The sequence below is a fragment of the Carcharhinus amblyrhynchos genome, unplaced genomic scaffold (genome assembly GCF_965287045.1).
Source record: "Carcharhinus amblyrhynchos unplaced genomic scaffold, sCarAmb.v2.hapA chromosome_139, whole genome shotgun sequence".
Classification (NCBI taxonomy): domain Eukaryota; kingdom Metazoa; phylum Chordata; class Chondrichthyes; order Carcharhiniformes; family Carcharhinidae; genus Carcharhinus; species Carcharhinus amblyrhynchos.
The window spans coordinates 125,168-256,787 of record NW_027649879.1 but is presented as its reverse complement, the minus strand read 5'-3'; the positions used below and the strand labels follow the sequence as shown (position 1 = coordinate 256,787).

At 50.0% G+C, this 131,620-nt stretch overlaps 4 protein-coding genes across 5 annotated transcripts in view; 2 read left to right on the top strand and 2 right to left on the bottom strand.

Annotated features, from left to right (window-relative positions):
• Positions 1-20,024, bottom strand: part of LOC145338675 (large neutral amino acids transporter small subunit 3-like) — a 74,342-nt gene extending 54,318 nt beyond the window's left edge. The window contains exon 1 of the mRNA XM_080183062.1: positions 19,855-20,024. Coding sequence (XP_080039188.1) covers positions 19,855-19,918 — 64 coding nt within the window. The 5' untranslated portion in view covers positions 19,919-20,024. The remainder of the gene's footprint in view (positions 1-19,854) is intronic.
• On the bottom strand, positions 550-15,786 carry LOC145338674 (uncharacterized). Its single transcript, XM_080183060.1, has 6 exons — positions 15,648-15,786; positions 14,295-14,532; positions 11,370-11,439; positions 3,830-3,997; positions 1,748-1,871; positions 550-705 (listed from the first exon to the last, which is right to left on the bottom strand). The coding sequence occupies exons 1-6, from the start codon at positions 15,756-15,758 to the stop codon at positions 550-552; spliced, it is 867 nt and encodes a 288-aa protein (XP_080039186.1). The 5' UTR covers positions 15,759-15,786.
• Positions 20,025-38,034: 18,010 nt separating the features above from the next.
• Positions 38,035-44,265, top strand: timm10 (translocase of inner mitochondrial membrane 10 homolog (yeast)). 2 transcript variants are annotated; one of them, XM_080183065.1, is made up of 3 exons: positions 38,035-38,189; positions 38,325-38,454; positions 43,801-44,265. In XM_080183065.1, the coding sequence occupies exons 1-3, from the start codon at positions 38,135-38,137 to the stop codon at positions 44,000-44,002; spliced, it is 387 nt and encodes a 128-aa protein (XP_080039191.1). In that variant the 5' UTR covers positions 38,035-38,134; the 3' UTR covers positions 44,003-44,265. The 2 variants fall into 2 exon arrangements, with proteins under 2 accessions (XP_080039191.1, XP_080039190.1); XM_080183064.1 differs by having other exon boundaries at positions 38,322-38,454; positions 43,801-44,264.
• A 17,978-nt stretch (positions 44,266-62,243) lies between these two features.
• On the top strand, positions 62,244-128,732 carry LOC145338673 (palmitoyltransferase ZDHHC5-like). The gene is made up of 12 exons (XM_080183059.1): positions 62,244-62,334; positions 64,974-66,827; positions 106,182-106,303; positions 107,423-107,580; positions 108,404-108,576; positions 110,281-110,383; positions 113,307-113,398; positions 113,689-113,821; positions 114,815-114,938; positions 115,464-115,582; positions 122,170-123,044; positions 127,962-128,732. The coding sequence occupies exons 2-12, from the start codon at positions 66,724-66,726 to the stop codon at positions 128,149-128,151; spliced, it is 2,193 nt and encodes a 730-aa protein (XP_080039185.1). The 5' UTR covers positions 62,244-62,334; positions 64,974-66,723; the 3' UTR covers positions 128,152-128,732.
• Positions 128,733-131,620: the final 2,888 nt, after the last annotated feature.

Below are 131,620 nucleotides of genomic sequence, written 5' to 3'. Positions count from 1 at the left end.
GGAGAGAGTAAGGGGGAGGGGGAGAGAGTGAGAGGGAGGGGAGAGAGTGAGGGGGAGGGGGGGAGAGAGTGAGGGGGAGGGGAGAGAGAGTGAGGGGGAGGGGAGAGAGTGAGGGGGAGGGGGGAGAGAGTGAGGGGGAGGGGAGAGAGTGAGGGGGAGGGGGGAGAGAGTGAGGGGGAGGGGGGAGAGAGTGGGGGGGAGGGGGGAGGGGGGAAGGGTCCGGGTCAGCGGGAGAGGTGAGTGTTCTTGAAACGTCACCGGGCGCTGCTCCCTCTCCCTGTGTCTCAGTCTCTCTCTCACTCTCTCTCTACACTGAAGTTTTTTGCCCTCCTCACCCTCACCCCTCCTCACCCTCACCCCTCCTCACCCTCCCCTCTCCTCAGCCACCATCCCACTCATCCTCCCCCCTCCGCCCCTCCTCACCCTCCTCCCGCTCCCCCCTCCACTCATCCTCCCCCCTCCACGCCCCTCCACACCCTCCTCCCGCTCCCCCCTCCTCACATCTCCCCCTCCACACCCCTCCACACCCTCCGCCCCTCACTCTGTAACTTACTCAGCAGTGCTGAATGCTAAGGCAAAGTTGTGTCGGCGGTTTTTGGGGTTCAGGCTGGAATAGTCAAAGGAATCGGGGAAGAACTTGTGCACCAAGGCGCAGAACGCCATCCCATCATTCCAACTGGAGGAGAAATTCTGGATATCAACAAACTAGAACAATCCAGAGACAAGATCACAGGTCAGTCTTCACCTGACACCCACTGTCCCCCCATCAAACACTCCCAGGACAGGTACAGCACGGGGTTAGATACAGAGTAAAGCTCCCTCTACACTGTCCCCCATCAAACACTCCCAGGACAGGTACAGCACGGGGTTAGATACAGAGTAAAGCTCCCTCTACACTGTCCCCCCATCAAACACTCCCAGGACAGGTACAGCACGGGGTTAGATACAGAGTAAAGCTCCCTCTACACTGTCCCCCCCATCAAACACTCCCAGGACAGGTACAGCACGGGGTTAGATACAAAGTAAAGCTCCCCCTACACTGTCCCCATCAAACACTCCCAGGACAGGTACAGCACGGGGTTAGATACAGAGTAAAGCTTCCTCTACACTGTCCCCCATCAAACACTCCCAGGACAGGTACAGCACGGGGTTAGATACAGAGTAAAGCTCCCTCTACACTGTCCCCATCAAACACTCCCAGGACAGGTACAGCACGGGGTTAGATACAGAGTAAAGCTCCCTCTACACTGTCCCCCCATCAAACACTCCCAGGACAGGTACAGCACGGGGTTAGATACAGAGTAAAGCTCCCTCTACACTGTCCCCATCAAACACTCCCAGGACAGGTACAGCACGGGGTTAGATACAGAGTAAAGCTCCCTCTACACTGTCCCCCATCAAACACTCCCAGGACAGGTACAGCACGGGGTTAGATACAGAGTAAAGCTCCCTCTACACTGTCCCCCATCAAACACTCCCAGGACAGGGACAGCACGGGGTTAGATACAGAGTAAAGCTCCCTCTACACTGTCCCCCCATCAAACACTCCCAGGACAGGTACAGCACGGGGTTAGATACAGAGTAAAGCTCTCTCTGCGTTATGGGGAGAGGGCGGGAATGTGGAACTGAGCCACGACAGATCAGCCATGATCTTATTGAATGGCGGGGCAGGCTCGAAGGGCTAGATGGCCTACTCCTGCTCCTATTTCTTATGTTCTTATGTTCTTATGTCACCCTCACCCCTCACCTCGTAGCCCCGTGTCTTCCCGCGACACCACTCCAGGAGACGTTGCTTCACCGTATTCGCACCGGATGTCCCAGAGCTGGTCGACCGCTGAAGCTTCGCAATCGCTCCCCCTGAGGCCGGGCTCCTGTAACACAGCAGGTGTTCAAGTATTCCGGGAAGGAGAGAATGATCCCACGAATGGGTGATGGCAGAGAGAGCGAGAGAAGCTGCGATCATCCTCCTCGGAGCGGAGAGACACGTAGATGGCTGGGTTAGTGAGTTTGCAGATGATACAAAGATGGATTTGTGGATGTAGCGGGAGAGAGATCCATCACAGATATGGGCAGAGAAATGGCAGGTGGACTTTAATCCAGGCGAGTGTGAGATGCTGGACTTTGGGAGGTGAACTGTTCAGGGTACGTTTACACTCAATGTCAGATGCCCCATAGAAAGCATTCTTTCTGGTTGTATCACAGCTCGGTCTGGGCTCCTGCTCTGCCCAAGACCACAAGGAACTACAAAAGGTCATGAATGTAGCCCAATCCATCACACAAACCAGCCTCCCATCCATTGACTCTGTCTACACTTCCCGCTGCCTCGGGGAAAAGCAGCCGGTATAATCAAGGACCCCCCCCCCACACACACCCCGGACATTCTCTCTTCCACCTTCTTCCATCGGGGAAAAAGGTACAAAAGTCTGAGGTCCCGTAGCAACCGACTCAAGAACAGCTTCTTCCCTGCTGCTGTCAGACTTTTGAATGGACCGACCTCACATTAAGCTGATCTTTCTCTACACCCTCGCTGTGACTGTAACACTACATTCTGCACCCTCTCCTTTCCTTCTCCCCTCTGTATTCTATGAACGGTATGCTTTGTCTGTATAGCACACAAGAAACAATACTTTTCACTGTGTCCCAATACATAATTAATAGAACAATAATTAATAGAATACAAGAGCAGGAATGGGCTTCTGAGGCTGTATAAGGCTCAGGTCAGACCCCATTTGGAGAATTGTGAGCAGTTTTGGGCCCCGTATCTAAGGAAGGATGTGCCGGTCTTGGAAAGGGTCCAGAGGAGGTTCACGGGAATGATCCCTGGAATGAAGAGCTTGTCGTATGAGGAACGGGTTGAGTACTCTGGGTCTGTACTCGATGGAGTTTAGAAGGATGAGGGGGGGGATCTTATTGAAACTTACAGGATACTGCGAGGCCCTGGATAGAGTGGACGTGGAGAGGATGTTTCCACTGGTAGGAAAAACTAGAACCAGAGGGAACAACCTCAGGGTAAAGGGACGATCCTTTAAAACAGAGATGAGGAGGAATTTCTTCAGCCAGAGAGTGGGGAATGTGTGGAACTCTTTGCCACAGAGGAGGCCGGGTCACTGAGTGTCTTTAAGACAGAGATAGATCGGTCCCTGATTAATAAGAGAATCAGGGGTTATGGGGAAAAGGCAGGAGAATGGGAGTGAGAAAAATATCAGCCATGATTGAATGGGGGAGATGGCTGGGGCACTGGAGCTGATGGACCCTCTGACAGTGCGGCACTCCCTCAGCACTGACCCTCTGACAGTGTGGCGCTCCCTCAGCACTGACCCTCTGACAGTGCGGCACTCCCTCAGCACTGACCCTCTGACAGTGCGGCGCTCCCTCAGCACTGACCCTCTGACAGTGCGGCGCTCCCTCAGCACTGACCCTCTGACATTGCGGCGCTCCCTCAGCACTGACCCTCTGACAGTGCGGCGCTCCCTCAGCACTGACCCTCTGACAGTGCGGCACTCCCTCAGCACTGACCCTCTGACAGTGCGGCGCTCCCTCAGTACTGACCCTCTGACAGTGCAGCACTCCCTCAGCACTGACCCTCTGACAGTGCGGCACTCCCTCAGCACTGACCCTCTGACAGTGCGGCACTCCCTCAGCACTGACCCTCTGACAGTGCGGCGCTCCCTCAGCACTGACCCTCTGACAGTGCGGCACTCCGATGAGAGTGTGTGACCTGTAGAGATGGTTGACCAGTGCAACAGGACAGGGGGCTGGTCTCAGTGTCCCCGGGGCGCACTGACCTCCTCTCCTCACAGAGATCAGACGACAGGACGGCAGAACTTACGTGGGACTCATCTTCTCAAATTTCTGCGCCGCTGCTGCCCGGCGAGACTGCGCACCGAAGGAGCGGGGAACGGTCTGGGAACGGCCGATATCCCTCCCTCTCTCCGACTGGGCCACCTCCTCCACCTCCAGACTCTTTAGGCTTGTGACATCTTCCTTGGTGATGGACCTGTCAGGCGAATGAACACTCAGCGGTTGGTAAGTCCATGATGTTCTGGACAAGAACATTCCCAAAGGTACAATTCCCAAAACCCTGAACACCTTTCCAATCGGCACAATCCCAATGGACCCAAACCCCTTCCCATTCACTCCCATTCTACACAATCCCAATGGATCCAAACCCCTTCCCATTCACTCCCATTCTACACAATCCCAATGGACCCAAACCCCTTCCCATTCACTCCCATTCTACACAATCCCAATGGATCCAAACCCCTTCCCGTTCACTCCCATTCTACACAATCCCAATGGACCCAAACCCCTTCCCATTCACTCCCATTCTACACAATCCCAATGGATCCAAACCCCTTCCCACTCACTCCCATTGTACACAATCCCAATGGACCCAAACCCCTTCCCACTCACTCCCATTCTACACAATTCCAATGGATCCAAACCCCTTCCCACTCACTCCCATTCTACACAATTCCAATGGATCCAAACCCCTTCCCATTCACTCCCATTCTACACAATCCCAATGGACCCAAACCCCTTCCCACTCACTCCCATTCTACACAATTCCAATGGATCCAAACCCCTTCCCACCCACTCCCATTCTACACAATCCAAATGGATCCAAACACCTTCCCATTCACTCCCATTCTACACAATCCCAATGGATCAATCCCCTTCCCATTCACTCCCATTCTACACAATCCCAATGGACCCAAACCCCTTCCCATTTACACCCATTCTACACAATCCCAATGGATGAAACCCCTTCCCACTCACTCCCATTCTACACAATCCCAATGGATCAATCCCCTTCCCATTCACTCCCATTCTACACAATCCCAATGGATGAAACCCCTTCCCATTCACTCCCATTCTACACAATCCCAATGGATCCAAACCCCTTCCCACTCACTCCCATTCTACACAATCCCAATGGATCCAAACCCCTTCCCATTCACTCCCATTCTACACAATCCCAATGGATCCAAGCCCCTTCCCACTCACTCCCATTCTACACAATCCCAATGGATCAATCCCCTTCCCATTCACTCCCATTCTACACAATCCCAATGGATCAAACCCCTTCCCACTCACTCCCATTCTACACAATCCCAATGGATCAATCCCCTTCCCATTCACTCCCATTCTACACAATCCCAATGGATGAAACCCCTTCCCATTCACTCCCATTCTACACAATCCCAATGGATCCAAACCCCTTCCCACTCACTCCCATTCTACACAATCCCAATGGATCCAAACCCCTTCCCATTCACTCCCATTCTACACAATCCCAATGGATCCAAACCCCTTCCCGTTCACTCCCATTGTACACAATCCCAATGGATCCAAACCCCTTCCCATTCACTCCCATTCTACACAATCCCAATGGATCAAACCCCTTCCCATTCACTCCCATTCTACACAATCCCAATGGATCCAAACCCCTTCCCGTTCACTCCCATTGTACACAATCCCAATGGATCCAAACCCCTTCCCATTCACTCCCATTCTACACAATCCCAATGGATCAAACCCCTTCCCATTCACTCCCATTCTACACAATCCCAATGGATCCAAACCCCTTCCCACTCACTCCCATTCTACACAATCCCAATGGATCCAAACCCCTTCCCACTCACTCCCATTCAACACAATCCCAATGGATCAATCCCCTTCCCATTCACTCCCATTCTACACAATCCCAATGGATCAATCCCCTTCCCATTCACTCCCATTCTACACAATCCCAATGGATCAAACCCCTTCCCATTCACTCCCATTCTACACAATCCCAATGGATCCAAACCCTTCCCGTTCACTCCCATTCTACACAATCCCAATGGATCCAAACCCCTTCCCGTTCACTCCCATTCTACACAATCCCAATGGATCCAAACCCCTTCCCATTCACTCCCATTCTACACAATCCCAATGGATCCAAACCCCTTCCCACTCACTCCCATTCTACACAATCCCAATGGATCCAAACCCCTTCCCACTCACTCCCATTCTACACAATCCCAATGGATCCAAACCCCTTCCCATTCACACCCATTCTACACAATCCCAATGGATCCAAACCCCTTCCCGTTCACTCCCATTGTACACAATCCCAATGGATCCAAACCCCTTCCCATTCACTCCCATTCTACACAATCCCAATGGATCCAAACCCCTTCCCGTTCACTCCCATTGTACACAATCCCAATGGATCCAAACCCCTTCCCATTCACTCCCATTCTACACAATCCCAATGGATCAAACCCCTTCCCATTCACTCCCATTCTACACAATCCCAATGGATCCAAACCCCTTCCCACTCACTCCCATTCTACACAATCCCAATGGATCCAAACCCCTTCCCACTCACTCCCATTCTACACAATCCCAATGGATCAATCCCCTTCCCATTCACTCCCATTCTACACAATCCCAATGGATCAATCCCCTTCCCATTCACTCCCATTCTACACAATCCCAATGGATCAAACCCCTTCCCATTCACTCCCATTCTACACAATCCCAATGGATCCAAACCCTTCCCGTTCACTCCCATTCTACACAATCCCAGTGGATCCAAACCCCTTCCCGTTCACTCCCATTCTACACAATCCCAATGGACCCAAACCCCTTCCCACTCTCTCCCATTCTACACAATCCCAATGGATCCAAACCCCTTCCCGTTCACTCCCATTCTACACAATCCCAATGGATCCAAACCCCTTCCCTTTCACTCCCATTCTACACAATCCCAATGGATCCAAACCCCTTCCCATTCACTCCCATTCTACACAATCCCAATGGATCCAAACCCCTTCCCACTCACTCCCATTCTACACAATCCCAATGGATCCAAACCCCTTCCCACTCACTCCCATTCTACACAATCCCAATGGATCCAAACCCCTTCCCACTCACTCCCATTCTACACAATCCCAATGGATCCGAACCCCTTCCCGTTCACTCCCATTGTACACAATCCCAATGGATCCAAACCCCTTCCCATTCACTCCCATTCTACACAATCCCAATGGACCCAAACCCCTTCCCATTCACTCCCATTCTACACAATCCCAATGGACCCAAACCCCTTCCCATTCACTCCCATTCTACACAATCCCAATGGATCCAAACCCCTTCCCACTCACTCCCATTCTACACAATCCCAATGGATCCAAACCCCTTCCCACTCACTCCCATTCTACACAATCCCAATGGATCCAAACCCCTTCCCATTCACTCCCATTCTACACAATCCCAATGGATCCAAACCCCTTCCCGTTCACTCCCATTGTACACAATCCCAATGGATCCAAGCCCCTTCCCATTCACTCCCATTCTACACAATCCCAATGGATCCAAACCCCTTCCCGTTCACTCCCATTCTACACAATCCCAATGGACCCAAACCCCTTCCCATTCACTCCCATTCTACACAATCCCAATGGATCCAAACCCCTTCCCACTCACTCCCATTGTACACAATCCCAATGGACCCAAACCCCTTCCCACTCACTCCCATTCTACACAATTCCAATGGATCCAAACCCCTTCCCACTCACTCCCATTCTACACAATTCCAATGGATCCAAACCCCTTCCCATTCACTCCCATTCTACACAATCCCAATGGACCCAAACCCCTTCCCACTCACTCCCATTCTACACAATTCCAATGGATCCAAACCCCTTCCCACTCACTCCCATTCTACACAATCCAAATGGATCCAAACACCTTCCCATTCACTCCCATTCTACACAATCCCAATGGATCAATCCCCTTCCCATTCACTCCCATTCTACACAATCCCAATGGACCCAAACCCCTTCCCATTTACACCCATTCTACACAATCCCAATGGATGAAACCCCTTCCCACTCACTCCCATTCTACACAATCCCAATGGATCAATCCCCTTCCCATTCACTCCCATTCTACACAATCCCAATGGATGAAACCCCTTCCCATTCACTCCCATTCTACACAATCCCAATGGATCCAAACCCCTTCCCACTCACTCCCATTCTACACAATCCCAATGGATCCAAACCCCTTCCCATTCACTCCCATTCTACACAATCCCAATGGATCCAAGCCCCTTCCCACTCACTCCCATTCTACACAATCCCAATGGATCAATCCCCTTCCCATTCACTCCCATTCTACACAATCCCAATGGATCAAACCCCTTCCCACTCACTCCCATTCTACACAATCCCAATGGATCAATCCCCTTCCCATTCACTCCCATTCTACACAATCCCAATGGATGAAACCCCTTCCCATTCACTCCCATTCTACACAATCCCAATGGATCCAAACCCCTTCCCACTCACTCCCATTCTACACAATCCCAATGGATCCAAACCCCTTCCCATTCACTCCCATTCTACACAATCCCAATGGATCCAAACCCCTTCCCGTTCACTCCCATTGTACACAATCCCAATGGATCCAAACCCCTTCCCATTCACTCCCATTCTACACAATCCCAATGGATCAAACCCCTTCCCATTCACTCCCATTCTACACAATCCCAATGGATCCAAACCCCTTCCCGTTCACTCCCATTGTACACAATCCCAATGGATCCAAACCCCTTCCCATTCACTCCCATTCTACACAATCCCAATGGATCAAACCCCTTCCCATTCACTCCCATTCTACACAATCCCAATGGATCCAAACCCCTTCCCACTCACTCCCATTCTACACAATCCCAATGGATCCAAACCCCTTCCCACTCACTCCCATTCTACACAATCCCAATGGATCAATCCCCTTCCCATTCACTCCCATTCTACACAATCCCAATGGATCAATCCCCTTCCCATTCACTCCCATTCTACACAATCCCAATGGATCAAACCCCTTCCCATTCACTCCCATTCTACACAATCCCAATGGATCCAAACCCTTCCCGTTCACTCCCATTCTACACAATCCCAGTGGATCCAAACCCCTTCCCGTTCACTCCCATTCTACACAATCCCAATGGACCCAAACCCCTTCCCACTCTCTCCCATTCTACACAATCCCAATGGATCCAAACCCCTTCCCGTTCACTCCCATTCTACACAATCCCAATGGATCCAAACCCCTTCCCGTTCACTCCCATTCTACACAATCCCAATGGATCCAAACCCCTTCCCATTCACTCCCATTCTACACAATCCCAATGGATCCAAACCCCTTCCCACTCACTCCCATTCTACACAATCCCAATGGATCCAAACCCCTTCCCACTCACTCCCATTCTACACAATCCCAATGGATCCAAACCCCTTCCCACTCACTCCCATTCTACACAATCCCAATGGATCCAAACCCCTTCCCGTTCACTCCCATTGTACACAATCCCAATGGATCCAAACCCCTTCCCATTCACTCCCATTCTACACAATCCCAATGGATCCAAACCCCTTCCCGTTCACTCCCATTGTACACAATCCCAATGGATCCAAACCCCTTCCCATTCACTCCCATTCTACACAATCCCAATGGATCAAACCCCTTCCCATTCACTCCCATTCTACACAATCCCAATGGATCCAAACCCCTTCCCACTCACTCCCATTCTACACAATCCCAATGGATCCAAACCCCTTCCCACTCACTCCCATTCTACACAATCCCAATGGATCAATCCCCTTCCCATTCACTCCCATTCTACACAATCCCAATGGATCAATCCCCTTCCCATTCACTCCCATTCTACACAATCCCAATGGATCAAACCCCTTCCCATTCACTCCCATTCTACACAATCCCAATGGATCCAAACCCTTCCCGTTCACTCCCATTCTACACAATCCCAGTGGATCCAAACCCCTTCCCGTTCACTCCCATTCTACACAATCCCAATGGACCCAAACCCCTTCCCACTCTCTCCCATTCTACACAATCCCAATGGATCCAAACCCCTTCCCGTTCACTCCCATTCTACACAATCCCAATGGATCCAAACCCCTTCCCGTTCACTCCCATTCTACACAATCCCAATGGATCCAAACCCCTTCCCATTCACTTCCATTCTACACAATCCCAATGGATCCAAACCCCTTCCCACTCACTCCCATTCTACACAATCCCAATGGATCCAAACCCCTTCCCACTCACTCCCATTCTACACAATCCCAATGGATCCAAACCCCTTCCCACTCACTCCCATTCTACACAATCCCAATGGATCCAAACCCCTTCCCGTTCACTCCCATTGTACACAATCCCAATGGATCCAAACCCCTTCCCATTCACTCCCATTCTACACAATCCCAATGGACCCAAACCCCTTCCCATTCACTCCCATTCTACACAATCCCAATGGACCCAAACCCCTTCCCATTCACTCCCATTCTACACAATCCCAATGGATCCAAACCCCTTCCCACTCACTCCCATTCTACACAATCCCAATGGATCCAAACCCCTTCCCACTCACTCCCATTCTACACAATCCCAATGGATCCAAACCCCTTCCCATTCACTCCCATTCTACACAATCCCAATGGATCCAAACCCCTTCCCGTTCACTCCCATTGTACACAATCCCAATGGATCCAAACCCCTTCCCATTCACTCCCATTCTACACAATCCCAATGGATCCAAACCCCTTCCCGTTCACTCCCATTCTACACAATCCCAATGGATCAAACCCCTTCCCACTCACTCCCATTCTACACAATCCCAATGGATCCAAACCCCTTCCCACTCACTCCCATTCTACACAATCCCAATGGATCAAACCCCTTCCCATTCACTCCCATTCTACACAATCCCAATGGATCAATCCCCTTCCCATTCACTCCCATTCTACACAATCCCAATGGATCAAACCCCTTCCCATTCACTCCCATTCTACACAATCCCAATGGGTCCAAACCCCTTCCCACTCACTTCCATTCTACACAATCCCAATGGATCCAAACCCCTTCCCATTCACTCCCATTCTACACAATCCCAATGGATCCAAACCCCTTCCCGTTCACTCCCATTGTACACAATCCCAATGGATCCAAACCCCTTCCCATTCACTCCCATTCTACACAATCCCAATGGATCAAACCCCTTCCCATTCACTCCCATTCTACACAATCCCAATGGATCCAAACCCCTTCCCACTCACTCCCATTCTACACAATCCCAATGGATCCAAACCCCTTCCCATTCACTCCCATTCTACACAATCCCAATGGATCCAAACCCCTTCCCGTTCACTCCCATTCTACACAATCCCAATGGACCCAAACCCCTTCCCGTTCACTCCCATTCTACACAATCCCAATGGATCCAAACCCCTTCCCGTTCACTCCCATTCTACACAATCCCGATGAATGAAACCCTGGCAGACGCAGCGACTCACCGACTCAGTGACGTCATCGATAGTGACGGTGGGACGGAGCCCTCACCTTCAGCACCCAAAGAACTCTCTCCTGGAAAAGCAGAACAGAGCAGAGGCCTGAGGAAGGAACGTGATGTGTGAAGGAACAGGGGCAAAGGCAAAAAAACCTGGACTAAGCAGAAGAGAAGGAAGGGAATTTTGAAAAACAGGAGGGTCGATGAAGGAGACCCAGTCGATGTGGCGTGTTGAGATGTCAATAAGGCATTCACTGAGGCACCACATCCAAATGCCTTTTTTAATTCATTATCGTGATGTGGGTGTTCCTGATTACCCATCCCTAGGTACCCCCGAGGGAGACACTGGCCAGTGTAAACTCCGTCAAGTCCCGACCCAGAGTCCCCAAACTCTGCTCGTACATCAAAACTTTCTTCCCTCTTATCACTGTGCCTTTGTTAGTTTCCTCCGGGTGCTCCGGTTTCCTCCCACAGTCCGAAAGATGTGCTGGTTAGGGTACATTGGCCGTGCTAAATTCTCCCTCGGTGTCCCCGCACAGGCAACTAGGGGATTTTCACAGTAACTTCATTGCAGTGTTAATGTAAGTCGACTTGTGACACTAAACTTTAAACATCGATCCCTTTGGCCCCGAGAGCGAAATCTAATTTCTTCCTGAAATCACACAACGTTTTGGCCTCAACTACTTTCAGTGGGAGTGAATTCCACACATTGCCCACCCTCTGCGGGAAAAAATTTCCCCTCACCCTAGCCCCATACAGTGACCCAAGGCGGGGTAATTCAGAGATTAAAAAAAATACGAGTACACAGAGAGCCTAGAGTGAAACATTGTCTCGGGAGACTCGGCAGTTGGGTTGCCGAGAGATCTGGCTGTTTTACAAATTTTGCCCAATCAGGGTTAAACGAGGCACTTAGCTAGGGGCGGCCTATTAGATTTAAATTTGACGTTTTGGTAACCTGTGAGCCAATCCTGTGGCGGGAATGTTGATATGTCATCAGGGGTATTAGAGACAGCTCTCAGATCCAGAGAAACAGCCAGCAACAACCCCTGCCATTAATGTCTTAGAAGAAAGCCTAATCTTGGCAGTGAAGACATAAGAACATAAGAACATAAGAAATAGGAGCAGGAGTAGGCCGTCTAGCCCCTCGAGCCTGCCCCGCCATTCAATAAGATCATGGCTGATCTGTCGTGGCTCAGTTCCACTTTCCCGCCCTCTCCCCATAACCCTTAATCCCCTCGCTTATCAAAAACCCATCAACCCGCGTCTTAAAAATATTTAGCGAGGCAGCCTCCACCACTTCAACGGGCAGAGAATTCCAGAGATTCACCACCCTTTGAGTGAAGAAGTTCCTCCTCAACTCCGTTCTAAACCGCCCCCCCTTTATCTTGAGGCTGTGCCCCCTAGTCCTACTGTCTTTTTTGAGCGGGAAGAGTCTCTCCACCTCTATCCTATCGATCCCATTCATCATCTTATATGTCTCAATGAGATCTCCCCTCATTCTTCTAAACTCTAACGAGTACAAGCCTAGTTTATTCTGCCTCTCCTCATAGCTCAACCCCCTCAACTCCGGTATCAGCCTAGTAAACCTCCTCTGCACTCCCTCCAAGGCCAAAATATCTTTGCGCAGGTGCGGCGCCCAAAACTGCACACAGTACTCCAGCTGCGGCCTCACCAATGCCCTATACAGCTGCAGCAAGACCTCCGTACTTTTATATTCAAAGAAGGCAGAAGATTCTGGAATTTAAAGCCTGCTTGTAACTGGAGGAGTGACTAAAAAAGTCAATTGTTTTGTTTATGAGTGGGAAATGTATTTATTCAAACTGCACTCCACTAGAATGGTGTTTTATCCAGTTTATTAATGATTTTGTCAACCTGTTCATTGTTAGTTAGGTAACTGGAGTGTTACTTGTTGATGTTACAGACAGTGTATTGGGGAGTTATTTTGATTTAACCACTCAGTGTTGCTGATGATCCGATCGCACCACCTCACACACTCACTTTAACAGATTATAAGGTGAGGGACTCCTCACTGAGTGGTTAGGAGTGAGTTGACAGAGAGTGGGGGGAGGGGGGTGGAATCCACTTCTGCTTCATAATAGGATTATATTCACTGGAGTTTAGAAGAGTGAGAGGGGATCTGATAGAAACTTATAAAGTTCGAACAGGGTTAGACAGGGTAGATTCAGAAAGAATGGTGGGGGGGGGAGTCCAGAACTAGGGGGTCAGAGTTTGAGGATAAGGAGGGACACATGTAGAATAATGTGGATAAATGTGAGGTTATCCACTTTGGGAGCAATAATAGGGAGACAGATTATTATCTGAATGGGTGTAGATTGAGAGAGGCGGATACTCAGTGAGATCTTGGAGTCCTCGTGTACCAGTTGCTGAGAGTTAGCGCGCAGGTACAGCAGGCAGTAAAGAAGGGAAATGGTGGGGAGGCAGGCACGAGAGAGGGACCAAGGCCTTGTGAGGGCAGCCAGGATTCTATCACAGAGTGGAACAGTCCTGAGGGGCTGAATGGCATCCTCCTGTTCCTGTATTCACACAGAAGAGAGCTAATGATCGGGGGGAGATAGGGGAGGCAGGGAGGGAGAAGGGGGCAGGCAGGGAAGGGGAGGCGGAGGCAGAGAGGGGGGAGAAGGGGAAGTGGGGAGGTGGGGGGGGGCCTGGGAGGTAGGGAGGGGGAGGGGTGAGGGAGGGAGGGGGGAGTTAGAGAGGGGGAAGAGGGAGGCAAATAGGGAGGGGAAGGGGAGGCAGTGAGGGGGAGGCAGGAAGGGGGACGGGGGGAGAGCAGGAAGGGGGAAGGGGGTGCAGTGAGGGGGGAGATGGGGAGGGGGAGACAGGGAAGGGGGGGAAGGGGACCTTAAATTGCAACCCCCCCGCCTGCAAGAGGCCAGGGGCTGAACGTGGAACTCGGACACACTCACGGTACCTTCTCCAGCTGCCCCCGGGGAGGGGGGTTCCAGCATCGTTGCACAGCCATCACCCTCCGCGTCGCCTCTGCCTGCCCCCGGGGCAGGGGTCTCCCCGGGGGGACTCTCTCCCGGTTCCGGGCCAGGACGCTCACCCGGACCCCCCACTTCAGCCTCACGCCCACTTCCACCGTCCTCCTTGCCCTCACCCTGCTCCCGTGATCCATCCAACTGCCGCACCTCTTCCAACACCACATTCTGTACAAAAACACAGACACAGTCAAACCGAGAGTCCCCTCCCTCACAGGGAGATATCTGTACACTGACCGGTGTCTCTCAGTCTCCTCTCCCTCTCTCTCAGGGAGATATCTGTACACTGACTGGTGTCTCTCAGTCCCCTCTCTCTCTCTCAGGGAGATATCTGTACACTGACTGGTGTCTCTCAGTCCCCTCCCTCACAGGGAGATATCAGTACACTGACTGGTGTCTCTCAGTCCCCTCTCTCTCTCTCAGGGAGATATCTGTACACTGACTGGTGTCTCTCAGTCCCCTCTCTCTCTCTCAGGGAGATATCTGTACACTGACTGGTGTCTCTCAGTCCCCTCTCTCTCTCTCAGGGAGATATCTGTACACTGACTGGTGTCTCTCAGTCCCCTCTCTCTCTCTCTCAGGGTGATATCTGTACACTGATTGGTGTCTCTCAGTCCCCTCTCTCTCTCTCTCTCAGGGAGATATCTGTACACTGACTGGTGTCTCTCAGTCCCTCTCTCTCTCTCTCTCTCAGGGAGATATCTGTGCACTGACTGGTGTCTCTCAGTTCCCCTCTCTCTCTCTCAGGGAGATATCTGTACACTGACTGGTGTCTCTCAGTCCCCTCTCTCTCTCTCTCAGGGAGATATCTGTACACTGACTGGTGTCTCTCAGTCCCCTCTCTCTCTCAGGGAGATATCTGTACACTGACTGGTGTCTCTCAGTCCCCTCTCTCTCTCTCTGGAGATATCTGTACACTGACTGGTGTCTCTCAGTCCCCTCTCTCTGGGAGATATCTGTACACTGACCGGTGTCTCTCAGTCCTCTCTCTCTGGGAGATATCTGTACACTGACTGGTGTCTCTCAGTCCCCTCTCTCTCTCTCTGGGAGATATCTGTACACTGACTGGTGTCTCTCAGTCCCCCCTCTCTCAGGGAGATATCTGTACACTGACTGGTGTCTCTCAGTCCCCCCTCTCTCAGGGAGATATCTGTACACTGACTGGTGTCCTCTCAGTCCCCTCTCTCTCGGGGAGATCTCTCATTGCCGTTTGTTCTGTAATGAATCCTTCATGTTGCCATTCCCATGGGAAGATTGTGATCCGCCATTTTGCTTTTCCTTACTGGTCCTTTGTTGGTGAGGTGTCCCTCCGTGTCACTGAGGCAGCTGGCGCCGGGTCCCTCTGCTGCAATGCCCGGATCCTCCAGCCCCTGTTCAGTCCTCTCGCTGGCCATGCCTGTCCTGTAATATAAACCGGAGATGGTTTATTTGTCCAGTTGGGTTTGTTTGACTGGAGGGTCAAATTGCGAGGACCCAGGGAGGAAGGGCCCCTGGGTTACCCAGGATTGGATTGAAGGGTAGCACAGGCTCGATGGGCGGAATGGCCACGTCCCCTTCTCTCAGGCCCCGGTGGCATGGCGAAAGGGGTCGGCCGTTTTGATTTGAGTTACGATGCATCTGTTGGAATAGTGTGAGAAGTATTGTTTCTTGTCCTCGACACTCAGAGCTCCGTCAACCTTCAGGTTAGCCGCTGGAGAGGGAGATCTGTGTGCCCTCAGTCTCCGAGAGAGTTGGAGGCCGGATTGGGCAGACTGGGATATGGGGAGTGGTCGGGAAAGTGGAATTGGGGTGCAAGGACAAACATGGTCACATTGGATGGGAGAGCAGACAAGGGGCAGAATGGCCTCCTGTTGCTCCAATATGTTAGATTCCCACTGTATCTATAACTCACTATCAGGTATCTGTTATTCTATATATAAACCACCCCGAACCCCTCGATTAGATTCCAGTCTGTAACTCACTCCCGGGTATCTGTTATTCTATATATAAACCACCCCGAACCCCTCGATTAGATTCCAGTCTGTAACTCACTCCCGGGTATCTGTTATTCTATATATAAACCACCCCGAACCCCTCGACTAGATTCCAGTCTGTAACTCACTCCCGGGTATCTGTTATTCTATATATAAACCACCCCGAACCCCTCGATTAGATTCCAGTCTGTAACTCACTCCCGGGTATCTGTTATTCTATATATAAACCACCCCGAACCCCTCGACTAGATTCCAGTCTGTAACTCACTCCCGGGTATCTGTTATTCTATATGTAAACCACCTCGAACCCCTCGACTAGATTCCAGTCTGTAACTCACTCCCGGGTATCTGTTATTCTATATATAAACCACCCCGAACCCCTCAATTAGATTCCAGTCTGTAACTCACTCCCGGGTATCTGTTATTCTATATATAAACCACCCCGAACCCCTCGATTAGATTCCAGTCTCTAACTTACTCCCGGGTATCTGTTATTCTGTATATAAACCACCCCGAACCCCTCGATTAGATTCCAGTCTGTAACTCACTCCCGGGTATCTGTTATTCTATATATAAACCACCCCGAACCCCTCGATTAGATTCCAGTCTGTAACTCACTCCCGGGTATCTGTTATTCTATATATAAACCGCCCCGAACCCCTCGATTAGATTCCAGTCTGTAACTCACTCCCGGGTAACTGTTATTCTATATATAAACCGCCCCGAACCCCTCGATTAGATTCCAGTCTGTAACTCACTCCCGGGTATCTGTTATTCTATATATAAACCACCCCGAACCCCTCGATTAGATTCCAGTCTGTAACTCACTCCCGGGTATCTGTTAATCTATATATAAACCACCCCGAACCCCTCGATTAGATTCCAGTCTGTAACTCACTCCCGGGTATCTGTTATTCTATATATAAACCACCCCAAACCCCTCGATTAGATTCCAGTCTGTAACTCACTCCCGGGTATCTGTTATTCTATATATAACCACCCCGAACCCCTCGATTAGATTCCAGTCTGTAACTCACTCCCGGGTATCTGTTATTCTATATATAAACCACCCCGAACCCCTCGACTAGATTCCAGTCTGTAACTCACTCCCGGGTATCTGTTATTCTATATATAAACCACCCCGAACCCCTCGATTAGATTCCAGTCTGTAACTCACCCCCGGGTATCTGTTATTCTATATATAAACCACCCCGAACCCCTCGATTAGATTCCAGTCTGTAACTCACTCCCGGGTATCTGTTATTCTATATATAAACCACCCCGAACCCCTCGATTAGATTTCCAGTCTGTAACTCACTCCCGGGTATCTGTTATTCTATATATAAACCGCCCCGAACCCCTCGATTAGATTCCAGTCTGTAACTCACTCCCGGGTAACTGTTATTCTATATATAAACCGCCCCGAACCCCTCGATTAGATTCCAGTCTGTAACTCACTCCCGGGTATCTGTTATTCTATATATAAACCACCCCAAACCCCTCGATTAGATTCCAGTCTGTAACTCACTCCCGGGTATCTGGTATTCTGTATATAAACCACCTCGAACCCCTCGATTAGATTCCAGTCTGTAACTCACCCCCGGGTATCTGTTATTCTATATATAAACCACCCCGAACCCCTCGATTAGATTCCAGTCTGTAACTCACTCCCGGGTATCTGTTTTTCTATATATAAACCACCCCGAACCCCTCGATTAGATTCCAGTCTGTAACTCACTCCCGGGTATCTGTTTTTCTATATATAAACCCCCCCGAATCCCTCGATTAGATTCCAGTCTGTAACTCACTCCCGGGTATCTGTTATTCTATATATAAACAACCTCGAACCCCTTGATTAGATTTCAGTCTGTAACTCACTCCCGGGTATCTGTTATTCTGTATATAAACAACCTCGAACCCCTCGATTAGATTCCAGTCTGTAACTCACTCCCGGGTATCTGTTATTCTCTATATAAACCCCCCCGAATCCCTCGATTAGATTCCAGTCTGTAACTCACTCCCGGGTATCTGTTATTCTATATATAAACAACCTCGAACCCCTTGATTAGATTCCAGTCTGTAACTCACTCCCGGGTATCTGTTATTCTATATATAAACCGCCCCGAACCCCTCGATTAGATTCCAGTCTGTAACTCACTCCCGGGTATCTGTTATTCTATATATAAACCACCCCAAACCCCTCGATTAGATTCCAGTCTGTAACTCACTCCCGGGTATCTGGTATTCTGTATATAAACCACCTCGAACCCCTCGATTAGATTCCTGTCTGTAACTCACCCCCGGGTATCTGTTATTCTATATATAAACCACCCGAACCCCTCGATTAGATTCCAGTCTGTAACTCACTCCCGGGTATCTGTTTTTCTATATATAAACCACCCCGAACCCCTCGATTAGATTCCAGTCTGTAACTCACTCCCGGGTATCTGTTATTCTATATATAAACCACCCCGAACCCCTCGATTAGATTCCAGTCTGTAACTCACTCCCGGGTATCTGTTATTCTATATATAAACCACCCCGAACCCCTCGATTAGATTCCAGTCTGTAACTCACTCCCGGGTATCTGTTATTCTATATATAAACCCCCCCGAATCCCTCGATTAGATTCCAGTCTGTAACTCACTCCTGGGTATCTGTTATTCTATATATAAACCACCTCGAACCCCTCGATTAGATTCCAGTCTGTAACTCACTCCCGGGTATCTGTTATTCTATATATAAACCACCTCGAACCCCTCGATTAGATTTCAGTCTGTAACTCACTCCCGGGTATCTGTTATTCTATATATAAACCACCCCGAACCCCTCGATTAGATTCCAGTCTGTAACTCACTCCCGGGTATCTGTTATTCTATATATAAACCACCCCGAACCCCTCGATTAGATTCCAGTCTGTAACTCACTCCCAGGTATCTGTTATTCTATATATAAACCACCCCGAACCCCTCGATCAGATTCCAGTCTGTAACTCAACTCCTGTGTATCGGTCATTCTATACATAAACTATTCTCCACGGTGAATCTTGAGAAAGTTCCTGTGCGCTGGGTGGGGAGAAGGTTGCCGTGTGCACTGACAGATGTACTCATCTCACAACTGTTAAAAATAGATCACCGGAATTTAGGCTACCTATCAATCATCGTTCCAAAAATAGCACAGAGGGTCCGACAGGGGCAATGACAGGCTACAACAGAAAGATGGAGAGACAGAGGGAGAGGGCAGCAGGACAGAGGGGACAGAAAGAGAAATGCAGAAGCAGAGAGAGACACAGAGAGACAGAGACAGAGGAGAAGACAGACTCAGAACTACAAAGGGTGGTGAATGTAGCCCAATCCATCACACAAACCAGCCTCCCATCCATTGACTCTGTCTACACTTCCCGCTGCCTCGGGGAAAAGCAGCCGGTAAAATCAAGGACCCTCCCCACGCACCCCGGACATTCTCTCTTCCACCTTCTTCCATCGGGAAAAAGATACAAAAGTCTGAGGTCCCGTACCGACCGACTCAAGAACAGCTTCTTCCCTGCTGCTGTCAGACTTTTGAATGGACCTACCTCGCATTAAGCTGATCTTTCTCTACACCCTTGCTGTGACTGTAACACTACATTCTGCACCCTCTCCTTTCCTTCTCCCCTCTGTACTCTATGAATGGTATGCTTTGTCTGTATAGCGCGCAAGAAACAATACTTTTCACTGTGTCCCAATACAATAATAAATCAAATCAAATCAAACGAAGATACGTTGAAACCGAGATACAGAGACACAGAGATAGAGACAGCAGAGAGAGATAATGAGAGTGAGAGTGTCAGAGATAGAGAGACAGAGAAATAGTGATAGAGAGAGAGAGAGTGAGAGTGTCAATGATAGAGAGACACAGAGAGATAGTGATAGAGAGAGAGAAAGTGTGAGTGTCAGTGATAGAGAGACACAGAGAGATAGTGAGAGAGAGAGAGAGAGAGAGAGAGAGAAAGTGTGAGTGTCAATGATAGAGAGACACAGAGAGACAGTGACAGAAAGAGAGAAGGAGAGAGAGAGACAGTGATAGAGACAGAGTGAGAGAGACAGAGATACAGAATGAGATGGAGAGAGAGAGAGACAGTGATAGAGAGAGACAGAGATAGACAGTGACAGTGATTGAGACAGTGTGAAAGAGAGAAAGCACAAGTGAGAGACAGAGAGTGCATGAGAGACAGAGAGCAAGTAGAGAGAGAGAGAGAGATTAAAGTGAGACAATAACAGAAAAACAGTGCGAGTCAGAGAGATAAGGTAGAGAGGGAGAGAGACAGAGGGAGAGAGAAAGAGAGACAGAGGGAGAGAAAGCGAGAGAGACAGAGCGGGAGAGAGACAGAGACAGAGAGAGGAAGTGATGAAGAGAGAGAGGCAGATGGAGAGAGAGAGAGTGTGAAAGTGAGCTTGCAATTTGAATGAGAGTTGGAGACTTACCTCAGTGTTTACTGCCCTCTGCTGTGTGTGTGTCAGGAGCAGCTAACTGGCTGTACCCCTCTCCATCCCGGTGCAGTGTGAACAGACCCCTGTCACTGCCCCAGGTCTCTGTGTCTGTGTCTGTGTCTGTGTGTGTGTGTGTGTCAGCTCCCTGTCCTGAGCTCGGTGTGTGAGTGTGTGTATGTGTGTGAGTGTGTGTCAGCTCAGTGTGTGTGAACGCTGTCAGACCCTCTTTTAATACCCACAGCCGCCCACTTCACACACCTCCAAATATGGACCTGTGTGTTTGTTTGTTGTCACTACCTTTCCCTGTCTGCCAGGGTCCATGTATCTGTTTGCTGGGGGTCTCACCTTTCCCTGCCTCTCTCTCTCTCTCTCTCTCTGTTCACCCATTTCTCTCTCTCTCTCTCCATGTTTCTCTCTCTCTCTCTGTATATCTGTCTGTTCTCCTTGTCCAGCTCAGTCCCATTCTCTCTCTCTCTCTCTCTGTCAGTGTGTGCTCTCTATTGCTCTGTCTGTATATCCCAGCCTCACTGACTCCCCTGTCTCTCTCTGTCTCTCTCTATTTCTCTCTGTCTCTCTCTCTCTATCCCCGTCTCTGTCTCTCTTTCTGTTTCTGTTTCTCTGTCTCTGTCTCTTTTTTTGTCTCTCTCTCTCTTTCTATCCCTCTCTCTGTCTCTCTCTCTGTGTCTCTTTCTCTTTTTGTCTGTCTCTGCTTCTCCCTCTCTCTCTCTGTCTCTTTCTCTCTCTCTGTCTCTGTCTCTATCTCTTTGTCTCTCTCTGTGTGTGACTCTCTCTCTGTCCCTTTCTCTCTGTCTCTCTCTCTGTGTCTCTTTCTCTTTTTGTCTGTCTCTGCTTCTCTCTCTCTCTCTCTGTCTCTTTCTCTCTCTCTGTCTCTGTCTCTATCTCTTTGTCTCTCTCTGTCTGTGACTCTCTCTCTGTCCCTTTCTCTCTGTCTCTCTCTCTGTGTCTCTCTCTCTGTCTCTTTCACTCTCTCCCTCTCTCTCTTTCTCTCTGTCTCTTTCTCTCTGTCTCTCTCTGTGTCTCTCTCTCTGTCTCTTTCTCTCTCTCCCTCTCCCTCTCTGTCTCTCTTTCTCTCTGTCTCTTTCTCTCTCTGTCTCTGTCTCTCACTCTCTGTCTCTCTCTCTCTGTCTCATTTATTTTTATCTCAGTCTCACATTGCCTTGGTATGTATTTTCACAACCTTATCTCTACTCTCACTATCGCATCCTGGATAAACAAATCCTCCACAACTGTCCTCATCTTCCAGTTGCTACTTCAAATCTCAGATCCCCATCCCCCACACTGTAACCTCCTCCAGCCCCCTACACCCCCTCCCTATCTCTGTAACCTCCTCCAGCCCCCTACATCCCTCCCTATCTCTGTAACCTCCTCCAGCCCCGACACCCCTCCCTATCTCTGTAACCTCCTCCAGCCCCGACACCCCTCCCTATCTCTGTAACCTCCTCCAGCCCCCTACACCCCCTCCCTATCTCTGTAACCTCCTCCAGCCCCCTAGACCCCTCCCTATCTCTGTAACCTCCTCCAGCCCCCTACACCCCCTCCCTATCTCTGTAACCTCCTCCAGCCCCCTACACCCCCTCCCTATCACTGTAACCTCCTCCATCCCCCTACACCCCCTCCCTATCTCTGTAACCTCCTCCAGCCCCTACACCCCCTCCCTATCTCTGTAACCCCCTCCAGCCCCCTAGACCCCCTCCCTATCTCTGCAACCTCCTCCAGCTCCTACACCCCCTCCTATCTCTGTAACCTCCTCCAGCCCCTAAACCCCCTCCCTATCTCTGTAACCTCCTCCAGCCCCCTACACCCCCTCCCTATCTCTGTAACCTCCTCCAGCCCCCCTACACCCCTCCCTATCTCTGTAACCTCCTCCAGCCCCACTACACCCCCTCCCTATCTCTGTAACCTCCTCCAGCTCCTCCATGTAGGCCAGACCGGGGTGAGGACGGCAGATTTCCTTCCCTAAAGGATATGAGTGACCCCGGTGGGTTTGTCTGACAATGGTTTCATGGTCATCGATAGATCCTTAATTCCAGATAGATAGTCACATCTTTTTATGATTTTCCCTGGTGGATTTGAACCGGTGCCGGACACAGATTGACAGACCCACAGAAGGAGAGGCACAGAGAGAGTGTCCCTGCAGGTGGCTGGATTACCACTGGACCACGACGCAGTGTGTCCGTTTGAGGACACGTGGTTCAATATGTCGATGACTCTTGGGGTTTTGTTCCAACAATGGAGAAGTACTTTGGCACTTTATTGTGTCCAATAGCAAGACGTTATTGTCGAGAATCTCCCTGACTCTCGAGGAGTGTGGAGAGTATATCCAAACTCTGCTCTCATTCTCAGAACGGCCCCTTGTTCCCTCGCTCAGAGACAAAGGGCTGCTTGAGAGAGTCTGACTTCCACCAGCCCCGTCCCAGAGACGCTCAGTGCCACCCCCTCTTCTCCACCACCCTCACCACGTGTCACACACAGAGAGCTTTACATCACCTCAACAAGGCTCACATTGATACAGCCATTTCCAGGGTGCTGCCTCTATCGATAAGCATCACTCTGCATAAACCGTGCACAAGAGATACAATCTCTCAGATTTCCCACCAGGCGGGTCCATTTCCATCCACTGCAGAGCCAATCCAGGCCTCACAAGGTGTGAGAGCACCCTAACCCTAACCCCTAACCCCTAACCCTAACTCAAACCCCCAACCCTAACCCTAACTCAAACACTACCCCAACCCAAAACCCTAACCCCTAACCCTAACCCTAACCCTAACCCTAACCCTAACCCTAACCCTAATCTCTCAGATTTCCCACCAGGCGGGTCCATTTCCATCCACTGCAGAGCCAATCCAGGCCTCAACAAGGTGTGAGAGCACCCTAACCCTAACCCTAACCCTAACCCTAACCCTAACCCTAAACCCCTAACCCTAACCCGAACTCAAACCCCCAACCCTAACCCTAACTCAAACACTACCCCAACCCAAACCCTAACCCCTAACCCTAACCCTAACCCTAACCCTAACTCAAACCCCCAACCCTAACCCTAACTCAAACACTACCCCAACCCTAACCCTAACCCCCTAACCCTAACTCAAACCCCTAACCCTAACCCTAACTCAACCCCCCAACCCTAACCCTAACTCAAACACTACCCCAACCCTAACCCTAACCCCCTAAGCCCTAACCCCCTAAGCCCTAACCCTAACCCTAACCTAACCCTAACCCTAACCCCTAACCCAACCCGAACTCAAACCCCAACCTAACCCTAACTCAAACACGAAACCTAACCCTAACCCTAACCCTAAGCCCTAAACCCTAACCCAACTCAAACCCTCAACCCTAACCCTAACTCAAACACTACCCCAACCCTAACCCTAACCCCCAACCCTAACCCTAACCCTAACCCTAACTCAAACCCCCAACCCTAACCCTAACTCAAACACTAACCCTAACCCTAACCCCCTAACCCCCTAAGCCCTAACCCTAACCCTAACTCAAACCCCAACCCTAACCCTAACTCAAACACGAACCCTAACCCTAACCCCTAACTCCTAACCCTAACGCGAACTCAAACCCCCAACCCTAAACCCTAACTCAACACTAACCCCCTAACCCTAACCCCTAACCCTAACCCTAACTCAAACACTAACCCCAACCCGAACCCAAACCCTAACTCAAACACCCAACCCAAATCCTCACTCAAACATCCAACCCTAACCCTAACCCTAACCCTAACCCTAACCCGAACCCTAACCCGAACCCTAACTCAAACACTAACCCTAACCCTTAACCCTAACCCCTAACCCTAACCCTCAATCAAACTCCCAACCCTAACCCTAACTCAACACGAACCCTAACCCTAACCCTAACCCTAACTCAAACCCCAACCCTAACCCTAACTCAAACACTAACCCGAACCCAAACCCTAACTCAAACACTAACCCTAACCCAAACCCTAATTCAACCCGCAACCCTAACCCTAACTCAAACACTAACCCTCCCCAAACCCTAATCAAACCCCCAACCCTAACCCTAACTCAAACACTAACCCTAACCCTAACCCAAACCCTAACTCAAACCCCCAACCCTAACCCTAACTCAAACACTAACCCTAACCCTAACTCAAACACTAACCCTAACCCAAACCCTAACTCAAACCCCCAACCCTAACCCTAACTCAAACACTAACCCACACCCTAACCCAAACCCTAACTCAAACCCCCAACCCTAACCCTAACTCAAACCCCCAACCCTAACCCTAACCCAAACCCTAACTCAAACCCCCAACCCTAACCCTAACTCAAACACTAACCCTAACCCAAACCCTAACTCAACCCTCAACCCTAACCCTAACTCAAACACTAACCCTAACCCTAACCCAAACCCTAACTCAAACCCCAACCCTAACCCTAACTCAAACACTAACCCAAACCCTAACTCAAACCCCAACTCAAACCCCTAACCCTAACCCAAACCCTAACTCAAACCCCCAACCCTAACCCTAACCCTAACTCTAACCCTAACCCTAACCCTAACCCTAACCCTAACCCTAACCCTAACCCTAACTCAAACACTAACCCCAACCCGAACCCAAACCCTAACTCAAACACCCAACCCAAATCCTCACTCAAACATCCAACCCTAACCCTAACCCTAACCCTAACCCTAACCCGAACCCTAACTCAAACACTAACCCTAACCCTTAACCCTAACCCCTAACCCTAACCCTCAATCAAACTCCCAACCCTAACCCTAACTCAAACACGAACCCTAACCCTAACCCTAACCCTAACTCAAACCCCCAACCCTAACCCTAACTCAAACACTAACCCGAACCCAAACCCTAACTCAAACACTAACCCTAACCCAAACCCTAACTCAAACCCGCAACCCTAACCCTAACTCAAACACTAACCCTAACCCTAACCCAAACCCTAACTCAAACCCCCAACCCTAACCCTAACTCAAACACTAACCCTAACCCTAACCCAAACCCTAACTCAAACCCCCAACCCTAACCCTAACTCAAACACTAACCCTAACCCTAACTCAAACACTAACCCTAACCCAAACCCTAACTCAAACCCCCAACCCTAACCCTAACTCAAACACTAACCCACACCCTAACCCAAACCCTAACTCAAACCCCCAACCCTAACCCTAACTCAAACCCCCAACCCTAACCCTAACCCAAACCCTAACTCAAACCCCCAACCCTAACCCTAACTCAAACACTAACCCTAACCCAAACCCTAACTCAAACCCTCAACCCTAACCCTAACTCAAACACTAACCCTAACCCTAACCCAAACCCTAACTCAAACCCCCAACCCTAACCCTAACTCAAACACTAACCCAAACCCTAACTCAAACCCCAACTCAAACCCCTAACCCTAACCCAAACCCTAACTCAAACCCCCAACCCTAACCCTAACCCCAAACCCTAACTCAAACCCCCAACCCTAACCCTAACCCAAAATCCCAACCCCAACCCTAACCCTAACTCAAACCCCCACCCCTAACCCCTAACCCTAACCCTAACTCAAACCCACAACCCTAGCCCGAACCCAAACCCTAACTCAAACCCACAACCCTAACCCTAACCCTCACCCTTAACCCAAACCCTAACGCTAACCGTAACCCTAACCCTAACCCCTAACCCCTAACCCTAACTCAAACCCCCAACCCTAACCCTAACCCTAACTCAAACCCCCAGCCCTAACCCTAACCCCCAATCTAATCCTAACCCGAACCCCAAATCTAAGCCCAATCATAACTCTGACCCTGATCATGACCCGAACTCAAACCCAAACTCTAACCCCAACCCTAGCCCCAACCCTAATCCTAACCCGAACCCTAACTCCAACCCTAACCTAACCCTGAACCTGGCCCTGACCCTAACAACCCTAACCCTAACCCCCAACTCCAAACCTAATCCTAATCTGAACCCTAACCCTAACCCCTAACCCTAACTCCTAACCTTAACCCGAACCGTGACCCTAACCCTAACCCCTAACCCTAACCATAACTCCTAATCTTAACCCTAACCTAATTCTAATCCTCACCCTTCTCTCTCCAGTAACCCATGTACTTACAAACCAGCCCCCCCCCCCCGACAAAAACAGAATCTGACTCAGCAACAATCACCTCCCCATAAACGCCCCCAACACGGCAGCCCCCTCCTCCTAACACACTCCACCTCAACAACCACCCCTTCCCCTTAGCCAGTTAAAGTACGACAGAAGCAGACAGACCCCCACCCTGTTTTCCTCCGTCTTTCCTTCCTCACCCAGTGTTACCCTCCCACCCCACGAGGGTACCTCCCCATTCGCCACCAAGAAGACAGCAAGCCGCAGGGTCAGGGTAACGCATCAGAGGGAGCAACAGGACTGGACATGAGCCAAAGGGAAAGTGACGGAGCACAGAGAAAAGAGGATATGTCCCCTCTCTGTCCCACCCCTACTCCTCACTCCAACCCTCACCATAAAGTCCACAGAATCCTAAACAACAGAACGAGGCCATTCGAGTCTGTACCCGATCACAATCACACCCAGGAACTATTCCTACAACCCGATACTAGGGGCAATTTAGCATGGCCAACCAACCTAACCCGCACATCTCTGAACTGTGGGAGGAAACCAGAGCACTCGGAGGAAACCCACGCACCACTGTGCCACCGTGCTACCCCCAATGGGGAGAGACATAGAGGCTGGAGAAGGTTACAGAGATCGGAGGGGGGGGGGGGGTGGGGAGGCAGTGTAGGGGCTGGAGGAGGTTACAGAGATAGGGAGGGGGTGTAGGGGACTGGAGGAGGTTACAGAGATAGGGAGGGGGTGTAGGGGGCTGGAGGAGGTTACAGAGATAGGGAGGGGGTGTAGGGGGCTGGAGGAGGTTACAGAGATAGCGAGGGGGTGTAGGGGGCTGGAGGAGGTTACAGAGATAGGGAGGGTGTGTAGGGGGCTGGAGGAGGTTACAGAGATAGGGAGGGGGTGTAGGGGGCTGGAGGGAGTTACAGAGATAGGGAGGGGTGTAGGGGGTTACAGAGATAGGGAGGGGGTGTAGGGGCTGGAGGAGGTTACAGAGATAGGGAGGGGGTGTAGGGGGCTGGAGGAGGTTACAGAGATAGGGAGGGGGTGTAGGGGGCTGGAGGAGGTTACAGAGATAGGGAGGGGGTGTAGGGGGCTGGAGGAGGTTACAGAGATAGGGAGGGGGTGTAGGGGGCTGGAGGAGGTTACAGAGATAGGGAGGGTGTGTAGGGGGCTGGAGGAGGTTACAGAGATAGGGAGGGGGTGTAGGGGGCTGGAGGGAGTTACAGAGATAGGGAGGGGTGTAGGGGGTTACAGAGATAGGGAGGGGGTGTAGGGGCTGGAGGAGGTTACAGAGATAGGGAGGGGGTGTAGGGGCTGGAGGGGGTTACAGTGATAGGGAGGGGGTGTAGGGGCTGGAGGGGGTTACAGTGATAGGGAGGGGGTGTAGGGGCTGGAGGGGGTTACAGAGATAGGGAGGGGGTGTAGGGGCTGGAGGGGGTTACAGAGATAGGGAGGGGTGTAGGGGGTTACAGAGATAGGGAGGGGGTGTAGGGGCTGGAGGAGGTTACAGAGATAGGGAGGGGGTGTAGGGGCTGGAGGGGGTTACAGAGATAGGGAGGGGGTGTAGGGGCTGGAGGGGGTTACAGAGATAGGGAGGGGGTGTAGGGGCTGGAGGGGGTTACAGAGATAGGGAGGGGGTGTAGGGGCTGGAGGGGGTTACAGAGATAGGGAGGGGGTGTAGGGGCTGCAGGGGGTTACAGTGATAGGGAGGGGGTGTAGGGGCTGGAGGGGGTTACAGTGATAGGGAGGGGGTGTAGGGGCTGGAGGGGGTTACAGAGATAGGGAGGGGGTGTAGGGGCTGGAGGAGGTTACAGAGATAGGGAGGGGGTGTAGGGGCTGGAGGAGGTTACACAGATAGGGAGAGGGGGTGTAGGGGCTGGAGGGGGTTACAGCGATAGGGAGGGGGTGTAGGGGCTGGAGGAGGTTACAGAGATAGGGAGGGGGTGTAGGGGCTGGAGGGTGTTACAGAGATAGGGAGGGGGTGTAGGGGCTGGAGGGGGTTACAGTGATAGGGAGGGGGTGTAGGGGCTGGAGGGGGTTACAGAGATAGGGAGGGGGTGTAGGGGCTGGAGGAGGTTACAGAGATAGGGAGGGGGTGTAGGGGCTGGAGGAGGTTACAGAGATAGGGAGGGGGTGTAGGGGCTGGAGGGGGTTACAGAGATAGAGAGGGGTGTAGGGGCTGGAGGGGGTTACAGAGATAGGGAGGGGGTGTAGGGGCTGGAGGGGGTTACAGTGATAGGGAGGGGGTGTAGGGGCTGGAGGGGGTTACAGAGATAGGGAGGGGGTGTAGGAGCTGCAGGGGGTTACAGAGATAGGGAGGGGGTGTAGGGGCTGGAGGGGGTTACAGAGATAGGGAGGGGGTGTAGGGGCTGGAGGGGGTTACAGAGATAGGGAGGGGGTGTAGGGGCTGGAGGGGGTTACAGAGATAGGGAGGGGGTGTAGGGGCTGGAGGGGGTTACAGAGGTAGGGAGGGGGTGTAGGGGCTGGAGGGGGTTACAGAGATAGGGAGGGGGTGTAGGGGCTGGAGGGGGTTACAGAGATAGGGAGGGGGTGTAGGGGGCTGGAGGAGGTTACAGAGATAGGGAGGGGGTGTAGGGGGCTGGAGGAGGTTACAGAGATAGGGAGGGGGTGTAGGGGACTGGAGGAGGTTACAGAGATAGGGAGGGGTGTAGGGGCTGGAGGAGGTTACAGAGATAGGGAGGGGGTGTAGGGGGCTGGAGGAGGTTACAGAGATAGGGAGGGGGTGTAGGGGCTGGGGGAGGGTTACAGAGATAGGGAGGGGGTGTAGGGGCTGGAGGAGGTTACACAGATAAGGAGAGGGGGTGTAGGGGGCTGGAGGAGGTTACAGAGATAGGGAGGGGGTGTAGGGGGCTGGAGGAGGTTACAGAGATAGGGAGGGGGTGTAGGGGGCTGGAGGAGGTTACAGAGATAGGGAGGGGGTGTAGGGGCTGGAGGGGGTTACAGCGAGCACAATGTGGGGGGTGGACAATGATCGCACTGGGAGTTTGGACACTCGTTTGGGGGGGGGAGGGATTTGGATGAGCTGGAGGGCGCGGAGGGTGGGATGTGGGAGAACGGATTGGGGAGATGGAATAGGGGAGTCCGATCGGAATGGGTGGGTGAGGGCTTTAGCAGCGGATCAGCCTCTCCTGAGATCACACTGTTAACTCAGTCAGAGACACTGCCCGCCTCCTGTCCACTCACGGGTACACACTGACAGACACCCACACAGCTGGATTATCCACTGTCCCCCCACCCAGCCGGGGACAGAGCTCGCAGCGGGAGGGAGGGAAACTCCATGTTACTCTCTGTCTCGACTCACCTGCTGAAGGGGCAGTGCTCCAAAAGCTCGTGCTACCAAATAAACCTTTACCCTGGTGTTGTGAGACTTCGTACTGTCTGTGACTCGCCTCTGTCCTGCAGTGAATGCTCAGTGTCAATAGAATAGAGGTGCCCCCGAGAGAGAGGGAGAGGGAGGGACGGAGAGAGAGGGAGGGACGGAGAGAGAGGGAGGGACGGAGAGAGAGAGAGAGGGAGGGACGGAGAGGGAGGGATGGAGAGAGAGGGAGGGACGGAGAGAGAGGGAGAGGGAGGGACGGAGAGGGAGGGATGGAGAGAGAGAGAGGGAGGGACGGAGAGGGAGGGATGGAGAGAGACAGAGGGAGGGACGGAGAGGGAGGGAGGGAGGGAGAGCAAGAGAGGGATGGAGAGAGAGAGAGAGGGAGGGAGAGAGAGAGAGAGGGAGGGAGGGACAGAGGGAGACAGAGGGAGGGATGGAGAGAGAGGGACAGAGAGAAAGGAAGAGAGGAGGGAGGGACAGAGAGAGAGAGGGAGGGAGGGACAGAGAGGGATGGACGGAGAGAAGAGAGAGAGGGAGGGAGGGACAGAGAGGGAGGAACGGAGAGAGAGGGAGGGATGGAGAGAGAGGGAGGGAGAGCGAGAGAGGGAGGAGGGAGAGAGAGGGAGGGCAAGAGAGGGAGGGAGGGACGGAGAGAGAGGGACAGAGAGGGAGGGAGAGAGAGGGACAGAGGGAGGGTGAGTGAGGGAGGGAGGGAAAGAGAGGGAGGGAGGGAGACAGGAGTGGACGGAGAGAGAGAGAGAGTGATGGAGAGAGATAGGGAGGAAGGGAGGGCGAGAGAGGGAAGGAGGAAGAGAGGGGGAGGGAGGGTGAGCGAGGGAGGAAGGGTAAGAGAAGGATGGGGTTAACGAGGGAGAGGGAGGGACAGAAGGAGGGAGGTGGGTAGTGCCAGTGGGGGTGTCGAGGCAGCGAGAGCTGGCAGCCAGCTGCCAATGCCAGGCTCACTCTGTGTACCCCCCTCTCTCTCGTCTTATAAACAATCCCAGCCCTGTACTCTCTCTCTCTCTGTCTCTCCGGAGACACTGGCACCATTCACCCACCCACTTAACAGTCTGTGCCTCTCCCCAGACTGGCACTGCATTGTTAACCCATTCCCCACCACCCCCCCCAATAGGGCAAGGAGAGGTGAGCAATAGAACATAGAACATTACAGCGCAGAACAGGCCCTTCGGCCCACGATGTTGCGCCGACCAGTTAAAAAACAATGACCCTCTAACCTAAACCAATCCCTTTCCATCCATAAACCTATCCACGGATCTCTTAAACGGCCCCAAACTAGGCGCATTTACAACTGCAGCAGGCAGGGCATTCCAATCCCTCACCACCCTCTGGGTAAAGAACCTACCCCCGACATCCGTCCTATAACTACCCCCCCTTAATTTAAAGCCATGCCCCCTCGTGCTAGCTTTCTCCATCCGAGGAAAAAGGCTATCACTATCCACCCTATCTAAACCTCTAATCATCTTATATGTTTCAATAAGATCCCCTCTTAGCCGCCTTCTTTCTAGCGAAAACAACCCCAAATGCCTCAGTCTCTCCTCATAGGACCTCCCCTCCATACCAGGCAACGTCCTGGTAAACCTCCTCTGCACCCTCTCCAAAGCCTCCACATCCTTCCTATAATATGGGGACCAGAACTGCACACAGTACTCCAAGTGCGGCCGCACCAGAGTTGTGTACAGTTGCAACATGACGCTGCGACTCCTAAATTCAATCCTCCTACCAATAAACGCCAAGACACCGTATGCCTTCTTAACAACCTTATCTACTTGATTCCCAACTTTCAGGGATCTATGTACACATACACCTAGATCCCTCTGCTCCTCCACACTATTCAAAGTCCTCCCGTTAGCCCGATACTCGACACATCTGTTATTCCTACCAAAGTGAATTACCTCACACTTCTCCGCATTAAACTCCATCCGCCACCTCTCGGCCCAGCTCTGCAACCTGTCCAAGTCTTCCTGCAAACTATGACACCCTTCCTCACTATCTACCACACCTCCGACTTTGGTGTCATCAGCAAATTTACTAATCCACCCAACTATACCCTCATCCAGATCATTAATAAAAATTACAAACAGCAGTGGCCCCAAAACAGATCCCTGAGGCACACCACTCGTAACCGAACTCCATGACGAATATTTACCATCAACCACCACCCTCTGTCTCCTATCTGCTAGCCAATTCCTGATCCAATTACCTAAATCACCCTCAATCCCATACATCTGCATTTTCTGCAGAAGCCTACCATGGTGAAGACCAAGAGAATCCGTACCAATAAGACCAAGAGAATCCGTACTGAGTTACATAAGAACATAAGAACATAAGAAATAGGAGCAGGAGTAGGCCATCTGGCCCTTCGAGCCTGCCCCGCCATTCAATAAGATCATGGCTGATCTGTCGCTGCTCAGTTCCACTTTCCCGCCCTCTCCCCATAACCCTTAATCCCCTCTCTTATCAAAAACCCATCAACCCGCGTCTTAAAAATATTTAGCGAGGCAGCCTCCACCACTTCAACGGGCAGAGAATTCCAGAGATTCACCACCCTTTGAGTGAAGAAGTTCCTCCTCAACTCCGTTCTAAACCGCCCCCCCTTTATCTTGAGGCTGTGCCCCCTAGTCCTACTGTCCTTTCTGAGCGGGAAGAGTCTTTCCACCTCTATCCTATCCATCCCATTCATCATCTTATACGTCTCAATGAGATCTCCCCTCATTCTTCTAAACTCTAACGAGTACAAGCCTAGTTTATTCAGCCTCTCCTCAGAGCTCAACCCCCTCAACTCCGGCATCAGCCTAGTAAACCTCCTCTGCACTCCCTCCAAGGCCAAAATATCTTTGCGCAGGTGCGGCGCCCAAAACTGCACACAGTACTCCAGCTGCGGCCTCACCAATGCCCTATACAGCCGCAGCAAGACCTCCCTACTTTTATATTCAATCCCCCTCGCTATGAAGGCCAGCATCCCATTCGCCTTCCTGACCACCTGCTGCACCTGCAGGCTGGGTTTTTGCGACTCATGCACAAGGACCCCCAGGTCCCTCTGCACCGTCGCCTGCTGGTTTGCCTTGCTGATGATGATGAAAGGACTAACATATATATGAAGTCCACGCGTGTGTATACACTGACAGACCCCCGCAGCGCTGGATAATCCACTGTCCCCTACCCTGCCTGCGCGCAGCCTCCCACAGTCAAATAACTCTGTGGCAGACTCCCTCACACTGACATCTCCTCGCCAATGCCAGTTCCCCCTCAGCACCCCCCCCCCCACCTCCTCACCGATCAGGTTCGGTGGGGGAGGGGGGGCACCCTTCCTTACCCACAGGGAAAGCCAGTTAGACATTGGGTGGGTGGGCTTTACCAGGGTCCCTCGGTATGTCCCACTGGGTGGGTGGGGAGGTTGTCTGTGTCCCTCTCTCTCCACCCCCCCCCCCCACCGGCTCTGCGTTTGCCAGGCTACTGCCCCCTCTCACCCAGCTGCTGCCAAACTCACCATGAGTTTGGGGGGGGCGGGGGGGGGCGGGGAGGCAAAATGCTGGGGGCCAGTGGTGTTAAACGCAGGATTCGGGCAAAGTTGTGCAGCCTTCCTTGGCCGAATATCCTGGTCGGATTTTCAGCCTCGCGGCCACAGTCAGTGGAGGGGACCCGGGGCAGGGGGTGGGGGTTAAATCCAACACCTTAGTAAAGATGTGCAGCCTTCCTTGACTGAATAGCCAAGTCAGCATTTCATTTCCAACATCCACCCTCCCCCAACCCCTGCAGAAAAAAAGACTTCGGCGCTGGGATAACAGAAAAAGTCAGCTAAAGGACTGTCGTGGGATTGTCGTGATTTGCTTTGAATTATTATTGTCACGTGTATTGGGATACAGTGAAAAGTATTGTTTCTCGCACGCCATACAGACAAAGCATACCGTTCGTAGAGTACAGAGCAGAGGAGGAAAGGAGAGGGTGCAGAATGCAGTGTTACAGTCACAGCGAGGGTGTGGAGAAAGAGCCGTAGAGGTTTACAGCATGGAAACAGGCCCTTCAGCCCAACTTGTCCATGCTACTCTTTTTTAAACCCCTAATTTAGTCCCAATTGCCCACATTTGGCCCATATCCCTCTACACCCATCGTACCCGTGTAACTGTCTTAACGCTTTTTAAAAGACAAAATTATACCTGTTTCTGCTACTGCCTCTGGCAGCTTGTTCCAGACACTCACCACCCTCTGGGTGAAAAAATTGCCCCTCTGGACCCTTTTGTATCTCTCCCCTCTCACCTTAAACCTATGCCCTCTAGTTTTAGACTCCCCTACCTTTGGGGAAAAGATATTGACTATCTAGCTGATCTGTGCCTCTCATTATTTTATAGACCTCTATACGATCACCCCTCAGCCTCCTACGCTCCAGAGAAAAAAGTCCCAGTCTATCCCAGCCTCTCCTTATAACTCAATCCATCAAGTCCTGGTAACATCCTAGTAAATCTTTTCTGCACTCTTTCTAGTTTAATAATATCCTTTCTATAATTGGGTGACCAGAACTGTACACAGTATTCCAAGTGTGGCCTTACCAATGTCTTGTACAACTTCAACGAGACGTCCCAACTCCTGTATTCAATGTTCTGACCGATGAAACCAAGCATGCCGAATGCCTTCTTCACCACTCTGTCCACCTGTGACTCCACTTTCAAGGAGCTATGAACATGTACCCCTCGATCTCTTTGTTCTGTAACTCTCGTCAACGCCTTAAGGTCAACTTAATGCAAGGTAGGGCCATTCAAAAGTCTGACAGCAGCAGGGAAGAAGCTGTTCTTGAGTCAGGTTGTACGTGACCTCAGCCTTTTATATCTTTTTCCCGACGAAAGAATGTGGAAGAGAGAATGTCCAGGGTGCGTGGGGTCCTTGATTATGCCGGCTGCTTTTCCCGAGGCAGTGGGAAGTCTGGACAGAGTCAATGGATGGGAGGCTGGTTTGCGTGGTGGATTGGGCTACGTTCACGACCCTTTGTAGTTCCTTGCAGTCTTGGGCAGAGCAGGAGCCCAGACCGAGCTGTGATACAACCAGAAAGAATGCTTTCTGTGATGCATCTGTAAAAGTTGGTGAGATTCATAGCAGACTTTTCCTTACTCTTGTGAGAAAGTAGAGGCGCTGGTGGGGCTCTAGGGCGGTGGATAGAGGAGAGCCGGTGGATGTGGTCTTTCTGGATTTTCAGAAGGCGTTTGACAAGGTACCTCACAAGAGGTTATTGCAGAAGGTCAGGGGACATGGAGTTGGGGGTAGGGTGTTAGCGTGGATAGAGGATTGGTTGTCAAATAGGAGGCAGAGAGTGGGGGTCAATGGGTGCTATTCGGATTGGCGGTTGGTGACTAGTGGGGTGCCCCAGGGGTCGGTGCTGGGGCCTCAGCTATTTACCATTTATATAGATGATCTGGAGGAGGGAACCGAGTGCAGGGTGTCGAAATTTGCTGATGACACCAAGATTGGGGGAAAGGCAAATTGTGCGGAGGGTGTGGAGAGTCTGCAGAAGGATCTAGATAGGCTGGGCGAATGGGCCAGGAAATGGCAAATGGAATTTAATGTTGGCAAGTGTGAGGTGGTCCACTTTGGTAGGAAGAATGGTAGGAAGGACTATTACTTACGTGGCGAAAAACTGCAGCAGGTGACGGTGCAGAGGGACCTCGGGGTCCTTGTGCATGAGTCGCAAAAACCCAGCTTGCAGGTGCAGCAGGTGGTCAGGAAGGCGAATGGGATGCTGGCCTTCATAGCGAGGGGGATTGAATATAAAAGTATGGAGGTCTTGCTGCAGCTGTATAGGGCATTGGTGAGGCTGTAGCTGGAGTACTGTGTGTAGTTTTGGGCGCCGTACCTGCGCAAGGATATTTTGGCCCTGGAGGGAGTGCAGAGGAGGTTTACTCGGCTGATACCGGAGTTGAGGGGATTGAGCTATGAGGAGAGGCTGAATAAACTAGGCTTGTACTCGTTAGAGTTTAGAAGAATGAGGGGAGATCTCATTGAGACGTATAAGATGATGAATGGGATGGATAGGATAGAGGTGGAGAGACTCTTCCCGCTCAAAAAAGACAGTAGGACTAGGGGACACAGCCTCAAGATAAAGGGGGGGCGGTTTAGAACGGAGTTGAGGAGGAACTTCTTCACTCAAAGGGTGGTGAATCTCTGGAATTCTCTGCCCGTTGAAGTGGTGGAGGCTGCCTCGCTAAATATTTTTAAGAAGCGGGTTGATGGGTTCTTGATAAGAGAGGGGATTAAGGGTTATGGGGAGAGGGCGGGAAAGTGGAACTGAGCCACGACAGATCAGCCATGATCTTACTGAATGGCGGGGCAGGCTCGAAGGGCTAGATGGCCTACTCCTGCTCCTATTTCTTATGTTCTTATGTTCTTTCTTAACTATAGTGTCAGCATGGGGGGAACCAGGACAAGTTGTTGATGAACTGGATGTCAAGGCAGCACAGTGGCACAGTGGTTAGTGTTCTTCGGTCACTGTCTGTACATTCTCCCCGTGTCTGCATGGGTTTCCGCAGGGGTGCTCCGGTTTCCTCCCACAGTCTATATGACGTGTTGGTTAGGGTGCATTGTCCGTGCTAAATTCTCCGTCAGTGTAACATAAGAACATAAGAACATAAGAACATAAGAAATAGGAGCAGGAGTAGGCCATCTAGCCCTTCGAGCCTGCCCCGCCATTCAATAAGATCATGGCTGATCTGTCGTGGCTCAGTTCCACTTTCCCGCCCTCTCCCCATAACCCTTAATCCCCTCTCTTATCAAGAACCCATCAACCCGCTTCTTAAAAATATTTAGCGAGGCAGCCTCCACCACTTCAACGGGTAGAGAATTCCAGAGATTCACCACCCTTTAAGTTCTTCCTCAACTCCGTTCTAAACCGCCTCCCCTTTATCTTGAGGCTGTGCCCCCTAGTCCTACTGTCTTTTTTGAGCGGGAAGAGTCTCCCCACCTCTATCCTATCCATCCCATTCATCATCTTATACGTCTCAATGAGATCTCCCCTCATTCTTCTAAACTCTAACGAGTACAAGCCTAGTTTATTCAGCCTCTCCTCATAGCTCAATCCCCTCAACTCCGGTATCAGCCTAGTAACCCGAACAGGTGCCGGAGTATGGCAACTGGGGGATTTTCACAGTAACTTCAATGAGGTGTAATGTAAGTAGTGTCACACTATTTATGAGTGTGACACTCAGAAATAAACATTGAAACTTTCTCAACACCCATTCCCGTCCCCTTCCCCCACATCTTCACAGGAGAAGACTTGGGCACTGGGATGAGAGGAAGTGAAGAGATCTCCAATGGAGAGATTTGGCCAAATGTGTGTCCCCCAATAAGTGAGAAAGTTGGATGCAGTACCATTCCTGGCCACCGGCTCCCCTTGGCGCTGTTGACGGCGGTCTGACTTTCCGCTTTCTCTGTTCACTCTTGTTACACTGCCTCCTCCTTGCCAAAGATGGCGCCGCCGTTCGCCGCCCCCCCGCCGGAAGCCATCTTTGTGCGGGTCAAAGGCGTAAACCCGAAAGGCAATAATTTAAAACACAATTTTTAAAAAAAAAACAGAAACCGCCAGCGATCTGTTTTATCTCAATACGTGGGGGTAGAATGGTCTGTTTAAAGCTATTTTGGGGGTCGTTTTGCTCTCGTGCCTGACCCGCACAAAGATGGCGGCGGACGTCTCGACCCTCCGACGGGCGGGGGATTTAAATAAAGTTTAATTGACGGGCCAACGGAATTAAGGATTCTTTTTTTTTCCTTTTCCGGCATCAAAGTCGGCAAAGTGCCTCCGTATATATCTTTATGGGAGGACAGGGAGCTCCTGGCGGCCCCAGAAGTGAAAACTGATTTAAGGGGTGTGACCACTTTCTTTCAATGATCTTTATTGTTCCAGAGCTGGAGGACAAAGCCCATGTGGACAGCCAGCAGAGTGAGTGGTGCTGCAAGCAGGACACTGCACACAGGCAGCCTTGCTGCATTCAAGCCTTTCCTCACCCTCTCTCCTTTATTAATGCCTCCTTTCTCTTTTTTTTGCTGCCCCCCCCCCCCCCCCTCACTCCAGCAGGAAGGTTGACATTGACTACAAGGTTGCCCACCCAACCCAACCCAACCCCCATCGCTGCCATGGACCCTCTCAAGGCGCAGCAGTTGGCAGCGGAGCTGGAGGTGGAGATGATGGCGGACATGTACAACAGGTGAGTGGGTTGTGGCGGTCTCTGGTGCCCCGGGAGTTGGCTGAGTTGACGTGTGCGCTCTCCGACCCCTGGCTTTGGGAGGGTCGTGGGGAAGTCAGAGTGCCCATTCAGTATGGGGGAGCGTGCGTGCCCTCTGACCCCTGCGTGAGGGGAGGGGAGCGTGCGTGCCCTCTGACCCCTGCGTGAGGGGAGGGGAGCGTGCGTGCCCTCTGACCCCTGCGTGAGGGGAGCGTGCGTGCCCTCTGACCCCTGCGTGAGGGGAGCGTGCGTGCCCTCTGACCCCTGCGTGAGGGGAGGGGAGCGTGCGTGCCCTCTGACCCCTGCGTGAGGGGAGCGTGCGTGCCCTCTGACCCCTGCGTGAGGGGAGGGGAGTGTGCCCTCTGACCCCTGCGTGAGGGGAGGGGAGTGGAGTGTGCCCTCTGACCCCTGCGTGAGGGGAGCGTGTGTGCCCTCTGACCCCTGCGTGGGGGGAGCGTGCGTGCCCTCTGACCCCTGCGTGGGGGGAGCGTGCGTGCCCTCTGACCCCTGCGTGGGGGGAGCGTGCGTGCCCTCTGACCCCTTCGTGGGGGGAGCGTGCGTGCCCTCTGACCCCTGCGTGAGGGGAGCGTGCGTGCCCTCTGACCCCTGCGTGAGGGGAGCGTGCGTGCCCTCTGACCCCTGCGTAAGGAGGGGTTTAAGTTTATTTGTTAGTGCTGGAGTGTTGTGTGTAGTTTTGGGCTCCTTATCTGTGGAAGGATGTTCCTTGCTATAGAGGGAGCACAGCGAAGGTTTCCCAGGCTGATTCCTGGGATGGCAGGTCTGTCATATGAGGAGAGACTGAGTGGGTTAGGATTATATTCACTGGAGTTTAGAAGAGTGAGAGGGGATCTGATAGAAACTTATAAAATTCACACAGGGTTAGACAGGGTAGATTCAGAAAGAATGTTCCCCATGGTGAGGGGAGTCCAGAACTAGGGGGTCAGAGTTTGAGGATAAGGGGGAAACCTTTTAGGACTGAGGTGGGGGGATATTTCTTCACCCAGAGGGTGGGGAATGTGTGGAATTCACTCCCACAGAAAGTAGTTGAGGCCAAAACGTTGTGAGATTTCAGGAAGAAATTAGATTTCACTCTTGGGGCTAAAGGGATCGAGGGATATGGGAGGGAGGAAGGGGGGGATCAGGATATTGAATTGGATGATCAGCCATGATCAAAATGAATGGCAGGGCAGGCTGGAAAGGCCAAATGGCCTCCTCCTGTTTCTAGTTTCTATTGTCACAAGTAGGTTTAAATTAACACTGTAACGCCAGGTTAAAGTTCAACAGGTTTCTTTGGAATCACGAGCTTACGGAGCGCTGCTCCTTCACTCATCTGATGTGGCGCTCCGAAAGCTCGTGATTCCAAATAAACCTGCTGGACTTTAGCTTGGTATTCTGAATACCATTGGTCAGAATATTGAATGCAGGAGTTGGGACGTCTTGTTGAAGTCGTACAAGACATTGGTAAGGCCACACTTGGAATACTGTGTACAGTTCTGGTCACCCTATTATAGAAAGGATATTATTAAACTAGAAAGAGTGCAGAAAAGATTTACTAGGATGCTACCGGGACTTGATGGATTGAGTTATAAGGAGAGGCTGGGATAGACTGGGACTTTTTTCTCTGGAGCGTAGGAGGCTGAGGGGTGATCTTATAGAGGTCTATAAAATAATGAGGGGCACAGATCAGCTCGATAGTCAATATCTTTTCCCCAAAGGTAGGGGAGTCTAAAACTAGAGGGAATAGGTTTAAGATGAGAGGGGAGAGATACAAAAGGGTCCAGAGGGGCAATTTTTTCACACAGAGGGTGGTGAGTGTCTGGAACGAGCTGCCAGAGGCAGTAGTAGAGACGGGTACAATTTTTGTCTTTTAAAAAGTATTTAGACAGTTACACGGGTACGATGGGTATAGAGGGATATGGGCCAAATGCGGCCAATTGGGATTAGCTTAGGGGTTTTAAAAAAGGGGCAGCATGGACAAGTTGGGCTGAAGGGCCTGTTTCCATGCTGTAAACCTCTGTGACTGTTCATAGCTGTGTAGTCCAATGTCAGCGTCTCCACATCATGGCTACATTGACACTGCAATGACATTGCTGTGAAAATCCCCTAGTCGCCACACTCCGGCTCCTGTTCGGGTACACTGAGGGAGGATTTAGCACGGCCAATGCACCCTAACCGGCATATCTTTCGGTCTGTGGGAGGAAACCGGAGGAAGCCCACGCAGACACGGGGAGAATGTGCAGCCTCCACACAGACAGTGACCCGAGCCGGGAATTGAACCTGGATCCCTGGCGCTGTGAGACAGCAGCGCTAACCCACTGTGCTGCCCTCTGACCCTGCTGACGGTGGAGGCAGTGTCCTCTTGGCCTTCCCACCGCAAATGGAATTTAATGTTGGCAAGTGCGAGGTGGTCCACTTTGGTAGGAAGAATGGTAGGAAGGATTATTACTTACGCGGCGAAAAACTGCAGCAGGCGACGGTGCAGAGGGACCTCGGGGTCCTTGTGCATGAGTCGCAAAAACCCAGCTTGCAGGTGCAGCAGGTAGTCAGGAAGGTGAATGGGATGCTGGCCTTCATAGCGAGGGGGATTGAATATAAAAGTAGGGAGGTCTTGCTGCGGCTGTATAGGGCATTGGTGAGGCCGCAGCTGGAGTACTGTGTGCAGTTTTGGGCACCGTACTTACGCAGGGATATTTTGGCCTTGGAGGGAGTGCAGAGGAGGTTTACTAGGCTGATGCCGGAGTTGAGGGGGTTGAGCTATGAGGAGAGGCTGAATAAACTAGGCTTGTACTCGTTAGAGTTTAGAAGAATGAGGGGAGATCTCATTGAGACGTATAAGATGATGAATGGGATGGATAGGATAGAGGTGGAGAGACTCTTCCCACTCAGAAAGGATAGTAGGACTAGGGGGCACAGCCTCAAGATAAAGGGGGGGCAGTTGAGAACGGAGTTGAGGAGGAACTTCTTCACTCAAAGGGTGGTGAATCTCTGGAATTCTCTGCCCGTTGAAGTGGTGGAGGCTGCCTCGCTAAATATTTTTAAGACGCGGGTTGATGGGTTTTTGATAAGAGAGGGGATTAAGGGTTATGGGGAGAGGGCGGGAAAGTGGAACTGAGCCACGACAGATCAGCCATGATCTTATTGAATGGCGGGGCAGGCTCGAAGGGCCAGATGGCCAACTCCTGCTCCTATTTCTTATGTTCATTTATTGGTGGAGTGAGTGCATCCTGTCTCTGCTGAATGGAGGCTGGTGTTGCTATTGTGTCCTCATTGGGCACTCCCTCAGCACTGACCCTCTGACGGTGTGACGCTGCCTTGGCACTGGCCCCCCCCCCCCCACCGACTCAACAGCAGAAGTAGGCCATTCGGCCCACTGAGTCTGCTGTGCTGTTAAATGGCTGATCTGATGTAATAATCCTCAACTCCGACTTTCCTGCCTGGTCTCCTCGATTTCCTCACTGATTAACAATCTGTCTTCTCAGCCTGGAACACACTTACCCTCAAAATATGACCCTCTAGACAGGAGGAGGCCGTTCGGCCCTTCCAGCCTGCCACCCCCCTACATCTCGATCATGGCTGATCCTCGAATCCAATATCCTGATCCCCCCCCCCCCTCCCCCCATATCCCTCGATCCCTTTAGCCCCAAGAGCGAAATCTAATTTCTTCCTGAAATCACACAACGTTTTGGCCTCAACTACTTTCTGTGGGAGTGAATTCCACACATTCCCCACCCTCTGGGTGAAGAAATTTCCCCCACCTCAGTCCTAAAAGGTTTCCCCCTTATCCTCAAACTCTGACCCCCTAGTTCTGGACTCCCCCCCACCATGGGGAACATTCTTTCTGAATCTACCCTGTCTAACCCTGTGTGAATTTTATAAGTTTCTATCAGATCCCCTCTCACTCTTCTAAACTCCAGTGAATAGAATCCTAACCGACTCAGTCTCTCCTCATATGACAGACCTGCCATCCCAGGAATCAGCCTGGGAAACCTTCGCTGTGCTCCCTCTATAGCAAGGAACATCCTTCCTCAGATAAGGAAACCAAAACTGTACACAATACTCCAGGTGTGGCCTCACCAACACCCTGTACAATTGCAGCAAAACATCCCTATCCCTATACTCAAATCCTCTCGCTATGAACATACCATTTACCTTCTTTACTGCCTGCTGTACCTGCGCACTTACTCTCAGTGACTGATACACGAGGACTCCAAGGTCTCGCTGAGTTTCCACCTCTCTCAGTTTACACCCATTCAAGTAATAATCTGTCTTCCTATTATTGCTACTAAAATGGATAACCTCTCATTTATCCACAGTATACTGCATCGACCATGCAGATGCCCACACACTCAGCCAGTCCAAATCACGCTGAAGTATCTCTGTATCCTCCTCACAGCTCACCCTCCGACCCAATTTTATATCATCTGCAAATTTGGAGCTAATACATTCAGTTCCCTCTTCCAAATCATTAATAAATCAAATGTAAATCGAATATATTATTGTTATATGTACTGGGATTCAGTGAAAAGTATTGTTTCTTGCGTGCTGTACACACAAAGAATACCATTCATAGAGTATATAGGGGAGAAGGAAAGGAGAGGATGCGGAATGTAGTGTTACAGTCACAGCGAGGGTGTAGAGAAAGATCAACTTAGTGCAAGGTAGGTCCATTCAAAAGTCTGACAGCAGCAGGGAAGAAGCTGTTCTTGAGTCGGTCGGTACGGGACCTCAGACTTTTGTATTGTTTTCCCGACGGAAGAAGGTGGAAGAGAGAATGTCCGGGGTGTGTGTGGGGGGGGGGTCCTTGATTATACCGGCTGCTTTTCCCGAGGCAGCGGGAAATGTAGACAGAGTCAATGGATGGGAGGCTGGTTTGTGTGATGGGATTGGGGCTACATTCACCACCCTTTTGTAGTTCCTTGCGGTCTTGGGCAGAGCAGGAGCCCAGACCGAGCTGTGATACAACCAGAAAGAATGCTTTCTATGGGGCATCTGTAAAAGTTGGTGAGAGTCCGTAGCGGACATGCCAAATTTCCTTAGTCTTCTGAGAAAGTAGAGGCGTTGGTGGGGCTTTCTTAACTATAGGGTCAGCGTGGGGGAGTGGGGACCACACCTTCACTACCTGCTGTACCTCTTCAGTGGTATGGTCTCTCATGGAGACGACGGGGTTACTGGGACATTAACCTTTCACCTTTACTTTGTTAAGAGATCAAGTTCAAACGATTGCTGTTGAGAAAGGTTGGCGAGTGATCGTTCTTCTCAGCTGCCATTCTTTGTTTCTGTTCCCTCACCACCACCCCCCCCCCCCCCCCATGTTCTCCCCACTTCCAGAATGACCCACGCCTGCCACCGCAAGTGCGTGCCACCTCACTACAAGGAGGCCGAGCTCTCCAAGGGCGAATCGGTCTGCCTGGACCGCTGTGTGGCCAAGTACCTGGACATTCACGAGCGCATGGGTAAGAAGCTGACGGATCTGTCCATGCAGGATGAGGAGCTGATGAAAAGGATGCAGCAAGGTGGTGTGGCGCAGTGACACAGCGGCAAACCCCAATCAATAAACTCTGCCCTTCGCAACCATGCCACACCGCCTTCTCATTGTTGCGGGGCTGGCGGGGGGGGGGGTCGCGAGAGGAGCGGGGTTGGTCGAGGAAGAGAAGTTTCAACTCACGCATAAACCATCGAAGACCACCCCTCTAATCCCCTGACTCTCCCGTCGAAGACCACCCCTCTAATCCCCCGACTCTCCCGTCGAAGACCACCCCTCTAATCCCCCGACTCTCCCGTCGAAGACCACCCCTCTAATCCCCTGGCTCTCCCGTCGAAGACCACCCCTCTAATCCTCTGACTCTCCCGTCGAAGACCACCCCTCTAATCCCCTGACTCTCCCGTCGAAGACCACCCCTCTCATCCCCTGACTCTCCCGTCGAAGACCACCCCTCTCATCCCCTGACTCTCCCGTCGAAGACCACCCCTCTCATCCCCTGACTCTCCCGTCGAAGACCACCCCTCTAATCCCCTGGCTCTCCCGTCGAAGACCACCCCTCTAATCCCCTGGCTCTCCCGTCGAAGACCACCCCTCTAATCCCCTGGCTCTCCCGTCGAAGACCACCCCTCTAATCCCCTGGCTCTCCCGTCGAAGACCACCCCTCTAATCCCCTGGCTCTCCCGTCGAAGACCACCCCTCTAATCCCCTGGCTCTCCCGTCGAAGACCACCCCTCTAATCCCCTGGCTCTCCCGTCGAAGACCACCCCTCTAATCCCCTGGCTCTCCCGTCGAAGACCACCCCTCTAATCCCCTGGCTCTCCCGTCGAAGACCACCCCTCTAATCCCCTGGCTCTCCCGTCGAAGACCACCCCTCTAATCCCCTGGCTCTCCCGTCGAAGACCACCCCTCTAATCCCCTGGCTCTCCCGTCGAAGACCACCCCTCTAATCCCCTGGCTCTCCCGTCGAAGACCACCCCTCTAATCCCCTGACTCTCCCGTCGAAGACCACCCCTCTAATCCCCTGACTCTCCCGTCGAAGACCACCCCTCTAATCCCCTGACTCTCCCGTCGAAGACCACCCCTCTAATCCCCTGACTCTCCCGTCGAAGACCACCCCTCTAATCCCCTGACTCTCCCGTCGAAGACCACCCCTCTAATCTTTCCAGTGAAAAGAAATCCTAGTTGTTCAAACTCTCCTCATAGTCAACACCCTCGGGACCAGGTAACATCCTGGTGAACCTCCTTTGTGCTCGCTCCAAAGCTTCCACATCCTGGTAGTGTGGCGACCAGTGTTACAATTCAGGTTAGATACTTCAAAGTGTTTTATGGAACCCACCTGATCATAAAATTTGCATCTTGATTTTGGCTAAGATAAGCATGAGATGTTTCACTTCAGGTATGATTTAAATGATGCACTAGGGAGCTTTTACTAATCAATGTTTCTTTAAGAATATAGTTAACATGTATAGTAAGAAAATTAGTAACAACTTTTATCAATTACAAATAAAGCAACCACAATAATGTATACCTCTTAACAAGTATATCTAAGATGTTCCAATCAAACAAAAACTTCCTAAAGACAAAAAACCCTTTCCACCGGTTTAATACAGCAAAGACTACTGCTCACGTGATACTGGAACTGAGTCCTTTGGTTGAATGCTGCAGTTCTCTTCAGGCACGCACAGACAGGTTTGGAGTCAGAACAGCTTCCTAGAGCACCAGGGAGAGACTCTGGTCAAGCCACCAACAACAGATGTTCTATTCCAGGAAGGCAAGGAGCCTTGCTTTCAGCTAACCAGCAGAATTTCCAAAACCAGGGAGAGAGAGAAACACTTCTGTTCAACTTGATGTCCCTTCTAAAGCTAACACTGCTACCAGTCATAACAGAAAAAAAACCTTAAATTCACTCGGAAGGAACAAAAACTATCCAAAATTCCTCCTAACAATGCAGGGTCATAAAAGATCCCAGAGTAAAGATGAACAAACTCTGTTCAAGTAACAATAAAAGGACTTCTACAGACAAGGTGGCAACACTGAGCTGCAGAGAACATGATTGAAAAAAAAACTCTTACAGGTACACTAATGTCACACCAGAACTGCACACAATGCTCCAAATGCAGCCTTACCAAGGTTTTATATAGCTACAACATGATTTTCCAACTCCTGTACTCAATGCCCTGACTGATGAAGGCGACCTTGCCATATGCCTTCTTAATCACCTTGGTCATCTGTGTTGCCACTTTTAGGGAACTGTGGACCTGTCTGCCCAGATCTCTCTCAAAAGTATGTTTAAAGTTTATTTATTGCTGCTACAAGTGGGCTTACGTTAACACTGCAATGAAGTTACTGTGAAAATCCCCTCGTCGTCACAGTCTGGTGCCTGTTCGGGTACACCGAGGGAGAATTTATAACCAGCACGTCTTTTGGACTGTTGGAGGAACCTGGAGCATCTGGACGAAACCCATGCAGAGAGGGGGAGACTGTTCAAACTCCACACAGGCTGCAGATCGAACCCGGAGCTGAGAGACAGCAGTGCTAACCACTGTGCCACCCTACTGCTCAGATCCCTCTGTGAGTTAATGTTCCTCAGGGTTCTGCCGGTTACTGTATAATTCACTCCTCAATTCGATCCGCCAAAATGCATCTCCTTTCATTTGTCTGGATAAAACTCCATCTGCCATTTCTGTGCCCAAGTCCCTGATCTATCTGTATCCTGTTGTATCCCTCTGACAATCCCTGGCACTATCTGTAACTACACCAATCTTCATAAGAAATAGGAGCAGGAGTAGGCCATCTAGCCCCTCGAGCCTGCCCCGCCATGGCTGATCTGTCGTGGCTCAGTTCCACATTCCCGCCCTCTCCCCATAACCCTTAATCCCCTCTCTTATCAAAAACCCATCAACCTGCGTCTTAAAAATATTTAGCGAGGTAGCCTCCACCACTTCAACGGGCAGAGAATTCCAGACATTCACCATCCTTTGAGTGAAGAAGTTCCTCCTCAACTCCGTTCTAAACCGCCCCCCCTTTATCTTGAGGCTGTGCCCCCTAGTCCTACTGTCCTTTCTGAGCGGGAAGAGCCTCTCCACCTCTATCCTATCCATCCCATTCATCATCTTATACGTCTCAATGAGATCTCCCCTCATTCTTCTAAACTCTAACGAGTACAAGCCTAATTTATTCAGCCTCTCCTCATAGCTCAACCCCCTCAACTCCAGTATCAGCCTAGTAAACCTCCTCTGCACTCCCTCCAGGGCCAAAATATCCTTGCGTAAGTACGGCGCCCAAAACTGCACACAGTACTCCAGCTGCGGCCTCACCAGTGCCCTATACAGCTGCAGCAAGACCTCCCTACTTTTATATTCAATCCCCTCGCTATGATGGCCAGCATCCCATTCGCCTTCCTGACCACCTGCTGCACCTGCAAGCTGGGTTTTTGCGACTCATGCAAATCGCATTTTCCTCCAGATCATTTATGTACACTACAAACATCAGAGGCCCCAGCACTGACCCCAGCGAACACCGCTAGCTACGGACCTCCATTCTGAAAAACACCCTTCCACTGCTACCCTCTGTCTCTCATGGACACAGCCTCAGTCTGTCTGACATTTCCTCATCAGATAAACTCCCTTATCCCAGGTATCAATGCAATGAACCTTCTCTAAACAGCTTCTAGTATATTTCTAGAATCCTTTCTTAAATAAGGAGACCAAAGCAGTACACCTAATTTGAGACTGGTCTCGCCAGTGCCTGAGACACCGTAGCAAATCACAGAGTCATAGAGGCTTACAGCATGGAAACAGGCCCTTTGGCCCAACTTGTTCATGTCACCCCTTTCTTAACCCCGGAGCTAATCCCAATTGCCCGCATTTGGCCCATATCCCTCTACACCCATCGTACCCGTGTAACTGTCTAAATGCTTTTTAAAAGACAAAATTGTACCCGTCTCTACTACTACCTCTGGCAGCTCGTTCCAGACACTCACCACCCTCTGTGTGAAAAAGTTGCCCCTCTGGACCCTTTTGTATCTCTCCCCTCTCACCTTAAACCTATGCCCTCTAGCTTTAGACTCCCCTACCTTTGGGGAAAAGATATTGACTATCTAGCTGATCTGTGCCCCTCATTATTTTATAGACCTCTATAAGATCACCCCTCTACGCTCCAGAGAAAAAAGTCCCAGTCTATCCAGCCTCTCCTTATAACTCAATCCATCAAGTCCCGGTAGCATCCTAGTAAATCTTTCCTGCACTCTTTCTAGTTTAATAATATCCTTTCTATAATAGGGTGACCAGAACTGCACACAGTATTCCAAGTGTGGCCTCACCAATGTACCACTACCTAGGGTGGCACAGTGGTTAGCACTGCTGCCTCACAGCGCCAGGGGTCTGGGTTCAATTCCCAGCTTGGGTCACTGCCTGTGCAGAGTTTGCACATATTTGCGTGGGTTTCCTCTGGATGCTCCAGTTTCCCCCCTCAGTCCGAAAGAGGTGCTGGTTAGGTGCATTGTTAAATTCTCTCTCAGTGTACCCAAACAGGAGTGCAGGACTCGGGGATTCTCACAGTAACTTCATTGCAGTGTTAATGTAAGCCTACTTCTGACACTAATAAATAAACTTTAAAAAAACTGACAGCTTGTTCCAGACACTCACCACCCTCTGTGTGAAAAAATTGCCCCTCTGGACCCTTTTGTATCTCTCCCCTCTCACCTTTAACCTTTGCCCTCTAGTTTTAGACTCCCCTATCTTTGGGGAAAAGATATTGACTATCTAGCTGATCTGTGCCCCTCATTATTTTATAGACCTCTATAAGATCACCCCTCAGCCTCCTACGCTCCAGAGGAAAAAAACTCCCAGTCTATCCAGCCTCTCCTTATACCTCAATCCATCAAGTCCCGGTAGCATCCTAGTAAATCTTTTCTGCACTCTTTCTAGTTTAATAATATCCTTTCTATAATAGGGTGACCAGAACTGTACACAGTATTCCAAGTGTGGCCTTACCAATGTCTTGTACAACTTCAACAAGACGTCCCAACTCCTGTATTCAATGTTCTGACCGATGAAACCAAGTTGAATGCCTTCTTCACCACTCTGTCCACCTGTGACTCCACTTTCAAGGAGCTATGAACCTGTACCCCTCGATCTCTTTGTTCTGTAACTCTCCCCAACGCCCTACCATTAACTGAGTAAGTCCTGCCCTGCTTCAATTGACCAAAATACATCACCTCGCATTTATCTAAATTAAACTCCATCTGCCATTCGTCAGCCCACTGGCCCAATTGATCAAGATCCCATTGCAATTGGAGATAACTTTCTTCACTGTCCACTATGCCACCAATCTTAGTGTCATCTGCAAACTTACTAACCGTGTCCCCTAAATTTTCATCCAAATCATTAATATAAATGACAATAACAGCACTGATCCCTGAGGCACACCGCTGGTCAAAAGTCACCCGGATTGTACAGCATTCCCCTCACAATAAACACCATCTACAAGGACACAAGTCAGGAGTGTGATGGAATACTCTCCACTTGCCTGGATGGGTGCGGCTCCCAACAACACTCGAGAAGCTCGACACCATCCAGGACAAAGCAGCCCCGCTCGATCGACACACTAACCACAAACACTCACTCCCTCCACCACCGACACACAGTGACAGCCGTGTGTACCATCTACAAGATGCCCCGCAGTGACTCACCAAGGCTCCTTAGGCAGCACCTTCCAAACCCACCACCTCTACCATCTAGAAGGACAAGGGCAGCAGATACCTGGGAACACCCCCACCTGGAGGTTCCCCTCCGAGTCACTCACCATCCCGACTTGGAAATATATCGGCCGTTCCTTCACTGTCACTGGGTCAAAATCCTGGAACTCCCTCCCTAACAGCACTATGGGTGTACCTACACCACACGGGGACTGACTGATGTCCAATAACAATCCTGGAACTCCCTCCCTAACAGCACTGTGGGTGTACCTACACCACACGGGGACTGACTGATGTCCAATAACAATCCTGGAACTCCCTCCCTAACAGCACTGTGGGTGTACCTACACCACACGGGGACTGACTGATGTCCAATAACAATCCTGGGACACCCAGGCCTCACCCGGGATCTTGGGTTCATGTCACACTATCTGTAACCCCCATGACTTGTCTGGGCTTCCGAAATCTCACTAACTGTCCTGTCTGGAGACAATACACATCTCTTTAACCTGTGCTTAACCCTCTCTCCACTCACATTGTCTGCACATTTAAGACTTGATTACCTGTAATCGACCATCATTTTGTAAATTGAGTTTGCGTCTTTATATGCCCTGTTTGTGAACACAACTCCCCACTCACCTGTTGAAAGGGCAGCGCTCCGAAAGCTAGGGGATTTTGCTACCAAATAAACCTGTTGGACTTTAACCTGGTGTTATGAGACTTCTTACAGTGTACCTATATCTCAGGGATTGCAGCGGGTACAAGATGGTGGATCACCTACCACCCTCTAAAGGGGCAGTTAGGAATGGGGAGTAAATGCTGGCCCAGCCAGCGATATCCACATCCCATCAATGAAAAGAAGAATTGCCTTTCTAATCCTTCGCCGCAGTGGTGTACTAACTTGCCATGATTCTCCGATGTTTGTGCGATTTAGAAACACTTCCTCAAAAGGGGGCTGCAGTGCTGAAATTTCTTTAAGGCAGAGCGAGGTAGATTCTTGATTTGAATCATACAGTGCGGGGGGGGGGGGGCCATTCGGCCCATCGAGTCTGCACGGACAACAATTCCACCCATGCCCTATCCCATAACACCATGCATTTGTCCTCCTGACAATTTAGCACGGCCAATCTATCTAACCTGCACATCTTTGGATAATAAGGGGCAATTTAGCATGGCCAATCCACCTGACCTGCACATCTTTGGACACTTAGGGGCAATTTAGCAGACAAACCCCCTAACCTGTGACCAGTGGTGTTCCGCAGGGCTCTGTATTGGGACCGCTGCTATTTGTAATATGTATAAATGATTTGGAAGAGGGAGTAACTGGCGTCATCAGAAAATTTGCAGATGACACGAAGATGGCTGGACTTGCTGATAGTGACAAACATTGTCGGACAATACAGCAGGATATAGATAGACTGGTATATTGGGCAGAGAAATGGCAGATGGAATTTAATCCAGATAAATGCAAGGTGACGCATTTTGGAAGCAATAATGTAGGGGGGGAGCTATACAATAAATGGCAGGACCATTAAGAGTATAGAAACACAGAGGAACCTAGGTGTGCAAGTTCACAAGTCCTTGAAGGTGGCAGCACAGGTGGAGAAGGTGGTGAAGAAGGCATATGGTATGCTTGCCTTTATAGGAAGGGGTACAGAGTATTAAAGCTGGCGTCTACTGTTGCAGTTGTACAGAGCGTTAGTTATGAGAACATAAGAAATAGGAGCAGGAGTAGGCCATCTAGCCCTTCGAGCCTGCCCCGCCATTCAATAAGATCATAGCTGATCTGTCGTGGCTCAGTTCCACTTTCCCGCCCTCTCCCCGTAACCCTTAATCCCCTCTCTTATCAAAAACCCATCAACCCGCGTCTTAAAAATATTTAGCGAGGCAGCCTCCACCACTTCAACGGGCAGAGAATTCCAGAGATTCACCACCCTTTCAGTGAAGAAGTTCCTCCTCAACTCCGTTCTAAACCGCCCCCCCTTTATCTTGAGGCTGTGCCCCCTAGTCCTACTGTCCTTTCTGAGCGGGAAGAGTCTCTCCACCTCTATCCTATCCATCCCATTCATCATCTTATACGTCTCAATGAGATCTCCCCTCATTCTTCTAAACTCTAACGAGTACAAGCCTAATTTATTCAGCCTCTCCTCATAGCTCAACCCCCTCAACTCCGGCATCAGCCTAGTAAACCTCCTCTGCACTCCCTCCAAGGCCAAAATATCCTTGCGTAAGTACGGCGCCCAAAACTGCACACAGTACTCCAGCTGCGGCCTCACCAATGCCCTATACAGCCGCAGTAAGACCTCCCTACTTTTATATTCAATCCCCCTCGCTATGAAGGCCAGCATCCCATTCGCCTTCCTGACCACCTGCTGCACCTGCAAGCTGGGTTTTTGCGACTCATGCACAAGGACCCCAAGGTCCCTCTGCACCGTCGCATGCTGCAGTTTTTCGCCCCGTAAGTAATAATCCTTCCTACCATTATTCCTACCAAAGTGGACCACCTCGCACTTGCCAACATTAAATTCCATTTGCCATTTCCTGGCCCATTCGCCCAGCCTATCTAGATCCTTCTGTAGACTCTCCACACCCTCCGCACAATTTGCCGTTCCACCAATCTTGGTGTCATCAGCAAATTTCGACACCCTACACTCGGTTCCCTCCTCCAGATCATCTCTATAAATGGTAAATAGCTGAGGCCCCAGCACCGACCCCTGGGGCACTCCACTAGTCACCATCCGCCAATCCGAATAGCACCCATTGACCCCCACTCTCTGCCTCCTATTTGACAACCAGTCCTCTATCCACGCTAACACCCTACCCCCAACTCCACGTCCCCTGACCTTCTGCAATAATCTCTTGTGAGGTACTTTGTCAAACGCCTTCTGAAAATCAAAAAAGACCACATCCACCGGCTCTCCTCTATCCACCGCCCTAGACACATCCTCATAGAACTCCGATAAATTTGTCAGACACGACTTCCCTTTAACGAAACCGTGCTGCGTCTGCTCTATCAAGCAATTCCTCTCAAGATGCCTTGCTATTTCCTCCTTGATGACGGATTCTAACATTTTACCTACAACAGACGTTAAACTAACCGGCCTATAATTCCCTGCCTTTTGCCTGGCACCCTTCTTAAACAACGGCGTAACATTAGCCGTTTTCCAATCTTCCGGCACTTCCCCGGAATCCAGCGACGTCTGGAAAATAACCACCAAGGCATCCACTATCACCTCCGCCATTTCTTTCAGAACCCTCGGATGCATTCCATCCGGTCCTGGGGACTTGTCCACAATCAGCCCCTCCAGTCTGTCGAGCACCGCCTCTCTAGTAACAGTAATGTCATTAAGACCCTCCAGTCCTACCACCTTTCCATCTCTAACACCCAGCAAATTATTCATGTCCTCCTCCGTGAAGACAGAAACAAAGAAGTTATTCAAGACCTCAGCCATATCCCCATCCCCTACCACTAAGTCCCCCTTCTCATCCTCTAAGGGACCAACGTTCACCCTAGCCAGCCTCTTCCTTTTTATATATTTATAAAAACTCTTGCTATCCTTTTTTATATTAAGCGCTAGCCCAGCTTCATAGTTTCTCCTACCCTTCTTTATCAACTTCTTTGTCAATCTTTGTTGACATTTAAACCTCTCCCAATCCTCTTCTCGCCCACTACTCTTAGCTACTCTAAACACCTCCGCTTTTAATTTAACACTTTCCTTCACCTCCTTCGTTATCCATGGCTTATTACCTCTCCTCCTATGGTCCTTTTTGACCATCGGAATAAATTTCTGCTGAGCACCAAGAAAGATCTCCTTAAAGATCCTCCACTGCTCCTCAGCAGACCTACCTTCCAACGCGCTCCCCCAGTCCACATTCGCCAATTCTTCTCTCATCCTACCGTACTCCCCTCTGTTCAAACAAAGGACGCGCGTTAGACTACATTTGGAGTACTGCGTCCAGTTCTGGTCGCCTTACTAACGGAAGGACGTGGAAGTCTTGGAGAGAGTGCAGAGGAGGTTTACCAGGATGTTGCCTGGTATGGAGGGTCTTAGCTATGAGGACAGATTGGGCAAATTGGAGTTGTTCTCCCTGGAAAGACGGAGAATGAGGGGAGACCTAATAGAGGTGTATAAGATTATGAAGAGTATAGATAGGGTGAACAGTGGGAAGCCTTTTCCCAGGTTGGATGTGAAAAATCACAAGGGGCCACGGGCTTAGGGTGAGGGTGGCAAGGTATAATTCAGATGTTAGAGGGAGATTTTTCACACAGAGGGTTGTGGGGGCCTGGAATGCACTGCCAAGTAGGGTGGTGGAGGCAGACACACTAGGGTTGTTTAAGGCTTACCTAGATAGGCACATGAGCGGGATGGAGATGGAGGGATACAAAAGAATGTTCTAGTTGAGGATCAAGAGCCTCAGGACATTCCTGGGAATTAATAGATGCCTATCGGCCATCCAACAAATTTTATGCTCACCTGTCTCTTACGTTGGAGCTACTGGGGATCTTCCGTGAGTGTCTGTATAAGCTGTTGTATGTTTATTGATGTCTCTTTTTTACATCCGCTGGTGTTTCAGTCCGCCTTGTTGACCAACAAGGGGCATACACATAAGAACATAAGAACATAAGAAATAGGAGCAGGAGTAGGCCATCTAGCCCTTCGAGCCTGCCCCGCCATTCAATAAGATCATGGCTGATCTGAAGTGGATCAGTTCCACTTTCCTGCTTTCTCCCCATAACCCTTAATTCCCCTGTCTATCAGAAACCTATCTACCCGTGACTTAAATATATTTAGCGAGGCAGCCTCCACCACTTCAATGGGCAGCGAATTCCAGAGATTCACCACCCTTTGAGTGAAGAAGTTCCTCCTCAACTCCATTCTAAACTGCTCCCCGGCTTATCTTGAGGCTGTGCCCTCTAGTCCTGCTGTCCTTTCTGAGTGGGAAGAATCTGTCTACCTCTATCCTATCCATCCCCTTCATTATCTTATACGTCTCTATAAGATCCTCCCTCATCCTTCTAAACTCTAACGAGTACAGACCCAGTCTATTCAGTCTCTCTTCATAGTCCAACCCCCTCATCTCCGGTATCAGCCTAGTGAACCTCCTCTGCACTCCCTCCAAGGCCAAAATATCCTTGCGCAAGTGCGGCGACCAAAACTGCACACAGTACTCCAGCTGTGGCCTCACCAGTACCCTGTACAGTTGCAGCAAGACCTCCCTGCTTTTATATTCAATCCCCCTTGCTATAAAGGCCAATATCCCATTCGCCTTCCTGATCACCTGCTGCACCTGCAGACTGGGTTTTTGCGACTCATGCACAAGGACCCCCAGGTCCCTCTGCATCATAGCATGCTGCAGCTTTTCGCCCTTTAAATAGTAATCCCTCCTACTATTATTCCTGCCAAAGTGGATAACCTCACACTTGCTAACATTATACTCCATCTGCCAGGTCCTCGCCCACTCGCTCAGCCTATCTAGATCCCTCTGTAGACTTTCCACACCCTCCGCGCAATTTGCTTTTCCACTTATCTTCGTGTCATCAGCAAATTTCAACACCCTACACTCAGCTCCCTCCTCCAGATCATCTATATAAATGGTAAATAGCTGAGGCCCCAGCACCAACCCCTGCGGCACTCCACTAGTCACCAACCGCCAATCCGAATAGCACCCATTGATACCAACTCTCTGCCTCCTATTAGACAGCCAATCCTCTATCCACGCTAACACCTTACCCCTAACCTTCTGAAGCAACCTTTTGTGCGGCACCTTATCAAACGCCTTCTGAAAATCGAGAAACACCACATCCACCGGTTCCCCTCTGTCTACACGCGGTGGACCATGCGATGGCTGCTGTTGGATGTTGCTTCGAGCGTTGCCTAGTGCCTCACATCATTAGTGTGCGCTTAAACTGGACTATCCGACGGGCAACACGACTGCTCAGTGACTATCACTGTCTGCTGTGCAGTTACAGGGACCCAGGTCCGACTTGGGTCGGTGTCTGTGGGAGTTTGCACATTCTCCCCGCGCTTGCGTGGGTTTTCTCCGGGTGCTCCGGTTTCCTCCCACACCCCAAAAACGTGCTTTTAGGCTGATTGGTATTAATAAATTGTCTCTAAATTGGATCTCCCTTAATGTGGCGCAGATGTAATTCCCTAAATTTGCACCCCTCTATTGTGGCGTCCACGAGATGTAGACAAAAGTCATAGGTAGAAGATGGATTGGAATGAGGCACTCACTGAGCGTTAAAATGGGTCGCGTGGGCTTGTAGGGCCAAAGGGCCTGTTTCCTGTGCTGTGTTGTTCTTTGTTAACCTACACATCTTTGGACACTACGGGGCAATTTAGCATGGCCAATCCACCTAACTCGCACATCTTTGGACACTAAGGGACAATTTAGCATGGCCAATTCACCTAAAATACACATCTTTGGACACTAAGGGGCAATTTAGCATGGCCAATCCACCCTAACCTACACATCTTTGGACACTAAGGGGCAATTTAGCATGGCCAATCTCCCTAACCTGCACATCTTTGGACACTAAGGGGCAATTTAGCATGGCCAATTCACCTAAAATACACATCTTTGGACACTAAGGGACAATTTAGCATGGCCAATTCACCTAAAATACACATCTTTGGACACTAAGGGGCAATTTAGCATGGCCAATTCACCTAAAATACACATCTTTGGACACTAAGGGGCAATTTAGCATGACCAATCCACCTAACCTGCACATCTTTGGATACTAAGGGGCAATTTAGCATGGCCAATCCACCTAACCTGCACATCTTTGGACACTAAGGGACAATTTAGCATGGCCAATCCACCCTAACCTGCACATCTTTGGACACTAAGGGGCAATTTAGCATGGCCAATCCACCTAACTCGCACATCTTTGGACACTAAGGGACAATTTAGCATGGCCAATTCACCTAAAATACACATCTTTGGACACTAAGGGGCAATTTAGCATGGCCAATCCACCCTAACCTACACATCTTTGGACACTAAGGGGCAATTTAGCATGGCCAATCTCCCTAACCTGCACATCTTTGGACACTAAGGGGCAATTTAGCATGGCCAATTCACCTAAAATACACATCTTTGGACACTAAGGGACAATTTAGCATGGCCAATTCACCTAAAATACACATCTTTGGACACTAAGGGGCAATTTAGCATGGCCAATTCACCTAAAATACACATCTTTGGACACTAAGGGGCAATTTAGCATGACCAATCCACCTAACCTGCACATCTTTGGATACTAAGGGGCAATTTAGCATGGCCAATCCACCTAACCTGCACATCTTTGGACACTAAGGGACAATTTAGCATGGCCAATCCACCCTAACCTGCACATCTTTGGACACTAAGGGGCAATTTAGCATGGCCAATCCACCTAATCCGCACATCTTTGGACACTAAGGGACAATTTAGCATGGCCAATTTACCTAAAATACACATCTTTGGACACTAAGGGGCAATTTAGCATGACCAATCCACCTAACCTGCACATCTTTGGACACTAAGGGACAATTTAGCATGGCCAATCCACCCTAACCTGCACATCTTTGGACACTAAGGGGCAATTTAGCATGGCCAATCCACCTAATCCGCACATCTTTGGACACTAAGGGACAATTTAGCATGGCCAATTCACCTAAAATACACATCTTTGGACACTAAGGGGCAATTTAGCATGACCAATCCACCTAACCTGCACATCTTTGGATACTAAGGGGCAATTTAGCATGGCCAATCCACCCTAACCTACACATCTTTGGACACTAAGGGGCAATTTAGCATGGCCAATCTCCCTAACCTGCACATCTTTGGACACTAAGGGGCAATTTAGCACGGCCAATCCACCTAACCTGCACATCTTTGGACACTAAGGGACAATTTAGCATGGCCAATCCACCCTAACCTGCACATCTTTGGACACTAAGGGGCAATTTAGCATGGCCAATCCACCTAATCCGCACATCTTTGGACACTAAGGGACAATTCAGCATGGCCAATTCACCTAAAATACACATCTTTGGACACTTAAGGGGCAATTTAACATGGCCAATCCACCTAACTCGCACATCTTTGGACACTAAGGGACAATTTAGCATGGCCAATTCGCCTAAAATACACATCTTTGCACACTTAAGGGGCAATTTAGCATGGCCAATCCACCTAACCTGCACATCTTTGGACACTAAGGGACAATTTAGCATGGCCAATCCACCCTAACCTGCACATCTTTGGACACTAAGGGGCAATTTGGCATGGCCAATCCACCTAATCCGCACATCTTTGGACACTAAGGGACAATTTAGCATGGCCAATTCACCTAAAATACACATCTTTGGACACTAAGGGGCAATTTAGCATGACCAATCCACCTAACCTGCACATCTTTGGATACTAAGGGGCAATTTAGCATGGCCAATCCACCCTAACCTACACATCTTTGGACACTAAGGGGCAATTTAGCATGGCCAATCTCCCTAACCTGCACATCTTTGGACACTAAGGGGCAATTTAGCATGGCCAATCCACCTAACCTGCACATCTTTGGACACTAAGGGACAATTTAGCATGGCCAATCCACCCTAACCTGCACATCTTTGGACACTAAGGGGCAATTTAGCATGGCCAATCCACCTAACCTACACATCTTTGGACACTAAGGGGCAATTTAGCATGGCCAATCCCCCTAACCTGCACACCTTTGGACACTAAGGGGCAATTTAGCATGGCCAATCCACCCTAACCTGCACATCTTTGGACACTAAGGGGCAATTTAGCATGGCCAATCCACCTAACCTGCACATCTTTGGACACTAAGGGGCAATTTAGCATGGCCAATCCACCTAACCTGCACATCTTTGGACACTAAGGGGCAATTTAGCATGACCAATCCACCTAAAATCCACATCTTTAGACACTAAGGGGCAATTTAGCATGGCCAATCCACCTAACCTGCACATCTTTGGACACTAAGGGGCAATTTAGCATGGCCAATCCACCTAACCTACACATCTATAGACGGTAAGAGCAATTTAGCTTGGCCAATCCGCCTAACCTGCACAGCTTTCGGACTGTGGGAGGAAACCCACGCAGATATGGGGAGAACATGCAATCCCCACACAGGCAGTGCCCCAAGCCGGGAATTGAACCCGGGTCCCTGGCACTACGAGGTAGCAATGCTAGCCACTGTGCCGCAGGGGGTTGGCAGGAATGTGGGGTTGAAGTTACAACTAGATCAGCCACGGTGGAACAGACTTTATTGGCTGAATGGCCTCCTGTAGGGATTCTGTGAAGACCTAGTTTTCTCAAATTGAGAAGCAGGCTGCTCCATTCTGTTACAAAATTTTCTTTCAGCCACCCTTCTTGCAATCTTATTGCCCCTGAGGCATTTTTATTTGTGATGTTATTTTTTAGGAGCCTGTCCCTTTTAAGAGATTCCCCTCACCCCCTTTAACTTAGAACATAGCACAAACAGGCCCTTCGGCCCACAAGTTGCACCGATCATATCCATATCTTCCAAGCCATAGACCTATCTATAACCCCCAATCCCATTAAATCCCATATACTCATCCAGAAGCCTTTTAAAAGACCCCAGCGAGTTCGCCTCCACCACCATTGACGGCAGCCGATTCCACTCACTCCCCACCCTCTGAGTGAAAAACTTACCCCTGACATCTCCTCTGTACTTGCTCCCCAGCACCTTAAACCTGTGTCCTCTCGTAGCAACTATTTCAGCCCCTGGGAAATAGCCTCCGAGAATCCACCCTATCTATTCCTCTCAACATTTTATAAACCTCTATCAGGTCGCCTCTCAACCTTCGTCTCTCCAGGGAGAAGAGACCGAGCTCCCTCAACCTATCTTCATAAGGCATGCCTCCCAATCCAGGCAACATCCTTGTAAATCTCCTCTGCACCCTCTCAATAGCTTCCACATCCTTCCTGTAGTGAGGTGACCAGAACTGCGCACAGTACTCCAAGTGGGGTCTGACAAGGGTCTTATAAAGTTGCAGCATTACCTCCCGACTCCTAAACTCAATCCCTCGATTAATGAAGGCCAGTACACCATACGCCTTCTTGACCACATCCTCCACCTGTGAGGCCGATTTAAGAGTCCTATGGACCCAGACCCCAAGATCCTTTTGCTCTTCAACACTGCTAAGACTCCTACCCTTGATATTGTACTCCTTCATCCCATTGGTCCTGCCAAAATGGACCACTACACATTTATCCGCGTTGAAGTCCATCTGCCACTTCTCCGCCCAGTCTTGCATCCTGTCTATGTCACGCTGCAACTTCTGACATCCCTCCAGACTATCCACAACACCACCAACCTTCGTATTGTTGGCGAACTTACTAACCCATCCCTCCACTTCCTCATAGGTCATTTATGAAGATGACAAACAGCAAAGGTCCTAGAACAGATCCCTGGGGCACTCCACTGGTGACCGACCTCCATGCAGAAAAAGACCCATCCACAACCACTCTCTGCCTTCTGCAGGCAAGCCAGTCCTGGATCCACAAGGCCAAAGCCCCTTGGATCCCATGCCCTCTCACCTTCTCAAGAAGTCTTGCACGGGGGACCTTATCAAATGCCTTGCTGAAGTCCATGTAAACCATGTAAACCTCTTCCTTCGTCAATGTGTTCAGTCACATTTTCAAAGAACTCAACTAGGCTCGTAAGGCACGACCTGCCCTTGACAAAGCCGTGCTGACTATTCCTGATCGTTCTAAACTTCTCTAAATACTCATAAATCCTGTCCATCAGAATCCTCTCCATCAACTTAGGGGGATTGAATATAAAAGTAGGGAGGTCTTGCTGTGGCTGTATAGGGCATTGGTGAGGCCGCAGCTGGAGTACTGTGTGCAGTTTTGGGCGCCGTACTTACGCAAGGATATTTTGGCCTTGGGGGGAGTGCAGAGGAGGTTTACTAGGATGATGCCGGAGTTGAGGGGGTTGAGCTATGAGGAGAGGCTGAATAAATTAGGCTTGTACTCGTTAGAGTTTAGAAGAATGAGGGGAGATCTCATTGAGACGTATAAGATGATGAATGGGATGGATAGGATAGAGGTGGAGAGACTCTTCCCGCTCAGAAAGGACAGTAGGACTAGGGGGCACAGCCTCAAGATAAAGGGGGGGCGGTTTAGAACGGAGTTGAGGAGGAACTTCTTCACTCAAAGGGTGGTGAATCTCTGGAATTCTCTGCCCGTTGAAGTGGTGGAGGCTGCCTCGCTAAATATTTTTAAGACGCGGGTTGATGGGTTTTTGATAAGAGAGGGGATTAAGGGTTATGGGGAGAGGGCGGGAATGTGGAACTGAGCCACGACAGATCAGCCATGATCTTATTGAATGGCGGGGCAGGCTCGAAGGGCTAGATGGCCTACTCCTGCTCCTATTTCTTATGTTCTTATGTAACTTACCAACCACTGAGGTCAGACTCACCGGTCGGTAATTTCCCGGGCTATCCCTGTTCCCTTTCTTGAAAACAGGAACCACATCCGCAATCCCCCAATCCTCCGGAACCTCTCCCGTCTCCATTGACGATGCAAAGATCATCGCCGGGGCCCTGCAATCACTTCCCTCACCGCCCACAGTATCCTGGGGTACATCCCATCTGGTCCTGGCGACTTATCCATCTTGATGGCGTCCTTGAAGTCTCGCAACCTGAGTGGTTAATGGGCACGCCAATCAATGGAGCCACGGACCAATCGTCGCCCTGGATGTGGTGGAGGCGGGACCTCCGCAGCCTCAGCCTCCACACCGCCTCCAACGTCAGTCAGGTGATGGCTTCCGCCGCTGGCGCGCCTGCGCGTAGCGGGGCCCACCTGGCCGGGGCTGACACTGCGATTGGTACAGCCGTTGCCACCCTCGTTACGTCATAGGCGGGCCCGTCCTCATCGAGCGAGCCAATTGCTTACGGGGCGGGAGCGGACAACTCGTCGTTCTGATTGGCCCGTTGAATGTCAATCATCCTTTTCGTCCGTCACCCCAGACCTGCTGGCGTCACTTCACAGTCCGCCTTGCCATTGGTCAACCTCCCACTTCATCGCGTGGAAGGCGGGACGGCGTAGTAGTGCGCGTTTCCATTGGTTAATGCCGGTGTCCATCACGAGACATTGGGCGGGGATTTGGATAGTGGAAGCTTCCATTGGTTGATGCCGGTGTCCATCACCAGCAATAGGGTGGTGTTTAGATAGCGGGCTTCCCCCATTGGTTATTGTCCGATGGCGACACTGGTGCCGGAGCTGGAGGGGCGGACATTTACCGCACATTCCTATTGGTTCTCCCCGCTGCCCAGCACGGCGGGGGGGGGGGGGGCGGGAAAAGGGTGACAATGACCATGCCCATTGGTCATGCCCGCCGTCCATCACCCTGACGCATGGGCGATCACCACGCCCCACCATTGGTGACACCCGCTGTCCATCGAACCCGCTTCCCTCAGCACCGACCAATGATGTGACGGCCTCTTCCCTTCCGCCCTCAACCGCCGGCGCCGCCCCCTTCCGCGGGTAAATAGTGAATGGTTGTGTGTGTGGGGAAGGGGGGGGGGAGGAGGAGGAGGAGGAGGGGAGTGGAGTGGGGGAAGGGCAGCGCCAGCCGGAGCAGCAGTGAGCAGCAGCAGCAGCAGCCAGCGCGAGCCGGAGGGCGGGCGTTGCCCAGGTAACCGCGGACCCCCCAACGTTCCATCCCTCCCAATTTGAACCCCAACCGTCTTCAACCGCCGCCCCGGCTTCCCGCCCTTCGCGCAGCCCCCCCCCCCCCCCTCCTCCTCCTTCCTCCATTGCGAGATGGAAAAAAGGCCAAATTCCACCCTTTTTCCGCTCAAAAACCCAATCCATGAGGTAAAGGAGGTGGGAAAGTTGATCAGGAACCCCCCCCCCCCTCACTCCCCGGCTGCAGGCTGACACCTGACCCGATCTGCTGGTTATTTTCGTCCCAAACCGTGACTCCTTCCCACCCCCCCCCGCCTACCCACCAGCCAATTGACACAACAATAAGGCTCTAATTTCACTTTAAAAAAAAAGACCCACCATGAGGGAGAAACGTCGAGTTTGTGGTGGTTGGAGGGGGAAGGTGATGGAAGTGTTTTTGGAGCCTCTGGTGTGTCTGCACTTGACCACTTTCAGGCTTGGAGTGAGGCCTACTTCTGCACCACCCCCCCCCCCTCCTCCTCCTCCTCCTTTAGTTGTGACTCTTGCCTTTAAAACCCTCACTCATTGGGGAAGAATTGATGTTTCTCCTGCCCATCTCCATCTTTTGAGGGGAAAAAAAAGCACCCCCCCCTCCCCCCGCCATCTCTTTTTTTTTCCAGAAAAGGAAAGCCCTCGCTCTCCCCAAACACTTTGTTTGCTGTCAAAGGCAACCAACTTGATGTGGCTTTTCCTTCAAATCCTTTATTTCCTACAACCCTGGAGAAAACAAAAAGGGGGGGGCGAGATGGGAGCGAAGCCAGCTGCCGGATCTGACGCCAAGTTGGCGTCGCGGGGCGTAGAAAGATCCTGATTTCTTAACCCACTTGACAAAAATCTGTGCAGAGACTCTCGTTTGCGATAATAATTCTTTTAAGATAATAATTCTTTTCTTAAAAGAATCTTTTAAGATAATAATCGTTCTTCCTCCCCTCCCTTTTCTTCTCTTTATTATACATTGACAGGGGGAGCGAAAGAAAGACCTGGAAGCTTGTCGAAGCCAGGATCGGTGAGGTGGATTTTTACCCATTGGTGGGAACAAAAGAAAGATCCACAATTCTTAATTTTCCTTCTTTATTTTCAGGCAGAATTAGCACAGAGGTTCTCGATCACGACCTGTTAACAATTATTTCTCCCCCCACCCCTATATATTAACAGGAGCGAAAGAAAGATCCGGAAGCTTGTTGAAATTGGGATCTGTGTGATGGATCTTTGCTCGCTGGGGAGATTTTTTCATTTTTCTTATTTATTTTCAAGAATTCTTGATTGTGTGCCATTAATAATCCCTTTCCCCCCTCTAATAGGGCGATAGAGAAATGAAAGATCCAGATTTTAAAAATTTTCTTCTTTATTTTCAGGAACAAGTGCAAAGATTCTCAATCGCAAACCATTAATAATCATTTCTTTTCCTCTCTATTATTCATCAATGGGGAAGCAAGAGAAGGATCCGGATTTCTTTTTAGTTATATAAGGAAGAATTGACACGGATACCCTCTTTGCAAGACACTACTGATCATTCCCCCCCCCCACTTTGATTTATTATTGTCACGTGTATTGGGATACAGTGAAAAGTATTGTTTCTTGTGCACTATACAGACAAAGCATACCGTCCATAGAGAAGGAAAGGAGAGAGTGCAGAATGTCGTGTTACAGTCATAACTAGGGTATAGAGAAAGATCAATTTAATGGAAGGTAAATCCAGTCAAAAGTCTGACAGCAGCAGGGAAGAAGCTGTTCTTGAGTCGGTCGGTACGTAACCTCAGACTTCTGCATCTTTTTCCCGACAGAAGAAGGTGGAAGAGAGAATGTCTGGGGTGCGTGGGGTCCTTAATTATGCTGGCTGCTTTTCCCGATGCAGCGGGAAGTGTAGACAGAGTCAGTGGATGGGAGGCTGGTTTGTGTGATGGATTGGGCTACATTCACAACCCTTTGTAGTTTCTGTATGTTAATGGGAGTGAAAGAAAGATCTGAAAGCTTGTCAAAGCAGTGATGGGTGAGACGGATCTTTGCTCACTGGGGAGAAGCAAAGAGAGATCCAGATTTCTTCTTTTACTTTAGAAAGGAATGGGTGCAGAGACATTGTTTGCGTGACTTCGCTGATCCTTTCTTTTCCCCGCTTTCTCTGTCGACAGGGGAACAAAAGAAAGATCTGAATTCCTTCATATTCTTCCTTATTTTTAATAACAACTGCCAAAGATTCTCAATCATCAGGCAATGATAATCCTTCTCCTGACTTCCCCCTCCCTGTACGTCAATAGGGGGAGTGAAAAAAAGATCCGGAAGCTAGTCAAAGTGGGGACCAGCGTGACAGACCTTTGCTCGCTGGCTTTTCTGTCTCTTATTTTGCTCCAGGATATTCTGAATTTTTTTTTAGAAAGAAGCATCACTGGGCGGAAAGGGACAGAGTTTCGCCCAAATGGTTTAAAGACGTACAGCAATTTTGATGCTTTTTCTAAGGGAGGAGAAGTTCCTGACAATTTTTTTTGGTTCCCCTCCCTCCCCCCAGCCAACAGGGAGGATTTGAGGAGTTGGGGGGAATGCTTGCTACTTAAGTTTCCTTCTCACCCACTCAAAATAACCCTGGTTTTTCTTTTTTGGCACCATGGGCAGGGAGAAGAGAAAGGAGGGGAATGGTTGGACCTCTCCACGGATGAATGGCCTCTCCAGCAGGATGGATGGGATCTGATGACTTCCGATGCTGCTGGTTCCGTCAGCGGGCCTGACTGCTGACTCGCAAGACGAAAAGTTCACGCCGCGACCCTGGAACTGGGACTCATCCGAGCGGGAAGAGTCTTTACGTCGCTTCCTGCTTTCGTTCTAAACTTCGCTCGCTCAGCTGGCTGCTTATTTTGTGGGATTCACAGCATCTCTTTGGCTATTTGGGAAGAACAGTTTTCTCTTTCTGCTGTTGGGATCTAATTTGGCCCCGTAGAAATCGCCTTCAACGAGAAAGAGAGAGAAACCTTCGGAACAGTTTGGAATTTCCTTGGAAATCAAGTGGGAATATCCAGTCAGAGCGGAGGAATTGGGAGAGGATTTCCGCCCTCGACTCGTGCTCACTTCCATTCTGTATTACTTGGTGTTTTATAGTATTCGATAAGCAATTACCACTGGATCTTGAGCTACTGTGGTCAATTCCACTGTCCATCCCCACCCAGGAAGCACACGGTTCAGCTTCTTGCAGTGTCTCCTGCTGCTGGATTTGTCTCTGAAGGAAGGAGCTGGCTTCCACGTGTTTAAGGAACAGCCGAAGCGAGAAATCGGAAAGAGAGAGAGGTGTTTGGCGCTTGGGAATCGGATTAGCTCCTCCCCAGACGCTGGCGTTCTGAAGGAGATTGGAGTGGGGATTGAATCAGCAGAGGGGGAATTTGTAAAACAATGCTGGGAAAGAGCTGAAAAGATTCTACTGGCCTGTTTCGGAGGCGGGATTTGATCTTGTTGGACGCGAGGCCTTTTGGTCCTCTCCACCCTCCTCATTGGAGTAGAGCCCGTTCCCAGAACTCTACCTCGATTGTGGATTTAACTGTGCTTTTCCCTCTTCTCTCCCCTCCATCCCTCTGATCGCCAGCTTGCTTGTCAGAGTTCCAGCGTTATTTTTTAATTCCCTGTCAGGCACCTGATGCCCAATTACCCCCTTCCTTTCCCTCCGGCACCCCACCATCTTGAAAATCAGTCTCAGCCACAAACGTGAATTTACACTCTTTCTCGCGCAAGACTTTTTCCTTTTTTTCCCCTCCCGAACTAAGCCCAGACTTCAGACTCCTTCTCCGACTCAGAAGGGACACCCAAATTCACTGCCCCGGCTGCGAGAAACATTTGGGGGGGGCGGGGGGAGGGAGGTTGAGGTAGACTGAACCATAAGTTGTCTCACTCCCTGTCCCAAATCCCACTTGACGCTTAAGTGCTGATCCTGGTGGGAAGCAGGTGTCTACAAGCCCCTAATTTCCGCCCCCCCCAATCTTGAACCAGGTCCTCCGATCAGCCACGTTCCAGGGCCTCCCAAATTTTCCAAGACCCATTACCGCATCCCCCACCCCACCCATAACTCATCCGTTCCGTGACTCGGTCCCATTCTGCTCTGCCTTGCCATCTTCCAAAGGAACGCCAATTCCTCACACAGCATTAGCTGGCATCAGGGCTTGGCCATCTCGACTCTGTTGCCTCCCCTTCCTTTCCTCGCTCTCCCTCTCTCTCTTTGACCATTCCTGCCTGCCTCCTTTCCCGAATCTCCCCCCTCCTACCCCAATGCTGGAACAGGCAGGTCAGGATCTGGGTCAGTGATCCTCGATTCCCTCCCCAACACCCCCTCTGCACGATTACCCCGGGCTATGCTGCTGAGCCGGGCCATTGAGCGACCAATATGCCATTGGGAACCGACAGGAAGTTCAAACCCAGCAAGTACATCCCGGTGTCGGCAGCTGCCACCTTCCTCGTAGGCTCCACCTCACTGTTCTTCGTCTTCCCGTGAGTATCTGCAGGTCAGGGCGTGGCTTTGGAGGCTGGCAGTACTGGGGTAGGGTGGGGGGGCCTTCCTCCCTACCTACCTGCCTACACTGGAGGCACTGAAAAGCCGATTCTGGTGCCTCTGTTCCCATTCCTGCCACAGAGCCTGGGCCTTTCTCTGGTTTGTGGGGTATCTGTGACTGTATTTGTGGTGACCTGGTCTTAATGAACTCTTTGTGCTCATATCTACGTAACCTATCAGCTCATGGACAGGATCAAAAGTAAGGAGGTGATGACTGCGGCTCAGTTCCATTTACGCAGCAGCTGATCACATAGCGATAGACCTTCCCATCCCCATTCAGTGTGCAAACCACCCAAACCTAAACCCAAAACAGGGCATGAGGGACAATGGCAATCTACAACTCAGTCAAAGCTTTAAGGAGCGTCTAAAAGGAGGTGGAGTGAGAGAGAGGTGTAGGGAGGGGAACTTAAGGGTTTTTCCAGGCAGCTGAATGCACGGCCTCCAGTGGCGGAGCAATGGGGTTCGAGGGATGCTCTTAGAGGCCGGAATTGGAGGAACACGGAAATCTGAGTGCTGGAGAAGGTTGCAGAGGTAGGGAGGGGGTGTAAGGGGCTGGAGGAGATTGCAAAGATAGGGAGGGGGTGTAAGGGGCTGGAAGAGGTTTTGAGAGGTGTTGTCGGGGGAAGGAAGGGAACAATATGACACCAGGTAGCGAGGGTTTTGAAAGCTGACTTTAAAATGCTTCATTCTGATTTGGTAACTTTCAACGTCCCTCTTTCTGTTGGGGAAGGTTCAGTGTGTTGCTTGCAGTTGGAAGCACAACAGGATCCTGTTGCTTGCAGATAATTAGTTGGATGGAGAATGTTTGGCTTAGACTGGAAAGTTTGCTGAGGTACGATTGAGTATTGCCAAGTCCAAGCTTGTTGGCCATGTTACCATTATAACCAGCGTCAGCATCAATCACTCCCAGGACAGGTACAGCACGGGGCTAGCTCACTCTGATGTGTGAACTCGACCAAAGAAATTAAAGGTGTATTTTAATTTCCTCAGGATTTGCTTCCAGACCCCAGATCAAAGTCGTTCTTTCCTTCTTGTGACCTTCAGCCTCGGCTCTGATTGAACTTGGTGCTTGGGTGATTTATCAGTAAAAGAGTGGCCATAATCCTGTGACGAAGATTGGTCGTCTTGCCCGTGTGGGACTGTTAGTTTTGGAGAAGGTGCAGCAAAGCTTTTCCAGAATGGAGTGGCTGGTGTCTAAGAGGTTGAATACTGTTCTGTAGAGGTTAGAGAGGTGATCTGAGTGTAACATAGAAAACTCAGGGTTTGAGGGGGTTGATGCTGAGAGGCTGTTTCCCCTCTAGCCCCCTGCCCCCCCCCCCCCTCGCTCACTCGCTCGGGGGGGGGGGGGGTCACAGTCTTTGGTTGCAGGTTTCAGAGGTGAGGAGAGATGTCTTCACTCAGAGGCTTGTGAATCTTTGGAATTCTCCACCCAGAAAGCTGTGGCCATTCAGTTGCTGAGAATATTTGAGAATGTGGGATTCTTTGGCCACAGGGAATTGGGAGCATGAGGTTGTATCCATCATGATGTTGTTGAGTGCTGGCACAGGTGGGAGGGGCTGAATGGCCTCCCCCCGTTATTGACATTGTTGTGAGCAGGCAGAGCGGGAGGTGCCTGAGTGACAGGCCAGCAGCTGCTGCCACGCTGGAGTGGGAATGTTGACCTTCTCCTGTTCAGCGTGTGGCAGATCGTCTTTCCTGTGCTGCCGTGTATCGCGCTGGTCCAAAGTCCCTCCCGGGAGGGATGGCCTTCAGGTTCTATAAATAATCCGTGCTGCCACTCCCTTCACAACCTGATGGAAGCAGTTATCGGCAGCACAGACTGACAGCTCCGGAGCCCTGGCCTGTGCTGAGTCAGCTGAGCTCATCCCAGGCTGGGGGAGGGACTCAGCCTCGGTGCTGCGTGTTTTTTTATAAATAATATTTTCCTGGGGCTTGGGAGGAGCTGACACAGTCTCATTCATAACCCAGCCCTTGGGGGCAGGAGGAGTGCTGGGACACAGATTCCTGTCTCCTACTTGGTGCAGCCTGGCCACTGTGAATTGCAGTGTCTCGGACGTCACCCCTGGGGAGAGGGGCCCTCAGAGTCGTAAAGAGCTGAGTGCTTGGATGGGGAGGGGGCAGGAAGCTTTGGAGTTGAGGCTGGATCAGACAGTCAGGGGCAGAGGGAGAAGACAAAGCTGGGAGGAGCGGGTGGGGCTTGGGATGATCTCACTGAAAATCCAGAACAATTGAGGCAATTACATTTGAATGCAAATCCCAGCTTCCATACCCAGAGAGTACAGTCTGGAGCTGGGTGAGAACAAGAGTGGAACCAGATGCTGACACAGTCCGAGGACCTCCCAGAGTGTTCACAGCCAGTGCGTTTCTGAAAGTGTCGTCCATCTTTGGAGATGGCTAAATGTTGGGCACACCAAGATCCCATAAGCAGTGTGGTCAATGACAGGCTTGTGATGAGGGATGGATATTGGGCCTCAGGATAATGCGGAGGCCAAGCTTCCCACTCTGCTCATTCATTAATATCTGAGTCGGTCGGCATTCTGACTTCACACCTGGGGGCTGATGCCTCTGATGCACCCACTTGGTGTGGCCCCCATGGCATCAGTGGTCTCTGGGTGAGAGACTTAACCAGTCCCTGGTTAACATGTAGGCTCAGTCGGCAGTTAGAAAGACAAATGCAGTGTTAGCATTCATGTCAAGAAGGTGAGAATATAAGAGCAGGGATGTACTTCTGAGGCTGTATAAGACCCCATTTGGATATTCTGAGCAGTTTTGGACCCTGTATCTAAGGAAGGATGTGCCAGCCTTGGAAAGGATCCAGAGGAGGTTCACAAGAATGATCCCTGGAACGAAGAGCTTGTCGTATGAGGAGGGTCGAGGAGTCTAGATCTGTACTTGTTGAAATTTAGAAGGATGAGGGGGGGATCTTATTGAAATTTACAGGATACTGCGAGGCCTGAATAGAGTGAATGTGGAGAGGATGTTTCCACTAGTGGGAAAAACTAGAATCACAGGGCACAATGTCAGGTTAAAGGGACGATCCTTTAAAACAGAGACGAGGACGAATTTCTTCAGCTAGAAGGTGGTGAATCTGCAGAACTTTTTGCTGCAGAAGAGGCTTTGGAGGCCGGGTCATTGAGTATCTTTAAGACAGGTTGTTGATTAACAACGGGATCAGGGGTTATGGGGAAAAGGCAGGAGAATGGGGATGAGAAAAATATCAGCCATGATTGAATTGTGAAGCAGACTGAATGGACTGAGTGGCCTCATTCCACTCCTATTTCTTTCGGGTGCTGCCCCTCCAGTAGTGTTGATGACCTCTACAAAATGCTCAATGATTAGTGTGTGAAAAGCTTTCTGCAGGATTTTGTGGGGTGTGATATTCACCATATAGCTGGGCAGGTAAGACAGGGTGTGGCCGTGTTGACTAGTCCTGATTGTGTAAACTGGGGAGAATTGTGAATGAAACAGGGCTGGTGTTGGATGCACTGGGACCACATCCACCGGCTCTCCTCTATCCACTGCCCTAGACACATCCTCATAGAACTCCAGTAAATTTGTCAGACACGACTTCCCTTTAATGAAACCGTGTTGCGTCCGCCCTATCAAGCAATTCCCTTCAAGATGCCTCGCAATTTCCTCCTTAATGACGGATTCTAACATTTTACCTACCACAGACGTTAAACTAACCGGCCTATAATTCCCCGCCTTTTGCCTGGCACCCTTCTTAAACAACGGCGTAACATTAGCCGTTTTCCAATCTTCTGGCACTTCCCCGGAATCCAGCGACGTCTGGAAAATAACCACCAAGGCATCCACTATCACCTCCGCCATTTCTTTCAGAACCCTCGGATGCATTCCATCCGGTCCTGGGGACTTGTCACAAGAGGTTATTGCAGAAGGTCAGGGGACATGGAGTTGGGGGTAGGGTGTTAGCGTGGATAGAGGATTGGTTGTCAAATAGGAGGCAGAGAGTGGGGGTCAATGGGTGCTATTCGGATTGGCGGTTGGTGACTAGTGGGGTGCCCCAGGGGTCGGTGCTGGGGCCTCAGCTATTTACCATTTATATAGATGATCTGGAGGAGGGAACCGAGTGCAGGGTGTCGAAATTTGCTGATGACACCAAGATTGGGGGAAAGGCAAATTGTGCGGAGGGTGTGGAGAGTCTGCAGAAGGATCTAGATAGGCTGGGCGAATGGGCCAGGAAATGGCAAATGGAATTTAATGTTGGCAAGTGTGAGGTGGTCCACTTTGGTAGGAAGAATGGTAGGAAGGACTATTACTTACGTGGCGAAAAACTGCAGCAGGCGACGGTGCAGAGGGACCTCGGGGTCCTTGTGCATGAGTCACAAAAACCCAGCTTGCAGGTGCAGCAGGTGGTCAGGAAGGCGAATGGGATGCTGGCCTTCATAGCGAGGGGGATTGAATATAAAAGTAGGGAGGTCTTGCTGCAGCTGTATAGGGCATTGGTGAGGCCGCAGCTGGAGTACTGTGTGCAGTTTTGGGCGCCGCACCTGCGCAAGGATATTTTGGCCCTGGAGGGAGTGCAGAGGAGGTTTACTAGGCTGATGCCGGAGTTGAGGGGATTGAGCTATGAGGAGAGGCTGAATAAACTAGGCTTGTACTCGTTAGAGTTTAGAAGAATGAGGGGAGATCTCATTGAGACGTATAAGATGATGAATGGGATGGATAGGATAGAGGTGGAGAGACTCTTCCCGCTCAAAAAAGACAGTAGGACTAGGGGGCACAGCCTCAAGATAAAGGGGAGGCGGTTTAGAACGGAGTTGAGGAGGAACTTCTTCACTCAAAGGGTGGTGAATCTCTGGAATTCTCTGCCCGTTGAAGTGGTGGAGGCTGCCTCGCTAAATATTTTTAAGAAGCGGGTTGATGGGTTCTTGATAAGAGAGGGGATTAAGGGTTATGGGGAGAGGGCGGGAAAGTGGAACTGAGCTACAACAGATCAGCCATGATCTTATTGAATGGCAGGGCAGGCTCGAAGGGCTAGATGGCCTACTCCTGCTCCTATTTCTTATGTTCTTATGAAACCCAGTGGCGACTGGGACTCAATATGGTGATGTTATCGTGTGTGCATTTTTACATGATTGTTTGGGATTTTCAGCCCCTCAGCTCTGCGCCACTGCTTTTGCTCCACAATGAGTCTCTTCCTTCCGCCTCGTCATCTTGCCCCTTCCCCATCCACCTATTCATTTCTCCCTCAACTGTTTGTCCAGCATCCTCCTCCAGCACATGGACACAGTTCACTTCGGTCACTGCCTGTGACTGAAAGTGTCATGCCTGTTTGGAGATGGCTAAATGTTGGGCACAACAAGGTCCCATAAGCAGTGCGGTCGATGACAGGCTTGTGATGAGGAATGGATGTTGGGCCTCAGGATACTATGGAGGCCATGCTTCCCATTCTGCTCGTTCATTAGTATCTGAGTGGGTCAGCATTCTGACTTCACACTAGAAGGTGATGCCTCTCACACTCTCACCCCTCCTTGGGTGAAGCGGTTTCTCCTGAATTCCGGATTTTAGATTTATTAGTGACAGTCTTGTACTGATGGCCCCCTCCCTCCCCGCATCCCGAGTTCTGATCTCGCCCACAAGTGGAAACATCTTTTCTCGGTCTACCCTATCGATACCCTTTCACCTTAGACCTGGATCAGGTCAGACCCTTGGTGCTCTGATTTCCAGAATAAAGAACCCCAGCCTGTTCAGTGATGATCTCTCACACCTGGCAGCATTGTGAACCTGTTCTGCAGTATTGACTGTGCCATGTCTCCTCCTCTACAACATGGAGACGAGCTGTGCACAATAAGGATGCAGTAGAGACTGTGTCGTGAGCAAGCTTATTGTCCTTTCCAGCTGACTGTCCTGTCAACACTGTCACTCGAGGTATGGCAGTCCACTGTATTTGTATCCCAAGATTCTGTGACTGCGATAGGGAAGGAGGCTGTGTTTCTTTTCAGTGTTTTTGCCGTTAAAGCTATACTGTTGTTTTGTACTCGTCAAATAAGGAGCCTTATTCCCAAAAGATATTAAAGGTTTCCAATGCACATTGTGTCAGTATAGAGCACAGTTTTGTAAAGCCCAGAGTAAAACTCCTTCCATATTGTCCCCATGAAACACTCCCAGGACAGGTACAGCACAGGGTTAGATACAGAGTAAAGCTCCCTCAACACTGTCTCCCATGAAACACTCCCAGGACAGGTACAGCACAGGGTTAGATACAGAGTAAAGCTCCCTCTACACTGTCCTCCATCAAACACTCCCAGAGCAGGTACAGCACGGGGTTAGACAGTGTGATCCCGACGGTTTGTGTCTCTGCCTCTGTACCCAAGAGGCACTGTACCTGAGATTCCTGACAGCGAACACAAGAAATAGAAACAGGAGTGGCCTTCAGGCTCACCTTGCCATTTAGTACGAGCATAGCGGATCTCTCTGCCAAACCTCAACGTCTGCACCATTTCCCCATAGCCCGCTATTCCTTGATCAATCAAATACTTATCCAGCTGCACTTCAATGATACAGCATTTACCACCCTTTGCTGCAGAGAATTGCAGAGGTTTACCACCCTATGAGAAAAGATATTCCTACTCACCTCAGTTTTAAACGACTGGTCCTTTATCTTGTAGTTACGTCCCTTTGTTCAAGGCTCTCCCACCAGTGGAAACATCTCACCCTCTACCTTGTCAAGCCCTCTCAGGATCTTGAATGTTTGAATAAGGTCATCCCTTCACTCTTCTAAACTCCAAGGAATACAGAGCCAGACTATTTAGTCCCTCTTGATAAGACAGCTCTCTCCTCCCCAAATTAGCCTGGGAATCTCATTTGGACTGTCTCCAATATTACTATATCCTTTTCTCGTTAAGTCAACCAAAACTGTAGGCAGTATTCCAGGTGAGGCCTTGCCAACACCCTGCACAATCGCAATAAAACCTCCTTATTTTTAAACTTCAGCTCCTTTGCAGTGAAGGCCAAAATGCTGTTTGCCTTCTTAACTACAGTTGGACCTGCCTGCCTAGCTTTTTATGATTTGTGCACTAGAACATCTAGACCTCTCTGCATTTCACTCAGCTGCAGTCTCTTGTCTCCCCATTTAGATAATGTGCTTTTTGATTCTTCCTACTGAAGTACATAACCTCTCACTTCCCCACATTAAACTCTGTGGCAGGTTTTCACCCAGTCACACAATCTGGGGTGGCACAGTGGTTAGCATTGCTGCCTCACAGTGCCAGGGACCCAGGTTCAATTCCGGCCTCGGGTCACTGTCTGTATGTAGTCTGGACATATTCCCCTGTGGGTTTCCTCTGGGTGCTCCGGTTTCTTCCCGCAGTCCAAAGATGTACGGGTGAGGTTGATTGGCCATGCTAAGTTAATCCTAGTGTCAGGGGCATTAGTAAGGTAAGTATGAGGGGTTATGGGGATAGGGCCTGGGATTGTCGTCGGTGCAGACTCGATGGGCTGAATGGCCTCCTTCTGCACTGTAGGGATTCTATTCTATGATCTATCTATATCCCATTGCAGAATTGCTGTCTTCATCCCAACCTGCTGTTCCACATAACTTTGTATCATCAGCAAATTTGCAAACCTTACATTCTGTTCTTCCTCTAGATCATGGACATAAATAGTGAATAATTGCTGGCCGAGAACTGACCCCTGCGCGACTCCACTAGTTACGTTTTTCCACTCTGTTATTCCAACTCTTTTTTATGTGATGGCCAGTTTTCCATCCATGCTAACACGCTTCCTTCAGTTCCTTGGGCTTTTACTTCATGTCCCAACCTCTCGTGTAGCACCTTCTCAAATGCCTTTTGGAAATCTAAATACTCTGCATCTACACATTCCCCTCTATCAGCTCTCCCTGTACATCCTCCAGAGAATTCAACCAAATTTGTCAAGTATGATATATCTTTCATAAAATCATGTTGATTATGTTTGATTATATTCAGCTTTCCTAAATGATTAGCTATTTCCTCTTTGATTATTGACTCCAGTGTCTTGTCAATAATAGGTGTTAAACTATTTTGAATCAGGGTGTCACATTGGCTGTTTTCCAATCATCTGGTATCCTCCTGGAATTTAGTGAGTTATGAAAAATTTCAACCAATGAGTTCACTTACTCTGCAGCCACTTACGTTAAAACCTGAGTGTGCAGTTCACCGAGTCCTGGCAACTTGTCTACCTTTAACCCCTTGAGTTTCTCTGATACTCTATCCCTTTTGATTGGGATTATTGTAAATTCTCCCATAGCATTTGAAATTAGCTCATCTGATATCTTGGAGATATTCACAGTGTCTTCCACGCTGAAGACTGATGTTAAAAGAAATGTATTAGCATATCCGCCATTTCTTTGCTTCCTGTTATCAGTTCACCCACCTCATTCAGTAGAGGTTCCACATTTACCTTAGCTGCCCACTTCCTATTTACGTGTCCACAAAAACTTTTACTGGCTGTTTTTATGCTGCATGCACGTTTTCTCAAATTCATTTTCTCCCTTTTTAAGCGGTACAGTGGTTAATGTTGCTGCCTTACAGGCAGGGATTCACGTTCCATTCTCGGCTTGGACTGCTGTCTGTGCGGAGTCTGCATGTTCTCTCTGTATCTGGGTTTCCTGCTGGCTGCTTTTCCTGAGGATCTGGTCTGAGTGGCCACTGTTTAAAAATAAGGGGTGTCTTATTTGAAACAGCAATGAGGGGAATTTTTTTGTCTCTGGGGGTTGTGAGTCTTTGGAGATGTCGTCCTAAAAAAGCAGTGGAAGCAGAGACTTTAAATACTCCTCATGGCATTGGTGGATAAATTGGTAAGCAAGGGGATGGAAGGTTATTGGGGTGGGGGAGGGAGGAGAGAGGAGAGAGGCCAGGTGCAGATTTGAGGTTCAGTTCAGCTACAGTCTCAATAAATGGCAGAGCAGGCTTGAGGGGCTGAATGGCCTACCCCTGCTCCTTGTTTCTCTGTAACCATGCATGGAAAGCAACTGGGGGATGTCCATCTGGGTGTAGGTACAGTGTGTTTATTGTAGCTGAGGTTGGATGGAGTGAAGCTATGTAAGTTTGAATTAGAAAGGATGTGTGTTTACATGGAGCCTTGCACAACCTTGAAGCATCCCAGCAGTTAGAGCAGAAGGAACAGAACAGGAGTTCACCACATGGCACCTCAAGGCCTGCTCAAGAGGAGTACAAGCAGGAAATGTGGCACAGGAGCTCCCATAAACAGCAGTCCAACTTCAGTGATAGTTGCTGAGGGAGTACTATCTGGGGAGATCGAGGATGCAACTAAAAAGATAAGCTCCTTGTTGTATACTGTTCAGTGTTCTAAAACTCTTGGGCTGCAGTGCGGACAGGGCAGCAATGGCACTGTGACCTTGCAGGAGCAGCTTCTGCTGCCTGAATCCCGTTTTCCTTCTTTCATCCCCTCGCTTTCTTTCTCTGTTTCCAACTTCTACCACCCCGCCCCTGCCCCGAGAACCATGATTGCAACATCGTGGAGGGGGGGGTTGTGTTACACCCCCTGCAATCGATATGTTGTTGCTAGAAGGAGTCAGACGATTTGACAGGCTGGTCCTGGGAGAGAGAGATGGGGAGGCAGAGGAGCAGTGATATTGTCACTGGACTGATAATCCAGAGACCCAGGGACCTGGGTTCGAATCCCACTGTGGCAGATAGCAAAACATGTGTTCAATTTTTAAAGCAAATCTGGAATTAAAAATCTAATGATGATGATACCTTTTTCCCAGCGAGGGAGAGTCTGAAACTAGAAGGCACAGGTTAAAGGCAAGAGGGGAGAGATTTCAGAGGAACCTGAGGAGGCAACTTCTTCATGCAGAGGGTGGTGCATACATGGAATGAGTTGCCAGAGAAAATGGTTAAGGTGGGTACAATAGCAATGTTCAAAAAGCATTTGATAAATACATGGATGGGAAAGGATTAGAGAGATATGGGCCAAAAGCAGGCAGTTGGGACTAGCTTAGAGGGCACCACAGACCGGATGGCCACAGGACTGGTTTCTATTCTGTGTATCTTTTTTTATGACTTTGCAACCATTGTCAATTGGCGGAAAAAACCATCTGGTTTACTAGAGTCAGAGGTTTACAGCATGGAAACAGGCCCTTCAGCCCAGCTTGTCCCTGCTGTCCTTTTCTTTTATCACTAAGCTAGTCCCAATTGCCCATGTTTGGCCCAAATCTCTCTATACCCATCTTACCCATGTAACTGTCTAAATGCTTTTTAAAAGACATTATACCCGCCTCTACTACTATCTCTGGAGCTTGTACCAGATACTCACCAGCCTCTGTGTGAAAAAATTGCCCCTCTGGATACTTTTGTAGCTCTCCCCTCTCACCTCTAGTTTTAGATTCCCCTCTATGGTCTCTAGTTTTAGACTCCCCTACCTTTGGGAAAAGCTGTTGGCCATCCACCCTATTTATGCCCCTCATTATCTGAGAGACCCCTAAAAGATCACCCCTACGCTTCCTACACTCTAGTGGAAAAAAAAAGTCCCAGCCCATCCAGCTTCTCCTCACAACTCAAACCATCAAGTCCCAGTAGCATCCTAGTAAATCTCCTCCGCACTCCCCCCAGTCTAATAATCTCCTTCCCAGAACTGCTCATGACACTCCAACACCCTACACAACTCCTTTCGGGAAGGAAATCTGCTGTCCTGGCCTGATGTGGCTTACGTATGACTCCAGGGCCACAGCGATGTGGCTGACTCTTAAGTTTATTTATTAGTGTTACAAGTAGGCTTATTTTAACACTACAGTGCAGTTACTGTGAAATTCTCCTAATCGCCACTCTCTGGTGCCTGTTTGGGTCAATACACCGAACCTAAATATCTGCTGAGGGCAGTTACGGCTGGTTAATAAATACATTCATGCCCACATCCAATAAATGATTTTAAGAAAAGTCTAAGTGGCTCACGGTTAACGCCACCAGAGTCATCATTGGTTAAGGGTGGTTAGGGGGCCAGTGTAGACGAGGAAGACTGAGGAACAGGGAAGGAGGCAAGACAAGTCACCAGGATTAGATAAGGGTGCACCCGAGGGTGCGGGAGGAAGTAAGGGACTGGCCAGAAGCTTCCAGTTCTCCTTGTGCATGGAGCTTGTGTCAGGAGAATGGGGAACTGTGGAGGTCACGTCAAAGATGTGTAAAGATAAACCCAGTAATACAGGCCAGTTACCTCGATCAGTGTGGATTAATTTAGCAACTCCAGCATGGATTTATTAAGCACCAATCGTTTTAACTTTTTTTTATTATTCAATTCATGGGACATGGGTGTCATTGGCTGACCAACACTTATTGCCCATCCTTAATTACCGTTGAAATGAGTGGCTTGCTAGGCTGTATCAGAGAGCAGTTGTGAGTCACTCACATTGCTGTGGCTCTGGAGTCACATGTAGGCCAGACCGGATAAGGATGGCAGATTTCCTTCCCTAAAGGGGACTAGATGGGTTTTTCCAACAATCGACAATGGTTTCATGGTCATCAGTAGATTCTCAGTTCCAGTTTTTTTTATTGTCAGGGCGGGATTTGAACCCGGGACTGACTTTCTGGATTAATAGTTTAATAATAATACCACCAGCTATCGCTTCTCCTTTCTATCTAGTAATCCAAGCGTGTGCTTGATTAGAGGCAACAGAGCGTTGATGAGGTGTGAATGGAGTTGCTGTGTTGTATAGAGTGTTGCTGAGACCACATCTGGAGTATTGTGCCCAGTGTTGGTCTCCTTTATTTGAGGAAAGGCATTGGAGGCAGTTCAGAGGAGGTTCGTCAGATTGATTCTAGGATGAAAGGGTCGACGTATGAAGGGAATTAAACAAAGGGTCATCTGGACTCGCAACGTCAGCTCTTTTCTCTCCTAGATGCAGCCAAAGATTTTCCAGCATTTTCTTCTTTTGGTTTCAGATTCCAGCAGCCACAGTAATTTGCTTTTTTCTGGGAGGTTAAACAGTTTGGGCTTATCCTCACTGGAGTTTAGAAGAATGCGAGGGGATCTGGTCGAGGTACATAAAACTTTAAAAGGGATTGATCGAGTAGACATAGACCAAATGGTTTCCCTTGTGGGACAGTTTTGAACAAGAGGTTACAGGGTATAGGTTGAGAGGGGGTAGATTTAAAACTAAGATGAGGAGGAGCTACTTCTCGCAGAGGGAGGTGACTTTGTAGAACTCTGCCCATAGCGCAGTGGAGTCTGAATCATTAAATGGTTTCAAGAAGGAAATAGAAATGTTTCTGATCTAAAAGGAAGTAAAGCGATATGGGGAAAAAGTGGGGAGGTGGATTTGAGACCAGGGAGAGATCAGCCATGATCTGATTGAATAGCGGAGCAGGTTCGAAGAGGTGTATTTGCCTCCTGGTCCTAATTCCTATGATGTGTACATACACTTCTAAAAGGCGTCTGGAAGAAAAGAGAAAGTGGCAGGCTGCATATGGAGTGGGCTGACTGATAGGAAACAGAGAGCAGCAATGACCAGAGACAGGTAGACAGTGATATTTTCCAGGCTTTTATATTGGGGCCACTGCCTTTCTCAACATTTACATTAATGACCTAGCCTGGGGCGTTCAGGTCAAGATTGCAAAATTTTCAGATGAAGCAAATTTGGAAGGATTGTGAAAACTATGGACAGGATGGTGACAGACGTCAAGAGAACCTCAACCAGTGGAACAATAGATGAATTACAGACCAAGCTTTAATGCAGAGAATTGTGAAGTTTTAGTCGGAAGAACACTGGAGATGCAATACGTAATATAGGTTCCAATTGAAAAGCAGCAGTGGGGGGAGGGTAGACAGAATTAGTAGCAGGGCTACGGGGAAAATATGCAGGAGTTCTGGGTCGTCGGGAGCAGTGGATCTTGGGTGGGTTGATACGGACACAGTGTGCACAGGCATCTTTCTGTGCTCTGACTACTGAGTTTAAGGGCTGAAAGCAGAAATTGACAGCAATACTCAGCAGGTCTGGCAGTACCTGTGCAGAGAGGCAGAGTTAATGCTTTGAGGAGAATACGACCACAGTCGGAACTGCTCTGTAAATGTATCATACTCAACTTGGCCAGAACTCTAATTCTCTCTCTCTCTCTTTCTGAGAGATAGCTCAAGTGGGCGAAGCAGAATGTGATTGGGCAGAACAACAGAGCAACTGGTGCTCTGTGTGCACCTTGCCTCCATGTCAGTCAAAAACCAGTAAAAAGTCTCACTAAACCAGGTTAAAGTCCAACCAGTTTATTTGATAGTAAACCCACAAGCTTTCGGAATCACTGTTCCTTTGTCAGGTGTGTGGAAGGTTCTGATCAGAGAAGGGCATATAGAGGCACTCACAGTTTACAGAATACTGATTAAAATGCGAGTCTTTACAGCTAACCTGCTGTTCAAGTCTTAAAGATGCAGACAGTGTGAGTGGAGATAGCATTAGGCATAGGTTAAAGAGATGTGTATTGTCTCTAGACAGGACAGTTAGTGAGATGTTGCAATTTCAAGCAAGTTGTGGGGGGTTACAGATAGTGTAACATGAACCCAAGATCCCAGTTGAGGTCGTCCTCATGTGCGGAACTTGGCTATCAGTCTCTGCTCAGCAACTTTGCGCTGTCATGTGTCGTGAAGGCCACCTTGGAGAACACTTACCCGAAGATCAGAGGCTGAACGCCCATGACCGCTGAAGTGTTCACCAACAGGAAGGGGACACTCTTGCCTGGTGATTGTCGAGCGATGTTCATTCATCCGTTGTTGTAGCATCTGCAAGGTCTCCCCAATGTACCACGCTTTGGGACATCCTTTCCTGCAGCATATTAGGTAGACAACGTTGGCCAAGTTGCAAGAGTATGTGCCGTGTACCGTCAAAAACCAGCACAGGGAGAGAGATAGTCAAATCATTTATGTTCCAATTTTTCCTCTTTCTGCCCTGAGGAAATCTGTTAACTCTCTTCTATGGTACTGAGATCCAGCTGCCTCACACTGTCACTCAGTAACCCCTCTCCCCCCAGCACTCTGTTTTACTGACTGTATTTGTCACTTAGTAACCTCTCCCCCCCCCCCCACCCTGTGTTATTGACTGCATCTCTACTGATGTTAATCCAGCCCCCTCTCGCTGTCATTCAGTAATGCCTCTCCCGCCCAGCACCCTGTGTTACTGACTGTATTTCTATTAATGTTAATCCAGCTCTATGGCAGTATTACACATTGTCAAAGGAAGAGTGGTGGATGTAGTTTATATGGACTTCAGCAAGGTGTTCGATAAGGTCCCCCATGCAAGGCTTATTGAGAAAGTGAGGGGGCATGGGATCCAAGGGGACATTGCTTTGTGGATCCAGAACTGGCTTGTCCGCAGAAGGCAGAGTGTGGTTGGAGGTGGGTCTTTTTCTGCATGGAGGTCGGTCACCAGTGGAGTGCCCCAGGGATCTGTTCTGGGACCCTTGCTATTTGTGATTTTTATAAATGACCTGGATGAGGAAGTGGTGGGATGGATTGGTAAGTTTGCTGACAACACGAAGGTCAGAGGTGTTGTGGATATTTTGGAGGGATGTCAGAAGTTGCAGCATGACATAGATAGGATGCAAGACTGGGCAGAGAAGTGGCAGATGGACTTCAACCCAGATAAATGTGTAGTGGTACATTTTGGCAGGTCAAATGGGATGAAGGAATATAATATTAAGGGTACGACTCTTAGCAGTGTGGAAGATCAGAAGGATCTTGGGGTCTGGGTTCACAGGACTCTTAAATTGGCTTTGCAGGTAGAGGATGTGGTTAAGAAGGCGTATGGTGTACTGGCCTTCAATTGAGGAATTGAGTTTAGGAGTTGGGAGAAAATGCTGCATCTGTATGAGACCCTGGTCAGACCCCACTTGGAGTACTCTGCTCAGTTCTGGTCGCCTCATTACAGGAAGGATGTGGAAGCCATTGAAAGAGTTCAGAGGAGATTTACAAAGATGTTACCTGGATTGGGTGGCATGCCTTATGAGGGACGAAGGATGAGAGGTGACCTAATAGAGGTGTATAAGATGTTGAGAGGTATTGATCAGGTGGACTCTGAGGCTTTTCCCCAGGGCTGAAATGGCTGCCACAAGAGGACACAGGTTTAAGGTGCTGGGGAGTAGGTACAGAGGAGATGTCAGGGGTGAGTTTTTCACTCAGGGTGGTGGGTGAGTGGAATTGGCTGCCATCGGTGGTGGTGGAGGCAAATTCGATAGGGTCCTTTAAAAGACTTCTGGATGAGTACGTGGGACTTAATACGTTATAGGTAAGCCTAGTAGGTAGATAAGATCGGCACAACTTGTGGACTGAAGGGCCTGTTTGTGCTGTAGTTTTTCTATGATTCTATTAATAACTCCTGAGCAATTATCTGATGGTTATGGTTGGTGTTTAAGGTAGCTGGTCTGAATGATAATATATGCTGCTGCCCCCTCTCTTACCCTGGTGTAAAATTTCCAATTCTTCCAGCTTTGCTATTCCGCACCTCTGATTATTCAATGCTTTAAGCTCATGCAAAAGTTTCATGCTTTCCCTGATCACGGTGTACAGAGTCTGATGTCAGATAGACAATGGTGACTGGTACACATAGCAGCTTTGTCCAGAAGGAGTAATTTACCACTGCAATTCTACTGCCCCATGGAATTGGAGCGGATGAGGGGCGGATAACGGAAATGTCCGTTGACCTCAGGCAGGAATTTCTGGTCCCGCTCAAGCGAAGCTGTAATTCCTATCCCCTGTTTGTCAACTAGAAATGAGAGCAATTCTGCAGTTAGCAAGTTCAGTGAGCTCATCATGGCCCCCAACCCTGTGTGGCCATTGAAGGAGTTATCCAGTCTGGTCGGTCATGTAATACAGGGATAGGCAGCCAATTCCACAAACAGCATGGAGAGAATGACCAGTCCTTACGTATTGGTCCCAGACACTGGAAATAACTTCCTGTGAGTTCTTTTACATCAGACGGAGAGGACAAGGCAAGTTCTTGCTTTAACCAAGGACTTAGACTGTTAGCACATCCCAGAAGTTCCCGCTCCCTCAGCGCCGGCCCTCTGACAGTGTGCTGGGGGGAGAGGGGTTACTGAGTGACAGTGTGAGACAGCTGGATCTCAGTACCACAGAAGAGAGATTTCATCAGGGCAGAAAGAGGAAAATTTGGAACGTAAATGATTTGACTATCTCTCTCCCTGTGCTGGTTTTTGATGGTACGTGGCACATACTTGAGCCAAACCTTAATGTGAACGTGATTTCACTGCCTTTGGGGTTGCTTCACTGTGAGGAGAGGCAGACTGCACAGACAGACACTTGACACAAACATTGGGGCTGACATTGTGCAGTCATCAGCGAACATCCCCACTTTTGACCTTGCCATAGGAGGAAAGTGATCGATGGCACAGCTAGGAATGGGAAGGTGTTGGACTCTAGCCCTGAGTGTGATTGACCTCCAACCAGCCCAACCATCTTCCTTTGTGCAGCTGACCAGCGCAGCTTGACCCCTGATTCCCATTGAGTTCAAATTTGCCAGGCTCCATATTCCACCTGTGGACAGTGTCAATGCCAGTCACCTCTTGAATGGAGCTCTTCAGCCTAGATCTAAACATGGACTAGAGCTGTGTGAGCTTGGCAGAATCCGAAGGAGAGATTGAGTAAGCTATTGAGAGTATTGCTGCCCAATAACACAGTTAATGATTGTGAGGGGAGCGATGGAAAGATACTTGACTGTGTGGTATTTCTCCTGCGTGTTGTAGGAAAGGGCATAGCTGGGCAGATTTCCACATAGATGTTTAGATTCTAGACTTCTGGTGTATTGTAATAACTGGGTGTGGCTAGATCGGTGCACCAGGCTTGGTACGACTAATGCAGTGTGTATCTGTGGAGCGCCTCCCAGTGAGGGGTGAGTGTGCGGCGGCGCCTCCCAGTGAGGGGTGAGTGTGCGGCGGCGCCTCCCAGTGAGGGGTGAGTGTGCGGCGCCTCCCAGTGAGGGGTGAGTGTGCGGCGGCGCCTCCCAGTGAGGGGTGAGTGTGCGGCGCCTCCCAGTGAGGGGTGAGTGTGCGGCGGCGCCTCCCAGTGAGGGGTGAGTGTGCGGCGGCGCCTCCCAGTGAGGGGTGAGTGTGCGGCGGCGCCTCCCAGTGAGGGGTGAGTGTGCGGCGGCGCCTCCCAGTGAGGGGTGAGTGTGCGGCGGCGCCTCCCAGTGAGGGGTGAGTGTGCGGCGGCGCCTCCCAGTGAGGGGTGAGTGTGCGGCGGCGCCTCCCAGTGAGGGGTGAGTGTGCGGCGCCTCCCAGTGAGGGGTGAGTGTGCGGCGGCACCTCCCAGTGAGGGGTGAGTGTGCGTAACCAGTGTCCCTGTGTGTGGTGCCTCCCAGTGAGGGGTCGGCATGCGTTACCAGTGTCTCTGTGCAGTGTGCTGCTGCTGTGTTAAGTACTTCAGGCTTGATCATTTGTTCTTGACAAATAGTATCTTCTACTTCTGGGCTATCATCCTGGCAAATCCTCCTGTCCTTTTTTTTTGTGCATATCTTATGTGTGTAGCAAAAATGTGCGCTGCACTCAGATGATTGATTTAAAGATTGTTGTCAATATAACTTCTCTGAAAGATATTGAGCTGAAATTCAAATGCTGATAGCCTTATTAACCTGAAACACCATATCTAGTGATCTCACATCTGTCCCCCTCAAAGAGCCTTGCTTCCCGATTGACTGTTGTACAGAACTCAGGAAGAATTTAATTTTATTGCGAATGGAAGATGTAGCGGGGAGTATTTAATTGCGATCAGTCCAGCTTAATTAATTGGAGTATTTTCAAAGTAAAACTTCCCACTGCAGCTAGTTGAATGTGAATCTTAGTTCTAGCCCTCTGGGATCTGGATTGTGTCCAGAATCTGTCAAACATCCTGATGAGGTGTAGCTGCCAGACTCCTTGAGGCAGTTTGAATTCCGAGGAAATGGCTTGGTGGTACTATCGCTGGGCCGCTGATCCAGAGACTCAGGTTAATGCTCTGCGGAACTGGGTTCGAATCCCACCACTGCAGATGGTGACATTTGAACCCAATACAAATTTGGATTGAAAGTTTAATGAGCTATCGCTGGATCAAATTTCTGGAACAGCACTGTGGGTGTGCCTGCATCTCGGGGACTGCAGCGATTCAAGAAGGCAGCTCACCACCACCTTCTCAAGGGATGGGAAACAACAACTAGCCAAGCCAGCGACATCCGTATCCTATACATTTTTTTTCCAAAGAGGATGATCCGAGGACCCGGCACTACGACGATTCCAAACCTTACGGTGATGAGGATATTCAGAACAACTTTGTAAATAGGATTACTGAATACAAAAACAAGGTCTTGGATGCATCACTGGTTTGACCTCATGGGCGGCATGGTGATTAGCACTGCTGTCTCACAGCGCCAGGGACCCAAGTTCAATTCCTGGCTTGTGTCACTGTCGATGTGGAGTCTGCACATTCTCACCATGTCTGCATGGGTTTCCTCAGGGTGCTCCGGTTTCCTCCCACAGTCTGAAAGACATGCTGGTTAGTTGCTAAATTCTCCCTCCGTGTGCCCGTGCTGGAGTGTGGCAACTAGGGAATTTTTTACAGTAGCTTCGTTATAGTGTTAATGTAAGCCAACTTGTGACACTAAGAAATAAACCATTTCTATATTAATAAATAAATGGTGGGCAGTTGTGGCCAACATTGGTTCAGGCTGGTGTCAGAGCCACTGGCATGTGAGAGGCGATTGAACAGAATGGTTCCAGCAAATGAGGAGAAACCACAGAAGGTGCAGGTTGTTCTCCTTGGAGTCAGAGCAGACGAGATGTAAATTCATAAGGACTGAAAGTTGAGAGAAATAGTTTCCTCTGGCAAGAGGGACATGAAGTAGAGGCCCCTGATTTTAAAATAATTGACGAGAGGAGAATGATTGTCTTTCACATGGAGGGATCTGGAACATGATTCCTGAAAGTGTGCAGGTAGTTGAACTTTCAAAAGATGACTGAACGTGTATCTGAAAACCGGTTTGCAAGACGATGGGGAAATGGCGGGGGTGTGCAGGACTCATATGGATAGTGATTGGGGGGCTGAATGGTCTCCTCCTGTGCTATTAATATTCCATGGTCCAGGTTGCAGCGTGGCTGACGGTGTCAACTGCATGTCATAATTAACTGGGATGAAGAGGGGCACACAGAAAGCAAGTCCTGCCTGCGTGTAACGGGGCGGCGGTGCGGTGTGGTTAGAGAAGATGGTGAGGATTTAATTTCTTTAATCCTCTTCCTGGCAACTGGTGGTGTGAATAAATCCCCAGGATCTGGGTCAACATCTGTGTTGTTAGTTGGAGGTGCTGAGTCCAGTCGATGCGGGCCGGCAGGGAGGGGGCCAGCTGTGGAAAGACAGAGAGCTTGTATTAATAGGCCACCCAGCAAATCCCTCAGCTGTCCCAAGCTGCGTGGTGTCCGATTCATTTTTGTACAAGTTGCTGCTAAGTCGATGAACACAACAGTCCTGCACATGGCATTTGTGCGTTGCATGGCAGACAGGTAATAATGCACACAGCAGGAACTCACACAGTTGTGAGCTCAACACAAGATTATCTGGTTCCTTTTGCCTCCATTTGCAGGCGTACAGACTGAAACAGGGCCGATTAGGTACTGACTACTGGGTACTTCAACCTGAAGAATGGAGCGATCTTCTGTCAAACACCTCATGTTACAAATACCTCAACTTGAGACCCCATCAGCATCATTTCATGTACTTCATTTGTTAGACAAAAATCATCATATTCCAAGTGAAATGACAGAACCTTACTGAGACATGTAAATGCAGATTAACCAGTACTGAGCTTCTGCCTTGTTAGGCATGCACAGTGAGTAGCAGACACACCTTGGAGTGTGGATCCAATCCCATTTCAGAGCTTTAAGCACTGAAATTTAGGCTGACAGCACTGAGGGAGCGCCGTGCTGTCAGAGGGTCAGTGTGCTGAGGGAGCGCCGCGCTGTCAGAGGGTCAGTGTGCTGAGGGAGCGCCGCGCTGTCAGAGGGTCAGTGTGCTGAGGGAGCGCCGCGCTGTCAGAGGGTCAGTGTGCTGAGGGAGCGCCGCGCTGTCAGAGGGTCAGTGTGCTGAGGGAGCGCCGCGCTGTCAGAGGGTCAGTGTGCTGAGGGAGCGCCGCGCTGTCAGAGGGTCAGTGTGCTGAGGGAGCGCCGCGCTGTCAGAGGGTCAGTGTGCTGAGGGAGCGCCGCGCTGTCAGAGGGTCAGTGTGCTGAGGGAGCGCCACGCTGTCAGAGGGTCAGTGTGCTGAGGGAGCGCCGCGCTGTCAGAGGGTCAGTGTGCTGAGGGAGCGCCGCGCTGTCAGAGGGTCAGTGTGCTGAGGGCCTCATCTGGTGCTGGAGGTGGATGTAAGGATCTTCTCCCCGCTGCTCGACAGAGAGATTGAGAATCAGTTGCTGAATCTGGGTATCTCTCTGTAGGCAATTTTGCTGCTAAGTTACTGACATAACAGTGACTGTTGTTCCACAGTGCGTCAGTGGTTATGAAGCACTGCACTGTAGTGAAAGGCATTGTATGAATTGGAGTTCCCCAGCATGAGAGTGAGTCAAGCAGGGTAACAAATTAGGCTGCAGTGCTACTTTGACTTGAAAGTGAGTCTGGGAATGTCACCGTTCAATGTAGTCCTCACTGAATGCTGCATGACAGAATGGAGGCCATTCGCCTGTCTTTTTGTGTTAGTGTGTGTTTGTGTCCTGTTTGACCGGCCTGGTGGGTGTAGCTTGCAGCTGCTGTGCTGACGGCTGGCTGGCTGTGCCAAGGACAGCAGCAAGCTCCTGAAATAGAGGCAAAGGAGGGCGGGCAGGAGAGCAGACTGAATGCAGCTCGTATATCTCTGCTTGCTTTCTCTCACTGAGCTTCCCCTCTGCTGGAGCTGGAATGCTCTCCGATAAGGTGTGCTGATGGGGGAGGGCACTCCCAGAACTACTTCACTTCCTGCCTTTAGGGTGGCGTATTAAAAATGCCAACAGCACTGTTTGAGTCGCATGTTGCCCCTTTTTCACAACAGGGCTGTTTACTTTGACTTTAATCTGTGTTTTTGTCAACAATTGTGCAACAAGTACCCTGTTATCTGGTGCAAAGGCCCTTTCTGGCAAGACAGGGGTGTGGTTTCCATGTCTTGCAGGTGATACAAGGATTGTGGAGGGTGCGGTGACCTCCACAGGGCTCTGCCGCAGATGGGTGAAAGCACAGCCGTGGCTTCTGAAACAGAAACTCTCCTGGCAGGGGGAAGTGGTGACTGACGACCTTTGCATTTCCTGTTATCTGACCTCGTAAAGCCCCACTTGATATATTTCTGACTGTTCTTATTCGTCCTGTGATTTTTACTTTGTCTTGGACTCCACAGCCTGTTCTCACTATGTCGTCATCGCAGCATTTAGATCAGCTTGTTGTGAGAGTTTGAGTAGGCTCACTCTGCACTCCCCCAGCCTTGCCTCACCTGCTTTGCTGCTAATTATAGCAGGCACTCTGTTGCCTGATCTCTGTTTCTTCACCTAACTCTGGAATTGAATAGTACACATCAGGCAGTTTATTTACCCCCATCAGTTACTCAAAACTACAGCACGGTTACAGCCCATTTGGCCCAAACGATTGCCCCAGCCTAAAACCAGAATTGACAGTGGAACGTAATTCATGCTAGAACAGTCCCTGGTTGCCCTTGAGCTGATGTGGGTCACCTTCTTAAACATGTTATACAGTCATAGAGGTTTACAGTGGAAACAGGCTCTTCAGCACAACTGGTCCACGCTGTCCTTTTTTAACCACTAAGCTGGTCTTAATTGCCTGGGCTTGGCCCATATCTCTCTATACCCATTGTACCCACATAACTATCTAAATGCTTTTTTAAAAGGCAAAATTATACCCACCTCTACCGCCTCTGGCAGCTTGTTTCAGACGCTCACCACCCTCTGTGAAAAAATTGCCCCTCCGGACACTTCGTATCTCCCCCTCACCTTAAACCTGTGTCCTCTAGTTTTAGACTCCTTGACTTTTTAGGAAAAGATATTGACTGTCTCGCTGATCTGTACCCCTCAGTATTTTATAGACCTCTATAAGATCATCTCTCAGCCTTCTACGCTCCAGAGAAAAAAGTCCCAGTCTATCTAGCCTCTCCTTTAACTCAAACTGTCAAGTTCTGGTAGCACCTGAGTAAATCTTTTCTGCACTTTTTCTAGTTTAATAATATCCTTTCTGTAATATAGAATTGTACACAGTATTCCAAATATGGCCTTACCAATGTCCTGTACAACTTTGTTCTGTCCAATGAAACCAAGCATGCCAAGTGCCTTCTTCACCCTGCCCACCTGTGACTCCACTTTCAAGGAGTTGTTTTGACACAACCTGAGTGACAACTGGGAGGCAAGTTTGTGATTAGAGTCACATACAAGCCCAGACCAGATGAGAATGACAGGTTTCCTTTCCCTAGTGGGACATTAGAACATAGAACACTACAGCACAAACAGGCCCTTCGGCCCACGAGTTACGCCGATCACATCAACACCTATCTGTAACCCCCAATCCCATAAAACCCCATATACTCATCCAGAAGTCTTTTAGAAGACCCCAGCGAGTTCGCCTCCACCACCACTGACGGCAGCCGATTCCACTCACTCACCACCCTCTGAGTGAAAAACTTACCCCTAACATCACTTCTGTACTTTCCTCCCCGCACCTTAAATCTTAAATTAGAACAAGAGTTTTCTCTTTGGTTATCATTCCCTGTGTATCTTAGCAGATGAGTAGTGGGGTCTGCCAGCAGAGGTCATCTCGAGTGCCCCAATCAAGCTGAGGTGATTCCCACACAATCCAGTGATTCACCTTGGAAATTTTCCCAGGTTTCAACATTAGCATTCATTTCTGGAGGGCTAGAATACAAGAACAGGGATGTGCTGCTGAGGCTGTATATGGTTTTTGGTCAGGCCTCATTTGGAGTATTGTGAGCAGTTTTGGACCCCTTGTGCCAGCCTTGGAAAGGATCCCAGAGGAAGTTCACAAGAATGATCTCCGGAATGAAGAGCTTTTCGTATGAGGAAGTTTTGAAGACTCTGGGTCTGTACTTGGAGTGTAGAAGGATTGGGGGTGGGGGGTGGTGGCAGGGGGAATCTTACTGAAACTTAAAGGATACTGTGAGGCCTGGATAGAGTGGACATGTCAAGGATGTGCCTTGATAGAGTGGACACGGAGAGGATGTTTCCACTAGTAGGAAAAACTAGAACCAGAGGGCACAACCTCCGGCTAAAGGGATGATCCTTTGAAACAGAGATGAGGAGGAATTCCTTCAGCCAGGAAGTGGTGAATCTATGGAACTGTTTGCTACAGGGCAGGCCAGGTCATTGAGTGTCTTTAAGACAGAGAAAGATAGGTTATTGATTGATAAGAGGATCAGGAGTTATGGGGAAAAGGCAGGAGAATGGCGATGAGAAAAATAGACATGATTGAATGGCGGAGCAGACTCAGTGGGCCAAGTCGTCTAATTCTGCTCCTATGTTAGGTGGTCTTACCTAGCACAGTAAATATGGTTGATCTGTGATGAAAACTCTCGCCATATTCAGCAGCAAAGGCAGACATGTAGTTAGTGCCTCTCCAAAATATTGAGAGGAGTTTCATACCGGCTGGATAGCTTTCAGAATGTGCCAGATGGCACTGGGATAACTGCTCTTTCAGTGGTGTTTATTGAGGGACAGGGGTATCTCACCTGCTCTCCTTGCAATAGTGGCCATAGAATCTTTGCCCCCAGGGGCCTCGGATTACACCTTGGACAGCCCTGCACTCCCCAGACTTTTGGCACTGATCACTTATGCCCAGTTCCAGGCACCTCGCTTCAACTGTAGGCTGGCACCCCTGAATCAGAAAGGTGTGGGTTCAGAGTACAACTGAGGCTGACAAACTGATATGTTACAGTCCTAATAACGTCCTGTCGGGGGTAGCAGCACTGAGGGAGTGCTGCCCTGCATTACAGTGTCACGCGGATTGTGATTGGAGTCACATACAAGCCCAGACCAGATGAGAATGACATATATAGAGAGAGGAGTAGGGGAGCCTCCCTGGCACCCCTCAACCTGTGGAAGCCAGCCAGTTATCATCACGCTGCCTCTTACAGAAGTTCGCTTTGTGAAAATCAGCTGCTGTGTCTCCTAAAGGAAGGCTTCCGTACAAGAGTAGGACAAGGGACATGCCTCAAAGATACCCTGAAGACTTAGCACAAGAAATGCAACGCAGACATCAGCACCTGGGAGGGCCTTGCTCAGAAGAGACCCACTTGGAGCAACCTCCCGATTGAAGGGGCACAATTTCTCAAGGAGACCTGGAAAAGGGAGCCTGAGGAAGAAATCCCAGCTCTCTTGAGTCCAAGGATCCTGCCAGAAGCACCTACCAAATGTGCGGCCCAAGATGATGTGGTTCTGGGATTAGACTGCTCAGCCACACTAGGACCCATAGAAGCGGTGACCAGTGACATGCATTAACGAATGATTGTCCAAAAGCACATTTCCACAGCGGTTACAGTTAAAGAAGCTGAATGTAATTGGGTGGAAAGTGCCCTGTAGAGATGTGTGTCCCTTCAGGAACGATGTTGAGGCCTTAAGGTGGCAGGAGAGATTTTATCAGAATGATTTAGATTAGAATCCTACAGGATTCTAATTCTACAGAAGGAGTCCGCACCAAACACACTCTCACCCAGGCCCAATCCCCATAACTTTGTGTATTTACCCCAGCTAGTCTCCCTCACGCTAAGGGGCAATTTATTGTGGCCAATCTACCTAATCTGCACTCATTGGAGTGTGTGAGGAATCCGGAGGAAGCCCATGGGGAGAACATGCAGACAGTCACCCAAGCCGGGAATCGAACCCAGGTCCGTGGCGCTGTGATGCAGCAGTGCTAACCACTGTGCCACCGTGCCGACCCAAATGATGAGGGACTTCAGTTTGTGTGGAGAGACTGGAGAAGCTAAGGTTATTCTCCTTGGAGCCAAGCAAGTTAAAGAAAGATTTAATAAGGGTGCGCAAAGTGATGAGGAATCTGCAGAGTAGATGGGGAGGATGCAGGACGCGTACCCATTGAGCAGAACCAGAGTTGGAAAGGGTGGTGAATCTCTGGAATTCTCTGCCCATTGAAGTGGTGGAGGCTACCTCGCTAAATATTTTTAAGACGCGGGTTGATGGGTTTTTGATAAGAGAGGGGATTAAGGGTTATGGGGAGAGGGCAGGAATGTGGAACTGAGCCACGACAGATCAGCCATGATCTTATTGAATGGAGGGGCAGGCTCGAAGGGCTAGATGGCCTACTCCTGCTCCTATTTCTTATGTTCTTATTATGGTGACCACTTTACGGTGCTTGGCCAAAGAGCCAATGAGAGTGGTGAGGGTCTGGAATGCATGCTGTGTGTGTGCGCGCGCGCAGTAGGGGCAGATTCACTCTCAATTTCCAAAGAGAACTCATTATCAAAGGGGAAAATATTTGCAGAGCTCCAGGGAAAGGACAGGTGTGGGATGATTGGAGTGGCTCTTGCAGAGACATGGTAAACCAAATGGCCTCCTGTGTTGTAATCTTTGTGACTGTACCCTGTTTTATGAAGCGGTTTTTGGAGTGGAGTAGACAGAGAAAAGTGTATTGAGTAGGCCGAGGATCAGAAACGCGAGGGCACAAATTGACAAAAGAGCCAGAGGGCAAGCTGAGAATTTTTTGATGCGAACTTCCTTTTGCACAGTGAGTTGTTGTGATCTGGAATGTACTGACTAATGGCACGGCGGAAACCGATTCAGTGGTGACTGTAAACAGGAAATGAGATAAAACCTCGAAAGGGGGAAATTTGCAGCAGGTTTTGGGGGAGGGGGTGTTGGGGGCAGGTGGAAAGGCAGCACAGGCTTGGAGGGCTGAAAGGCCTCCTCCTGTGCTGTATGTGTATTTCCCAGCCAAGAGTGGGGCTTCAGGGAATCGAATCGCTACTGCTTGCCTTTTTTTCCTGTTCCTGTTTCCTTTCCCAGAGTGATGTTTGCATCATGTGGGCAAGATTGGAAGCAGTGTTACTAGTGAGAGCCATGGTGTTGTGCGGGCTGTGGGTGGATGGAGGGGAAACTGGTTTTTCTAGCTCTTTGCTTGCTTAGTTTGTCTATGCCACCTCACACCCCATTTCTACACCCTCTCCAATCTGTCAGGCTATGACCTGCTCATACTGTTCTCACACCCTGCGGTGGCAGAGTGCTTGTTCACATCATCACGGTCGTAGTGTATGAAACTCTCAACAGCACTGAGATCCCGATCACAGCTCTCTGTTTAAACTGAAATCAGGGCAGATGATAAGGGCACGAAAGCAGAGCTTTCACTGACGATTTAGATTAAGAGATTGGTCAATAGTGGCAGACATTTCAGAGTGCACAATAGAAATCAAGAAAAATTCCAAGGGTTGGACCCACCAAAGAACAGTACAGCACAGGAACAGGCCCATCGGCCCAAGAAGCCTGCGCCAATACGGAATTTCTATCCCTCTCGCCTCAGTTCGTGTCTATCAATATACTTCTTGAACATTGTTAATGTACCTAGCTTCCATCACCACCTTTGGCAGCACGTTCCAGGCACCCACGCTGTCTGCATGAAAACTTCCCCCGCACATCTCCCTTAAACTTGCCTCCTCTCACCTTGAACCTGTGCCCCATGTAATTGACACTTCCACCCTGGGGAAAAAGCCTCTTGACTATCCACCCTGTCTATGCTTCTCATCATTTGGTAGACCAGGTCTCCCCTCAGCCTCCGTCTTTCCAGTGAAAACAATCCCAGTTTATCCAACCTCTCCTCATAGACAACACCCTCGAGACTAGGCAACATCCTGATAAAGTTTTGCATTCTCTCCAAAGGGATTTGGGTGTACTGGTATGTAGGTCACTGAAAGTGGCAATGCAGGTGGAGAAAATAGTCAAGAAGGCATTTGGCATGCTTGCCTTCATCGGCCAGGGTATTGAATTTAAAAATTGGCAAGTCATGTTGCAGCTTTATAGAACCTTAGTGAGGCTGCACTTGGGATGTAGTGTTCATTTCTAGTCGCCACACGACTAGAAGGGTGTAGAGGCTTTGGAGAGGGTACAGAAAAGATTTACCAGGATGTTGCTTGGTATGGAGGGCATTAGCTATTAGGAGAGGTTGGAGAAACTTGGTTTGTTCTCGCTGGAGCAACGGAGATTGAGGGGTGACCTGATAGAAGTCTATAAGATTATGAGGGGCATGGACAGAGTGATAATCAGAAGCTTTTTCCCAGGGTGGAAGAGTCAGTTTCTAGGGAGCACAGGCTTAAGGTGCGAGGGGCAGGGTTTAAAAAAGATGTACAAGGCAGATTTTTTACACAGAGGGTGGTAGGTGCCCGGAACTCTTTGCCGGGGGAGATAGTGGAAGCAGGTACAATATGTGACTTTTTAAGGGGAGTCTTGAGAAGTCCATGAATAGGATGGAAATAAGGCCCCCGGAAGGGTAGGTTGTTTTACTTAAGTCGGGCAGCATGATCGGTGCAGGCTTGGAGGGCAGAAGGGCCTGTTCCTGTGCCATAATTTTCTTTGTTCTTCTGATAGTGTGGCGACTAAAACTGCACGCAATATTCCAAATGCGGTCTAACTAATGTTTTATACAGCTGTAACAACTCGCCAGTTTTTATACTCGATGCCCCAACCTGTGAAGGCAAGCATTGACATATGCTTTCTTGATCAACTTATCCATCAGTGTTGTTACTTTCAGGGATCCGTGGACCTGTACGCCCGGATCCCTCTGATCCTCCTAAGGGTTCTGCCGTTCACATTATAATTTGCACCTGAATTTGACCTTCCAAAATACATCACCTCGCATTTGTCCAGATGAAACTCCATTTCCACAGACTTGACCTGTGCTCAAGTCTCCAATCAGTCTACATCCTGATGTATCCTCTGACAATCCTCATCACTAACTTCAACTCCACCAATTTTTATGTCATCCGCAAACTTACTAATCAGACCAACCACTTCCTCCTGATCATTTATGTACATACAAACAACAGAGGTCCAGCGCTGATCCCCGCGGAACAGCGCTAGCTATAGATCTCCATTCTGAAAAACATCTTTCCTCTGCTGCTCTGTCTCTGGTTCTGTATCCATCTAGCCAGCCTACCCCAGGTCTCATGAGATTTTACCTATTCTACCTTTTACCTTGGAAAATAAGGAGATGGCAGATGCGTTGAGTAGGTTTTTAACATCGGTCTTCCCTGGAGAGGATACAAGTAACTAGCTGGAACTAGATGTAAAAGGAAGGGATGGAGGGAGGAACTCTGGAAAATGACAATAATCAGCATACTGAGCAAAGTGTTGGGGTTGCAGGCTGACAAATCCCTGGATCCTGATGGATTTTATCCAAGAATCTGAAAAGAAGTGACTAGTCAGATAACTGATGTGTTGGTTATAATTTTCCAAAAATCCTTACATTCTGGGAAGGGTTAATTAAATTGGAAAGTAGTGGATGGAATTACTTTATTCAAAAAGAGAGGCAGAGAGTGGGAAACTGTAGGCCACTTAGCTTAAAGTCTGTCAAAGGGAAAATGTTAGATTTGGTTTATTTTGATTTGATCTAATTTATCATTGTGTCACATGCATTAGTATACAGTGAAAAGTACTTTTTGTTGCATGCTATAGAGACAAAGCATACCGTTTATAGAGAAGCAAAGGAGAGGGTGCAGAATGTAATATTACAGTCATAGCTAGGGTGTAGAGAAGGGTCAACGTAGTGCAAGGTCAGCCCCATTCAAAAGTCTGGCAGCAGGGAAGAAGCTGTTCTTGAGTCGGTCAGTATACGACCTCAGACTTTTGTATCTTTTTCCTGACAGAAGACAGTGGAAGAGAGAATGCCCGGGGTGTGTGGGGTCTCTGATTATTCTGGCTGTTTTGCCGAGGCAGCAGGAAGTATAGACAGAGTCAATGGTTGGGAGGCTGGTTTGCGTGATGGACTGGGCTACATTCACAACCTTTTGTAGTTTCATGCAATCTTGTTCAGAACAGGAGCCATACCAAGCTGTGATACAACCAGAAAGAATGCTTTTGATGGTGCATCTGTAAAAGTTGTTGCGAGTCGTAGCAGAAGTGCTGAATTTCCTCAGTCTTCTGAGAAAGTAGAGATGTTGGTGGGATCTTTTAACTATAACGTTGGCATGGAGGGACCAGCGCAGGTTGTTGGTGATCTGGACACCTAAAAACTTGAAGCTCTCAACCCTTTCTACTTCATCCCCATTGATGTAGACAGGGGTATGCTTTCCTTTACGCTTCCTGAATTTGATGACAATCTCCTTGGTTTTGTTGATATTGAGGGAGAGATTATTGTTGCTGCACCAGTTCACCAGATTCTCTATCTCATTCCTGTACTCTTGTCATTGTGTGAGATCTGACCCACTACAGTGGTGTCATCAGCAAACTTGTAAATGGAGTTGGAGGGGAATATGGCTGCACAGTTATAGCCGTTATGGAAGATGTTACGGCAGGGCACTTGGAAAAACTGACGGAAATCAGATAGAGTCAACGTGGTTTTGTGAAAGGGAACTGAACTTTAACCAACTTATTGGAAATTCTCTGAATGAGTAACAGGTGCTGTGGATAAAGGGGAAGTGGTGGATGGACTGTACCTAGATTCCCAGAAAGCATTTGATAAAATGCCACATATGCATTATTGCAGAAGAGCTCATGGTGCAGGGGGTAATGGGTAAATAATTGGCCAGCTAACGTGGAAGAAAGAATAATTTTCCGGTTGGCAAGATGCACCACAGGGATCAGTGCTGGGGCATCAGCATTTTTACGGTGATTTGGATACAGGGATTGAAGGTATGGTTGCTGAAGGTGCTTATGGTTGATAAGGCAGGAAAGTAAATTAGGAAGAGGATGTAAGGAGGCTGGGAAGGTGTATACCCAAACAAAAATGCTGGAACATCTCAGCAGGTTGGGCAGCATCTGCAGAGAGAGAATAGAGCCAATGTTTCGAGTCTGGGTGATGAGAAGGAAAACCAGACAAGCTTTTACTGAGGGAGGGGGCTGTAATTGGACAAAGGAAATGTAAATGTTGATGATAAAGGCTGAGAAAGGTTTTAATAGTGTCCATGAAGTGATCAGAATCTGTCAGTGGCAGAACAAAGGTTAAGAATATATAAAATAAATGGAAGGTGGAGGGTAGAGTTTATGCTGTGAAGTTGTTGAACTTAAATGTTCAGTCCGGAAGCCTATAAAGTGCCCAATCAGAAGATGAGATGCTGTTCCTCCAGTTAATGTTGGGCTTCATTCTTTTTATCCATTTTTATCACTTTCTATCCTTCAATTTTTATTTTTTCCACTTCTGAAATCTTGCTCTCCAGCTTGTCTCCAAACAGCCCACCCCCAACCAGGCCAACTGATTTTGATTTGATTTATTATTATCACATGTATTGGGATACAGTGAAAAGTATTGTTTCCTGAATGTGGTGTTACAGTCACAGCTAGGGTTAGAGAATGAGAAGAAGATGCCACATTCGTCAGGTAATGCCCTAACAGTCTGTACCTTTTGTTCTGCCACTGACACATTCCAATCACTTCATAGACGCTATTAGCACCTTTCTTAGCCTTTATCAGCATTTACATTTCCTTTGTCCAATTACAGCCCCCTCCCTCATAGTATAAAGCTTGTCCAATTATTTTTCCCCTTCCCTTCAGCTCTGGCAAAGTATCATCCAGACTCAAAAACATTTCCTCTATTCTCTTTCCACAGATGCTGTCAGACCTGCTGAGTTTCTCCAAAATTTGTTGTGTTTGGTTCAGATTCCAGGATCTGCAGTACTTTGCCTCCAGGAAGATGTCTAGATAGCTTAAGCCAGTGGTTAAAAAATCTTAGCAAAACAGAACAAATGTGAAATTGTCCATTTTGGCAAGAAGATAAAAAGGAAGCTTCTCTAAATGGTGAGAGATTGCAGAGCTCTGAGGTACAGAGGGATCTGGGTGTCCCAGTGCATGAATCTCTCAAAGCTAATATCCAGCTACAGCAGGTGACTCAGAAAGCTAAGTGAATGTTACTGTGGGGGGAGTTGAATATAAAAGTAGGGAGGTTATGTTTCAGTTGTACAGGATATTGGTGAGACCACACCTAGAGTTTTGTGTTCAGTATTTATTTAAGGAAAGATATTGGAAGGAGTTCAGAGGTTTCCCAGACTAACATAGGAACGGGCGGGGTGTCTTCAGAGGAAGGATGGAGAGGTTGGGTTTGTATCCATCAGAGTTTAGAAGAGTGAGAGGCGACTTGACTGAAACAGAAGATCCTGATGTGGATAGAGCGTTCCCTCTTGTGGGAGAATCTACAACGAGGGTACACTTCTTTTAATCGAGGGACATGGGCGTCACTGGCTGGCCAGCATTTATTGTCCATCCCTAGTTGCTTAAAAGCAGTTGAGAGTTATCCACATTGCTGTGGCTCTGGAGTCACATGTAGGCCAGACTGGGTAAGTATGATGTGGAGATGCTGGCGTTGGACTGGGGTAAACACAGTAAGAAGTCTATCAACACCAGGTTAAAGTCCAACAGGTTTATTTGCTGCTGAATGAAGGGGCAATGCTCCAAGCTTGTGCTACCAAATCAACCTGTTGGACTTTAACCTGCTGTTGTGAGACTTCTGACTAGACCAGATACCTCTCATTTTACAACTTAAGATGAGAGAATTGTTTTCTGAGACTCGTGAGCCTTTGGAATATTTCCTCAAAAGGTAGTGAGAGCCGAGCCTGCGAGTATTTTTAAGGCAGAGCGAGATAGATTCTCAATTAACAAGGGTGTGAAAGATTATCGGGGTCAGTAGGAATGTGTGGTCAAGGGTTACAATCCGTTCAGCCATGACCTTACTGAAAGGTTAAGCAGGCTTGAGAGGGCCAAACAGCGACTACTCCATATCCATACGTTTGTCTATTGATTATAGGATAATTATTTTGCTCAGGACATGGGGAGAACTACAGAGATAGGGACGAGTGCAGGCTCTGGAGGAGGTTACAGAGATGGAAGGGGTGTAGGAGCTGGAGGAGGTTACAGAGTTAGGGAGGGGTGTAGGGGCTGGAGGAGGTTACAGAGATAGGGAGGGGTTCTATACTCCCCCGTCAGTCAGGTGGGTTTGGGATGGTGATAGGCAGAATCTAACTGTCCAATTCCACATGGTACATCTCATTCACAAACCTGCCAATTCTCTCTTCTGCCCCACAACTGCTACCTGCCTGTGTGTCTGCACCCGGCAGAGATTCCCTGTTGCCTGTGTGTGTGTGTGTGTGTGTGTGTGTGTGTGTGTGTGTGTGTGTGTGTGTGTGTGTCTGCACCCGGCAGAGATTCCCTGCTGCGTGCGTGCATGCTGTGTGTGTCCAGCAAGGCAGCACTAGTTGCAGTTTAAAGTACATTGATCAATTTCCAACAGCTCCACGTGACTTACCACATGGACATCAAAGTGACTTTCCAAGACAAAGGGTGGATTCTCCCAAAAAAAAACTTCAGCCTTGAATTTGTGGGAAAACTGGAGTATTTCATGTTGGTTTTCTCAGTGTGAGTTCACACTAGAATCTTCCACACTCTGCATTGCAGAGGCCACCACATGAATATCATTAGATTTTAGGATGGGGTCTATTCCTGCCCAGGAGGCTGCGTAGTGCAGACAACCCCCGGCGACACCTGTTCCCATATTGCCCATCCTTCCCGCACCCCCAGTCTGCCCTGATTGCTGGCCTCCCTTTTTTCCCATCTGTACCAATGGAGAATGGTGAGGGTGGATTGTCCTATGCCAATCATCCTCATCAGGCCCTGCTCTACGCCAGGTGGGCTGTGCTGGGGGTCCAGGCTGGCACTGTCGGTGCCCATGCCTAGGGGGCCCAGTTGTCCCCCACTCCTTCACTCCAGGTTGGGATGCTAGTTCCTGGAAAGTGGGGAGCTACAATAAACACTCTGGCAGAGTGGGAGAGGCAAGCAGCACCCCAGAGAATTCAATCTTGGGCCCACTAATTTGATTTAAATTGTAGGGAAATTACTAGTTAAATAATTTCCACATCTCCCTGCTGATTTCTGGTGCTGGGAGAAGTAAGCGCAGTGTGAATGCTTGTGGGGATCCTGTGAATTGACTGATGCGTGATTTTCCCGGGAGGATCACGGCCAGACTGCGCTATCGTAGACACGAAAGTATTTTAAGGAGATCTCTTCCTGAACTGACCCGGATTGTCTGATAATTATTGCATGTGGCAGCTTGCTGTGCCCAGTTTCTAAGTTTCTAATGCCAGAGCAGTGAACACGGGATGGGGGAGGGATGTCCTGAGTTGGTGAAGGGCATTGCTTCAGTGCAAGTTGCGACACATTTCTTCTGCTCTGTCCTCCTGGGCTGATTGAATGTTGAAGCTGGTGTGAGGCCAGCATTGCGACACAGGCTGTAATGGAGTCCCATCCACAGATAGGTCCGCAAGCTCTGTTGGGAAATAGCTTGTTTTTTGTGTGTGTCATCGGCAAGTCACCAGTCCATGATGGAGCATTTTATTCTGCTCCTGCAATATCAGCCTTCCTTTCGCACTGCCGTATAGCCATTGTTGGGGTAGCTACACTCGCTGAGGCAGAATGCTCCTGACTCTCCCCCCGCCATTCCAGGGAATTGAGCCGTGCAATCCAGGCTGCCAATCCCCAATTGGCAGCACTGAGGGAGCACAGTCACTGTTCACCAGCAGATATCTGGCATTACTGCTGCCAAAGGCTGCCAGTGCTCTGATTGAGGGCAGCACGTGGCACAGTGGTTAGCACTGCTCTCCCACAGCACAGGGACCCAAGTTCAATTCCAGTCTCGGGTCACTGTGCAGAGTCTGTACATCCTCCCTGTGTCTGTGTGGGTTTCATCTGAGTGCTCCGGTTTCCTCCCTCAGGCCAAAGATGTGTGGGTTAGGTGGTTTGGCCATGATAAATTTCCCCTTAGTGTCAGTGGGATGAGCAGGATAAATACGTGGGGTTATGAGATAGGGGCTGGGTGGGATTGTGGCCAATGTAGGCTTGATGGGCCGAATGGCCTCCTAGACTGTAGGAATTTTATGATTGGAGATGTGTCAGTAAATGAGGCAACAGCACCAAGAGAGTGCTTTCCAAATCTCGTACATCCACAGAACACAAACACAGCAGGACAGAAGTCTATGTAAATAGATGCAGGGTCATTTGTATTTGAGGTAGGATTGTCAGGCCCTGGCTCACTGTTTGTTACATTCTGCTTGTCCTTTTACATACCTTGCAGACTTGCTGCAGGTCTACTATAAAGCTCCCTCCATGTTTCTGGTCCATTTTCCTCTCACGTTTATCCAGTTTCCCCTTAAATGCAGCCACACTGTTTGTACCATTTCTTCCAGGATCGAATTCCCCTCTCTGGGTGAGGAAATATCTCCTGAATTCCCTCTTTGATTTATTAGTGATTATCTATGATAGTCTTCAGAGTAAAGCACTGGTGTTCCCTGGCCCAACACCGCAAGGGGCATTTTCCCTTCATTTGCTGGCTAGGCTCACACTAATTGGCCATCCTTAATTTTCCTCGAGATTGTGGTGACCTTCTTGAATCACTGTGCTCCACAGGTGTAGGCACATCCACAGTGATATTAGGGAGGGAGTTCCAGGATTTGACCCAGCAACAGTGAAGGAATGGCTGACTTCAAATTACTCCTTGAGAATGTGGTGGTGAGCTGCTTTCTTGAACCCATTGCAGTCTTTGTGATGGTACACCCACAGTGCTGTTAGGGAGGGAGTTCCAGGATTTTGACCCAGCAACAGTGAAGGAACAACCGATTATATTTCCAAGTTGGTATGGTGAGTAACTCGGAGGGGAACCTCAAGGTGGGGGTGTTCCCAGGTATCTGCTGCCCTTGTCCTTCTAGATGGTAGAGGTGGTGGGTTTGGAAGATGCTGCCTAAGAAGCTTTTGGTGAGTTGCTGCGGTGCATCTTGTAGATGGTGCACACAGCTGCCACTGTGCATTGACAATGGAGGGAGTGAGTATAGATGTAGCAAGAAGTCTCTCAACACTGGGTTAAAGTCCTACAGGTTTATTTGGAATCATGTGCTGCTCCTTCGTCATTCACCTGATGGAGCAGCGCTCCAAAAGCTTGTGATTCCAAATAAACCTGTTGGACTTTAATCTGGTGTTGTGAGACTTTTTACTGTGCCCATCCCGGTCCAATGCCAGCATCTCCACATCATGTTTGTAGATGCGGGAGCAGTCAGGTGGGACTGCTCTGTCCTGAATGGTATTGAACTTCTTGATTTGTGTTGGGAGCCACATTCATCTAGGCAAGTGGAGAATATTCCATCGTACTCCTGACTTGTGCCTCGTAGATGGAATGGTGGTGTTTATTGTAAGGGAAATGCAGTACAGTCAGGATATTACAGTGTATCAGGCGCTGGCGAGACCAGTCTCAAATTAGGTGTACAGCTTTGGTCTCCTTATTTAAGAAAGGATTATAGAAATATATTAGAATCTGTTTAGAGAAGGTTCATTGCATTGATACCTGGGATAAGGGAGTTTATCTGATGAGGAAATGTCAGACAGACTGAGGCTGTATCCATGGGAGTTTGCAAGAGTGTGAGGTGACTGAAAGATGTAAGATCCTGAGGGGACTCACCAGCGTGGATGTAAGATCCTGAGGGGACTCACCAGCGTGGATGCTGAGAGGATGTTTCACTTTGAGGAGAAACTAGAATGGGCAGCATAATTTCAAAATAACGGTTCTCCCATTTAAAGTGGAGATGAGTGCCGAGTATTCCATCACATTCTTGACTAATGTCTTGTAGATGGTGGACAAGCTTTGGGCAGTCAGGAGGACTCACTGCAGGATTCCCAGCCTCTGACTGGCTCTTATAGCCATAATATTTACAGTTGGTCCAAAGATTCAAACCCATTTGAGTGAAGAAATCTCTTCTCTTCTGAGTCTGAAATGGCCGACCCCTTATTGTGAAGACTAGCCTAAAGATGCACTACATTCTCCAGCCGGGTGGGGGTGGGGGGGGGTGGGGGGGGGGGGGGCTAACCTCTCCGTCTCTACCCTGTCAAATCCCTTCATAATGTTGCACATTTCAGCAAGATCACTCCTCAGTTTTCGAAACTCCAGCCCCCTCATCCCAAACACCCAACCCAGTGAACCTTCACTGCACCACCTCCATTGTAAGTATATCCTACATTTGATACGCAAGCCAGAATTGCGCACAATGTTCTGGAGTGTAGTTATACCGAGCCCTGTACAATTGGAGCAAGGTGACTTTGGCTTTTACTGCAAGGGGGCTGGAATAAAAGAATAATGTGCCACTTGCTGTGTGCTTGTTGTACCTGCATGCTTATTTGTACAACTATACCCAAGTAAATCCCTCCGAGCAGCAATGTTTACAAGTTTCACAACTGCTTTTGCATTCTGAAGAACAAAGTGAATAACGTTATACTCCAGATGGTACTTTGTTACTGCTTAACCTGTCTATAATTGCTGTGTGTATGGCCTCCTTTCTCCACCTCGTTTTGTATCATCAGGAAACTTCTGTCTCTTCATCAAAATCAAGGATAGATATAGATTGGAAATAGCTGCGGCCACATCTCACTGCCCACCTTCTCTCTCTCTGTCTCTCTCTCTCCCTCTCTCTCTCTCTCTCTCTCTCTCTCTCTCCCCTTTTCCCCCCACCCCCACCCCAAATCCATGAGACCTGTGTGATATTTTATTGAATATCTTTTGGAAATCCAAGTATATCTGGATTGAAATCTTACTTGGCACAAAATAAGTAGGTTGTGGTAGTTGGAGGTCAAGCATCTCAGTTCGAGAGTTCCTCAGGGTAGGCCCAACCATCTTCACCTGCTTCAACAATGATCTTCCTTCCATCATAAGGTCAGAAGTGGGGATGTTCGCTGATGATCGCACAATTCAGCACTATTCGCGATTCCTCAGATACTGAAGCCGTCCATTTCCAAATGCAGCAAGACCTGGACAATGTCCAGGCTTGGGTTGACAAGTGGCTAGTAACATTCACGCCATACAAGTGCCTGGCACAGACATCTCCAACAAAGAATCTAACCATCTCCCCCCCGCCCTTAACATTCAATGGTATAACCACCGCTGAATCCCTTCCCCCATTATCAACATCCTGGGAGTTACCATTGACCAGAAACTGAACCAGCCATATAAACACAGAACAGGTCAGAGGCTGGGGATCCTGTGGAGAGTAACTTACCTCCTGACTCCCTCAAAGTCTGTCCACCATCTACAAGGACTCAAGTCAGGAATGTGATGGAACACTCGCCACTTGCCTGGATGGGTGCGGCTCCAACAACACTGGAGAAAATCGACACCATCCAGGACAAAACAGCCCCACTCGATTGGTACCACATTCGTAAACATTCACTTCCTCACCATTGACGCATAATAGTAGCTGTGTCTGCCATCTACAAGATGCACTGCAGGAAAATGCCAAGTTCCTTCAACAGCACCTTTCAAACCTGAGACAGGACAAGGACAGCTGATATATTGGAATCCCAGTACCTGCAAGTTCCCCTCCAAGTCACACACCATCCTGACTTGGAAATATATCAGCTGTTCCTTTACCATTGCTGGGTCCTTTGATCCCCTTTGCTCCAAGTGCTATATCTAACTACTTTTAGCCTTTTCTGTTCTGAGGAGAACACAATCTATCCACGTAACAGCTGTCACTTAATCCTTGGAACCATTTTAGAAAACTAAAAGCAAAAATGCTGCAGGTGCTGGCGATATGAAATAAAAACTAGAAGGTCTGGGAAAACCCTGCTCGCCTGGCAGCATCCATTGGATAGAGAAACAGAGTTAACGTTCGAGTCTGATTCGATTCTTCAGAACTGAGGAGAGAGGGATTTGATGGGCTTGTGCTATTACAAAAGGGGAGTTGGAGTCACAGGTTGGGGAGGTTAGAGGGCAGTGGAGATTAAATGACAACGATCGCATGGAACACAAGGCAAAGGGAGTGGTATTGACCAGATTAAAGATACAATGCATTGACTCAAGAGTAGTTGTGAACAATGGAATAAAGGTCAGCACCGCCTGGAAGCGTAATAGCGGAATAAAGGTCAGCACCGCCTGGAAGCAAAGCAGTAGGATGTGCTTACACAGGAAGCCGCTCAGGGCTGTACAGTAATGTGGATGTCATCACTCAGCTTCTGGCCTGTGAGCCAAGCTTCAGATTAGGCTTTTGATTTAACCTCAAATACAGCTGTACCAACCTGATCATCTGCATCTACACTGAGCCCCTTTCACTGACCATGCCTGCGCCTCTTTCGCCAACTTTGCTGTCATCCTGCACAATAGGTGGCCAATCCCAGGCTAGACTCCTACCAGTAAAATGGCAGAAGCATAATTCACAGCTTTAGAATCACAGATTCTACACTGAAGGAGACAGTTTGGCCATTCATACTCATACCAGCTACTTGGTAGAACTATCCGATCAATTTAAGACAGTGCCGCACTGTCAGAGGGTCAGTGCCGAGGGAGCGCCGCACTGCCAGAGGGTCAGTGCTGAGGGAGCGCCGCACTGCCAGAGGGTCAGTGCTGAGGGAGTGCCGCACTGCCAGAGGGTCAGTGCTGAGGGAGTGCGGCACTGTCAGAGGGTCAGTGCTGAGGGAGCGCCGCACTGTCAGAGGGTCAGTGCCGAGGGAGTGCCGCGCTGTCAGAGGGTCAGTGCCGAGGGAGTGCCGCGCTGTCAGAGGGTCAGTGCCGAGGGAGCGCCGCACTGTCAGAGGGTCGGCGCTAAGGGAGCGCCGCACTGTCAGAGGGTCAGTGCTGAGGGAGTGCGGCACTGTCAGAGGGTCAGTGCTGAGGGAGCGCCGCACTGTCAGAGGGTCAGTGCTGAGGGAGTGCCGCGCTGTCAGAGGGTCAGTGCTGAGGGAGTGCCGCGCTGTCAGAGGGTCAGCGCTGAGGGAGCGCCGCGCTGTCAGAGGGTCAGTGCTGAGGGAGTGATATGTTGGATTGTGGTATGATTTGCCACCAAATGTGATTATTGGCAGAGTGTGGATTGGGTGATAATGATTTGCCTGTTCTGTTGGGCTCAATATTCCTGTCTCAGCCAAGGCCACGTTTAAAGTGTGAATTTTTTGAGCTTGCAGGGCACGCACTGCCGCTACCTTTCCCGACATCAACAGCCCTGACTGCATTCCGAATGAAAGCTGCTTCCAGATGCTGAGGCGCTTTAGGACCTTCTGTAACAGTGGGAGGTCCCTCTTCAATTCATTGACTGTGCCGACTGCACCAACAGGCCGGTGAGAGGATTATTGTGCTGTCCCCCTAACCTCTGTTTGTCTCACTTCCCCCAGGTGCCCATGGCTCAGCCAGGCCTTTTCAGCCGCCATTCCCATTTACAATGTGATCATCTTCCTCTTCGTGCTGGCAAACTTCAGCATGGCCACATTCATGGACCCTGGCATCTTCCCACGAGGTAAGTCTCCTTTTGAAAGAAATAACAGTTACAGGACATGGGCGTCACTGGCTGGGGCCTGCCTTCATTGTCCCTCAAGAAGGTGGCAGTAAAATAAAAAGATCAAATTAAATAGACGATCTGACTCAAGGGAGCCGAATGACATCTTGTTCCTGTGTAACAGGCTGGAGAAGGGGCTGAATGGCCTCCTCCTCCTGTTCCTGTGTAACAGGCTGGAGAAGGGGCTGAATGGCCTCCTCCTCCTGTTCCTGTGTAATAGGCTGGAGAAGGGGCTGAATGGCCTCCTCCTGTTCCTGTGTAACCTGCCCTGGTTTCAATCACTGAGAAGTGTTAGGGGAGGCATCTGTGGTAAATAAAAGCTGGAATGGCCTGAAAAGTTCAGGAAGATGTGATACTTTGCCATGAAGGCGATTCTGAGCTTGTGAAGTGATGGGTGTGAACTGCAGAGAGGTGGAGGTGGAGGAAAGGGAACGCAGCAAACTGAGCTGACACCTGTGACTGTCCCTTTGCTGTTTCCCACGTCAATGAGTTTTGCCCACACTCACATCAAGTATCTTTTCCTCTCACCCTCCATCCATCTCCCCATCTTGCTCTCTTACTTCACTCACTTCCCCCCCTCCTCTTCTCCCTTCCCCCCCTCCTCTTCTCCCTTCCCCCCCTCCTCTTCTCCCTTCCCCCCCTCCTCTTCTCCCTTCCCCCCCTCCTCTTCTCCCTTCCCCCCCTCCTCTTCTCCCTTCCCCCCCTTCCTCTTCTCCCTTCCCCCCCTTCCTCTTCTCCCTTCCCCCCCTTCCTCTTCTCCCTTCGCCCCTTCCTCTTCTCCCTTCGCCCCCTCCTCTTCTCCCTTCGCCCCCTCCTCTTCTCCCTTCGCCCCCTCCTCTTCTCCCTTCGCCCCCTCCTCTTCTCCCTTCGCCCCCTCCTCTTCTCCCTTCGCCCCCTCCTCTTCTCCCTTCGCCCCCTCCTCTTCTCCCTTCGCCCCCTCCTCTTCTCCCTTCGCCCCCTCCTCTTCTCCCTTCGCCCCCTCCTCTTCTCCCTTCGCCCCCTCCTCTTCTCCCTTCGCCCCCTCCTCTTCTCCCTTCGCCCCCTCCTCTTCTCCCTTCCTCTTCTCTCCCTGGCTCTCAGCTGATGAAGATGAAGATAAGGACGATGATTTTCGGGCTCCTCTCTACAAGAACGTGGAGATCAAAGGCATCCAGGTTCGGATGAAGTGGTGCTCGACCTGTCGATTCTACCGGCCGCCCCGCTGCTCTCACTGCAGCGTCTGTGACAACTGTGTGGAGGTACAAGTGACCCCATCCATCTCCTTTCCCTGCCAGGAGCCCGAGCTCTGCCAACGTGATCCCTTCCTGGTCTGAATGTCTCCACAGCCACTATCCGAGCCACACCTGCGGAAGATGTCGTACAGGCTCACCATGTGAGCCACACCGGCATAGCTTCATTCAATCTATTCACCAAACCCTGTGGACACTGAGACCAAATGTGTCTGTCCCTTCTGCCCCCAACACCCTACAGCTTAGCTCCGATAGAGGTTCAAATGTGTTGCTGTGTGAACAGGGCTGTTCACCGTCCTTTCAAACAGTGACCGTACAAGCAATGAGCTCCCCCGTGCAGAAATCAGTATTCGTTCTGGGTGGAGAGTAGGGAAATCAGACCAGTTTACCTTCAAACCGCTTGGCTTGCCGTGTGACACAGAAGTATTTGATTTGTTGCAGAAGGCTTAAAGTTTTTTAAAGTTTATTTATTCATCACAAGTTGGCTTACATTGACATCGCAATGAAGTTACTGTGAAAATCCCCTAAGTTACCTGTTTGGGTACAGTGAGGGAGAATTTAGCATGGCCAAAGCACCCTAACCAGCACGTATTTCAGACTGTGGGAGGAAACCGGAGCACCCGGAGGAAACCCATGCAAACACAGGGAGAACGTGCAGACTCCACACAGACAGTGACCCGAGGTCAGGAATCAAACCTGGGTCCCTGGAACTGTGAGGCAGCAGTGCTAACCACTGTGCTACCGTGCCAGGTTAGGGTTCGGGTTCATGTTGGCACCAGTTTGGGGATGTTTATCATTCTAACGCCTCTCGTTCTCCCTCCTTCCCTCCCAGGAGTTTGACCACCATTGTCCATGGGTGAACAACTGCATTGGTCGAAGGAATTACCGTTACTTCTTCCTCTTCCTCCTGTCGCTCACCACCCACATCATCGGGGTCTTTGGCTTCGGACTTCTCTACGTGCTGAACCATGTCAACGAGCTGTCCAAGGTGCACACCGCTGTTACGTATCCTTACTCTGCTTTCTCCAGGGGTCTCTGCCCCCGCCCCTGCCCCCCCAACCCTCGCACTTCCCACTCCCCTCCCTCTCCCCCCTCTGCCTCCCTATCCCTTTCCCCCTCCCCCCCACTCCCCTGCCTTCCTCCCTCTCTGTCCCTTTCCCCCTCCCACTCCCCATTTCCCCTAATCCCCTTCCTCTCCCTCTCTCCCTGTCTCTCCCTTTCCTCCTCCCCCACCCACACCCTCCCCTTCCCCTTTCCCTTTCCCTTTCTATCTCTTTACCCCTCCCTGTTTTCACACACCCCACTTCCGCCTGCTTCCCCATCCCTTTCTCCTCCACCTCCACTTCCCCATTCCCCTTCCCACTCGTGTTTGTTTTTCCTTCCCCATCCCTTTTCCCTCTCCCCACAAGCACACCACTTCCTTCCCACACCGTCCCCTCTGCACACCCTGCAGCGGGATCTCTTCGCAGTGGTAATGAGTAGAGATAGTGTGCCAGTGAACTGTACATGCAGTTTTAGTCCAGCACAGTTCCCAGTTGGGTAAAATCTTGGTGAATTCAGGGAGGGTGTTGGAGCTCTCATTCTGTTAGAATACGTGGTGTTACAGGAAGCAGTGGATCCGGGACTGCAGTGTGTCGAGATCACTGGATTCTGAGTCACCTCCCACAAACATTTATTTAAAATCCAAACGGAGGCCACTGGCTCCACCTAGCAGCAGATAGAGGCACAGTCACCTTTAATAAGGCATACTCCACACTCGCCCATGTTCATACAATTCCCTCTGCCCTCCCTCTGCTCTACCCGGGACTGGGGCAGTCAGAGAAGAGGAGGCTAGTCAACCCCCCTCCAGTCTGTTCCACCTGTTCACTGAGATCACGTCTGATCTGTGACTCCACTCACCTCCCCATGTCCCTAGGTACCTTTTGGATAAGAAAACCCTCTCACTCTGGGGTGGAACATTAACAATCGACCCAGCTTCCATTGTGGGCAAGAGTTTCCAAACAGTCCTCTCCCTTTTGAGTGGAGATGCTTTCCTAATTTCTGTCCGGGAAGGACTGCCTCTGATTTTCAGACTCTGACCCTATCTTGTCCATGCATTTCCCCCAGTCCCAGTCTACCCCGACCAGCAGGAATAGTTTCTATCAGCCTCTATCTGTCTCCCTGTAATCTCAAACATTTCAACAATTTGACCCTGAACCTTCTATATCCCAGGGAGCACAGCCCTAGTTATTTATTAAGTGTTTCAAGTAGATTAACATTAACACTGCAATGAAGTTACTGTGAAAATCCCCTAGTTGCCAAACTCTGGCGCATGTTCGGGTACACTGAGGGAGAATTTAGCACGGCCAATGCACCCTAACCAGCACGTCTTTTGGACTGTGGGAGGAAACCAGAGCACCCAGAGGAAACCCGCACAAACACGGGGAGAATGTGCAGACTCCACACAGTGACCCAAGCTGGGAATCGAACCCGGGTCCCTGGTGCTGTGAAGCAGCAGCGCTAACCATTGTGCCACCGTGCCGCCCTTGTAGACATCCATAATCTTTCCACCTCACTCTTTCCTCCTCTGTGTGGCCTTCGACTGGATAGGATAATGGCTAGGACATTCAGAAACCCTTGTGGGGGGGGGGGGGGTGGGGGGAGAATGTGGTGGGGAGTGTGTATGTGTGTGTGTATCTCTCTTTCTTTCCCTTGACTACAACAACACAGTATGGCGGTGATGTGTGTGGCGGGCTTGTTCTTCATTCCTGTGGCTGGTCTGACTGGATTCCACATCGTGCTGGTCGCGAGGGGACGGACAACCAATGAGCAGGTAGAGTATCAGATAGGTGTAGGCTTCCCGTGGTTAACAGACAGTCCGTGCACCCACTCTGTGTCACTCCAAGTTCAGGTGTGAGATTGTGGCTGGGGAGGGGAGGGCCCCACAGTACAGCCTTTCCAGGATACTGTGTTCAGAGATTTAGAGGAAGCCATTAACCAGGTACTGTTGTCGTGTTGATATTCCATGGTGAGTGTCTCAGAACCTCAGGGTGGCAGAGACTGGTTTCATGGCTTTCTGGAAATATCTACCCTTTCCCGAGACCAGCCATAGTCAGCACCAGGGATTCCCACGCTGTCAGTACAAATGCTTCATCACTGGGGATTTCACAATGATCTATCTCTTTCAGACTGTAATAGACACTGAAAGGAGACATTTCTGAGACACACACTCTCCCTCTTCCTCTCTCCACTCCCCACCCGTCTCTGTCTCTCTATCTCGCCGTCTACTCCTCCGTGTGTGTGTCTCTCTCCCCTCCCTCCGTTTCTCTCTGTCTGTCTCTCTCTTTCCACCACCCCCGCCCCAAATGACATTACTGTTACTAGAGAGGTGGTGCTCAACAGACTGGAGGGGCTGATTGTGGACAAGTCCCCAGGACCGGATGGCATGCATCCGAGGGTTCTGAAAGAAATGGCGGAGGTTATAGTGGATGCCTTGGTGGTTATTTTCCAGACGTCGCTGGATTCCGGGGAAGTGCTGGAAGATTGGAAAACGGCTAATGTTACGCCGTTGTTTAAGAAGGGTGCCAGGCAAAAGGCAGGGAATTATAGGCCGGTTAGTTTAACGTCTGTGGTAGGTAAAATGTTAGAATCCGTCATTAAGGAGGAAATTGCGAGGCATCTTGAAGGGAATTGCTTGATAGGGCAGACGCAGCACGGTTTCATTAAAGGGAAGTCACGTCTGACAAATTTACTGGAGTTCTATGAGGATGTGTCTAGGGCAGTGGATAGAGGAGAGCCGGTGGATGTGGTCTTTCTGGATTTTCAGAAGGCGTTTGACAAGGTACCTCACAAGAGGTTATTGCAGAAGGTCAGGAGACATGGAGTTGGAGGTAGGGTGTTAGCGTGGATAGAGGATTGGTTGTCAAATAGGAGGCAGAGAGTGGGGGTCAATGGGTGCTATTCGGATTGGCGGTTGGTGACGAGTGGGGTGCCCCAGGGGTCGGTGCTGGGGCCTCAGCTTTTTACCATTTATATAGATGATCTGGAGGAGGGAACCGAGTGTATGGTGTCGAAATTTGCTGATGACACCAAGATTGGGGGAAAGGCAAATTGTGCGGAGGGTGTGGAGAGTCTGCAGAAGGATCTAGATAGGCTGGGCGAATGGGCCAGGAAATGGCAAATGGAATTTAATGTTGGCAAGTGTGAGGTGGTCCACTTTGGTAGGAAGGACTATTACTTACGTGGCGAAAAACTGCAGCAGGCGACGGTGCAGAGGGACCTTGGGGTCCTTGTGCATGAGTCGCAAAAACCCAGCTTGCAGGTGCAGCAGGTGGTCAGGAAGGCGAATGGGATGCTGGCCTTCATAGCGAGGGGGATTGAATATAAAAGTAGGGAGGTCTTGCTGCAGCTGTATAGGGCATTGGTGAGGCCGCAGCTGGAGTACTGTGTGCAGTTTTGGGCGCCGCACCTGCGCAAGGATATTTTGCCCTTGGAGGGAGTGCAGAGGAGGTTTACTAGGCTGATACCGGAGTTGAGGGGGTTGAGCTATGAGGAGAGGCTGAATAAACTAGGCTTGTACTCGTTAGAGTTTAGAATGAGGGGAGATCTCATTGAGACGTATAAGATGATGAATGGGATGGATAGGATAGAGGTGGAGAGACTCTTCCCGCTCAGAAAGGACAGTAGGACTAGGGGGCACAGCCTCAAGTTAAAGGGGGGTGCGGTTTAGATCGGAGTTGAGGAGGAACTTCTTCACTCAAAGGGTGGTGAATCTCTGGAATTCTCTGCCCGTTGAAGTGGTGGAGGCTGCCTCGCTAAATATTTTTAAGAAGCGGGTTGATGGGTTCTTGATAAGAGAGGGGATTAAGGGTTATGGGGAGAGGGCGGGAAAGTGGAATTGAGCCACGACAGATCAGCCATGATCTTATTGAATGGCGGGGCAGGCTCGAAGGGCTAGATGGCCTCCTCCTGCTCCTATTTCTTATGTTCTTATGTTCTTATCTCCATCCCTGCCCTCTCTCTCACTCCGCATCCCCGTCTCTCTCTCTCTCTCTCTCTCTCTCTCCACTCTTCCGTCTCTCGCTCTCTCTCTCCACCCTTCTGTCTCCCTCTCTCTCTCCACCCTTCCGTCTCTCTCTCTCTCTCTCTCTCTCTCTCTCCACCCTTCCGTCTCTCTCTCTCTCTCCACCCTTCCGTCTCTCTCTCTCTCTCTCTCTCTCCACCCCCCCTCCATCTCTCTCTCTCTCTCTCTCTCTCTCCACCCTTCCGTTTCTCTCTCTCTCTCTCTCCACCACCCCCCTGTCTCTCTCTCTCTCTCTACCCCCCCGTCGCTCTCTCCCCACCCCCCCGTCTCTCTCTCTCTCTCTCCCTCTCTCCACCCCGCCGTCTCTCTCGCTCTCTCCACCCCGCCGTGTCTCTCTCTCTCTCTCTCTCTCTCTCGCTCTCTCCACCCCGCCGTCTCTCTCTCTCTCTCTCTCTCCACCCTTCCGTCTCTCTCTCTCCCCCCACCCCCCTCCGTCTCTCTCTCTCTCTCTCTCTCTCCACCCCCCGTCTCTCTCTCTCTCTCCCCCCACCTCTCTGTCTCTCTCTCTCTCTCTCTCCACCCCCCCTCCGTCTCTCTCTCTCACTGGGGAGATGGTGGGAGGGGGACTTGGTGAGCAGGAGCTGAAAGGCTTCCAGCCGTCTCAATGCTGTGGTTGCTTTCTGCTGTTTTTCTATGAGAGTTCACAAGAGTCACTGCTCTTTCCGTCTTGCAGGTTACAGGGAAATTTCGGGGTGGAGTGAATCCCTTCACACAGGGCTGCTGGATCAATATCTCTTATGTTCTTTGCAGCTCTCAGGCACCCAGGTAAGAGGCCCCCTGCCGAGGCGGAGCACCCCCTGCCGAGCTCACCCACGGAGAGCGCCCCCTGCCCAGACTGCGCCACCCACAGAGAGCGCCCAGACAGAGCACATCCTACCTCCTCGCTGTTATGTTGTTGTATGGTTCATTACTTGACTGTCTAGAACAACAGCTGCATCGCTGTTCACAAAGCACATTGACACCCACTGCCCTTTGTTAGAATGCAGTATAGCTGTTGGTGTCTCACTGATCGCCACAGGGCAGCAACTAATCCATCCAATTTGTGTCTCTGCCAGGTATCTCAGTCGGGAGAAGAGGGAGTTCCACACCCCTGTCCAGACTCCCTTCCTTCGGCCCTTGGTTTCCGACACAGAGGTCACCATGAAACTGATGGACAACGGGATACAGACAAACCTCAAGAGGACAAGGGTGAGAGGTCACAGAGAGCCGGAGCAGATACTGGGGAAAGAGGAGGATGGAGCTGGAGTCTGAGAGAACGCAGGGACAGAGCGTGAGGGTGGTGGAGACTACGTGACACTGGGACAGAGCATGAGGGTGTGGGAGAGAGCGTGACACTGGGACAGAGCATGAGGGTGTGGGAGAGAGCGTGACACTGGGACAGAGCATGAGGGTGTGGGAGAGAGCGTGACACTGGGACAGAGCATGAGGGTGTGGGAGAGAGCGTGACACTGGGACAGAGCATGAGGGTGTGGGAGAGAGCGTGACACTGGGACAGAGCATGAGGGTGATGTGGTGGCGGAGCATGATGCAGGGGTGGAGGTTGGTGAGCTGGCTTGAAACAGTTTGAGGGTCATACTCAAAGGATAAGAGGGGATCTGATCGAGGGATACAAAATACTAAAATGTATTGATAAAATAGGTGTAGACCGAATGTTTTCCCTTATGGGGCAATCTTGAACAAGAGGTCACAGGTATAGGTTGAGAGGGGGTAGATTTAAAACTGAAATATGGAGGAACTACTTCTCGCAGAGGGTGGTGAACTGTGGAACTCACTGCCCCATAGCGCAGTGGAGCCTGAATCACTGAATGGTTTCAAGAAGGAGATCAAAAAAAAAGGATAAGGGGATATGGGGAAGAGGTGGGGAGGTGGATTGAGCCCAGGGAGAGATCAGCCATGACCTGATTGAATGGCGGAGCAGGTTCGAAGAGCTGTATTTGCCTCCTTCTGACCTAGTTCCTCTGTGCGCTCTAAAATATTGCCTCTGCAGTATGGATTTGGTTATCATGCAGTGTTTATCATGTGGATTTGTTTATCGTGCAGGTTTATCGCGCGGATTTGTTTATCGCGCGGGGGTTTGTCGCATGGGTTTGTGTACTGCGCGGAATTTGTGTATTATGTGGAGCACCACGTTTGGCAGCTCCAGCCTGTGTTGAGTAACTCTCAATTTCCTCTGTCCCACAGTCCAAAGGAAGTCTGGAGATTATGGAGAGCCAGTCAGCAGACGCTGAGCCCCCTCCTCCCCCAAAACCAGATTTACACCGTTACTCAGGCCTCCGGGCTCACTTGTCCCTGGCGACGAATGAGGGTGAGTGTCCTTGCTCCAATACTCCCAGTAGGGTGGGGAGGTTCAGGAGCTGACCTGAAGTTGGACAGGAGCTGGGGGACTTCTTGCGTGGTTGGTTGCCTGTGACCGCCAAGAGTGCGGGGTCAAAATGTGGCAGGCGTGTGTGCTGGGAGTGAATTGATAACAGCCAGTCGATTGCAGACTGTCCCTCCCCGTGGTGTGAGCCCATACCTGAGTGGGAGTTTAACTCTCAGACATAGCAGCTTTGTCTGGCTCCCACTCTGAATTCTCAATGTCCAGACTCGCCCTCTTACTGACGGGCAGTTTGATCTGGGTTTACAGGGTGAATCAGACCCTGAGGGGGACACCGTTACCCATCCTGTTCAACAGGACGGGTAGTCCAGCACTGTGCCTGAGGTCAGAGTTCCCATCAGATGCATGTGTAAAGTTGCTGTTACTCTGAGAGGCAGGCGGGCAGTCGTTTACATTCCTGTGTGACTCTGCATTTTAACCCAAGCGTTTTTATTTTCTCTGCCCCGGCCACAGAGAGCAACTTGCTGAACAGAATGGACAACCCACCGACACCCACCATGTACAAGTACAGACCGGCCTACAGCAGCCCGGGCCGCAACCACACTGCCCTCACGCACTCAGCCAGTGAGAAGGTACGTCTCCCCCGCCAATCCTGACTCTGGCACTTTCACGTCGCTCTGAACAGTTTCGGGTTTACACGGCAGAAACCCTGCTGCTCCCCACTCGTGTTTCTACCCCACGGGAGCCTCCTCCATTCACCTCGCCCTCTGCCCCTTTCTCCCCACTATGGTTATGCAGCTTCCCCTTAAACATGACACCACTCATAGCGGTTAGTACTGCTACCTCACAGCACCAGGTACCCGGGTTCAGTTCCAGTCTTGGGTCACTGTCTGTGTGGAGTCTGCACATTCTCCCCTGTGTTTGCATGGGTTTCCTCCGGGTGTTCCGGCTTCCACCCACAGTCCAAAGATGTGCAGGTTAGTGGGACTGGCCATGATAAATTGCTCCTAAGTGTCAGGGAACTAGCTGGGGTAAATGTGGAATATGGGATTTTGGTCGGTGCAGACTCGATGGCCGAATGGCCGCCACCTGTATTATTCTACGAAATTAGAGCTGGTTTGTTTTGATCAGAAGATTAGAGAGGTCATTTATTGCTTGGAATGTAGTCAGCCTCAGAGGGGCAGAGGAGCAAAGCAGTCTTGGAATACAAGACCAAACAAGCACTGGGCTTTGTTCTCAAGAGATAGAATTGAAAAGCAGGGAGGTTGGGCGAACATCACCTCGACTACACTTAGTCCTGACTACCGGGCCCCTTCTTGTATAACGGGAGAGGATGCAGAGAAGGATGATACCAGGATGATTTCCCTTATGGGGCAATCTTGAACAAGAGGTCACAGGTATAGGTTGAGAGGGGGTAGATTTAAAACTGAAATGTGGAGGAACTACTTCTCACAGAGGGTGGTGAATTGTGGAACTCCCTGCCCCATAGCGCGGTGAGGCTATTTATCAGGAAAGGACTGACAGCCCACTTGGAAGAAAAGTGAGAGAGATATAGGGGCTGGATGAGGTTAGAGAGATAGGGAGGGGTGTAGGGGCTGGATGAGGTTAGAGAGATAAGGAGGGTGTAGGAGCTGGAGGGGGTTACAGAGATAGGGAGAGGGTGTAGGGGCTGGAGGAGGTTACAAGGATAGTGAGGGATATAGATATAGGAGGAGGTTACAGGGATAGGGAGGGGTGTAGGGGTTGGAGGAGGTTACAGAGATAGGGAGAGGGTGTAGGGGCTGGAGGAGGTTACAGGGATAGTGAGGGATATAGATATAGGAGCAGGTTAGAGATAGGGAGGGGTGTAGAGGGCTGGAGGAGGTTACAGAGATAGGCAGGGGTGTAGGGGGCTGGAGGAGTTAACAGAGATAGGGTGTTAGTAAGGCCCCTGGAGGGATGTGAACAGCAGGGTGAGTATTGGAGGGTCACTGTGCCCTGGTGAGGGGAGTACATGCTGGGGGAATGCGGTAGCCTTGTGCTGCTGAAGCTACAGATTAAGCATCTGTCAGCTGTAACAAAATGATCTGAGGAAGCACCCAGTGCCATGTTTATAAAATGAGTCTGAACCACTTCCTGCTGGCTATCACACCCTGCACCGTGCAGCCAGTGGCAGCTGTTTGGGAAATATACTCAGGATGTGTGGAAGGGAAGCATGCAAGATAAACATGCTGCCCTTGCTCTCTCACAGCACCGTGGCAGCACCAAGCCAGGCTGCATTGAACTACCTTTGAAAACTATCATTACCATGAAAGAGGGAATGTTGGGCAAATTAATGGGACTATAAGTAGACACATCTGCTGGTCCTGATGGAATACATCCCAGGGTACTAAAATAGATAGCGGGAGAAATAGCAAATGCACCAGTGATCATTTACCAAAATTCGCTGGACTCGGGCGGTTCCCGCAGATTGGAAAACAGCCACTGTGACGCTACTGTTTAAAAAAAAAGGATGTAGACTAAAGGCGGGTGACTATAGGCCAGTTAGTTTAACTTCTGTAGTGGGGAAAATGCTTGAATCTATCATCATGGAAGAAGTAGTGAGACATCTGGATATAAATTGTCCCATTGGTAAGACGCAGCATGGGTTCATGAAGGAAAGGTCAGGTTTGACTAATTTGTGGAATTCTTTGAGAACATTACATATGCAGTGGACAATGGGGAACCTGTGGATGTGGTGTATCTGGATTTCCAGAAGGCATTTGACAAGGTGCCGTACCAAAGACTGCTACATAAGATAAAGGTGCACAGTGTTGCAGGTAATGTATTAGCATGGATAGAGGATTGGTTAACAGAAGGTGAAGAGTGGGGGGTAAATGGGTGTTTTTCTGGTTGGCGATCAGTGACTAGTGATGTGCCTCAGAGATTAATGTTGGACCGCAATTGTTTATGATTTACACAGATGATTTGAGTTGGGAACCAAGTATAAGGTGTCAAAATTCATAGATGACACAAAGATGAGTGGCGAAATGTGCAGCAGACGCTCCAAGTCTGCAAAGGGATATAGATAGTCTAAGTGAATGGGCGAGGGTCTGGCAGATTGAGCACAATGTTGGTAAATGTGAGGTTATCCATTTTGGTAGGAATAACAGCAAAATGGACTATTACTTAACTGGTAAAAAATTGCAGCATGCTGCTGTGCAGAGAGACCTGGGAGTCCTTGTGTAGGAATCTCAAGGAGTTGGTTTGCAGGTGCAGCAGGTAATTAAGAAGGCAGATGGAATTTTAACATAGAACACTACAGCACAAACAGGCCCTTCGGCCCACGAGTTGCGCCGATCACATCAACACCTACCAATCCATAGACCTATCTATAACCCCCAATCCCATTAAATCCCATATACTCATCCAGAAGTCTTTTAAAAGACCCCAGCGAGTTCACCTCTACCACCACTGACGGTAGCCGATTCCATTCGCTCACCACTCTCTGAGTGAAAAACTTACCCCTAACATCACTTCTGTACTTGCCTCCCCGCACCTTAAATCTGTGTCCTCTCGTAGCGACCATTTCAACCCGGGGAAATAGCCTCTGAGAATCCACCCTATCTATTCCTCTCAACATTTTATAAACCTCTATCAGGTCGCCTCTCAACCTTCATCTCTTCAGGGAGAAGAGTCCCAGCTCCCTCAACCTATCTTCATAAGGCATGCCTCCCAATCCAGGCAACATCCTTGTAAATCTCCTCTGTACCCTTTCAATAGCTTCTACGTCCTTCCTATAGTGAGGCGACCAGAACTGCGCACAGTACTCCAAGTGAGGCCTGACAAGGGTCTTATAAAGTTGCAGCATTACCTCCCGATTCCTAAACTCAGTCCCTCGATTAATGAAGGCCAGTGCACCATACGCCTTCTTGACCACATCCTCCACCTGCGAGGCCGATTTAAGGGTCCTGTGGACCTGGACCCCAAGATCCTTCTGCTCTTCAACACTGCTAAGACTCCTGCCCTTGATAATGTACTCGTTCATCCCACTGGTCCTGCCAAAATGGACGACTACACATTTATCCACGTTGAAGTCCATCTGCCACTTCTCCGCCCAGTCCTGCATCCTATTTATGTCCTGCTGCAACTTCTGACGTCCTTCCAGACCATCCACAACACCACCGACCTTCGTGTCATCGGCGAACTTACTAACCCATCCCTCCACTTCCTCATCTAGGTCATTTATGAAAATGACAAACAGCAAGGGTCCTAGAACAGATCCCTGGGGCACTCCACTGGTGACTGACCTCCATGCAGAAAAAGACCCATCCACAACCACTCTCTGTCTTCTGCAGGCAAGCCAGTTCTGGATCCACGAGGCCAAAGCCCCTTGGATCCCATGCCCTCTCACCTTCTCAAGAAGTCTTGCATGGGGGACCTTATCAAACGCCTTGCTGAAGTCCATGTACACCACGTCCACTGCACTTCCTTCGTCAATGTGTTCATTCACATTTTTGAAGAACTCAACTAGGCTCGTAAGGCACGACCTGCCCTTGACAAAACCATGCTGACTATTTCTGATCATGCCAAACCTCTCCAAATGCTCGTAAATCTTGTCCCTCAGAAGCCTCTCCATCAGCTTACCAACCACTGAGACCAGACTCAACTGTCGCTAATTTCCCGGGCTATCTCTGTTCCCTTTCTTGAAAATAGGAACCACATCCGCAATCCTCCAGAACCCCTCCCGTCTCCATTGACGACGCAAAGATCATCGCCAGGGGCTCTGCAATCACCTCCCACAGTAACCTGGGGTACATCCCATCTGGTCCCAGCGACTTATCTATCTTGATAGAATTCAAAAGTTCTAACACATCCTCTTCCTTAATATCCACATACTCAATCTTTTCCATCTGCTGCAAATCTGTAGCAAAATCTCCCAGATCAGTTTCCACCATGAATACTGAGGCAAAATACTCATTAAGCACCTCTGCCATTTCTTCTGGTTCCACACAGACCTTTCCCCCTTCACCTTTTATAAGTCCTATCCCTTCTCTTCTCATCCTTTTACCTTTCACATATTTATAGAAGGCCTTGGGATTCTCCTTAATCTTACCCGCCAAGGCCTTCTCATGACCCCTTCTGGCTCTCCTAATTTCCCTTTTAAGCTCCTTCATTGTCCTTCATTGCTAGAGGGATGGAGTTTAAAAACAGTGAGGTTATGTTGCAGCTGTATAAGGTGCTGGTGAGGCCACACCTGGAGCACTGTGTACAGTTTGGTCTCCTTACTTGAGAAAGGATATACTGGCACTGGAGGGGGTGCAGAGGAGATTCACTAGGTTGATTCCGGAGTTGAGAGGGTTGGCTTATGAGGAGAGACTGAGTAGACTGGGGCTATACTCATTGGAATTCAGAAGAATGAGGGGGGTGTCTTATAGAAACATATAAGATTATGAAGGGAATAGACAAGATAGAAGCAGGGGAGTTGTTTCCACTGGCAGGTGAAACTAGAACTAGGGGGCATAGCCTCAAAATAAGGGGAAGCAGATTTAGGACTGAGTTGAGGAGGAACTTTTTCACACAAAGGTTTGTGAATCTGTGGGATTCCCTACCCAGTGAAGCAGTTGAGGCTGTCTCATTGAATGATCTTATTGAAAGGTGGAGCAGGCTCGAGCGACCAGATGGCCTGTTCCTTCTCCGATTTCTTGTGTACCTTCACAGGAGCAACGAGGGATGAGTAATAAATGCTGGCCAAGCCAGCAACACCACACCCCAGGAAAGGGAACAGCAGCCACACAATGAATATAGAGCCATCGAGATATACAGCATGGAAACAAGCCCTTCCACTCCTCTCCTCCATGCCAAGCATCTTTCTTTAGCTGAACTAGTCCCATTTGCCAATGTTTGGGCATACCCCTCTAAACCTTTTCCATCCATCTACCTGTCCAAATGTCTTTTAAATGTTGTAACTGTATCTGCCTTTACCACCTCCTCTTGTAGCTCATTCCATATACGCACCGCCCTCTGTGCGAAGAAGCTACACCTCAGTCCCTTTTAAATCTTTCCCCTCTCACCTTAAATCTATGCCCTCTAGTTTTGGACCTCCTCCAGCCCCCTATCCGCCTCCCTATCTCTGAAACTTCTCAAGCCCCCTACACCCCTCCCTATCTCTGTAAACTCCTCCGCCAGTCTGTACACCTCTCCCTACTTCTATAACCCCTTCCAGTCCCTATAACCCCTCCCTATCTCTGTAACCTCCTCCAGCCCCCTACACCCCCTCCCTATCTCTGTAACCTCCCCCAGCCCCCTACACCCCCTCCCTATCTCTGTAACCTCCTCCAGCCCCCTACACCCCTCCCTATCTCTGTAACCTCCTCCAGCCCCCTACACCCCCTCCCTATCTCTGTAACCTCCTCCAGCCCCCTACACCCCTCCCTATCTCTGTAACCTCCTCCAGCCCCTACACCCCCTCCCTATCTCTGTAACCTCCTCCAGCCCCGACACCCCCTCCCTATCTCTGTAACCTCCTCCAGCCCCTACACCCCCTCCCTATCTCTGTAACCTCCTCCAGCCCCTACACCCCCTCCCTATCTCTGTAACCTCCTCCAGCCCCTACACCCCTCCCTGTCTTCCATTCCAAACTGTTATGTATGCTCAGTTTTAAGCTACATTGTCCCCCATCCTGCTTTTTTCCGACATATCAGCAGTTTGTTCAAGTCTTTCACAATTCCCATTGGAAAGCTGTGACTGAACGCTTTGTTAGCAATGATGAAGCTCTCTATCTCTGACGCTCAATGTCATCCAGGACCACCACTGCTTAGAGGCAAATCCAGCTTCTCCAGCCTCATGGCAGCAACTGAATCCCCGCGTTCCGGGCCCCGGGGTAACTGAATCCCCGCGTTCCGGGCCCCGGGGTAACTGAATCCCCGCGTTCCGGGCCCCGGGGTAACTGAATCCCCGCGTTCCGGGCCCCGGGGTAACTGAATCCCCGCGTTCCGGGCCCCGGGGTAACTGAATCCCCGCGTTCCGGGCCCCGGGGTAACTGAATCCCCGCGTTCCGGGCCCCGGGGTAACTGAATCCCCGCGTTCCGGGCCCCGGGGTAACTGAATCCCCGCGTTCCGGGCCCCGGGGTAACTGAATCCCCGCGTAACTGAATCCCCGCGTTCCGGCGTAACTGAATCCCCGCGTTCCGGGCCCCTCTCTGGAATTTTGCTGCAGTATTTGCTGGATATGCTGATTTGCTGTGTGTTGACTGTGCAGATTTCCCAAGGCGAGTTGGTGAAGGAGCCCACTCCCATTGATGACAGCAGCAGAAGCCAGAGCTACAAGTCAGAGCCCAATCTGGAGTCGGACGCTTACCGCTCACCCACCATCTACAAGAGCTTCCAGTTTGAACCGGTGTCCAATGGCTCGCGCTCATCTAGCCTGAAGTCAGCACACGGTGGAGGCTTCGAGATGAGCCACCTGCAGTCCATCCGCTCCGAGGGCACCACCTCTACCTCCTACAAGAGCCTTGCCAACCAGACCCGCAATGGCAGCTTGTCCTATGACAGCCTGGCCACCCCTTCAGGCAGCCCTGAGGCCGAGTCCCCTTGCCCAGTGCCAGGCCCTGAGCCCCCGGGCTACCACTCGCCCTTCATGTCGGCCAAGATTGCCCAGCAGCGGGAAGCGGACCTCCACCGCTACCCGCTAGCCCCTGGGGCTTATGGAGTCCCTCCCCGCTGCCCCCGGGACGCTCCCTCTGTCGAGGGTCAGGCACGGCAGGAGCGGGAGAAGCTGCTGCAGGCAGAGGAGGGACCCCTGGGTAGGGCCCACCACCAGCATGCCCGAGGCGGTGTCCCCTCGGAGGACCCCAGGCGCTCTCCAGGTCTCAGGAGCCCGACCCAACGAACTGCCCCGCCAGTCGGCCCTTCCTCACAGTCCGGGGGCGCGCCTGGCCAGCCCACACGCTTCTCCAGGGTCTCTGAGGGCGGAACACATGCACCCAGAATCCGCTCCATGTGCTCGCCTGATGCCCCTCTCCCTTCTTCAGCCATGGGCAAGTCGACCTCCTACGTAGTGGCGAGACCTCCTTATGGAGCTGCGCTGGAGACCAGCGAAGTGCTGGCAACAACCCACCCGCTGCTGGCTCCCAAGTAAGTGTCACCCCTCTCGTTCATGGGTGCTGTAGGGAAGGGAGACTTTCACCAGCTCAGGATGTCCCAGAGCATCTCGCATCACCCAAGCAGCTGCGTTTTCATCTGTTTTACAAAGATTCACACACTCTTATGATGCTGGGAAACAGCAAGATCCCACAGACACTGCTGGCAGTGGCTCAACAGCTTTCACCCCTCGCTGCCCGTACATAGCAAGAAGCAACGAAAATTACAGCACAGGAATAGGCCTTTCGGCCCTCCAAGCCTGCTCCGATCATGCTAACTGAACTAAACTAAAATCCCCTGACAGAACTAAAACCCCCTACCCTTCTGGGGACCATATCCCTCTATTCCCATCCTATTCATGAATTTGTCCAGACACCCCTTAAAACTCACTATCATATCTGCTTTCACTATCTCCCCAGGCAACAAGTTCCAGGCACCCACCACCACCTGTGTAAAAAATCTGTCTCGTACATCTCCTTTAAACCTTGCCCCTCGCATCTTAAACCTGTGCCCCCCTAGTAATTGACTCTTCCACCCTGGGAAAAAGCTTCTGACTATCCACTCTGTCCATGCCCCTCATAATCTTGTAGATTTCTATCAAGTCGCCCCTCAACCTCCGTCGCTCCAGTGAGAACAAACCAAGTTTCTCCAATCTCTCCTCATAGTCAATGCCCTCCGGACCAGACAACATCCTGGTAAATCTTTTCTGTATCCTCTCCAAAGCCTCCACATCCTTCTGGTAGTGTGGCGACCAGAATTGAACACTATATTCCAAGTGCAGCCTAACTGAGGTTCTATAAAGCTGCAACACGAGTTAAAGCAGGAGTAAGGCCACTCAGTACTTCCAACTCGCTCCACCATTCAACACACTCACAGCCGATCTCCTGCCTCAACTCCACTTTCCTGTTCCCCTCCCTGCATGCTATCATTCCCTCAACACCCAAAAATAAATCTCTATCTGCGTCATAAACATTCCCAAGGACTGAGCATCCCTCAGCTGTGTGTGTGTGTGTGTGTGTGTGTGTGTGTGTCGGGGTGGGGGGCGGCGTGGATCAAAGCTTCACAACACACTAAGTGAAGGCAATTCACTTCGTTTCCAAAATGGCTGACTCCAGCGCCCTGTAACTGTGCATGCCGCACCGGTGCTTCAGGCTGCCCCCGCCTCTTCTCACTCCCCCAAGTGCCTGAGGCTGCCGTCTGTCTCTCGCTCCCCCCCAGCACCCAAGGCTGCCCCCTGTCTCTTTCCTTCCCCCACCCCCTCCACCTCCCCCAGCACACAAGACTAACCCTGTTTCTCCTCCACCCCTCCCGCTGCTCCCCGAGTGCCTGAGGCTGCCCTCTGTCTCCCATCCCTCCCCTCCCCCTAGAGCCCAAGGCTGCCGTCTTTCTGTCTGCCTGTCTCTCTCTCTCTTCCCCCCCCCCCCCCCCCCCCCGCTTCTCCACACCCCCCGCCCACCGTGCTTCAGGTTACCCCCTATCCCCCTCCCCCAGCATCCGAGGCTGCCTTCTGTCCCCCCACCTCAGTGCCCAAGGCTGCCCCCTGTCTCCTCTTCTCCTAGTAAGAAGTCTCTCAACACCAGGTTGAAGTCCAACAGGTTTATTTGGTAGCACGAGCTTTTGGAGTGTTGCTCCTCCTTCAGGTGAGTGAGGAGTTGTGTTCACAAACAGGGCCTATATAGACACAAACTCAATTTACGAGATAATGGTTGGAATGTGAGTGTTTACAGGTAATCAAGTCTTAAAGGTACAGACAATGTGAGTGGAGAGAGCGTTAAGCACAGGTTAAAAGAGATGTGTATTGTCTCCAGACAGGACAGTTAGTGAGATTTTACAAGCCCAGGCAAGTCGTGGGGGTTACAGATAGTGTGACATGAACCCAAGATTCCGGCTGAGACCATCCTCATGTGTGCGGAACTTGGCTATCAGTCTCTGCTCTGCGACTCTGTGCTGTCGTCTGTTGTGAAGGCCACCTTGGAGAACGCTTACCCGAAGATCAGAGGCCGAATGCCCATGACCGCTAAAGTGTTCCCCGACTGGAAGTGCACACTCCTGTCTGGTGATTGTTGAGCGGTGTTCATTTATTCATTGTCGTAGCGTCTGCATGGTGTCCCCAAATGTACCGTGCCTCAGGATAGTCTTTCCTGCAGTGTATCGGGTAGACAATGTTGGCCAAGTTGCAAGAGTATGTACCGTGTACCTGCTGGATGGTGTTCGTATGTGAGATGATGGCATCTGTGTCGATGATCCAGCACGTCTTACAGAGGTTGCTGTGGCAGGGTTGTGTGGTGTCACGGTCACTGTTCTGAAGGCTGGGTAGTTTGCTGTGTATAATGGCCCGTTTGAGGTTGCTTGAAGGCAAAATAGGGAGGTGTGGGGATGGCCTTGGTTCATCTTCATCAATGACGTGGAAGGCTCTGGAGAAGAAGATGCCGTAGCTTCTTCGCTCCGGGAAAGTACTGGATGACAAAGGGTACTCTGTCCACTGTGTCCCGTGTTTGTCTTCTGAGGAGGTTGGTGTGGTTTTTTTGTTGTGGCGTGTCGATGAGTCGAGTGCCATATCCTGTTCTTATGAGGGCATCTTTCAGTGTCGAGAGATGTCTGTTGCAATCCTCCTCATCTGAGCAGATCTTGTGTTTGCGGAGGGCTTGTCCGTAGTGAATGGCTTCTTTAACATGTTTAAGGTGGAAGCTGGAGAAGTGGAGCATTGTTAGGTTGTCTGTGGGCTTGCCGTACAGTGACGTGCTGAGGTGACCGTCCTTGATGGAGATGCGTGTGTCCAAGAATGCAACTAATTCTGGAGAATAGTCCACTGTGAGTCTATGGAGATGGAGACTTGATTACATGTAAAGACTTGCATTCCAGCCATTGTCTTGAAAACTGAGTTTCTTTCTGTGTTTGCCCTGTCTGTGAATCAAATCTGCACTCACCTGAAGTAAGAGCGAGATTCCAAAAGCTCATGATTCCAAATAATTGGACTTTAACCTAGTATTGTGAGTCTACTTACTGTCCCACCCCAGTCCAATACTGATATCTCCACATTATGGCCCCTTCCCCACCCCCAGTGCCCAAAGCTGCCTGTGTTCCCCCCCACCCCTCTACCTTCCCCGCTATCCAGCCAGGGGGAAGCACCTCTCGGCACCTACCCCGTGAAATGATTTCTCGATTTGATCAGTTGCTTTACTGCGTGAGCAGGTGCCTGGCCTGAATTCTCTGTAGCTTTGAGATCAAATCCTGCCAGGATTTAGGGATGCGCTGGGGTGGTGAAAGGTGTCAAAACGAATCTGTCTGTGAGTGCTGCGCAGTGATTAAAAAGAGGGGAAATCAGGCACTGTATAAAAACAGAAAGGAAATATTCTCTGGCAGTCTCTGTGGAGAGTGAGAGAAAGGTCATGTTTCAGCTCCATTCTGACTGACAAAACAGTTTGGAAGAGAAGTTGTATTCAATTTGAAACACTATCTCTGTGCTGAATATTTCAGCACTTCCTGTTTTTATATCACATTTCCACAGCCACTGTTTTGCTCTTGTTCCTGTCCCTGATCACTGTTTAACCTCTGGGAGCGCCCGATGTTGACACTGGGTATAAAGTGGGCAGGGGACACAAGGGTAATGTAGAGGGAACTTTACTCTGTATTTAACCCCGTGCTGTACCTGTCCTGGGAGTGTTTGATGGGGGGACAGTGTAGAGGGAACTTTACTCTGTATTTAACCCCGTGCTGTACCTGTCCTGGGAGTGTTTGATGGGGGGACAGTGTAGAGGGAGCTTTACTCTGTATCTGACCCCGTGCTCTACCTGTCCTGGGAGTGTTTGATGGGGGGACAGTGTAGACGGAGCTTTACTCTGTATCTAACCACGTGCTGTACCTGTCCTGGGAGTGTTTGATGGGGGGACAGTGTAGAGGGAGCTTTACTCTGTATCTAACCCCGTGCTGTACCTGTCCTGGGAGTGTTTGATGGGGGGACAGTGTAGAGGGAGCTTTACTCTGTATCTAACCCCGTGCTGTACCTGTCCTGGGAGTGTTTGATGGGGGGACAGTGTAGAGGGAACTTTACTCTGTATCTAACCCCGTGCTGTACCTGTCCTGGGAGTGTTTGATGGGGGGACAGTGTAGAGGGAGCTTTACTCTGTATCTGACCCCGTGCTGTACCTGTCCTGGGAGTGTTTGATGGGGGGACAGTGTAGACGGAGCTTTACTCTGTATCTAACCACGTGCTGTACCTGTCCTGGGAGTGTTTGATGGGGGGACAGTGTAGAGGGAGCTTTACTCTGTATCTAACCCCGTGCTGTACCTGTCCTGGGAGTGTTTGATGGGGGGACAGTGTAGAGGGAGCTTTACTCTGTATCTAACCCCGTGCTGTACCTGTCCTGGGAGTGTTTGATGGGGGGACAGTGTAGAGGGAGCTTTACTCTGTATCTAACCCCGTGCTGTACCTGTCCTGGGAGTGTTTGATGGGGGGACAGTGTAGAGGGAGCTTTACTCTGTATCTAACCCCGTGCTGTACCTGTCCTGGGAGTGTTTGATGGGGGGACAGTGTAGAGGGAGCTTTACTCTGTATCTAACCCTGTGCTGTACCTGTCCTGGGAGTGTTTGATGGGGACAGTGTAGAGGGAGCTTTACTCTGTATCTGACCCCGTGCTGTACCTGTCCTGGGGGTGTTTGATGGGGGGGACAGTGTAGAGGGAGCTTTACTGTGTATCTAAACCCCTGTTGTAGCTGTCCTGGGGGTGTTTGGGGGGGGCGGGGGGGTGTGGAGGCGGAGTGTAGAGAGAGGTTTACTCTGTATCTAACCCCCTGCTGTACCTGTCCTGGGAGTGTTTGATGGTGGACACTGGCTATAAAGTGGGGCACACACTGTCAAGATGATGTAGAGGGAGAGTTACTTGGTATTAATTTTTCTTTTCCTTTGTGCAGGGATGAGGTGAGGATGAAAGGCTCCCACAGCAAAAGCAACGGGCAACCCAAAAGCCTGAGCAAGGCTGATCCCCGGCAGAGCTCGCCGCCCCCTTGCCCAGGGACATCTAGTGGAGCCCCCCTGAGCCCCAGCAAAGGCGTGAAGAAAGTCTCGGGGGTTGGAGGGACCACCTACGAGATCTCTGTGTGAGGCCAGGCACAGCAGAGAGAGAGAGACGTAGGTGCCTCGAAAAAGACTCTGGTCTGTGGCTCGAGGGGGACCCAATCTCAAGATAACAGGACTTTGTTCCTTTGTCGAACTTGGAGGAAATGCAGGGAGTGGAGAACTTGAGAGCTCCTCCCTCAGGACTGGGATACATGGCGGTGGGAATCCTATATGTGTATATTCAAATTTTAGCCAATCATATGTTTTAAGAGAGAGAAAGGAGAGAGGAAGAACCCCCCCCTCCTTCCCCTGCCCCACAGATATACACACACGGGGATGTAAGTGTGTGGCAGAGACTGGCTGGGAGTAAAGTGTGTATGGAACAAGGGTAGGGAGAGAGTATCGCAGCCTCCTCCTCCCCACCTCCCCCGGCACAGCAGGGAGCTGAGGTTGCACTTGTTTTTAATATCCCCCACCCCGCTGCCCGCTCTCTCTCTCTCTCTCTCTTGCTCACACTCTCACTCTTTCTCTCTCGTACAAGTTTCTGTGCGTTTGATCACTGAAGAACCGTCATTGCGCAATCAAGGTGAGGTGGGGCTGGCTGGGGTCTGTCTGGGGGAGTGAGGGGAGGGGGTGTGTGCGGGGTGGGGACGGGGACGGGGGGGGGCGGTTGTGGGGAGAAGGTTGTAAAAGACAGAAGCCTAACAAGAAAGCAAAGACTTTTGCAAAACAAAAAAGGAATTTTTTTATATAAATATATAATTAAAGGGATTATTTACTCTGTCTCCTTCCAGTGGTGATGAGGCTCAAACTGTTAACTTTCTCCCCCTGCTCCCCAATGGGGTGTGGAGGTGTGTGCGAGTGAGTGAGTGCATGTGTGTATGACCAAGCGTCGGAAGCAGGGGAGAGAAGGTGACACTCTGCACCCATCTACGTCACTCCTCACCACTCCGCCCTCTCACATTGCACCTTCTTTGATATCAACTCCCTTCCCTCCCCACCCATCCCCCGCCCCACTCTGGTGGGAACAGCCACACCCCACTTACCCCCCAGTGCTGTCCTTGTCCTGACGCTGGCCCATCTTGTCCACGCTCGTTCAGAAGCACGAGGAATGTTGCAAGGTCTGGACTGGGGGGGGGTGGGGGGGGCGGTGGCTCGGGCGTGCAACATCTCGATCTGAATCCAATAAATATTTTCAAAATAATCTATTAAAAAGGAACTCAACAATGGAGTTTGTCCAGGGAGAGCATGCAGAGTTTCAAATCTGTTTGGAGCCTTTGATTCTTGACACTTCCCCACCTCCCCACCACCACCACCACCACCACTGCTCACTGCTGCTTGATGCACACACTCCTGGGTACCTGGTTAAATGTGGTGTGCCAGCCTCAAGAGGCCTAGCCAGATTGTGGCACCATTTCGCAACTTTTGCGTTTCCATGTTCTAAAGTAAAGCTTATTTATTAGTCACAAGTAAGGCTTACGTTAACACTGCAATGAAGTTACTGTGAAATTCTGCTCGCGGGGAATAGTAACTTTTCCTAGTTCAAGCAGGAACAGACTTGGGAACAGCGACAGTGAAGGAGCGGCTGATACGTTTCCAAGTCTGGATGGTAAGTGACTCGGAGGGGAACCTCCATCTCGGTGGTGGTGTTCCCAGATATCCGCTGCCCTTCTAGGAGGTAGAGGCGGCGGGTTTGAAAGGTGCTGTCGAAGGAGCCTTGGTGAGTCGCTGTGGTGCATCGTAGATCGAATTCCATCAAGTCTACAGCAGAGGAACAAGTGAGGAGAGGCTGGATAGTCTGGGACTCTTTTCCCTGGAGCATAGGAGGCTGACAGGTGATCTTATAGAGGTCTATAAAATAATGATGGTCGATATCTTTTCCCAAAGGTAGAGGAGTCTTAAGACTAGAGGGTGTAGGTTTAAGGTGAGAGGGGAGAGACCAAAAGGGTCCAGAGGGGCAATATTTTCACACAGGATGGTGAGTGTCTGGAACAAGATGCCAGAGGTAGTAGTAGAGGCGGGTACAATTTTATCTTTTAAAAAGCATTTAGACAGTGACATGGGTATAGAGGGATATAAGCCAAATGTGGGCAACTGGGACTGGCTTAGGGGTTTTTGAAAAAAGTGATAGCATAGACAAGTTGGGCCAAAGGGCCTGTTTCCATACTGTAAACCTCTGACAGTCAGGAATTTGACCTGCTGTACTGTTTGAATGTGGGATTGAGGAAGTGGGATGGGGATTGAGAAGCTGGGCTTCCTGTGGGAGAAGGAAGGCAGATGTTGCCTGATGTGGGGGATTGGGAGACTGAGCTGGGTTGTGCCTTTGGCATGAGATTTGGAACACCAGGACATGGTAAGGGAATGGAGCTCTGGATTGTGACATGGAGAGCTGGATTGGGACTGGGATACCAGGTATTATCTCAATACTGTTCCAATGGGGGGAGTGTGAGGCAGCAAACAGTTAACAGACTGCCTCTGGAGTTAGGATTTCCAGTGGTGTGGAAATGTGGAGTTTCTGTGTGCAATGATCCAGATAAATAAATATTCTGTCTAGGGTGATCCATGAAGCTGGGTTCAAGACTGATAGATTTCAACTTCAAACTAGGGCATGAAAGATATGAAAACTGTCTCCGATTTAAAATCCCCCAGACATTTGGTAGCTGTGGTGAAACTCTGTGTTTCTGAGCTTCACCGGTCTCTCTCCAGCACAGTCCAGGCAGAGCTGCAACTGCCCACTCATTGTATTTTTATTCATCCGTGGGACATGGGTGTCACTGGCTGGGCCAGCATTTATCGCCCATCCTTAATTGGAGGGCAGTTGCTGTGGCTCTGGAGTCACATGTAGGCCAGACTGGGTAGGACGGCAGATTTCCTTCCCTGAACCAGATGGCTTTTTCCGACAATCGACAATGGGTTATCAGTAGATTCTTAATCCTAGATATTTTTTATTGAATTCGAATTCCACCATCTGCAGTGGCGGGTCCCCTAGAGCATTAGCTGAGTTTCTGGTTTAATGGTCTAGCAATAATACCACGAAGCCATTATCCATGCTGTAACAGGGAACAGAGCTGGTTTGCCCAGGATGCTGACTGTTTTTACAGTACAGTTCACCAGGTTTTCAAAATACACACTTTGGGCACTGTCCCCACAGACACCTTCAACAAACTCCCCTCTACTGGGCTCTCACACTATCCCCACACACACACACACACATACACCAACAACCTCCCCTCTACTGGGTGCTCTCACTATCCCCACACCCACACACTCCTTCAACAATCTCCCCTCTCCTGGAAACTCTCACAATACACCTGTAACGATTGCACCAAAACACACCTGTAGCAATCGCACATCCACCTGGAGCGACTGTGTGCACACGCACCATTAACAATCACACGTTGGTGAATGCGCCTATAACAATTGTGCCCGTAGCAATCGTGCACTCATTGCCTGTAACAATCACGCATGCACACATTTTCTGTAACGATAATGCACGCATGCATTGTCTAACAAT

What these genes read in the sequence shown, in the direction of transcription:
- LOC145338674 (XM_080183060.1), bottom strand. Translation starts at nt 15,758, where the DNA reads ATGGCCAGCGAGAGGACTGAACAGGGGCTGGAGGATCCGGGCATTGCA. An exon ending in CCCGGGGGCAGCTGGAGAAG is followed by an intron (nt 11,440 to 14,294) that starts GTACCGTGAGTG and finishes CTGCTTTTCCAG; the next exon opens with GAGAGAGTTCTTTGGGTGCT. An exon ending in TCGATGACGTCACTGAGTCG is followed by an intron (nt 3,998 to 11,369) that starts GTGAGTCGCTGC and finishes TTCGCCTGACAG; the next exon opens with GTCCATCACCAAGGAAGATG.
- timm10 (XM_080183064.1), top strand. Translation starts at nt 38,135, where the DNA reads ATGATCTTTATTGTTCCAGAGCTGGAGGACAAAGCCCATGTGGACAGC. An exon ending in CCATGTGGACAGCCAGCAGA is followed by an intron (nt 38,190 to 38,321) that starts GTGAGTGGTGCT and finishes CCCTCACTCCAG; the next exon opens with CAGGAAGGTTGACATTGACT. An exon ending in ATGGCGGACATGTACAACAG is followed by an intron (nt 38,455 to 43,800) that starts GTGAGTGGGTTG and finishes CCCCACTTCCAG; the next exon opens with AATGACCCACGCCTGCCACC.
- LOC145338673 (XM_080183059.1), top strand. Translation starts at nt 66,724, where the DNA reads ATGCCATTGGGAACCGACAGGAAGTTCAAACCCAGCAAGTACATCCCG. An exon ending in TCACTGTTCTTCGTCTTCCC is followed by an intron (nt 66,828 to 106,181) that starts GTGAGTATCTGC and finishes CACTTCCCCCAG; the next exon opens with GTGCCCATGGCTCAGCCAGG. An exon ending in CACCCGCTGCTGGCTCCCAA is followed by an intron (nt 123,045 to 127,961) that starts GTAAGTGTCACC and finishes TCCTTTGTGCAG; the next exon opens with GGATGAGGTGAGGATGAAAG.